The following is a 135,709-nucleotide window of genomic DNA, read 5'->3' as shown; positions in this document are numbered from 1 at the left end:
CGACTTTTATATTATTTTATAGTAGTAGTTCCTATTATAGGTAAAACTATCTATTTCCGTCTATTTATTTTTACTAAGTTACCTATTAAATAGGCCAATATATAGATCCCTCTATTATTAGGGCGTCCTAACCCACAACTTAGGGCTAAGATTTGGCGTTTTCCGCTTCCATATTTAATTCTACCACTATTACTACATCTTTGTCTTATACAGTAGTAGCATATAGTAATGTATTTAGTATTTAGGGCATTAGGTTAGGTATTAGGTAGTAGGTACTAAACCTAGCTATTAAGTAGTTTAGGTTATCGCAATAATAGCCTTTTTAACGGCATCTATAGTAGCGTCCTAATTTCTAAAGTAGCTCGTGCTCTCTATCTAGGAGTTTTTACGGAAAGGTTGGTATAGAGAGGTTAATATTAGCTCTAGTAGTACTTAAGGTAGTAGGCGTTGGTGGCTTAGTATATATAGGTTTAGTAGGCCCAGAGGGTTTTTATAAAGAGGTCTTTAAGTAAGGGTTAGTAGTAGTAATTTAATTTAGTTATCGTTTAATCTTTTATAGGGCTGCTACTATCTTATAAATATCGTTATAGTTATAGCTAGCGGCTGCGTAACTAAGGCAATAAGTAACTTTTTTAAGGAGATCCTCCTAGTCTTTAGTATTGTCTTAGGCGAGGGCTCTAGTATATTCCTAGAATTTAATATAAAACTTATTAAATAATTCAGTAGGGCTTATCTTTAGGGCATGTAGTTTAGCTTAGTTAGTAGCTAGTAGGTCATAGTCGCGGTATATTAGGTTAAGATCATTAAGGACTTCTTAATAAGACTGCCACTTTTAGGGGCTACTAGTCTCCTATTAGGCGAAGAGTCTATTAAATAGTATACCCTTTATTCGCCCAATAATATAGCTAATCTTAGTGTCTTCTATAGGAAAAAGGCAGGCGCTCTAAGTTAGTTTCTCGCGGATTTACATCTTCTAGTAGTTATATTCCTTATAGTCTCCTTAAAAGACTAGGGGATTAAAGTAGCGTATATTAGATTCTATAGTAGCAGTTTAGGTCCAATTATTATAGCTTTCGTTATTACTACTTTAGTAGGGGTTTCTATTAGGTAAAGCTGCTTAGTACTAACCCTCTATTAAGCGTTAAGTAGGTAAAGTTGCCGGGGGTATAAAGACTTAGGTGGCGTTATATATAGTAGAGAGGTATCTAGCGTTATTACGAATATACTTATTAAGCTGAAATTATAGGTATTTAATTATGCCTTCTTTTTTAGTAACTATAGTAATTAGTATAATCTTATTCTTCTTTAACTACGTTAGAAAAAAATCTACCAGCATTTAATTTTACTTTTTTGCCATTTTAGCATTTTCTAGCATTTCTAGCATTTCCTAGCATTTAGCTGCTAAATGCGGCATTTAGAATCAAGTGTTAGCATTTAGCCGCTAAATACGGCATTTAGAATTAAGTGTTAGTATTTAGCTACTAAATACGGTATTTAGAATTAAGTATTAGTATTTAGCTACCAAATGCGGCATTTAGAATTAAGTGTTAGCATTTAGCTGCCAAATGCGGCATTTATAATTAAGTGTTAGCATTTAGCTACTAAGTACTAACTATAAGATTACTAAGCATATATAAAAGTATAAATTTCATAATTTTAATATTTTATATATACTTTATTAATATTACTAAGCATATATAAAAGCATAACTCTTATAATTTTAATATTTTATATACACTTTATTAATATTACTAAGCATATATAAATTTATAATTTTTATAATTTTTATATTTTATATACGCTTTATTAATATTACTAAGTATATAAAAAAGTATAATTTTTATAAATTTAATATTATTAATAAAAATAATATATTTTATATTTTATATATATTTTATTAATATTAGTAAGCATAGGGGGCGGGGCGGCATTACAAAAAAATTTACTAGTATCTTAAATTAGGTTTATGCTAATTAAGCAATTTTAGCATTTAGCCGCATTTAGTTGTATTTTACGGCTATATACTACACCGCTAATAATAATACTATAATTTACGGCTAAACGCTACCTTAATAATAAAAGTGCTATAAACTGCAACTTAATGCTCTCTTAGAAATAATAATACTAGAAATATTTTAGTTAACTAAGTTTACTATATACGCTACGCTACTACCTATAAGTTACTAAAAGATACGTCCCTTAGCCTATATATACGCTACTATATAATTATAACAGGTTTCGCTATATAGCGGCTATATATAGTATTTAGAACTATCTATAGTTCTATTATACTCTTATAATCGTTACTAGCATTAGATAGTCTTAGTATCTTTCTTCTTACCTTAGCCTATTTTTAAGCTTAAATTGGCCTTCTCCTTATATACCGACTTATGCAGTAATAACGTAAATTTAGTTAACTTTAATATCCTTTACTCAATACTCGATTTCTAATTAGCTATAATAATACTATAGTAAACGGGCTTAGTTTATCCTTATTAATCTATTTAAGCAAATAGTTGCTTTACCTTTAAGAGCTTATAGTTTAGCTTAACCATAATAGTATAATTTACGCGTTATAGGTTAATAAACAGCCTAATTAATATAAAGGTATAAAGTAGGATCTACTTAGAGTTATTAGTGTTAAAGGTTTACCTAGCCTCGGCCTTTTTAATATTGGATATACCGGCTATATAGCGGAGCACTCTATCTTTACTATATTCTTTATATAGCCTATTAAACTAATAAGCTAGTATAAAAGGTAAGCGAGTAGTAATAATAATCTTATACGCTAAACCATCCGTTTGTTTTTTAATATAAACGCAATTATAGATTTTTTTAGCTTAAAAGAACTTTGCATTCTATTAAAAATAGCGGTTAAGTATATTGGTAAACTCCTTATTAAGCGGGTTAGTAGTCCACTTAGCGATAATTAGGTCCTTAAGTATGCAACTCTAAGTTTTTAGGCGTTTATTATTGGACTTATTAGACTTATTAGACTTAATTATAATAGGGGTATACTAGTCCTAGTATTAGACAACCTAGGCTACGCTTACTGCCGTTTTCGCGTTAATATATAACTTAGCTTAGGTAAGTTTTGGTATCTTAGATTTAGTATTTAGATTATTACTATCTTCCTCCCATATAACCAGAAGTTCCTTATATTGGCGCCTCTACTCTATCCTTACTTAGTCCTTTATAGCTATAATTATAGCCGCCTTAGTATTATTAGGGTCGGCCTATAACGTAACTAATTTAAGACAGCTATTCTTTAGGATAAGCTTTTGCTAGTTAAACTAGAGTATTAACTCCCCTCTATATATCTAAAACGTTAGAATAACTATGCGGGAAAATGCAGCCAGTTCGCTAAATTTCTTATTTACTATTACTCTAAATAGGTTAGTCTTCGCATCCTTATAGAGACAGTTAAATTCCTTCTTCTTTAGCTGGATGTTTTCTTCTTTAAGCTTAAGCAGTACTTTAAACTCCGTTCCCTTTAGCTTATCCACTTCTTCCTACTTAAGCCTCTTTAATCCTGCTATAATAAACCGCATTAGTTATATTAGGTTCCCGTTATTAGGCGTACTAGACGTACCCTATACAGTAGGGCTGCGATTATATATAATGCGGTACTCCTTAACTATATCCTTAATAAATAATATTAAGACTCTACCGGTTGCGTCTAGGTGGCATTTATCCTAAAGGATATACCTAACCTATAATACACTCTTTAATTTCTAATATAATTTAGGGGTTTTACCCTTTAGGTGTTTCTATATACTAGTTTATATAGTAATAAACCCGCGTATTAGTTGTGTGGTAATATAATTTTGCGTAGTAATTAGAAGGAATTAGGTTAAGTATCTCAGCGCTAATAATTCCGTTATATTAGGGGTAGGGTAATAATTATTCTTAAACCTAGCTTTACCCTATAAGTGTAATAGGAGAGTCTTACTAACCAGATATATGTTATTATTATTCTCCTATTATTCCTTATTGGTCTACTTAAGAGCCTTATAGATTTACGGCTATTTATCCTTTTTTAGTTTACTAAATATTTTAACTTTATTATAGTTAGGGGCGAGAATTGTAATCTAGGGCGGGTTAGGGCGCTTTATAATCGCGCCGTTTTATAATATTATACTTACGTCCTTTAGGAATCCTAGCAGGCCTAGGGTTAGCGTAAGGACGACTAAGTAGCCTCGCTATAGGTCTATAGGGTACAGTTTCTTAAAGTTATCTTTATAGTAGCATGTAATTAGCTGCTTTACTACCTATAGGTATTTTATATCTGGTGAATATATTTTAGGTAAGTAGCGGGTTATATCCCTAGCGGCTTAGGCCTCTTAAATATCTATTACATTCTAATAATAAAAGTAGTTTATTAGCTATTAAGTGATTATTTATATAGTCTTGCCCGCGCTGGGTTCGTCTGTATAAATACCGCCTCCTTTAATTATCCTCTTTTACTTAAATACCTAAGCTATATATACTACTTAGTATAGGATAAATTTAAAGCCTAATGCGAGGCCCTAATTAGGGAGTTTAATTAGGGTAGTTTTAGAAAGTGCTTTTAATAAAATAAGTAGGAAATACTCTAGAGTAAGTAGAAGATCCGCCTCCGTTATATACGCTAGTGCGCTATCTAGGTTGTCCTTCCCGGCCTTATAAAGCTAGGCTAAGAAAGATTGATAGTTAAGCTCTTCCTCTACGTCTACGTTTTGGTTGTTATTATTAACTAAATCCTTATCTTAGTCGTTATTATTAACCGAATCCTTATCTTAGTTGTTATTATTAACTAAATCCTTATCTTTATCTCTACTCTTTACGTCCTTAGAGTTAGTGTAATATAAGAACTAATTATTATGTCTACTAGTACGTTACGGCAATTTGCTGTCCTCTGCGGTAATATCTTAAGGGGTATTAACGGTTAGTAATATAGCAGTAGGGTCGTCTATTATATTATTAGGCTAGTATATACCTTTAGGTTTAGTAATAGGTTACGGCAATTTGCTGTTATCTATAGTAATTTTTCCAGTACCGTTATTACTTACTAATATGGACTTATAGGCAGATAGGTTATATCTTCCCTTTACTAATTACCTTCTACGCATAACTGGCTCGTTATTATTATTTTCTATAAGGGTGTCTACTGCTAATTCTACTTAAGGGCGTTTTTTACTTCTATTTAGGTTAGCCTTATAACTATTTAACTTCCTAGGCGCGGCTGGCTTACTTTTATTATCCTCTGCTAGAATACTTATTACCGATCTTAGTTAAGGCCACTTATTATATCTGCCTAATTTAGTCTTACTATTGTTTAATTTCTTATGTCTAATAGGCTTACCCTTACTATCTTCCTTAAAGCTATATGCTGCTAATCCTAATTAACTCCGCTTTTTGCCTTCTCCTAGTTTACTCTTACCGCTAGCCTTACGCGGCGTTAGGACTTACTAGCTATCTTTTATACTATATCCGTCGTGTCTAGGCGCCTTAAATTTAATAGCTAGTAGTATATTATTAGTGGCAGCGACTTAGGAGTTTAAGCTAGAAGGCGAGAGTAATACTATAAGCACGGCCTCCTTTATGTTATTTCTTGCTATTTTACTAAGAGCTGTAATAAGTGTACCCTCCGACCGTATTATGAGGTTTTTATATCTCTATGGCGATATATAGATGTTCTTTTTAGGCGGACCGTTAATATTAAGCTCTATATAGGCTTGTAATTCCTTCTATAGCTTACTTAGAGCTATATATAGGTTTCCGCTTATTAGATATAAGACTTAAACTACCCTAACTATTAACCTACCCGTTAAGCCTATAGATTGGATTTTAATCTTAATATCTCCTATATTAATTACGTTGCTTACCGCTAGGGTTGCTAGCTAAGGTAAAGGGATACTATATAGTGGGGTTATAGTAACGTCTATAGGCTATGTCGTATATAGTAGCTAAGGTAGTATTGTCTTATTTTATACTTTAGTCTTTAGGGGTAACGTATATTTATATAGAGCGTGCCCACTTTTAGAGGTACTTAGTACCCTTCTTACGCGATTAGAACGAGTACTTTCTATAATTTTTAAAATTACCTACAGTTTCCAATCCGGTAGAGTATTGGTAAATTATAAAAGTTGCTTATAAAACTCCTTAATATGCCCTTTTTTTATTATTATAAAGTTGCCGCAATATGTTACGTGCTTAGGCTTAACTTTAATCGCGATATCTTTAACCGTCTTTTTTAGTCTATTATAGTTTTTAATACTTATTTTAAAGCCTTAGGCAATATCCGTATCTTTAGTTAGCTTTAGGTTCGCCTTATACCACACGTCCGGCTTTGCCTATATTTACATTATTATTAAGTTGCTTATTTAGTTAGGTACGTATAATATTACGGCATATATTAAGTAAAAGGTAACTATTAAAGTAGGAGGGCTTTATACGGTAGCTGGCTAGCGCTATACTAGTATAACTCTAGTATTAGATATAGTTAGAGGTTAGTTATAAAAGAGATAAAAGGTAGGATAAGTAAAGTCAATTAAAAAGAGGTAAAGAGGTAAATCTTATAATTGCCCGCACGTGCCTATACAGAGGTGAAATCGGCTACAGTTTACTGCTACTAGTTAGGGTAAATGCGGCTAGACTTAGTACTATACAGTTAAATAAGGGTATAATTATATAACTTATAGGGACTACCCTACCTAGCCTATTTAGGGCTAGGCGGCGGTCTAGTACTGCTAGACTTTTATAGTTTTTAATATAAGTAATTTGTTAAGTGCCTATAAAGGAGTAACTAGTTATTACGGTATAGTAGAATATAGGAGGTTATAGGCGTTACTATATTTCTTATTATTATATAGAGTTAGTATATATACGCACCGCTAGAGTTAGAGGGCTAGCCTATATCTATACGTATGGGCTCTATTACTGCGAAGTGTTTACTATATAATAGGTGGTATTTCTAGTAAACGGCGATATATTACACTTATTATAGGCATTACTATATTTCTTATCATTATATAAAGTCGGTAGATATACGCGCCACTAGAGTTAAAGGGCTAGCCTACGTCTATGCGTACGGACTTTATTACTGTAAAGTGCTTAGTATATAACAGATAGTACTTCTAGTAAACAGCGACGTATTATACTTACTTCGTAATTACTAGTGTTATTATTATACTATATAGCACTTAAGGGCCTACTAAATAAGTCTATTTAGAATAATAATTATCTAGTATATGGGATCTATATCTGTGTATAAATATCTAGTACTTATTTAAACGCATATCTACCATAAAAGGTAGTAGGAGGTTTTATATCTTATATTATAAGTTTATATAATTAATAGCATTTTGCGGCATTTTGCGGCATTTTAGGGCATTTTAGGGCATTTTAGGATAGTAGATATATTGTATATACTAGCATCTAGCTACTTAGCAACGTCAACTTATCTCGCTATTTATCTATTTAGTGTTATATAAGAGGTTAGTATTTTACTATAGTATTTATTACGTTAGAGTCTCTTAAATTTAATATCTTTATTTTAGATCTATCTAGAACTATATATAGTCTTATAATATCCTACTCCCTACCCAGTACTTTAGCAAGAGATTATTTAGTTAATAATGCCTTTTCTCTTACTAATTAAGGGAGGAAAAGACTTATACTTTCTAGCAGTAGTAGGCTGTACTTATTAGTGACATTTTTAACAGATTATAGTGTTTAAGTTTCCGTTTACCTATAACGTAATTAGCCTACCTATAGTAAAGTACTTTTACTTTACTACTCGCTTCTCTTTTCCCTTACCCTTTTATATATCTATATACTTGTATTATAAACTGCAAGAGCTTAATAATGCTAGACTATTACCTAGCCTATATTAAAAGATAAGCTAAGTAGGGTAGTCCCTATAACTTATACTATACCGCGTCTTCCTCTATAAGTTAGTCTCGTTACTATAAATTTACCCTTATACGCGTTTGACCTGCAAAGTGTATAATTATATACTTTACTACTAAGGCCTTACTTATATAATTTTATTAGGGCGCGCCTTATTTCCTTACCTACCCTTACTTCTACCCTACTGGCATCTACCTCTATAACTAGTACCTTTATAGATCTATCTAAGCTATAAAGCCTTATAACGTAGTAAGTTAGCTACCTTATCTTTGGCCTTAGCTATATAATAGAGAATCTATATTTACTAATACGTTTATATAAACCACTACTTAATACAGCCTACTACTAAAATAGACCTACCTACTAATCATTTTATAACTCGTGATGTTAACTACGTCTATAACCATAAAAAGTTCGCTAAGGGCGTTATAGTTTTTAAGATTACCTTAACTATAGCAACTATAGGCTCTAGTGTCTTATAAGGCAATAATAAGGGCCCTATATTTAATAAGCCTCTTTTTCTAGAGCTTAGTAGTCTATACCTCTTAGCCAACGATACTCTAAAATACTATCTCTATCTGTTTACCGGCCATATATATACTGATTATCCTCTTAAGAAAGCTTTTTAACTTTATTACGGCTGTAGTAAGGCCGGTTATCTTAAAGCTAACTACCCTAACCCTATATGTAATAATTATAGGGAAGCCAGTTATCTTAAGAGCAACTATTTTAGTGTAACGTGTAACTAATATAGTGCTATAGGCTATAGAAAGCGAGACTGTCCCTAGCCATTAGGTAAGAAGAAGTAGACTTACCTAAACTATAGCTCCCTAGACTATTAAACTGTCTTTTATAGTTAGGTATATAAGAACTACGGAGTTATAGGGCATAATATTAATAATTGTATAAGTAGACCTACTTTAATTTAGGTAATAGACGCCGCAACCGCTCTAGGTAAGGTAGATGCACTAGGTACCGCTTTAAGTATAGCTGCTACCTCTCTATCGCCTAAACCTCTTAATATAGCCGGCTTCTATCTAGTAGCGGATAGCCTAGTAGATAATCTAGACACCTATATAGAGGATAGCGATTCCATAATAGCTAAACCTTTAAATACACTCTAGCTTCTAAACAACGACTACCCTATAGTTTAGTTTGTTATGCAAATTATTAAAGAGTATATTATAGTATATGGTATTATATTCCAGGCGTCTTATAAGACCGGTAAAATACCTACTTATTATTTATATAAGATGGCGTCTATCTAATTTACGGATGCTAATATTGCTGGCGACGTTAAGGTTAATACTACTAATACTACTTCTCTGGTTACTTAATAACTGTTACGTCTAACTATACTTAAGTATCTTACTCGCATTCTCCCACAAAATGCTATAACCCTATAACTTTACTATATTAGGTTTGTTGTCGCCTCTAATAAACTTACACTAGGTACGCCTACGTTACTTAATAAGTACTTCTTTATTAATAGGGACTTTGGCCTATTTATACCGTAAATTTATAAAGCTTAGGACATGCTGTTAAATAGTCCTATAGTTGTTATCCACTTTTTTACGCTAGGTACTAAATAGCTTAATAGTTATATTATGAGCCTAAACGCGAGCCTATAACAGCAGAGCGTTAATAATCCTTTAGGTCGCTAGTGGAAGAACTATAATATAAATGTCTAGCTTAGTATATAGCTCTTAGTGGAGGACTAACTATTATATAAAATCCCCGCGAGGTATTAGTTTAATAGCGTTTTTAAATATTTTATAATCTAGTTCTATACCGTAGTTATAAGCCTTAAGGCCGTTAATTAGAACCCCTAGGTACCTACTATTATTTATCTTATTACCTTCCTAGGTAGCGTAGACTAAGTCTACTACGCTACTATCTAAATAGTTAATAGTCTTGCCCTTTATACTAACTCTATTATTAATATCTTATTTCTAGGTAAAAACGCAGATAGCTAGGCCAGCTAGAAAGGAGTTATTATTAATACTACTCCCTTTAGCTCCAGCTATAACTACTATACTTTTATCTTTTAACTATAGGTGGGTTATAAGTTTATACTAAACCCTATATTTGCTCCGGAGCATATCCTAAGTAGTAATAACTTTATAACAGTTAGTAACCTAAGTAAGGCCCTAATTACGGCATAGGGTATTAAATATCTTGTGACTAAGTATATCCCTAAGGTTAAAATCTCCTAAGAGATTAATACTCTACGCTACCTATAGCAAGGAGGCGACAGTTTCTATATTAAGCGCTAAATTACGCTATCTAATAACTTTACAGATCTCCCGCGTATTAATTACTTTAACTATAATATTGCTAAGTATAGGAAGAACTTAGTTAATAATGCCCTTAAGGCTATTTTGCCGCTACTTAATAAAGAGTAAACGGGTGCCTATACTGCGCTTAAATATATAATAGGCGGTATTTTGCTAATATAAGGCCCCGGTGGTGTTGGGAAATTAACCTTCTTAACTATCTTAGTACGATACTAGTATTAACTTAGGTCGCCCTAGTATGATCCTACTAAAATCTAGGTCCTGTTGCCGCTTAATCGCCAACTAGATATACTAGCTAAGATAATTAATAATGCGCTTATAAAGGACTATAAGGCACTAATTACGTAAGGCCGTCCCGCTAAATTTCCTATTATCCTTCGCCACTATATGCGCTTAACAGAAACTAAGGTCTATAAGCGGAATGCTATTATATAGCGAATAGCGGCAGATATTAATACTCGTCCTAAGTATTTTAAGGAATAGGATAACTATGCTATGATTAATAAGGACGCGTCTATACTAAATATAGCATTCCTACTCTATTGTACGTTTAAGGCTAATAATGCTACTAGCTTTAATAAGCGGTTATAGGTTATAGATTTGTCTAAAGGTTAATAGTTATTACGCCTTATAGGTGTCCTAGACAGCGACGGAAACCTATATCCTATTATAGACCCTAATACAACTAAATACGCCGAATTCCGCTAATACTTGCACTAATTTACGCTTAGTAATAATATAACGTAAGATAATAAGATAGGATTAATACTTATAGCTAATATAGTTATTACAGACCTGGCTAAGAAGGCTAATATTATTCTTATAATACCTAATATAGTCTTATAGACTTATATATATTCCATTAGCGCTATATACATAGTTTTCTATAATAAGGCTAGGAAGGCATCTAAGCTAGGTAGTCTTACTAGGTTTACCTAAAGTAAACTATATTTAATTTAGGGAGGTCTATAGATTTAGGCTAGCGACCCTATACCTTAGGTTCTTCTTAATAATATATACTAACTAAAATCAATCCTTAGTCCCGATTTTAATAATCCGTTCCACTATTAGAAATCTATCTCCCTCTATATATATCTTCTTACGGCTAGTGCAGATATAGTATAGTTCTCGCTATAATATTAATTTGTTAAAGATATTATATATCTTATAAATACCGTCCTACTATATGGCTAGCTTTAAATAAGCCTAATAGTTAAGGACCGAGAGCAGTTAAAGCTGGCGGCAAGCTTTTTTAAGGATATACTACACTATAATTACCCTATCGCCTTCCTTACCGTTAATAGTACTATATAGGTAAATAAGCTTAGCTAATTAACGTATAACCTAGTCTACGCTTAACGTGTATTTTAGGTAGCTATAGCGCTAATAGACTTTAGATTTAAGCTATTAGAGATTAGCCTTACCGTTCTATATATAGCCTAACTTGCTATCTACTCTATAGCGCTATATACGCTTAAAGAATAGTGCTATACCTAGTAAGATAGCAGTAAGTGGTGGGAATTTGCGCTAGTAGTTCGCGAGATTAAGGTTTTTACTATTAACGGCATCTAAGGTGGCTAGGTGGAGTTATTAGTGTATAATATAATAGTCGCTAGTCCGCTAAAATTTATCTAGAATATAGCGAGGAACCTTCTTATAATTACTAGACTATAAGTGGGCCTTATTATCGTTGGTAGTCCCTAGGTAGTCTATAATTATTATACTGGCGATAAGACCTTTATAAACACCGCGTATTATAAAATTAAAAAGTGGTGTAAGGATAATAAGGTATTTATTAACCTTAAGAATCCTAAGCGGAAAGAGTACTTCTAGCAACTTATCGCCCTATTTAACGTTAATAAAACTATATAGCGTGTCTACCGCTAGTGTATAGCTAATTATACGCCTATTTCGTATAGTATAAACGTTAACTTTAATATTACTATCCCTAACTTCGCGGGTATAGCAAATATTAGTAGCACCAGTAATTATACCGAAGCGTAGAATAAGGCCGATAAAGAGGGCGCTAATAATAACGGCTAGGGCGGTACTAGTAATAATAATAAGGATAATTGTTGGAAACACAGGGTGACTTACTAATAACGACTACTCGAGTAGGGTTACAGTGATGTTGGTTGATTCTTTTTAATAGGAATAAGGAAAGGGGTGAGGAACTTAAGGTTCCTCACCACGCTAGGGCCACGTCGACACGTGACGGTAATATGCTTTATGCGACGGCAACTTACCTTATTCCCGACACTGGCAACTCTTCTTTTTGTGGTTGCTATATATATATATATAAACAGATAGTATATAATAATACCAGACAATATATAACAAAACCAGATAATATATAATAAAACCAGACAATATACGACAATGCGGTAGTTAGTAGAATTTAGTAAATAACGCGAAGACGGGTGGGCCGCTAAGACGCTAGTAGTAAGCAAGCTAATGGCGATTTTCTATACTAGGCATAGAAAATCCTAATTGGTTGGTAGAAGTCCACACCACCACCTAAATCAATTAGGCGTGGCGCTCTTAGCAAGGATCTAACTAATTAGACAACTTTAACTGGTAGTTAAAGTTCTATAAGATTTTAACTTCTTTAAATTTCCCTTTTAACCTAACCTTTAACTTGTATATATAGAGTATTTATATTAATAAACGTCTCTAGTGCCTTATTTGGGTTTGCCTTCGTTATTATATCTACTAGGTTATTTTGGCCATTAATCTATTAGATTTTAAAGAGTTTTTAACGCTTATAGGACTGCCGAAGTGCTATAATATTAATTATAAGACGCTTCTCCTTTGTAGTACTAAGCTTAACTAAATACTTATAGAGGGAATATAAGTCGGTGTATATAATTGTAGGGATAGCGGGAAGTTCGAGCCGGTTTATAATTATCTTAAGAATAGTTCCAATTATAATTACTATATTAACTCCGCCGACTATTTTATATATCTTTAACACTAGAACGCTTTAAGTAATGCGCTTACTCTTAGTTAAGCTTTAATAGATAAGGTTACCGTAAATCATGAAGTTATTTTCTCTGGTAGATTTGTTTGCGATAATAATCTTATATTCTAGCTAGGAGCTAAAATCTTTATTATTTATAAACGATCTATTAACGAATACGAAGAGCTTAGTGGTAGGAAGGTTAATAGGCACGTAGAGTAGTCCCCTGTTAAGATAGTTTATTTACCAAAAAAGACGCTTATTTAGGGTAAGAACGTTATCCTTAGTTAGTTCCTAGTATTAAGCGGCAATAGAGAGATTAAAGGAAGCCTTAGATTAATAGATAGAAGCCACATAAGCTCCGCAAGCGCGTTGCTTTATATATCCTTGCTTTAGAGAATTAACATTAATAACATTAATCTTCTTGCCTTAACCCTTCTGGCGTAGAGCAATAGAGCCCTTATTTAGGGAGAGGATACATTTATTAAAGAGTAATAGTGTTACTAAGTTAAGTCTTTCCTTTAGCTTTGCTATAAGATTTGCCTTTACTAGCTTATCTTCTTTAAGAGCTAAGAATTAGTCGTCTCCTAAGATAATTATATCGTTTATTTGCATGCTGATAATTCCAAATAGAGTTCCCGTAGTTATAATAAGGAAGTAGGGATTAAATATAGAAGTAGTTATTAAAAGCTTCTCCTTATGGTGCTTGCTATAGGTAGCCCACTAATAAGTTCCTACCTCTGTGATTCTATATAATGGCTTAAGTACGACTATAATCATATCCTTGGGATATTAGTGGCGAATTTACTTTAGAAGGTATACTAGTATTAAGCGCTAAAGGCGCGTCTCTAATTAGGTGTAGGCCTAAGTAATATCTTATAGGTAAACCGCTATTCTATTTTTTATTAAGGAGGGAGCTAGCGTAATAATGACTTGTTAACTAGCTTATTAAATTATAGGGGATTACGTAAGGATTACTTCCTTACCGTTATTGTTATAACCTTAAATAACTAGCCTTAACTTCTTAAATAGGGTATTAGTAGCTTTGCCTTTAATCTTATTAACTATTCTTAACTTAAATATGCGGACTCTATTAAACTTAGTAGGGTTATATTTCTTAAATTTAAAGACTTCTCTTGTAATAAGACTGTCGATCTCCTGCTTATTAGATACTTAGAAAGGAACTTCTAAAGTTATAATGCGGCCTTCCTTTTAGAGCTATTTTGCGAGTTTAAAGTTAGTCTTCTCTTTAGCTGTTATAAAGGCCATTAATAGTTTATCTCCATTTTTAATAGCGGTAATATGCTCTTTAAAATCGATAAGATGTTAGCGATTTTGTGATCCCTTTAGGCGACCTCTACCGCGTTATAGTTGCGGTACGTCTACTATAATTATATTAGAATTGCCTTCGCCTTCTAAAGCACATTAATTATAGTTCTCCTCTAGGGTATCCTTTAGGGCATCCTATAAAGGCTTAGAGCTATTATCCCTATAGTAGGGCTTAATAATAGTTAAGCGGAATTAAGTGGGTTTATGGGGCATCTAAAGAGTGTAAGTTTAACTATTAATTATAATGAGTTTGTATAGGCCTAACCATCCTCCCTTTTTACGCCATACGCGTACCTTTAATTAGAGTGGCAGATTAAGTATAGTTAAGGTATTTAGGCTATTTCTTATTCCTAGTGCATTATTGACCTAGCGCGTAGCGTAGAGACGTTGCACCTCCTTTATTGCCTTATAAATAGCCTTAGCTTATTACATAATAGAGGAAAATAGTAGAGAATTATTAGTTATTTAAGGGTAGGCGCTAAAGACTAGTAACGTAGGTACGAGCCTATCTAGGCTAGCGGTATTGTTAATAGCCTTAACAGCTATCTGTAGGATAAGCTCTTTACTAGCACCCTCTAGTTTTAAAGAAATAATCTTATATACGCGGCGTAATGGCGTATAATATCGTTCTACTTTTCTAATATTATTATATACCTTAACGGGGACTTCCTTAACCTTAATTGTTATTACCTTTACCTATTATTAAAACTCCGTAGATAAGAAGTTCTTTCCTATATTATAAATAATTTAATTAGGGGGTTCTAGGTAGACATTAATCTAGTATAATTAAAGAGTATCCTATACGTTCCTAGCTAATATATCTTTTAAAAAGCGTGCGGCTTAGAAGGAGGTTAAAAAGTTAATAACTTGGAGTACTAGCTTACTGCTAAGATATATAACATCTATAATAATATAGAAGTTAAAGTTATAGTTATCTTTAAGAGTAAACTTAAATTAGCCAGGGGACTTCTAGTTTATTTAGTAGTGGTAGTAGTACTTTATAAGATGTTTAATTACCTTAACCTTAACTTTATAACCTGCTTACTAAAGGACCCTAAGTAATTGGTGAATAGATAGGTGGCTAAAATAATGGTGTAGTTAACGTAACTCTAACTCGGTTAGGTGGCTTTAAGTAACGCTCCTTTCTAGCTATTAAAGGAGTAACTAAGGGTAACCCTACTTACGTATAACGGGCACCCGATTATCTCCCTAGATAAGTATATTCTTAAGGTTATTAAGCTTAACACCTAATTTATTTATATCTTGGATGTAGAATAGGAATAGGGTGTTTATAGGGATAATGTAGAAAGTAATATATCCTAATAGGGTTTGGACCTTAATTATACTAAGAGAGATTATAGTACCCTTACTAAAGCGAATTGTATATTGGCCTGCTATTAATTAGTTAATCTAAATAAAGCTATTAAGCTGCTAAAGAGCTCGAACTTAAGGCTCTCCTGCTATAGATACTCCTGCGGCTCTAGTATCTGGCATAATGCTATAGAAGACGTTTACTAAGTATTTATTGTTAAAGGAGAACGCGGAACTTTCCTTTAGCTTATTAAAGATATTTAACTTTATAATAGAATGGAGCGTAGATTGGTTATTAAGGATAGCGACGGTTTATATGCTATTTACCTTACTATACTCGGTGAAGTATTAATTAGGAGAGTAGTTTTTAATTTCTATATCTATAAGGAGCTGTTTGGCCTTATTAACCTTACCTTTAAGATCTTCTTCGCCTTTATATTAAACTAGGAAGTTTTAGAAGTAGGCTATAGTAACCTTTTAGTTTCTAACGTTTTATGCACTTTAGCAAAACCTATTATATGCCTCCTTTTATCTATTAAGAGGGTATCTAGTTAACTAGTAATTTAGCTTCTTATAAATATAGCACTTCTTCTAATAATTGCTCTAAAGTGAACCTCTATAAGGACCTCTATAATTGCCTTATAGTTAACATTAATTATACCCTTTACCGTATCCCCTACTACGTCCACTATATATTTAATCAGTCCAGTTATAATTGTGTTAGTCGGCCGGGTTAATTAAGGTAGGTTAGAGTTGGGCGTTAAATTACTATACTTCTTAAGAGCGTAGAGCGGTGCTAATAGAGGATCTTAATTAAGCATATACTCCTTTATAAGTACTTGCAGGGTTAAAGAGAGTAAGATTATATTCTTTAATACCTCGGTATACGCTAATAACTTAATTATATAGGCTAAGGTCCTCTTAATATAATTTAGATAAACCACGCTAAATTATCTAAAGTTAATTAAAGAGCTTTTAAAGATAATTAAGCCGAGAGACACCTAGGTTTATAGCAATAATTCTTAGAAAGGTAGTCTCTCTCCACTCCAATATATATTACTGCTTATTCTCTTCTATTTTAAAGTAGCATCTTATCTTATATATTATTCGGTTAAAATTATATCCTTTTCCTACCAAACGATTATAATAGAAGGTACTGGCGCGGCCCTTAAGCATAACAAAATAGGTGTTATAATATTAGTTAGGTTCTAGTTTAACCTTTTAACAATAGTTATAGAAGATACGTAGCTTTGAATTAAGGATGTTATATAGTTCCCTACTAAACTTCTTCTCCTAGTCCGTATAGAGCTTTATAAGCTCTATAAGCATTTTTAAGGTACTTTTAAGTGGTATTAGACTACGTTAAAATTGCATTAGAGATTAAGGTGGGAATTACTTTATAGGCTATAGTAGAGATATAGGGCTTAGTAGAATATAGCGTGGTACCTAATCTTCCTATAGTAGAGTTTGAAGGTTATTAAATTGCGAAGTAAGGGGATCTTATGCTTGCTCTTAAGGGGTAGTAGTTAATATTACTAGTTAAATTAGTGGATCCTGGGGAGCTAGAGATAGAGGTAAAAGTAATAGATACGGAATGTAAGAACTTATGCCTAGAGCAATGGAATTAGAGCGCGTCTCTATTAGCGTATCGTTTAGATTCTATTATAAGTTAAGCTTCCTCTTAGTGCATAGTTAATGCTTAACCTCTTATAGAGTCCATTCGTGCTCTTCTTTTACGTCAATAACTTACTCCTAGATATTATCTCTAATAGCACCCCCATCTATAGGGACAAATACTCTATTCTCCTAAAGGAAGTTACGGAAGTCTTATACGACGTCCTTCTTCGCGAGAGCCTATATTTCCTTTGTCCATCTAACAAAGTCCTCCTTTATATAACACCATAGCTCAGTATCGTTATATTCGCTGTTTATATAGTATACTATGCGGTATACTAAAAATCCGTTTAGGTCCTATTCCTTGGCGTTTATAGGGTCAATGTCTATATCCCATGTCTCCGGGTTAATGCTTTTCTTATACTTCTTTGGGTAGGTTAACGCTATAGTAGGTATAGAATTAACGGGGTGTCGTACGTCGAAGGTAGGTAGGGTTTTTGGCTTTATAGAATCTCGTAGGTTTGCTATCAAAAGGTAGGCAATCGAGATGTTGTTAACGCGTTTCGGACGTTAACTTTAGGACCGTAGGTTCAGTGACACTTCTGACCTAAAGTACTTAACCAAATCTTCGTAAACGTGGTTGTTCTGCGTAATAGACGCAACTTGGTATCTCCTAGTACTCAGTAACACTTTTGTTACTAGTTTTCCGCAAGTCTAAGGTAGCACAGTATCGCCGGGATCCATTCCATATAAGCGCATATAACACCCCTGCACAAGACTATCTCTTCTATTCGAAAACCTAGCTGCTCTATAGTTAACTGTATATTCAACCACTGATTAGTATTAGAAATACAGGGTGACTTACCAATAATGACTACTTAAGTAGGGTTACAGTAATGTTGGTTAATTCTTTTTAATAGGAATGAGGAAAGGGGTAAGGAACTTAAGGTTCCTCACCACGCTAGGGCCACGTCGACACGTGACGGCAATATGCTTCATGCGACGGCAACTTGCCTTATTCCCGACAATAATAATAATAGAAAGGATATTAGTGGCGTTAGAATATAAGGAGGGTGGTAAAGACGGATATTATAAACTTTACTAGCAGCAAGACCCTTAAATAGGGACACTAGATAGAAGTTAAAAGCGGTAGTAGCTATAGGCCTTTAATATTTACAATTTTGCTATAGCACTAGGTAAAATATAGTATATTATAACATTATATATTACAGCTAAATAAGATAAACTCTTAATAATTATAATCTCTAAAATAGACAAGCGCATTATAGTAAAGACAGCCCAATTTATAAAGCCTAGTAATCCTAGTTTCTATCCCTTTTAGGCTAGTAGTTAATTAATACTACAGTTAAACCCCCTTATAACGATATAGGGTATATAACGATATTGTCTATATTACGATATATATCCTTAATCAGTCCTTTTTTAGTGTAATATTACAATATTCTAGCTTTTGGTAATATCGTTAAGTTGTCTCACCAATATCAGTATAAGCAGATTTTGATTCGTTGGATTTAACGCTTACTCACCGCATATTCAGCCATTAATAACCACCACATAACAATTTAAATCTATCAAAATAACCCTTAGATCTTACTCTCTGTACCTAATTCTACCTTATTTACTATGGCAAGATATTAAAATTCTAAAAGGCAACGCCGTCATGGGTTTTCTAACTTTAAACGCCAAAAAATACGCGCCTACTACTAAAGTCACCCCCACCTATTACAAAGCCAGCTCGCTTAATGGGCTACTAACTTCTTTTATCGCAGAATTAATTAATCCTTAATATTAGAAATACTTAGTAATAAGTTTAAGTACCTTAATATAGCTAAATTGCCACGCGGGCAAGGCAGGCAAAAGCGCAAGAGGGACGCTAAACAACCTCTTTTAGAAGAAGCTCTCTTTAAGTGGTACTAACGCCTACAGAACTCTCGCATTCCTATTTCTGGCGAGCTTATATATATTACTACTGCTTAGTTATGGCAACGGATACCTACATTAGCTAAGATAGCAGAGCTAAAGTAGTCTACTAGCTGGTTGGAAGGCTTTAAATCTCGCAATAATATTCGCAAAAGAAAGCAGCACGGTAAGGCTACCTCAGTCAATATAGAGGGAGCAAAGGATCGCATAATTAAGCTTTAAGCAATTATCGTACCTTATTTACTAAAGGATATTTTTAATATAGATAAGACAGGGCTATTTTAGAAGGCTATACCAGATACTACATTAGCTACTAAGGCTTAATCAGGAATAAAGAAGTAGAAGGCACGAATCTCTCTAGGCAATTACTGCAATACAGATGGCTCTAAAAAGCTTCCTCTTCTTGTAATTGGCTTAGCATAACGGCCACGTTGCTTTACGGCTAATAAAGTTAATATAGCCTTATTAGATATTATCTAGAGGTATAATAAAAAGGCCTGGATAACAACAGTTATTATACTTAATTAGCTTACCTAGTTTAACAAAAGGATATCCGGCAGGAAGGTGCTCCTCCTAATTGACGGCTTTAGCGCTCACGAAGCAGCTATTTAAACGACCTCCGAGAACGGCTCTCTTAAAAATACGCGCGTCGAGTTCCTTCCCCCAAATTGCACCTCCGTATACCAGCCTCTTAACTAAGGGATAATTGCAAACTTTAAGCTCTTCTACCGAAGATATTAGATGCGGTTTATAGTAGAGTAGTTACTTAAAAACTAAGATCTAATTAAGCAGATATATGTCCTATAGGCAATTCAATAGGTAATTACAGCTTAACAGAAGGTTACACCGCAGACAATTAAGAACTGCTTTATTAAATCTACACTATTTAGCTCTTATATAGGCCCACGGCCTCGCCCCCAGGGTTATATAGATCCTCCTATTATTAATAAGCTACAGGCAATAGCAGAAGAGCTACAAGCAGCAGGAAGAATCCGTGCCGTGACGAATATTTAGGATTTTATTGAGCTACTAGGTAAGGAAGTGGAGGATTTAACGGAGGATCTTATTAAGCACATAGCAGAGCTCTATGTAGGGCCCGATCGCGATGCAGAGACAGATAAGGAAGTCGTTGAGCAACCCCAAATTAAGCTTAATAAGGCGCTTAACGCCTTATAAAAGCTTTGTCTTTATAAGGAATAGCAGGAAGATTATAATAGAGACATAATTATAACTCTATTAAGGCACAAGCGACGACTCCAAAATTGACAAAGTCAGAACACCAAACAGCAATCAATTACGACGTATTTTAGTGTAGCCAATTGCTCAATTGCGACTTCGCAGGTGTAGATATATAATATCATTACCTAATTTTAATTTTTGGTGCATTTTATATACAAATACTAAATATAACGATACCCTTAGTATTACGATACGGTCGGCTAAATAAGTCGTATCGTTATAAGGGGGTTTAACTGTAATCCATAATCTAGATTTTAAGGGGTTATTTAGTTATAATCTATTACTTTTAAATCTAAACTAAAAGTTTAGTAGAAAGAACGCGTTCTTTCCTAATTTAATACACGTCTATAGCTTTATGGGTTATACAGACGTATATAATCTAAAGCCTTTAGATTTAAACTAATACTAAGACCTTAGTTTAGATTCTATATATAGTAAATTACCAACTTTTTAGTAACTTTTAGCGTGTTTTTTAGAACATTAAAATTTTATAGCTAAAGTTAAGTTAAACTAGAATTTAACTAAATGGTTGCCTTAGAATTAGATTAAAGCTTTAGATTAACTCTATTCTAAAGCCCTTATTCTAATCTAAACTTATAACTAAACGTTCCCTAAATACTTAACTAGTTAGATTATAGTCTAGATATCTTACTAACAACCGCAACTATTATTAATTACTCTCCGTATAGTATAGGCCGCCTCTATTTTTACTAAACTGCGATAACCTTAAATAGGATCTAATCCTTTTCTTACTATAGCTACCGCTAAGGCAACGTGACCTAACGCCCTCTCCTACTTATATTGGGTATGCTATTCCTAGTATTAATACGCCGTTACTATATCTTAAGAAACTTGTCGCTAATACTATAGGCCCTTAGAATAATACCTGTCCCACTATACTAGCTATTAGCTAGCAAAATATAGAATAAATATAATATCTATATAGTTGCCCCTAATAGAAGAGCCTATAGTAAAGGCAATTCACTATACTATATTTAGATAACCTAAGATTATATATATAGGTAATAATCTTAGGGCTTCCTAGTGCAATAGGAGGTCTCGCTATAAGGCAAACTCGACTAAAGTTACTATCTCTACGTAGATTAGATTAACTGTAATTAATTAATACCTTCTAGCCCGCCTAGTAAAACGTATCGCGCTAGAGATAGGGCTAGATAAATGTTAGCAATATATTATAATTATAATAAACACCTATATACTATCTTTACAGATAGCTATAAATATAACCTAGTTTACCCTATAATAAACTACCCTTAATAAAGCAGCCCTTAAGGCCCCATCGTTTTAGATAGGCATAGTCTCTATATAAGCGGCCTATATCTACTCCTTATTATAATCCACCCTAGCCTCTAAAAATATCTTAACTAGTAGCTAATATTTAACTATACGTAGGTCTTAAGGCGCATTAGACAGCGATACTAGACTTAAGGCCACATCTATACTTAGGACTAAGTTTATACTATCTAGTTTCCGCCTATAAAGTAGTATAACGAGTTATTTAAGATTATAGCCGCAGTTCTATATATAGTTAAGCTAGAATAAACTCTGCGAGTTTATGGCAGCTATATACCCCCTTTCCGTATTCACTATATAGTTAATACCAGGCCGCCCTAGCACCTTTATCTTCTTATATATATTTAACTATATACAGGCTAGTATATTCTACATAGCCTTATATACCTATAGCGCTAGTACCTTCTTACATTCTACTACCTAATAGATAACTTTCTAGATCGCCTGCTTATATAGCAAATTATTTAATTATCTGTAAAATAAAATATATAGAATACCATCCTTAATAATAACCTGCTCGAAAGTCCGCTTAATAATATTAAGTCTCTCTATAGTAATACCTAAGCTAGTAATAAGCTATATATCTTTTTACGGGTTTATAGCGCTCGCAGAGTTATACTATACCGTATTTACGGCATACCGCTATTATATATCGCGTCCTATTGTAAAAAATAGTCTAGTATCCTAAGTAGGGAATAGTAGTATTTAGAATCCTGCGCTTAGTATAATAGAGAGGTGGTGTAATATTAGTAATAAGTAGAGTCTCTTAGCCTAACGTAACGCGATCTAGTGTAAATTAGCGTAAAATGTAACGGGTTACGCCATCTAGCGCGTTAGTGTCTATAAACATCGCTATACTCTTACTATACTCCTCCTATCTTAACTAGCTTATAATATAGCATAAGCTATAAATACTACTTTAAATATACGGTTCTACACGGATATTATTTTTAGCCCCCTTCTAACTAAACTATAGTAAATTGCAGCTTAATACGGCAATTTATAAATAAGCTCTATCTAGCGGTAATATAAAAAGTATGGGACTAAAGTAAAAAGCATAGGTAGTCTAACCTATTATAAATAATATTATCTAAGATAATAAAAACGGAAGAAGGGTAGATATAAGGGCGTTAATATTAAAGAGATAAACGATAATACACCCTTATGCTATTAAAGCTTAGAGGAGTATTAAACAGCCTATTATAGGGCTGAGCTAGAGCAATATAATAAGTGGCCACTTACACAATATATAGACAACGATACACTATTATACTATTAAACCTTAGAAGGGCATTATATAACTAATTATAAGGCTAAATTAGAGTAAGGTAATAAGTGGCCACCTATATAAGCTCTAGGCGATAATATTATTAATAAGCTAAATAATAGGGCTACGGATATATACTATAACAATAATTCCGTAATATTTAATATGGTATATAACCTAGTAATAGTTAAGACCAATTAGTAAACTTTAACTAGAATATCTATAGACGTTTTTTAGACTAAAATATTTAAAGAGGCCACTAGCCGCGCTGTGGGAAAGCCTCTAGGATAGAACTAAGGAAATCTATAAACTATAGACAATACTACGGCAGTATACGATATTATGCCGCGTATTAAGCGTACTAGCAGTATATTAGATAAGACACCTCCCCTATTTTATCTATTTGGCAGTAAGGTAGAATATATATAGGTTTTATAGTAGGTAAGCTATAGGACTTCTAACCGCGCTATTAACAAGTGGTTTAACGATATTAGGCTTTAGGGAGTATTTACTAACTATTTTTCTTACTAGAGTACTAATAATATTAAAGTAAAACTACTTTTAAAATAGATATAATCTAAGAGTAATTAACCGTAATAGATTAAAATAATTATAACCATAGGGGACTAGCAGCTACTAGTACGTTACTAAAATACTCTAAAGATTATATCCTTCCTTATTAGTCACGGCCCTTTTTAAGAAGATATAACTTTTTTACTAGTAAGGTAGTACTTATTAGTAGGAATAAGAATATATAATAAGCTTAATACGGCAGACTAATAGTAGGAGACATAAGAGCAGCTACTACTTGGCGCAACTATAGTGCTAATTATATTAGCTAGCAATAAGACCCAACTAATATAATATGCCGGCGGTAAGAAAGCATGGCCGCTCTATATTTTAATTAAAAACATTAAACTGCGCGTTTAATAATCCGTAAATTAACTAGCCCTATTACTACTTATTTACCTCCTGGTCTATATACCTAGCAACTAAACAATATAACTAGCGGTGCAACATAAGACCCTTATAGCTATCCTTAAATATATACTTTAGCGACAACCCTACTACTAATATAGTTATGCTAATAATGCCTATAGCGTTAGAGAAAGCTAATAAAGAAGGAGTATGTCTCCTATATATAGATAGCTAGGATTAATACTACTTTCTACTTCTAGCTATATTTATAGCTAATTATAAAGAATAGGTCACGCTTATAGGTATTAAAAGTAGCCGCAAATATTTAACTTGTTGTATATATATAAATAAACGGCATAATCTAATAACTACTATCTAGCGACTATAGCCATTCTATATATACTAATTAATAAAAGACTAAATATAAATATAGTAGGAAGGTTGCAATACTAATAAAAAGGATAACTTAGATTATATTTGGCCGTTTTGTAACTTTATATAGGGCTATAATCTATCTAATATCTATAAGATAATGGCGCCTAATTTCCTACACTAAGTACTTAAAGGCCTTATTAGTAAATATCTTATATACTAGATTAAGGGGCTTATATAAAGCAAAATATAGGCTAGAAAATATCGGGGCCTTAACATCCTATATATAGATAGTTGCGGCTAGGAGATATCGAATATTAATACACTTATTACTACCCGCTTTATATAGGTGGAACGATTTACTAATATAATAGTGTAGGATAGCTAGGTAAATGTCGGCCAATAAACAGAAAAGATATATAAATCTCTATTATAATAATTAGTCCCCGCTATAGCACCCTTACTAAAACAAAATAAAGGCGCTATACTATTTATCTAGGCGTTTATAGACTTTACTATACTATTTTAATATATATTATACAACGAATTAACTATCTAGTACCTAGTAGCAGCTATTTATAGAATAGATAAGATAAAGAATATATTCCTTTTATTTTAACTAAGTAAGATAAAACTATTACACTTTAATATTCCTAAGCTATATACTATTACCCACTATCTAAAGAGCATTTAGTAACTAGGAGTAATTAGAGGTAAAAATATAAAGTATTTAGAGTAAGCATATAAGCTATAGAAGGTATTCTACCACAGGACTAATAAATAGAATAATTACGAAGAGCAGATGCTATAATATAATACTATATATTTTAACACTATGCTTTAGAATAAACTTAAGCTATAGGTATTAACTAATATAATTAATATAGTAAACCTAATAAGCGCAATATAGATAATATAACTAGGCCCTATAGTTAATATATACGTATATTACTTATATATATGGAACTTTAATAACTATATAACTTAGACACTTTAAGACTAAAGAATTAATATATCTATCTAGCGTATAGTTAAGGAGGTATAGCGCTAAATAGAGATTACTAACCTTATATTTAAACTAGCCCCCTTTATAAGGGAATACCGTAAGCAGATTAACGGAATCTGGTAAATAGACTAGGACGTTAACCAACTAAAGGCTAATAATAATTAGGTATTAAAGATGCCCTTAAGTATCTATTATAGCGTTATATACTATATTTACTTTAGAAAAGATACTACTAACACTAATAAGCTTAATAAGGTGTTTGCTTAATATACCCTATTATAAGCTAATACTAAAGCCCCCCGCTATAATACTATAATAGTATAAGAATATAAGCGGGCAAATAATAGCCTCTATAGCAATAAAGTAGGGAGGCTTTATCTACTACTTATAATCTAGGATACTAGGCGATTAAATAGTGAGGGTAAATACCTAAAATATGCTAGTGCGTTAGTAGAGACCCTCTAAGTTTATAATAGTAGTAAAATTAATATAAGAACCGGAATACTTAGAGTGTAAAGTATAAAGCTATTTAATAGCAGGACGAAACGCACGCTAGATGCCCTCTAGATATATAATATTAACTATATTATAAGGCCTATCTTACTTATACTAACGGACATTAACGTTATAGACTGTTTCTTTATAAATAACTATAGCGATTAGGATATATATAATACTATATATAATAAAGATTTTAAGTAAATAAATAGGGTATAGGTTAATGCATATATAAGGAAATAGGCTTATACTAGGCGGTAAATAAATACAACTTAGCTAAAATAGCGGTAAGTTATAACTAGCGGCACTAGATTGCAATAAAGGGGCAGATTGCCGCGACTATAATAAACTAGAATATAATACTACTATATATTGCCCTTTACGCGCTAGCTACCCTTTATATCCTATACACCGTACTATTTACCTTAAAAGTAGGTAAATATCGCGAGGAACTAGGCTTCTATACGGTATAGAAAAAATATTATATAAAGTAGAACCCTACGCTATAGTAAGGTAATCTAATTGCCCCGTTATAAAGCCTAATAAATAGTTAGGCCGCTTTCCTAACTTATTATTATAAGTTTATTAAAGCTCCTTTCTATATACTTAGTAAAAAATGCCTAATTTATATTATAAAAGTTAACTAGGTTATTGTTTAAAGCATATTAGGTATAAAACTCTAGACTATTTAGCATTTTTTAGGGAAGTAAGGTATATATAAAAGCTAAATAGTTCTACTAAACTAATATACTTATTCTTTACCTATCCCATAGAAAAGTAAATAAAAACGCTATAAGTTAAGTAGTAGCTCCTAAGATAATCTAGATCTTAAAGGGGATAATATTAGGCTCTATACTATAACTATCTCTATTAAAAGGTAAGGCTGTTATTAATATGCTATAGTACAACCTATTATTATTAATTTTAATAATATTATCCTAACGGACAGTCCCATTCTTATTAGATAAAAGCCTATAAACCTTAAACAACCACAAGATATCTAAAACCTATACTTAAAAGAAACGTATATATTACTTAAATAAATAACCGCTATAGGATGACTTTAAATAATATATAAAGTAGCTACTTAGCCTAGTTAATACAAAGATATATAGTATTGCTTAGATATATCTTATTACATAAGTAATAATAAGCTCTATACCTAAAAAGCTCTATCTCTCTCCCTAGCTAAAAATAAATATAAGCGGTTTAAACACACTAATAAAGCAGATGTAGAAAGAGGTGATTACTATTATAGACTATTACAAAAACCTAATAAATAGAGTATTAAGTATGCTACTAAGGCCGGCGGCATATAAGGTTCGCAGTCCTTAAATTTAGTAGCATTATACTAACCAATTTTTCAGCTATACGACTAGCTTAGCGTATTTTAGTATTATATAATAAATATAGTACACAATACTATTACTAGGAGCTATAACTGCCTTAAACTAGATACTAAGGCTATAGTAAAGGAAGTAGTGGAACTACTTAAGGATAACCGCTTTACGCTTAGTAGCCTAGTTAGTACTCTACCTTTTACTATACCTAACTAACTAAGGCTAGGATAAAGAGATAAGATTTAGGGCGTTAATTATTATACGTTATATTAAGCGCGTGTTCTTTAATACTAGGCTAAGGTCACTTACCCTTAATAAGAATAGTACTAACCTCTTCTTACCTATTATAGCTAATATAATATAGCTTATATATATAGTAATTTAATATACTCTTAAAGACTATAAAAGCGGAATATAAATTATTTATAAGTTTAAAGCCAACGCTATAATTATAGGTAAATTTATAGGAATTCTTTTACTATACTTACTAAAGCGTATTATAGATAGTTAGGAGCAACTATAAAATACCTAAAAGAGCTACTAACCTAAGTGTAATAAAAGGCTATATAGGCTACTTTTATAATAAGTTAATAAAATATAGAATATAACTAAAGATAAGATACTATAGACTTAGTGGGTAATTAGTAATCCATTTAAGAATACTATAAAAGATCTAGAGGAACTAGATCCTAAGTATAATAATAAGTTTACTTAATAACCGCATACTATAAGTGTAAACATATAATATTATATTAATTATATTATAACGTTATATTATAATACTCGCTATATACTATAGCACTTTACCGCCGTTTCCTATATTATAATATCGCGCTATTTTAATTATTATATATAGGCTAATAAAGATAATATAATAGGATAACAGTAGCCTAGTGTATTTGTTATAAAGAATAAACCCTAAAACTATATATAAGGTCTCCTTCTCGCAGTATACTAATAAGACGATTTTAATACTATATAACTATAATATTAATACTATCTAAGCGCGCCTTAAATAAATTTAAGGTAATAATAAATAGGAAATAGGAATTAATTACTATATCTTACAGTATACTTTTACTAGTAAGTTTAAGGTTATAGATATTACGGATAATGCTATACTAAAGGATATAAAGGCCCGCCTATAGAGTAGAGATAGACTAGTAATACTAGAATTTGCTAATAAAGAGGATAAAAGTAAAAAAGGTAGTAGAATAAATAGGGAAAATAACGGTAACAAAGAGAATAAGAGTAGAGAAGGTAGTGGGATAGATAGGGAAAATAATAGTAAAAATAACGGCAAGAATAAAGACGATTAGGGGTTTAATAGTATAGTACTACTATTACGGCAGGACTTATATAAATATTAAACTTAAAATAGTAGGTTAACTAAAGGGCGTTATTAAGCGTATTAAGGTTATATTATACTACTATTAGGTTAAAATATATTCTTTATATAGTATATACTAGGCGCGTAAAATAAGTAAAGAATACTAACTATATAAAATAAGTAAAGGGTACTAACTGCGTAGAATAAGTAAAGGGTACTAACTATATAGACTAAGTAAAGTATACTAATTACGCGGAACGGGTAAATACTACTAACTATATAGACTAAGTAAATACTATTAAGTGCGTAGGAAGAGTAACGTTTATCTATTATTTAAAGTAAGAAAATATATAAAATGCGTAAAGGGGGTATTATATATTAATTGCGTATTAAGTATAGAGAGAGCTTAATAGAATAAAGGTACTACTTACCTAGGTAGCTATAAATACGCAATTAGCTGCACCGCGTTATTAGATACGGTAGTATACTATACCGCGTTATTAGATGCGGTAGTATACTTATACTACGTTACTAGATACAGCAGTATACTACACTACGTTATTAGATGCGGCAGAATGCTACACCACATTATTAGATACGGCAGAATGCTGCACTATATTATTGGATGCGGCAGAATGCTACACCGCGTTATTAAATACGGCAGAATGCTATACCGCGTTATTAAATGCGGCAGTATACTTACACCGCGTTGCTGGATGCGGCAGTATACTACACTGCGTTATTAGATGCGGCAGTATGCTGCATCGCGTTATTAGATGCGGCAGTATGCTACACCGCGTTATTAGATGCGGTAGTATGCCGCACCTAAGTCGATACTATACGCTACACGTTGCAGTACGCGGATTGCGCATTTAGCCGCTAAATGCCGCCAAATGCTGCGAAAATGCTAGTAAATTTTTTCCTAACGTATTAGACGTCGCGTTTAGACACACGGAGGTCGTCTTTAGTTTCTTAACGTATATTATCCGCGAGCGCCTTATAAGCTTATAGGTCTTAAATAATATTACAATCTTAAGTAGTACGAATCTCAGCTTATATAAGCTTTAGGTAGTAGTTCTATAGAAGGCAGTAGTATTTATTAGGGTCTTATACTACTATTTTTATAAACGTCTTGGCGTCTTATTATTTAATTTTAATAGGTAGTAGCCCTTTTATTTGCTTATCCGTAGTTATATAGTTAATAAAAGATAAGATATTATTAGTGTCTATTTCCTTAAGGGTTAAGGCTAATAAATCGAATTCTCCTAGGATTAGTTAGCGTTATAAGTTTAGTATAGGTATTAGATTGTTCTTTAGGTTTAATATAATAGCTAGTAAGGAATATCGTCTTACTATTGTAGGTTCCTTAGAAGTATAAAGTGAGGTAATTTATAAATACGCTGCTTTTAGCAGCGCCTGCAGTATTATAAAGACGTAGAATTGGTTATAGGCTAAGCGTTAATAGTAAAAAGGCGCAACGTAATATTATAGAACGAGGGTAGTAGCTATAGAGCGTATATATTTAAGGAGTCTATAAAACGTTACGCGATCAATTATAAGGGTTAAGGGCATAAAGAGGTAATATACCTACGCGTAGCTAATATAAGCTATACGCAAGGTGTATATAAAAGCACGGGGCTCTCCTATGGAGGCCCCTACGGTAGGGTTCCGTAATAGCTAGACGCGTTAAATAATGCGGGTAAATAGCTACGGGCCCGCCTATGGCAGCTAATATATAAAGAAGAACTCTGGGCGTATTTTAGTGTACTTATTTATATAAACCTTATACACAAATCGTCTATTAAGGATTACTAGGGTTTTTTAAACACAACTAGTTTAGAATATATTATTAAAAAAATATATAAGTCGGACTCGTTTTAAGCAGCTTAATTGCTACTTTTAGTATATAGAACTATGGCTAGATCACGATCCTACACTATAATCTATATTTAATAAAGTTAGTAAGCTTGCTAAATACATTCGGCTTACTTATAGAAAGCTTTATAGGCCTGGCGCCCACCTTATAGTTAACAAAACGATTAAATACTTTATAGGCCGTGCCCCTAAAATTATTAATATTCCTACTAAACTAATACCTAAAGGCTTTAAAATATAGGTCTTAGCGAATAAGAGCTATATACTTAATTAGCTATAGCATGTAAGAGGTAATAAGGTAGGCCTAGTTAATTTAGATAAGACATTTACTAAAGAAGGCTTTTTAAAGACGTAGGTAGTAGTCCTTAATCTACTTACTTAGCGTAATACAGAGTTAAATAAGCCCCTTTATTCTCTAGGAAAATACGTCATTTAGCTTAATAATTTATTTATAGTATTAAGCTCTTACTTAACTTTAAGAGCTTAGAATTAGAGCTATAGGAACTATTTATATAATTAGAATAAAGTGTAAAAAGAAGGGAGAAGGGGAGGGTAATATTATAGTAAACGAATTAGTAAGTAAGAAGAAGGTTAAAGTTCCTATAGAGCAAATCGACTAGAGGCTTACCGATATTAAATTAACTTACGCAGCTTAAATACAATAGGGTATACTATATACAGCGACTTCCAAAGATAGCTAGGTTATAAAATTCGCCTAAAAGGACGCCAATATAGTGCTTTTTATAAGTACGATTAATAATAGTAAGTAGTGCTCTAAAACGCTTTTAAAATAAGGCTTAAAATAAGCTTATTTAAGCCTTATATACTAATTACATTATATATTATAGATTAATTAATAAAGGAAACCAACTAAAAACGTCCTTCCCTTACCTAAACTAGCGCCCAAATGACTCGCAAAGTCTTTAGTAATAAGGTAATTAAGGCACTCCGTATTCCTACCTTTATTTTCTACTATAATCTATATATAGGTAGCGTGGATATTGCGGATTAGCTACAGTCCTATTTTAATATTTAGAGAACACATTAAAAGACGTAGAAGCCTCTCTTTTACTTCCTACTAAATATAGTCCTTAGTAACTTCTACTTACTATCCTTCTACCGTTCTACTAATTGCTAAGCTAGTTATAATAATAGCTATAAGAAGTTTAGGAGGGACCTCCGCGACACCTTATTTAAGCGCTCAATTTAAAAGCAAAAGGCCCGTACCTAAGAATCTTCTACGCGGTACTCTACTAATAATATAGTATAGTATCCAACGGAGAATTATAAGTTAGTAAAGCTTTAGAATAAATAAAAGAGCTGCTCGGCATATATAAAGACAGGCTTAAATACTTAAGTATAGCATAAGGGGCGTAGGAAGGCTCTATCAGAGCTCTCACTAAATACCATTAGGAAGTCTCACGATAGTAAGGATTAGCAGCGCCCAGGAAGGGCGCTAAGAACTTTATATAATTGCAGTATATGCCAAATACCATTCTGCAAGAGCGATAACTATTAGCTACCTCATATCAAGCAACTCAACTCTAAGAATTAAGCCTCTATATTAATTTTATATAGCAATCAATATATATTACCAGCTTCGCATTTCTGATCACGGCGATTTAATTTAGTTGATTTGATTGGCTAGTTCTTATCGATAACCGTAGGACGCAATCCGGCGGGTTAAGGGATAGCAATTTATAGAAATTTATACGAGCAGCCTAGCAAATTGCTGCAAATTGCTGCAAATCGCCGCAAATCGCTGCAAATCGCCACAAAATTGCCAAAATTGCGACTTACGCAGGTTTTGCAGATCCCGATTTTCGCTTGCGACAACGTGCCCAAAAAAAAATTCCTGATGGAGGAGCTTAAGACTCCTCGCCACGCCAGTGCCGCGGCGACACGTGACGACCGCTTGCCTCATTCCCGACAGCTAATAACGCCTTTTTTTTTTTAACGAAAATAATCATAAGACCTAAAAATACCTAAGTAATAAATTTTATATATTCTAAAAGCCTAGGTTCTGTTATATAATTGATCAACTTTAGGAAATAATATAAAATGTTGGTGTTAAGTTATTCTAATATCCGCAACCTCCGCAACGCGCACAAACGTAGTTAGTCAGCTTGCGGACCGATTAAAAATCCGCACCAACAGAATTACGTCTGAGCTTGCTAAGGTAATCAGTTAACGTGTTTAACCACTCCCCGGCCCACACCATTCCTTGGCCCACCCCACCAGAATCACGACGCGTTTTTATATAATTGCTTAACGACACTAAAATAAATTTAATTTAAAATTTGCCTAGCAGTTGCTCTATATAGTAGGGCATCAAGTCCTATTATAACCCTAAATATGGTAGTTACTATATATTAGTGGTGCTCACTGCCGTACTAGAGCAGCCTAATTCTAATTAGCCTCCCGCTCCCTATTTTCTAACCCCTCAACTAAAGCCTAAGCCTCCTAGGCCTATAGAGCGCCTCCCTATGTAATATACCTTCAGCGGTACTGCTCCTTTTATTTTCAGCGTTGATTAGCTATATAAAGCTCTAAATTCTCCTTTACAAATATAGCAGCTAAATACATCGCTATCTAGCACCCCTTAATAATCTACTTAACTACTTAAGTGGTTAGGCTCTAAGACTGGCGCTAGAGAAGGCCTTATATAAGACTGGCCTACTACTCTAGCTAAGCTGTAATATACGGCGTTTCTAATATCCATAGAGGTGCTGCTCTACTAGCTATACCTAGCGGAGAGGGTGTTTTTATAACTATAAGCAATAATAGGACACGCTGAGGATTATAAGGCATAAGCCCTATAGCTAGAAATCCACTCTTAATATTCTAATCTAAAAATATAGATAGTCGCACCTTCATATACGTTGTAAGGAAGTCTTCTTTATTAATATAGTGGATTCCTTAGCAGGCAAGCTCTTAAACCTTACGTCCGTACACGCGCTTTAAAGGGGAGTAGTAGCCTATATTAAGCGGCTAGAGAAGGTGTAATATATATACAGGCATATAGAGCGTAATAATCTTATATTATATACAGTACTAATCAAATTTAGGCGTCGCGTGGCTATTATAGCCATTAAGAATAAGTAGGTGGTGGGCTCCCTTTATATAAGACTCTATATATCTATTAAAGTACTAAATCTATTTATATCCTAGCTCATTATTAGTTCAGCTATTATTACTTACAGCAACTACCCAGTTAGTAGGTAAAGCTTAATACTAGCCTAACTAGTAGACTTTGCCTACTAGGATAATAAAGGGCGGAATTACCTAGCTAGCAGCGTTAACTCCCTCAATTACTATTACCTATTTGCGATTACCTAGCTAAATAAGGACTGCTTAACCAACTGTATCTAAGCTTATAACAACTTTTAATATTACCGCGACACCCATTATAAATCCTATCTTATTAAAATTATAGCTATCTTCATCAAGGATGCCGTACGCCAGTTGCGTCTCCTCTACGCGCTTAAACCACACGTTAATTATAACTGGATCCTCGCATTTTGCGCGCTATGAGTGGAATTTTTGATTCTATTTCATCTGTAGCTCTAGCTGGGTGTTTATAAAGCGGCGTGCCCAGTTCTAGCTAACTAGCTAGGGGGGAGGATTCTGGCCATGTGCTGTAAGTAAAATGTCTGCTATACACCGTACATCAATAATATGGGGGGGGAATCCTTGTTGATTAAGGTCTAGGATTTATTGAATAAGCGCCTGCTCCTCAAATAGCTGTAGCTTGCGTTTCTATATATTAAACTCTTAGATTGTAGGGACGTAGTAAAAGCGGCGTCGGAGCGTTGTTCTCGGAGTATTGTATAATGCTGTAGCTTTGTGCTGGCTTAAAACTTGGTTTTTTTAAAGCGATTAAGATACAAGAAGAAGTCTACCCTGCTTTTAAGGTGATCGAAAGCGCTGCGTTGACGCCATTGTTCTGTTAAGGTATAGACGTGTCGCGATTCTGGTGGGGTAGGCCGAGGACTGGTGTGGGCCGGGGAGTGGTCAAACACGTTACCTACCTCTTGACTTTACCTCAGCGAGCTCAGACGCGATTTTTTAGCTAGCATCGGAATAACCTACGCCGTCTTCCGAATTGCAAAATCACGTCTAAGAGCCTTTGGCGAGATTTGTTAAAAACGTAAGCAAAATCCAATAAATAGAGATTATAGATATCTAATTTATTCATTTATATAACGCGCTATTATTACCAAAAGTTAATACATTATTTTTAAGGCTTAGTACTACTAGATAGTATAGATTTTATAATACGGCTATTGCCTAGCCCTAATATTAATTTCATTAAAGTTAAAAAACACGTTATTAAAAGCGTAAGCACATATTATATTTTATTAAATAGTCTACTAATATAGACAAAACTATATAGATACATAGATATCTACTACTTAAAGCTATTACAACACCTAGTAGGTGTTATAGTTAGGTCCTTCCTTAAAAATATCCTCCCTTAGCCCGGAGAGCCTCTGCTACTACCAGGGGGTAAGCTTTGGGTAGAGCCTCGTGTAGAGCCTCGTGTAGAGCCTTAGTAGACCTTCGTGCAGAGCTTCGTGCAGAGCTCCGTGCAGGCGTGCAGACGTATAGATGTGCAGACGTGCAGACGTTCGTACGGGAGATCAATTGCAGAGACGTTTGTAGAGACGATTGTATAGGCGTTCGTACGGGCGTTCGTACGGGCGTTCGTACGGGCGATTGTAGAACCTTCCTAGTATATTAGTGCTGCGTGTTAGTAGAGCTTTGGAGCTCTATATAGGGCTTCAGGCAGAGCTTCGAGCAGAGCTTCGTGCAGAGCTTCGTGCAGAGCTTCGTGCAGAGCTTTGTGCAGAGCTTCGTGCAGAGCTTCGAGCGGAGCTTCGTGCAGAGCTCCAAGTAGCTTCGAGCGGAGCTTCGAGCAGAGCTTCGAGTAGAGCTTCGAGTAGAGCTGAGCAGAGCTTCGAGTAGAGCTGAGCAGAGCTTCGAGTAGAGCTGAGCAGAGCTTCGAGTAGAGCTTCGAGCAGAGCTTCGAGTAGAGCTTTTACAGAGCTTCGTGCGGAGCTTCGTGCAGAGCTTTCGTAGAGCTTTGGTAGAGCTCCGTGCAGAGCTCCGTGCAGGTCTTCCCCTGAGCTTCGTTCCGCAGAGCTCTCGCAAAGCTCCACAGCTCTACGCAGAGGGCTGGCGGTGTGGGCGTGGGCGTAAGCGTTCAGCGTTGGTATTTACTGAGCGGCTCGGCGGTACAGAGGTAGAATTGGGGCCTCTACGGCGACGAATTCCTCTTAACGTCGCGCGCGTATAAAGAGCTAAAGATCTTATAACTTATAGAGCAGGCTTTTCTCTATAATTTGGTGTAATTTTTATGTCAACAGGTGTTATAGGAGGGTAGATTAATTTTGTTAAAGTTAATCAGGTCTTCTTATATAAACTGTGTTTAGGTTTTCCTATAAATCTCGCCAAAGTCTCTCAGACCAAGAAAACGATTGCCCTCCTAAATCAGCTTAGCGGACGGTGCGGATATTCCTATATCCGCACAATCGATTTCTTGGTCTGAGCTTCTGAGGTAACTCTTGACTCGGTACCGACTTAGTCTACTACCCCTTCCTCATGTATATATCCCTTAACCCGTCAAGGCCTTTAGCGTAAGTGGTCCGTGCGGAATATTGTTTCAGCGAAGTTAAAGGCTTCGTATTTCTGAGAACGGCTGCTTGATTCGACCGATTTGATTGGTGGGCTCTTATCGATACCGTAAGGACCAATTTTGACGGGTTAAGGGATAGCCTCATTTTCTTCAATGATCACGAGTCCGTTTGACACCCTACCTCCTCTATATATAGAGGCTCTAAAGCCTCATTTAACAAGACAGTTCTCATTCTGGATATTTCGTTTAATAGTTATGACCCCGGGCCATCCACTGCGTTGTACCCGACCCGAAGCCTTTATTGCCCAATCGTCAGCCTGCATCTAAGACGCCCACAGTGACCTCTCAACACGATATACCCGTTACCGTCACTTCGGTGATCCTTGCGAGCCCAGCCGATTGGGACGAATGGATTGAGATAACCAAATCGAAAGCAATGATCGGGGGGGCGTGGAAGTACGTCAATCCGTACACTAAAAGAGAAGACCTTCCAGTACCCGAAGAACCAACCCGTCCATCGCCATCGACTGTCAACCCTAATAAGTCGAAGTTCTCGGAGCTCGATGAAGACGAGAAGTACGAACTTGCTGTGCAGCGAGACGATTACAAGATGAACCACCGTCGATATGAGGAGCTACAGCTAGCGATTGACGGCTTACGAGTCCAAATACAAAGCACCATCTCTCGAACCTACCTCGTATACACGTTCAGATGCGATACCACCTACGACGTGCTTGCTTCGCTTAAGCAACGGGCGGCTCCATCTGACTACGCCCGAAAGCTCCAATTGACCGCCCAGTATGCAAGGCTGAGGAAGGGGCCGAAGAGCCAGGACTACGAGGCTTGGATGCAGGAATGAGGGAAAGTGTATACTGAGTGCAAGGCGTTAGATCTGCGGAGATGCCTGGTGATTGATCAGTCAAAGACTTCGTCTGCGCGGTCGAGTCTGCAACACTAAGTTCGGTCGACAAGTTTGTGGCTTACTTGATCTCTCGACATGGTTGTCAAAGACACTGGTGCGCTGGCTGGAGAGTGGAAAATTGCGGTAATGAGAATTCTACTGCTTCACTGGCACCTTCATTTGTGGCATTCTTTCATCCTATAGGGAAAGAGGTTCCGAACGCTCATAGCGATCAGCGGCTATAGTGTCTTTTTGGCCTGATGTCACTCTCAAGGATGGTGTTATAGACCAGTGGCCAAACGATTCAATTTTACCAGTTCCAAAGATATCTCATGGTGTCCCTAGATGACCCTTGCTGTCATAGGTTCTACTTCCGGCTCCAAGTCCATACCGGACTTTGAGCGTTAGCTCTAGTCGGACTTGCAAAATGACTGCGCGTTGCAGATATTGATCTCTCGGAATGTTAGTGGCGAACATGCGAGTTGAAAACTGTTCTCTTTCTACTTCTATTCGCAAACTGCTGCGCGATCAGGATGGTCTTTGTTCGTTCAGACAAGACTACTACTCGCCTTGATCCCCCTTGACATCCTTCAGGGCAATCCAGGAAGAGAGGCAGTCGGGAGAATTGACATCCGCAGTGCCAGCCGCAGGATCCGACGGCGTTATTGTTGGTTTTCACCACCATCACCTCGCCACTTCTGTCATTATGGCCAGATCTTGAATTTTCTAGAAGTCTAACAGCAAGGATGCATGCCTAGCCACAGACGGGTTCTTCGTTTCAAGTACTTCCGCTGTTCGGTGGCTTTGGAGGGATTGTAGGAGCGCAACCCAGGCTGAGTCAGGGCGTCGCGAAATTAAAAAGCTAGGCAAATAGCAGAAAGCAACGGGCTATGTGCCGTTCATCATGGTATTTAAGAGCAGTAGGCAGACACGGGAAGGCTCGCTGAGGGATGGAGGAAGCAGTTCGTAGTGTTAATTGTTTTATGTGCCGCAACCCATGGCTAAGCCGTGCCGTAGGATCGGTTGTTTGGGTTTGGAGGATCCCATCTATATCGATCCCGGCCCGCTATGTGCATCATGTGCATCATGTGCATCATGCCCGACATGAACTGGTGTTCCTGGAGGGATTCGATTTTGGTGGTGGCTGTGGAAAATTCGACTGACCGGCGCTTAAAACGTACAGAATTCACTTTTACGGAACGAGACATCATTAGAAAAGGAATAGCTTGGTTTGACTCGATTCTTCCAAAATCCAGCTGACTCGGAAAAATAAAAGAGAAGACATTTCTTTGGGAAAGGCTAGTCTGCGCAAAAGTTGAAATTCAATGATGAAAGGGCTGGTTTGAATTGAAACTACGAGTTCGAAGGGACGCTCGGACTGAGAACGGAGTAACGGAAAATTATTAGAATTTCGAGCGGGCATTTCCCCAAGGTTGTAAGCATTGTTACCAGGCCCTCATCGCAGAATTTCCGAGATTACATTTATCCCACACTGCTTCTGTCACGAGTCACACAATGGCGATACGGATTCATCAAAAATTCAAAGTGGGAAAAAAAGAATATAGTTCCCCCGGCGGTTCGGCAGGACGACGGACGATGCCACGACATTGAACCCCTTGTAACTATGGGGAAATACAATAATGCAAAGGCATTGCGGGGAGGATCGGTTGGCGAAGTTGACAGCAATATATATGACTCCAGAACATTTCCTTTATTTCTTCTTTGTGTGGAATTGCTATGGTGGGGAATATGAGGCGGATAACGTGAGAATAATGTAAGGTGAGACTTGAATTGGGTTTGTCAGTTTTCTTCCAGCGGCGCCGGTCTTACAAAACACAGTGTACCAGCAGCTGAGTAATAAAGCTGAATGCGCTGAGGGCGGCCGGCTGTGTGTATCATCGCCCATTGTTTGACTGGGCCCTTTGTTCGCTGCCTGTTGGACTTGGCCCAAAGCCCGGCCTAGGTCGGTGTGCTTTGGTGCGTTTGGTTTTGTGCCCCTGGAACTCGCAGGAGGGCTACCTGCTCCGTCCGGTTGGATTGGCGGCTCAGGAGGCGATCAGATTCCAGCCCAGAAGTGGGCGCATCGGGCGACTCCTGAAATCGAAATGCTTTTTTTCAATACACAGCAATCGACCTCCGAGCCTGCGGTCCCTTCTGCGCTATTGCTCAATTCTAGGCAAAGACTGAAGGAGGCGGCGGGCTTGGGCGGAGGGAGCGAGGATCGAAGGGTGAAGAAGCGCGGGCGCATGAGGGAGCCACTGAGGGCGCGAGGGCTTTTGCGTTATTCAAGGCTAAATTAAGAAAGCACTGACCAATCCTACACACTATTGCCTCACACTAGCCCTTCCAAGCATGCGTTACGAGCCCCCTGCCTCGCCTGCCTTGAACATAAAGACCACGTTGCCTCTCCCTAATTCTGATATTTGTCTCTGCACCCGCCCACACCATCCAGATGCAGAACCATTGCAGTCAACCACCATGGGGGCAGAACCACTTCAATCTACATTCACCGCTCTGATCACTCCAGACATAATCTTTCAACAACCCGCCTCATCTCCAACCTTCTCTACTGTCAACCCTTCCACCACCACCATCAAGATGGAGGACCTCCAGACTTTCTACCAACCATCACCCTCACCCGAGACCCCATCACTCGCTTCGACTGATTCCAAATCCGACTCAAAGCCAGCCAAGAAGCGAAAGTCATGGGGCCAGGTGCTTCCAGAACCAAAGACAAACCTTCCACCTCGTAAGCGAGCCAAGACAGAGGATGAGAAGGAGCAACGCCGCATAGAGCGCGTAAAACGCAACCGCCTCGCTGCACACAACTCTCGAGAACGAAAGCGGCAAGAGGTTGAGCAACTACAATCGGAGAAGGAGGCGTTGGAGCGAAGCATGATGGCCATGCGTGAACAGATGAACCGGATGGCCGCCGAGCTCAAAGAATTCCGTAAACGCCACCCAAACAGTCTTCCAGAGTCCAACGTCACCGTACCCATCGAAGACTACGACATCCTCCAATCAGACACTATCTGCCCTCGCCAGGCATCATTTCCCAGCCCCGAGTCCATGGACAGCATGGACACGCCCCAAGAATCCTCGAGCCAGCCATCGACACCCGCTTACAGCGAGACGGCCGCGATCGAAGCTGACCAGACACAACATCCTGCTGCGATGCTGTGTGACCTGCAGTGTCAGTCGGTTTCCCCGCGTCTCTCGACTACAAGCCCGTCATTCCAAATGTCGATGGCTTTCCTTATTCTCTTCAACCTCCAGATCTCTATGATGAGAATTCTGTCGACAACTTTTTCGACCTTAGCGAGTTCCCTGACGCCACCGAGTCTAGCCTCGTGGACGCCTCGCAGGACTTCTTCAACTCGTCGTTCATGGCGCAGGACAACATCATCAACCCGTACGGCCTCTGTGATCAAATTGGCGCGAAGCACTTCGATTTGCAGGCAGACTCAGGCGCAACAAATTTTGTTAGCGACGAGACTGGCCTCGCAGCTGAAGTTTAGCGCTGGTGCAGCACAACGGTCCAACGGGCTTGGTGGTAAGGCTGTGTTGGAACGGGATGAGTGGAGAAGGTATGTTAGGCAGCAACGACTCGGAATGTCAAGGCATCGAGGAGATCTATCATTGGAACAAGACATAAAGAGGTCGTGTGTGGCACTAAACAATTGTTTTGAAAAGCCGCATCGGAGGCGAAAGTATCATAAAGGATTTTGATGGCGTTCAAGGAGTTCTAAGGGTGGGCTGTGATGTATTTTTCTTGGAAGAACTTTTGGTCGGCCGAGGTCAAGGGAGACGTCCCGAAGACTTTTCAGTCGAACAATTCAAATCTAACAGTGACCTCCCTGGTTGGCGGGTACAAGCGATGGATAGTGTTGAGTATTCTATGTAGTGTTATTTACGAATAGGACGTCCCGTCTCAACACAAACATGCTCTCTGTTCTTTGGTGATGATTCCTATGATTCCGTATTGCTGCCTTGTTTTGACCTTGAATAATGACGTGTCAGCTTCCTGTCAAACGTTCCCGAGCAGTCGATCTCCAGTTATTTGCGTCAAGGTCCATGTATCAATTTGTCAGAAGAGAATTTTTCTTGCCGAAAATGCAAAGGAGGTGAACCTCCGAGCCGAACACCGTACGCCCAATCTTTCTACCTCGATATCTTGTCTGCATACCCTAAATAAATCCTTATTTGCTTGTTAATCCTTGAATACAATCCTCATAGTTTCTATATTAAATATGCTATGGTCACTTTGAAAACTTGAATAACGCTATAGATTTTCGTCTAATAGTTCGCAGCAGAAGAACAAAAACTATCTTAATATTAACTTACAAGAAGTCAAGGACAAAAATAAATCTTACCAACCAGAGATAGTCTCAGCTTATCCTGGATTTGTCTTGGGATCTTATCTTGAGCCAATAGCTGCATAGCAACCCAGCGTCAGCCGCAGGTAAGACGACTTCCTTTCACTGAGTTAATATTCCCAGAATATTCCCAGAAATATGGAACGATTACTCGGGGTATCGCCGCCGGAAAGCCGCCAAACCTTGTCATAATATATATTTCGACGATTGCAGAGTTCAAGATGTAGTATATTCATTTCTATCCCTTTCCATGCTGGTTTACGTCCACGCATATCGATAAGGGTTTGGCCAATCACAGGCTCTCGTTCGACTGAGAGCTTGGCGTTATACTAATGTTCGTAGGCTTGGCGCCAAGCTGTGGACGCCAGCGTGGGAAGGGATAGCTCTATGAAACGTCGGAGATGTAAGCAGACTACATTACTCACCACCAAGAAGCCTGACAGCCTGGACCGCGTGATGATTAAGAGCAGGCAATTTTCGCATCCCTCAATGCATTTTGCCTAGTGAACCCTTCAAAGGCCATGCTGTCAGACGCCAAGTGTGGCTTAGTTATGAGTCATACGGGGAGGGGGGTCCCCCCCCTACCTGTGACTCATACCTCATGTATATATAGTCTCTTTTTTTCATAAATCAATCGACACACGAGTCTTCCTGACCTGAACTTTCAGTTCGACACATGCGTTCCCCTTCTACATCTGCATCCCTGAGTACCAGGCTGGCCCAATATGAGATTCAGGGGAGGCACCCCAATCCTCTATCATGGAATGAATCACAAATCCAACGCTTACTATTAAAGACCTACCTGAATCCACTGTAATCCCTAGGATTCTAACATATAGTATTTCTGGGGCCTCGTGGCATACAAAGTCCATACCATCATATCCCTTTCCTCACATGTCGCCCAGAAATTGGCATGGATATTCAAACATTAGAAGTAGTTGCGGTGGTAATTCTGTACAGGTGCAAGTTTCTTGTTTTGTCGGGAATGAACCACAAAACCGATTGTAGAGAGTTGCGCGGCATGCATACTTAGATATGTGGACGGTAAGAGCCCACGAAGCCCTAGGGAATACCGGAGGCAGAATGGTAAGCTGGAGGAGAGTTTGGGATTGGTTGACCGCTGGTCTCAGGGGTTTTACTAAAGACGCCACAGTTATGAAAAGCACTGGTTATCTTCGTCGTCTAATAGTCTTTATCAATTCGTGTTGGTCTAGAAATGATATCCATAACCCGTGTATATTTCACAAGGTAGATCACAAATTCCATGAGAAGTCCTGGTATAGAGCTGAATTACACAATGGTACTTCGCAGCTACATCATCACAGTGACGTCAACCCTTCAATGGTCAATTAAAACCTACATCAACCCTCGTAAAACACTGCACAACTTCAGACCACAACAGAAACCTCCAGTCTGTCCAAGAATACTCTCTGATTTAAGCACTTCTATAAAACTACGGTCCCTTCAATCATACCTCGAAACCACCAACAGCAAAGTATCCAACATGCCACGCGACGGATCAGGCCGCTCCGACAACACCATCGAGCCCGGCAAGAATATAATTCACGGAACTCAAGGCGAAGTGTGCTCGACTACCACTTCCCTTATCAAATATCCAGCCTTTCATATCACGAACAGACCTCTTTGCTGCTTAGCATTCCTCCTCTAACCGCTACTAACAAGCGCCCTTCACAGCTAAAGATCTACCGCGCCGAGCGCACTGCAACACCACCTGCTCCAGAAAAGGGCGACGGGATCGAAGGTGTGAACGTGAGCGGAGGCGGCAGCCGTGGGCTCGGGACGGGCCAGGGACAGCACGCGAATGACCCGAACAAGCCGCCTCTTGTGGACTAGCTTACTGAATGGAAGAAGTAAAGGAAGGCAGTGGATGTTTGGGGAAAAGAAGAGGGAAAGGAGGAGGGAAAGGAAGGAATGACTGCTATATCTGGGAAGGAATTCCTACTGCGTTTAACAAAAGTGACATCCGCGCATGAAAATTGCGGATGGACAAAATGAGGCGGCCCTCACTAGCACCAGCGTGCTCAATCGAATCAATCATGGAACCAAAGCTCGAGCAATCTCACTCGCTAGTGACTTTTTGATTTTACCGCCCCACCTAACCTACTGCTAACTTTTGACTATTGCGAGCGCAAATGATAATCCAACCATGCTCTATTGATACAAATATTATTTGCCATCTTCCACTCTCAACCGTAGAGCCCTTCTCCAGCCTAACCTCATCCTCTCTTAATAAACTCCAACATCTTGCCCGGCCCTCGCTAGCACCTCAAATACTCTTGGTGGCAGCTTATATCTGATGAGGCCCGCAAAGACCATCAGGTCCTTCGCTGCCTGCAGCAAGTCATCCGCAATTTTCTTCCTCGTCCAGTCCTCATACTGCGAGCTGAGCAGAGCCTCGCGGTGACGGCCACAGCACGTGATGGTCCACATGAGCAGGTTCCCGATATTACGCGCGACTTCAGGCGGATAAGTGGAAAAGTTGGTTGCGCAGGAGCGAATCGCAGGGAGGGAACCCAAGGCGCGGAGAGGTAGGAGGGATGTGCTGGTTACGATCTGAGGAGTTTGAGTTAGTTTACGGTTTGGATAGCGTCGTATGGTTGGTATATTGGGAACGTAAAGTGGGAGAAGCCCTGGAAGAGTTCAAGGGTTAAGCGACTTACATCTAGTGCCTCTGGCCACCTGCCCGCCTCGACCGTTTTCTTCGCATTGCTCATGTCCAGCAACAGTTTAATCGTATCCCGATTCCGAGCACTGATCTTGCCGTAGTAAGACGAGTTTGTGTCGTACATCGCAATCATGCTCCTGGCGAGATCTGCTGGATCATTAATTGACGTTAAGCTTAAGCTCGATCCCGGCTGCTGGGGTTGTTGCGGTTGCCCAGGTATAAGGGCCGCTGCACGAGGCTTCAGCGGCTCTAGACGCAACGATTCTTGACCAAGGTCCACAGAAATGGCTTCTGAGAGGGCGCGATTCAGGATAGAAACCACGTTGTCGAATTCCTCGGAGAGATGGTACAGGAGCACGGCGTCCGTTGTGCGCCCGCTATCATCTGCAACCTTTGCTGCCTGGATCGTGATCGTCTTCAAGAAGTTTTTCTTATCCTCAATCTTGATTAACGGCAAACGTTGTTCAATTGCACCCTTAATGCTTGTGCCATCAGACCTAATATCGCCTAATAGCTCAGCAAATTCTCGAGTCTCGAGGACTAGCTCGCGGAGCGCTTCGTGACAGAGGTCGGCCTGCCGTTTACCTGCTTCACCAAGAAGGTCGGCATTGAGGCATATTAGAGTTAGGTAATCTGTAGCGGCTTCTGCCTTGGCGGCACGGAAGTCTCTTGTGTAGTACCCGATCATTTGCCCGAAGTTTAGTTGCGGTTTCTGGCTTGGCGTGAAAGTCACTGCAAAATGTTAGTGCTATATAACTTCTAAGGAGGGCAATGCCTACAGATCTCCGAGCCTGAACTGGTCCAGTCAGCCACCCGTAATAGGCCATAGTAGTCTAAGGCAATTGCGAAGTGCACTGCGGCCGTATAATTGTGCTGGTACAGAAAACTGACAGCCTGCTCGAACATTCCAGCCAGGATTTGCAGGAAGAAGAATGTGCCATATCCACCAGCATTTTCAGACCCTGGAGAAAAGTGCCGTTGTCCAATATCGGAGATCGTCGCTCTCAGTTCCTCAAGACCAAATGATTCGGTAGGGGAGTCTTCGGAACGGACGGTTTCTCGAACGAGGTTGAACTGTAACCAGACCCAATCTTCCATGCTTTGGCCAATTCCTTCTATGTTCCGCCTGCTCAATTCGCATCGCCCTATGACTTTGTAGCATGCTGTACAATAAGGATCATCATCAGCAGCAGCTATCCTGGCCCGAGATGAGAACGTGTTGTTGATTCTGGTCTGCAAATCTTGATTTAACCTCCTATCAGGATCTTTCGTGTAGTATGCTATGGCAGATATGAAAGCCCTGTCATGGGCCTTGAAAAAAGGTTCATTTTCAGCAACATATTGTGCGGCTTCTTTGGTAAGGCCGCTCCGGAGGAGATGAAAGACGAGGACCCAGGGATAGTCCCCGTCTTGGCCAATTCGCCTAAACAGCTCGTTTTCGGCGCCGAGTTCCTTGCGTGCAGATTTTAATCGAATATAGGCACGGACCTTGTTGATCGTTGAAGGTATTCCCCCGAGGTTTGCTTCTCTGGGATTCTTGGAGATGGCTGCCTCAAGTTGATTGAAATAGCTGGGAAAATGTTAGAAATCGTCGTGGACGAGCTAGTGCTAGACATACTGTTTCTCTAAAAACTGACGAGAACCATCAATGATGCGTTTCCGCAACGCAATGCTCTTGTTTGAAGTTGACGTAGGGTTGAGATAGTATGTTGAGTAATGGCGCTCCTTGATGGCACCCGGATCTGATGGTCGTGAAACTTTGGGATCTTCCTTAGTAATGGAAATAAGGGCATTATATGAATCCACGAGTTGTTGAGTATTCTATAACCGAAACATGAGCCTTCCGAATGCCAGCACAGTAAAAATAAAAGTTCTACTCACATCAATACCGGATTGGAACTCAACTTCAGCGAATTGCTGGAGCACCGGGTATATAGCCTCCTGTAATCTTGCAGTATTGAGCTCCTTGACTTTAGCTGCGTATTTCTCCTGCTTGTCTCTATCGAATCTGTTCTGAGGCGCAGATTGCAGGCCCGCTCCTGCTTTGTCCGGAGAATCCTGAAGAGTGCTCATTTGGCCCTGAAAACCAGTGGCGGGTGACCCAATAACCGACCTCATACCGGATGCACCAAATGACATGCCAGCTACTGATGCTGTTGCAGCACCTAGCCCTCGTCCTCTTCGAGTTGATCTACCGAAAGCACCTCGAGCAGCTTGACTTTGAGCGGCGCTAGTACTTGTAGCCAAGTTCTCGCTCTGCTTGGCCAATCCAAAATGTTCGTATATCCGCTTGCGTTGTGCGTCCCATTCCATTTGGACATTTTCTTCCAAGAAAGTGTCGAAATCGCGCTTAGACTGTTCCAGACCCTCTTGTATCAATGCAAGTGTGGATTGCGACTGTAGGTTCGCAATATACCCATCAATATCGGTGTCCAAGACATTCGAACTAGGTCCAGTAGTGTTCAAACCTGCCTGGGCGCTGAATTGATTAAGGTCCCGAAGCGTACTTCCAGTTGAAACGCCAGAAGCAGCGAGTAAGTAGTGTCTGAAACCTTCAAGTCAGCTTGATCGTAAAATCATATGCCTCATTCCCCTACTTACGCCCTGCTATCTTGCGCTTGGGGAGCTGAAGCTCCGCTACCCCCAAGATTTCGAACCTTTCTTGCAATGTCTCCCAGCCCTAGCTGCAAACTTGGCAAATCGCCGAACTGATTGGCTCCATTCTCTTGGTTATTCCTTTTCCTTCCTCGCTCTAGAAGTTGGTCGAAATGTGCGGATCGCGCAGGAGCATTTGTTGATTGCGAAAGAGGTCCACCTTGCTGCTGTGTTTGTCCCGGTTGTGGAGCTGCGGTGTTTGACTGCGGCTGAGTTGTTGAAGCTCCGAGCCCACCAAATAGAGAGCCTGATGCGTTCGACTGCTGCTGAGCCTGACTAGTTGAAGCTCCTAGACCGCCAAATAAAGAGCTAGTTGTGGTTGATTGCTGCTGGGGCTGAGTTGTTGAAGCTCCCAGGCCACTGAACAAAGAGCCAGCAGCGTTAGGTTGCTGAGGCTGCGCTGTTGAGGCTCCGAGGCCACTGAATAAACTGCTTGTTGCGGTTGATTGCTGCTGTGGAGCCTGCGAGGTGTTGGTATTTCCAATACGTCCAAACAACCCCCCAGTGTTTTGTGCCTGTGACCCGGCTGTGCCTGTGCCCGCGAAACGATTATTGGCAAAGGGATTGGACGATTGTGGCTGAGGGGTTGTTCCTAAGTTAGAAAACAGGCTTGGTTGTGAGGGTGCGGAAGTGCCAGTCGTGCCAGTCGTGCCAAATAGTGAACCGCTAGACTGCGCTGAGGTTGTGGGATTGCTTGAGAAAAGCGAAGGTGCGCTGGAGCTCGTTTGGCCGGCGTTCGAAAACATGGTCCTAGGAGGAATGAGGGGATTAGCTCAGCGAGTGCTGAGGTTGGCATATACAGTGTTGTTACTGTTTCTTCGAAATAATCGCAAGGCGCGAGTTAGGGATCCGCTTTTCTCGCGGAGAGTGGAACATGGGTCAACCGTACCTCGTCAGGCACCCTTCGCCAAGCCAGGTGAATGCGGAGAGGCAGTAGGCGCAGAACCAAAGCATGAAGTCTGCGAGGAATATAACTGGAGGCTTATTCAATTTGCTTAAGCTGATTGACAATATCTACGGCTTTCTTGGACTTGATTTCAGACGTCGAGTTTGTTTAGTCTTCTAATCATCCCTGTCAGATCACTGAGAGCTTGCTTGCCCACTAAAGATACATCAACTGCACATCAGAACACATCAAACATCATAACACCTTGCCTGCATTTAGTTGTACCGCCCATGCGCTTCGCCTGCGGTCCGCTCGCCTACCTAAAGAACCCTAGGGAGAAATGCAGAAAGCAATGGATCCCATGTTTAACCATGTTAGCATATCGGCCACTGGGTTCGGTTTTTTCGCGGACAAGAAAAGAAGTATGACTTCCGAACTCGAAAGTATGGAAGGCCTGAATGGGATACATGGACAGATGCGCGGTGGCAAGAGGAGCCGAACGAGGACTTCTATTATCCATACGCTCTAAGGGACCTAGATGGCGAGTGGTGGGAAGATCATCCATAGAAAGATATGATGGTCAACCTTAGTTGCCTTAATCATAAACAACGTTCATGCAGAGCTTCCCAGACGATATCAGAAGCTCCTTCAGGACTTTCAACTCGTTTACTTCGTCTCGCTGCAGGGGTCATTCCACTACTGTCCACAAGTTTGGTGCACTTTACGCAGCTTGCTCGTCTAGTGTTGGTATATGCAGTAATCATATCCTGTGAAATTCAGTGTCGTTAGGAATAACTTAGATTGGGTGGCAAACCAGTAGGTATTTCAAGTCGTTTGGACGAGGTCTTGAAGCGAGACATCTGGTGATTGCAGGAAACAATGGCATTTTCCCCACACATTCGGCGTCAAGTTTGTAATTTCCGTTTGCCTCTTTTCTTCGAACAACGCGAAATCTCATGAGTAATGTCGGTAATCTGAATACGATCTATGGTTAAGTCAGTCACGTATAAAGGGGAAAACGTAAATTCTCCCTACATGAATAAGTTGATTATCTGCTTCAAGATTCACTTTAAATTTTGGATGTTCATGTTTAAATGCATCGACAATTCCAGTAATGTCAAGCTCCTCGTTTTTAAGCATCATTACTTGATCCTCTTTTTCTATAGCGCCTGCAGCCTCTTTCTCGTTCTCCAGAGTATCCACCCAACCATACTTCGGGACACGAACGCATGCGCTCAGGTCGGGATCGGTCTTTTGACTCTCTTTTGCATGCTCGAAAATGGACTGCGTCTCCTGGCTTTGCCATACTACTTTGAATTTGCTTATATTTTTGTTCGCGCCTACTGCTGCTTGCCTGAAGTCCGCGTAGAACGCTGCTGGGGTTGTGTGCGCGGTCCTGAGAGGCTGTATTATGCGAGGGATCGTAAGGCGTAGTTCGTCTAACTATTGCCAAAGTCAGCAAAAGGTCATCCATAGCACCTGGGAAGCAAACTTGCTTGCTCCTGTAGCTTCTCGAGGTGCGCAAGAGCTCCCTTGCACTGAGCCTCATCCCAGTCTGCAGCGGGTTGCTGAGAGTTGCTTGCTTGTAAAGCCATATATTCGCATAAGATGAAGATAAATGGAAAGTAAATAACAAGCGCGGTGAAAATAATACGACCGATCTATTTTGTTATCTCATACACTGGCCCTTGCATAGAAGTGGAAAAGGAACAGAGCAATCACTCTGCGTGAGGATGCTTTTCGTCCTGAAACCTTGAATAGCTAGCGAATCGCATTCACTTGGTGACTAAGCAGATTCTATGCGGCATAACGTGCTCCACCAGCGAGCTGCGAACACCAGCAAGCTGCGAACCCCAAAAACCACCAAAAATCGGAAAAATTGCACCTTGATATCTCGACAATGGCTTAATAATAAATTCCGAAATTTTATAATTAGCCTTTTGTGCCTACATTAAGACTCTTAAAAGACTCTTAATAAAATTCTAGCGTAATAAGCCTGGCCGTTATTGAAATATTGGGTTTTGGCCGCTAATCTTGAGCTAAATTGCAATATCTTTAGAGCTATTAAATAGATTACTTTTTAAATCTAATAAGAGGTCTAAAATAGGTATAAAAGGCTAATTATAAAATTTCGGAATTTATTATTAAGCCATTGTTGAGATATCAAGGTGCAGTTTTTCCGATTTTTGGTGGTTTTTGGGGTTCGCAGCTTGCTGGTGTTCGCAGCTCGCTGGTGGAGCACGTTAATTAAACGACTACCTGCCTTGGAAGGGGTGATCACGAAGAACTTCATTGCGCGTGCAAGGTGCCACCGAAGTCACTTCTAGTTAGATATTAAGGGGTAAAACTAATAGTGCGCTTATTTAACCAATTTTTATTGGAGGCTGCACGAGTCAGGAAAACGTCTCCCATGATTTACTCCGCAACGCCTAGCACATCTTGGACTACGGGCGATGCGCGACGGACAAATTCGAGAACTTAAGACATTCTCCGCAAATCATAATCTGTCTGAGATCAAACGACAGCATATAAGTACATGAATCATACCCCAGCCATTCAAAAGACTACGTCTTTAATACGTGCTGTTCAGTTTCATCAATACATCAATTGTCACTTCGCAGTACTTTAAGGAGATAACTTATCGTTATCGTTATTACCTACCTTCAAAGTCAATGGTTCAATCCCGAAAATGCCACTTACGTCGTCCCATCGCTTTATAAATACAGATCCTGGGCAAGAATTCCTATTCCCTCACGGGCTACTTCCCCCGCTCCCCTCTAAAGAGGATTTGCATTAATACATGAGGTGAGCCAGGGCAAGAGGGTGCTCATCTTTTGACTGAGGATCACCAAGTTGATAAAAACATTAGTCACCACAATACGATCATGAATATGATGTCGTAGTTTTTGGATCAGGCTGTCTGGACTGACCACAGCAAATGTTGCTGCAAAACGTGGGCTGCGGGTGCTTGTTACAGAAAAGACAGGCCATTATGACGGGACTACGGCTTACTCTGGAGGCGGGGCTTGAATCCCCAATAACAAGCATCAACCTGCCTTGGTTGTCAAAGACTCAAAGGAGAAGCTGATGTGTACCTTCATAATGTCCTTGGTTCCCAATATGAGCCAGAAAAATCCAAGCTTTTTTAGAAACCGGGCCTGCAATAGCGGAGTGGATGGAAGATATCACCAAAGTGCGCTTTAAACCCGTCCCTCTCCCTGATTACAATATTTCCAAAGAAGGCGGCCGGACTATGTTGACCAAAGAATTTGATGGCCGGAGATTTGGAAATCGTGTTGGAGAACTTCGATACCCAATCCAAGGGTATTCTATGTTTGGCTCCATGCAAGCAGATCCAGAAAAACTTCCCGCTCTGACAAATCCATTCAGTAGCATCAGTAATTCATCCATGACACAAAAAGAGTTCTTCGATACTCTAGCGATGTTTTGCGTTATGGTAAGGGCACAGAGTTGGCAAACGGTAATGCTCTGATAGGAAGATTATTTTACAGCGGGGTTGCAGAAGGTGTCGCATTTTGAAAAAATAGCCCTGCAATAAAGAGCATATTTGATAAAGGGGTTCGGAGTATTGTTGTTCAGTATAATGGGAAGGAGGAAAGTATCCAAGCACGAAAGGGAGTAGTTCTTGCAAGTGGTGGGTTTGGCAGATCCCCAGAGGCAAAGGAGTATGTTAGACATGATTAGACAGCCCAGCTACGAGGCAACGTAGGAGATGGAAAACGCATAGGTGCCGAAATTGGCGGCGCCTTACCGGAGAAGAACCCTCACAACGCTATCTATGCGCCAACTTCATTGCTCCATGTGGGGAACGGAAATATTCGAAGATTTCCACATTTTGCAATCGATCGGTCAGAACCAGGTTCCACAATTGTCGGATTGACGGTAAACGCTTTGCCAACGAATCAGAGCCATACCAGGAATTTGTTCAAGCAATGCATGCCAAAATTAGAATGGCATTTTTTGTTGCCAACAGTCATTTTCTCCGAACATATGGCATGGGTATGGTTCTGCCATGGCCCTACTACGTTTCCAATCTAATTAGGCGTAGTTATCTTATCAAGCATCGACTCTCGAAGAGCTAGCTAGGAATATAAAAGCGGACGCGGGCACTGCATCACACTGTGGAAAGTTGCAACGAATATGCTCGGACGGGATATGATGTAGAATTCAATCGCGGCGGAAACAACTACGATAACTTCGACGGTAACTTGGCTGTGAAACTGAACCCTAACCTCGAGCCGTGTCGGAAAGTGCCGTTCCACGCACTCCGGATGGATATATCCAGGAAACGTAAGCAATGTGGGGTCTTGTGACAAACAAAGATGCGCAAGTCATGGACCGGAATGGCGAACCCATTCCCGGGTTATATGCAGTTGGCTGCGATCAAAATTCTGTCTTTCGGGTTTGCTACCCGGGTGGAAGATCGAGTATCGGACCGGGAATGACTTTCGGGTTTCGAGCTGGAGAACATCTGGCACGGCTATGAATGCTGTCAATAATAGGCAATAGGGCTATTCCAAAGGAGTTATGAATTCTTATAAAGCCATCAAGCTAAAACAAAAGTAATGAGTAGGTCTTCTATATTAGCAAATATAGATTTTACTGGTAAGCGCCGCGGTTTCCCAGAAGTTGTACATCGGAAAAGATCCACTCAGGCCTAGAAATCTCGCCTTACTGGTCTCTCTGAAACTAATCTGTGTGGATTGATTTTTCCGTGGTAGAGGGTCCCCACGCAGTCATCGAAACTTTTCCAACCGCGTTCAGCGAAGAAACAAAAGGGCTTCATTGCCAGGTTCTTTAGCCCGATAGCAGATTTTTGAATACCAACTTATTTAAGTCACGTTCACTTATGACCAGAGAGTTAGGGCAGTGAGGTTTGACTTGGTCATGGAAAGACATTGCCCTGAAATTTTAGATTTGAGAAGTTGGGCTTCTTTTAGTGGTGCCCTGCAAAGACACTTTCATGCTGCTCAATCCAAGATTTCTACCCGATTCGAGAAAGGGAGAATATCGGTCCAAACTGAGGGACCCGCCACGGTGCCGATACAGGCTGTCCAGTCGTATGCCCAGGTGTCGTGAGAGCCTCTACTAGCGAGATTCAGACCGGAGAGTGCTCATCATAGATGATAATTGCGATCACGATCGCGGCGAATCATGCTGTCAGAGAACAGCCCTTGCTCTTCTCTCCCTCCCCTAGCATCCCTCCTCCCATTACTACTATTATTCTCTGGTGTTTCGCTAAATCCATACCGGCCATCCTGGTAGTCCGCCTCTGCGTGTCGGTTGTTACTCTCATACCGCCCTCGACCTCGTTCTTCATCATCAACTTCCATGAGGTCACGATCGCGGTCAGGTTTCGGAGCAGGTCTTTCAAGGCGCATGTGTGCTTTGGGGAATTGGTGCGCCGGCCCTCCTTTCATGTAGACATATAACAATCTGCCGTCGGCCTGCCCACAACCATTAGATCGAACTTAGAAGCTAAATAAGCCACCGCGAGGCACCGACATACCTTTTTGTTGTTAAACGTGGCTATGACATTTTCTGCGCCATCTTTCTCCACAAAGAGCATCTCTGCAATAACGGTAGGGTGAGAACTGGCAAGGCGGCAGCTCAGCATCTCTCCTCCTATAGGAGCCATGACAGCTTCAATGTCCGCAGCGGTAGTCCCGGGAGCAAAATTGCTCGCGATAACCGTATACGGACTTGCCATTCCTCGAATGTTAATACCGCTTGCCCCATTCGTAGCATTACTACGGATGTTGACCTGACCGTTTGCAGTATTTGGTTGGTCTGCTCGAAGTTCAGAATACAGACGATTTCCACGCGGCTCAATACGCGAAGCCGAATTTGTACGTGGAAGCTGGGATACTCGGGTTGCGCGCGGGTTGTTGAGAGAGTGCAGGTCGTGCCCCCATTTGCTGTTGATATTAGGTTTAGGGTTTGCAGAGGGGCGCTATATCATCCAAGGAGTGGTTAGCTTGGGTCATTGAACTGCGCCGTAAATTTTAGCAGGTGAATCTCGAACCTTGGTGACGCCCATTCTGCTAGCAAGACTTGGGGCTGAGGTTGTATTTTTAAGAGTGTTGGGAACGCCGGCCCCAGGAGCGTTCGCCTTCCTGCCTTTGCCGAATATCTCATTTGCTAATGCCTCATTCTTTCTCCTCTTGCGATCTAAAATTGAGTTGCCCGTCAGCCTGCGAAAGGCGCTAGCTTGAGAAGATATCGCTGACCTGCTTGGATAATGTCGTCAAAAGACACAGCCTGGTTGTCAGCGGCCATGGTGTGAAGAGAGATGTTCGTTGTGATCAATTTCGGAAGGCGCCCTAAAGGAGTATTAAGGTAGAATATCTGCTTTAGTTGGTGCTGTCGAATGGCGCGTGGAGGTGAGTGCTTGGGAGGATGCCACTACGTTTAGAGTGGACGAGGCGGGAGAGAGGAAGCGCGTCTGCCAAGCTCGCACCTTCATCCAATCCTTCCCATTGCCACCTACAGTAGTTTACAATGCCAATGCTAACGGTCAGAAGTACTTCCTACCTCGTTTTATGTTCCGCTTTGTTACACTTAAACCTTTATCGAACTCCGATTATTTGAACTTGTTTTAATTAGCTCTCTTTAATTGCTGGTTGAATTCTCTCTTTCGTCTACCCTCCAAGAAGTCTATGTATAGAGCAGATATCAATTTAGATCCGTCGAATACTGCCCAAACCTCCATGAGCATGAACAATAAACAAAAATGCAAGTCGGGCGGCAGAAAAACCTTACCAAAGAATATCATGAGCGGAGTCAATACTGTCGGCGTTAAGACCAAAAAGAGCGTTATAACCTTTTTCTCAAGGGGCCAGATCCCTAAAAAATCAGTGTATAACAGTAGGGAAGATCTCCTTCATCTGTGCTAATTGGGGGTTAAGACCAGAGGCACCACCAAGGCAAAAGCCGGGCTCTTCCACAGACAGCAGTCCTATCTCACCGACCTCAACTAGTCATGGCAGACACAGCCCTTCGTTCAAACAAAGGATACGACGTTCACTCTCGGGCCGTCACGAAAATAGTAGTCAGGCTGTCGCAGACGCTACCAACTATTCTCCTGGTCAAGAAGCATCGAATTATGGCGCTTATCAGGACAGCACCGCGAGCCCTCATGGAGGCACGCCTAGCAAGCGCGGAAGTTTCAAACCCTTTTTACCAGGCACAGTCAGACGAGCACCTAGTAGGAAATCAGGAGTTGATGAAGGTCAAACTTCTCACCACTCTTTAGAGACTGAGGATTATAGTCGACTGGTAAGACTAAGGCGCGAAACATCCCCAAAGAGCAGTGCCCTATCGCGCGACTGAGTCGCCCTTAACAAAAAACTGCCTATGAATAAGCTTGTTTCCACAAAGTTGTTTGCCAGACCAGTCAATTGCGCCAAAGAAATCACTTAGTTTTGCTAAATACGATCTTTAACTGGCCACGGTCGCTAGTTCTATGCAATTATACTCTCTTCTCTTACGCCGCGTAACATCTTCTAAAAGATACGAGTGGCTAATATCCTACAGATTCCGCTGCCTGAACCACGACCGTCTCTAGATCTTAATCTCTCATCTACTTCCATCAATTCTCTTACAATTAAACACACTCCATATCGCTTCAAGGTTATATGCTCATCCCCGATAGCGGTTCCGACATCCGCAGGAAATAGCAACCCAAAGGTCTTCGATGCTTTCGGCATCAATGAGATGGAGACTGCACCATTCTCCATTGGGACAATACCAGACTCGCCGGGTCCGTTATTCGAAAGCTCTATTCAACGCTCTATAACAGACCATGCTCGTCAATCACAAAATACAATTCCGCGCAATGAGCTACATCAGGGATTTGCTGGAGATTCCGTCCCCACACCCATGCCGGGCACAAACCTTGCCTTGGATGAATCGTACGAAATAAAAAGCACATCCTCCAAGCCGTTACATGGCAATCTCACCTTTGCAGGCCAACCCGAACAACAGAATGCTATAAGCTACTTTACTTGTCTTCCAGATGATGGGGATCGCCTCATTCATGAAGATCGCTACCTGCCGTTGGGGAGTGTAGGTGCACAAGACTCACTAGCTGAGAGAGAACCCGTAAGAAAGCTGAGCACGACACTACCAACCGAAACTTCGGCCTACAAACGCTCGGTTCAGAGCTTGATGGATCCCAAGTCTGGTCACGTAAACTATGTTACCGGGAGATAGTGTTCTGATGACCCGTTCGCTCCCACTCCTAATTCTCCCACACTTTCAATATTGAGCCTAAAATTCGATGAGCCTGTCCTAGAATGAAGACCACAACCTTTATCTAAACCCTCGTCGCTTTTTAAAACTACAGACTTGCTTCCCGTTCCTTCGAGCTTTCCTACTATAAACTCCGAAAATTCTAATCGCCCTCGTACCGGGGACTCGATATAGTATGTCCAATTATTCCTAAAGATAATGTTCTCGCAGAGCAACGTAAAAGCAAAGATGATACTGACACAGACACCTCCGATAGGGTCTCCAATGAGATCTCCCAGAAACTAGTTACCAAGATCCGAAATATCGTATCCTCGAGTAGTGTCTCCTCAGACCGTGACCGAGTTTCCTGGGCTCGTCATAGTGGTCTTTACGACGATCCAGCTACGACTTCGGATTTAATCCGCCGCTGACCTATCGCAATTTATTAAAAGGGCATTCAAATGGACAAAAAAAGTTGGAAGAAGATACTTTTAAAAATGAAAATGAACAGTTGTTTGGGCCGGATAATCCTAGGCCACGAGAGTTCCACCAACAGGAAGAGCAACTCGAGCGAGCGAATCACTTTTGGTTGGTTGCGGAGATGGCCAAGAACGATAATGAGCGATTCAAAGCCAAGATTGCTTGCAAAGCTACCAACATCGCAAGCCCTACGGCTACTACCATAGATGGAAAACTCAAGCCAACGTCCGGAGATCGTTCTAACTTCTATCACGATGATTCCCAGAGCGTGAGACCCTAGAATGGATCCTCGTCCCCCTGTACTACACTAGCCGATTTAATTAAAGCTTCTCCTAATACACCCAAGCATCTTCCGCTAAAAAAGAATGATAGTACTACAGCCAAAAAAGAGGCCGAAGGTGCAAAATCAGATGTTGATGATATGAGATCCTTTCCTATCGAGGAATTACCGAATTCAAATCCGGGTAAGTACTCTATGCATGATCTCGATCAGTCGAGCTCTAATGGATTCTGCTTTGGCAACCGTGGTGTGCGGCATTAGGAAAAAGTTGTGGCTAATAGTAAACATCTCAGTCTTAGAGTATCTTTAAAATAGCCAAGAACACCCCTTTAACAAAAACAAACAGCTTCTAGAGGCGATCCGTGCTACTGGTTTAAACATCTATGAGATCAAACAATCTAGCGACCTGCAGCAAGATGACCAAATGAAGAATGCTGCAAGAGCTTCTGCGGTGACCGAAACCCATGGTTTCAGCAACGACATCCATATTGCGGGAATCTCTAGAGCTCCGGCGGTAGTTCTACAGCAATCAGAAGCACCTTACGGTTCCTCGCATTGGGAAAATGATGTGGCCCCTGAGGCAGGATCCGAAGCTTATACGAATGAACTCGTCACAAGAATGCAGCAAGACATACTCAAAACGAAACTTCAAAACCCCAAAACCGTAGACATTTTTGCTGCAGCATTCAAGAGCAATACTCGAATACCACAGACTTGGGGCCCGGCGGAACAGAAGCGTTATACAGTGCCTTATGTCCGCAAATGCGGTGGTATCTTCAAAACGAGCACCCAGCATACCTAGGAGACTAAGAAGGACTCCATTCGTAAAGCAATGCACGAAATCAACAACCTTGAAGCAATGGCTGTCACTGTGCAAGACTATCCTACTACTACCGAGTCAATAGCGCCTTTCCTCAAACTATACGAACGCACTAAGGCAGACGCGACGTTCTGGGCTGACCAGGCTGCTACACTAAACGAGAAGACACGAAAGTCTCGCCGAAAGTTTCCAAGAAGTGACTGAAAGGATGAGGCATGTATTGTGGGGTGCCCGAATCTCGCTGCCGATGAGGCCAAATAGGGTTCAGACAGTCCACTGGCGAGCGAAAATGGTAGCGGAAGTGTAACACCACAAAGTGAAGACCTCACTTATACTCCTTCCAATAGCACGATCGAACGCCGGCAGCCGACCGAAAGCATTTAGACCGTATTCCGAAGCACAAGTACAGACGACCTTTAGCTGTACCCTTTCTAGATAATTATCCAGGCCCCCAGCGAAGTCTTTGTCGGCTTGAAGGGGGTTCGTAATGTCCACTTCTACCAGCATCACCTCCGTCTCTCAATAAGGCCCGGGGCTACTCAAATTCTTGCAAATCGCTAGTTTCATTCATGTATAGCTGTATAACTTTTTCATTTTAGTTCTCTCAAGCAAGGCGCTTAGAAAGAGCTAACATCAGTAGAATTTTATTTTTTATTGTGTCAGAGCAAAGTTTTACGGTTTGAGGAGATAGGAAAAATACAACCGAGGGATGGTGTGTACGGAAATTCAATAGCGTGGGGAGAATTGGACTCTCGGATTGTATAGCATGAATAACAGAAAGGGGTTATTCGTTTATTTCGATACTCACCTCTTATAAACAGAATGCACCTCCATTGGCAAAAATGCTTGTGCGTTAACTGATAATCTTAAATAAACTTTAAATAAACGGAATATACGACTTCCTTATACGTGTATAGCGTGAGTGGCTTAAGATATAATTTTGCTTCCATTTCTATTAACTAAAAGTAGATAAAGCTTAATACGCCTAAGCCTACGGTCTCAACTCTTCCGTGCTGCCCCGTACGCGAACGCAGACTAGAATGTCCATGGATATGCTTGCGAGAGAACCGACGCTGGAACAGACGCGACGCTGGAAGTTAAGAAGAAGCTGTGTGGGCATTAAGGGAGATGAACTTACTTATTCTAAACTATATAAAAGAGACGCCATTGGATTAATTACCTAAGCCATTATAGTTATTAGTATTAAGGTGGATTCTGTTTATAAGAGGTGGATGTTGAAATAAACGAACAAATCAAGGTGAATTTTGTATTAACCCCAACATTTAAAGGTTACAAGGTGTAGCTGTCTAGGAACCTTTGATGTAATCATTCTCCTCTCTTCATCATCACTATCAATATCGGGCACTTAGCCCTATTCATCGATCTCTCCTCCTCCTCTCGCCTCTTAGAGTCTGACGGCAACCGGCACATGCTATCATACTGCAGCCAGGGCATTGGAAAGCAAAGCGTCTCTGAATACCATGGCAGTTCTGGCAGGTGTGACTTCCATTTAACTTCGGCCAAAACATTTCATGCCGACATGCACTTGACGTTTTCTTAGGCGCGGACGCGCGAGAAAAGCTGTAAGAGGGCACTTCCGGCTCGAACCAATCGTTTCGGCCCCGTTGCGCCTTACGAGCGGTTTCTGCCCTTTGTTTCTGTTTCGCCTTTTGTTTCTCTTCTGCTTGACGCCTCTCTTCAGCCCTCCGGTTCTCCTCGGCCTTACGTCGCTCCTCGGCCGCCTTCCATGCCCGCTGTTGTGCCTCCCATGCCTCTTGGGCTTCGCGGGCTTCACGAGCTTCCCGGGCTGCACGAGCAGCCTGTTCCTGCCGCATTCTGGCCTGAATATCCTCCCACCGCTTCCTCATCTCCTCTTCTGCTGCCTGCTGTTCTGCTCGTCTCCTCGCTTCTCGCTCTCTCCTTAACTGCTCTTGAATTTTCGCTGCCCGTGACCTTGCCTCCTCTTCCTCCTTTGCCTTCTCTGCAGCAATCTTATTGTTCGCGTCTTCCAACGCATCCTTCCACCTTTTAAGCTTAGTTTCTTTCTCAGCTAGATCCTGCTCTTTTATTCTCTTGCTGGCAAGCCTTTGGAGCCTTTCAACCTCACGTGTCTGCTTCTCTTCTTCTGTCTCCTTTGGTGGGGTATAAAAGGGTGAGGTAACGTACGCCCACCAGCTTTTCCTCTCTCTTTCTTTTCTCAGCTCCTCATCATCTTGGTCTTGAAGGCGCTTCAAGTCTGCTACAAGTTTTCTGACTATTCGACTAAGCTCAAAGATATCCCCATCATATTTGGACTTAAGACGTTCCAAATGTTGAAGACGTTCTTGCCTTGCATCCTTTTCTTTCTGGTTTCTGGCATTCTCTTCGGCTGCCTTCTTCCGCTCAGCCTCTGCAAATTCGTCCTGGCGTCTCTTGGCTTCTTTCTGTGCTGCTTGAGTACGTTTGATACTCGCCCATTGTATATCATAAGCACGTCGCTTTTCGGGGTCTTTGATAGTTTGGTATGCAGATGATAACTATTCAACTAGAGTCAATGGTGTTCTTAATTATACTAACGAAAGGCGAATGGAGTTGACCTACAAGCTGGAATGCGGCTGTAGCACCAGGGTTATTGCGGTTTTTGTCTGGATGTCGATCAAGCGCCAATCTCCTGTAACTGCTCGTTATAACCTCAATAGTGGCGGTGTACGAAACCCCCAGGATGTCGTAATAATCGTCCGTGATCTCCACGGGAGCCATCTTGCATATGCATTGAGTATTAGTGCCTAGACTTCGGCAATTCTATGTTAGAAAACTGTTAGGTTTTTGATCCTGGTAAAGCTGCGGGGGCGAAGGCCACGCCACCGTTGTACGAGGGAACGTGACGAGAGACATGATGAAACGTGAATGGCCACGATACCGAGATTTGAGCCTCCATCGCCCGACGCCACGTTCTCTCTCCTCATTGAAGTGTGCACCTAGTCTTGTGGGTTAGATGAAATCAGTTTTCAATAATATAAAAAGATTCAATGTGTTTTTAAGCTACCCCGAAGCCTGCAATTAACCTGAGCAGTTTATATACTGAGTCCTCTCCGGCCCACTCAAATAATCATATCCAATGCGCTTTTGGGGAGTCCACATGGTATCCCAGCTGTACCTACGTGAATAGCCTCGGCTGTTTAAGAGAAATATCAATATCTCCGATATATTCCAATTCTGAAGTCAACTAGATGCTTATCCACATATTGTAGGGCGTGACTGGAAACCAACAAATGGTCTCTTATGTGGACGCCTTTCTCAGCAGCGCATGGGGTGATGTATAATGAGAAATAAAGAATTGATATCTTTCTAATGCACTAAGTCAAGCTAGGAAGCCACTTTTATAAAGATGCTTTGCATCGGAGGGGCTTTGCATCAGGGGAGCTTTGAGTAATGTCTCCTAGGGATCTTAGCTCTATGATGCTGATCAACTTATTCATGAGTATAAGCCTATGCTAGCCAATGCAAAATGGTACGTTGACTATCAAAACTAAAATCAGCAGATTGTTGTAATAATTATGTCATTTCTGTACCGGGGTTCTGATTGGGAGAAGACGAGAATCCATTGTAGCCGAGGGTCAAGCTCCACTTCCATATGGTATAATGGCATTCTACCCGCTGTATGGCAATCCGTATAAATTCCGCTGGCCCCTGACTTGTCTGTTCTAGCGGAAATGGTACCCACTATGACCGATACTGCATTAATGCACCTCTTAGTATGGGCAAGTGGTAAATAGCTTTATCTCCTTGTTACCCATCAAGGCCTATGAAGATACCTGTTGACCAAGATCGGCTATGCTTATCTTGTCTCAGTTACCTACCCCTTGACTCGGTCACCGACTCGATCACCGAGTTAGTCTACTACCACTTCATATATATATAGTCTCATTTTCTTTATAGATCAATCTGCACACGAGTTCTACCGTTCAACAATACCATTCAAACGGCGTTTTCGTCTGGGTTGTATGCTCTCTAATTAGATCCTTTAGAGCACAGAGGGATGATATTTAGCCAACTTGGTCTTTGAGCCGAACACAACCTTCAGTTAGAGAGTTGTAAATGTTGTTAGTAGCTGATATGGCTTATGCCTCAACCATGGCCACTTGCATATGTTCACCATTTATATGACCTCGGCGAGCGAACTCAATACCTACTATCTCAAAGTGTCGACCAAGATCGGCTTTGCTTACCCTGTTTCAGTTGTCTACCACCTTATGACTCACCACCTGTTTCTGTTGCCTGCACCTACACCATGTACTTATAGTCTCGTTTTCTTTATAGATCAGCCTACACACGAGTCCGTTTGACACAAAGCCAAGAAAGCCTATGATCAAGGAGGGCGCAGAAATTATTAAAGTATGAGAACTTGAAAGGTTGTCGGGCTTGCTTCTGTATGCGTTAGGTTTCGTGACCAGCCCCGCAGCCTTGTTTGCCCTAGTATATACCATAGCAGAGAAAACGACGTTTCCTTTTTCTATAGGCTTATAAGATAATCGTTATTCAGAGAGGCTTAGGCTTCCTTAGCAATGCTCACAACGAGAATAAGCCTGTCATCGAGCTCGTAGGCCTGCATATGACGTATTCTGACTATGGTATCAAGCGACATGAGGCTAGGCTGATATTTTCTGTAATTCTTAAGTTAATTGCCCATTCATACCTGCCTTGATAGATGCAGGTAAATGTAGAAAAAAATTTGTAGTGGGCCTTTGGATTCAAAGTGAAGACATTTGAACTTATGTTCTGGGAGTTCGGGGAGACTGCAATGCAGCTGGCGCTTGAGGTTCTCCACCATCGAGAATACAATTGTTCTTGCATAGAAAGGATCGTATTTTCGAGATTAAGAGAACACATAGCGGACAGCTAAAGACAGCCGAAATCAAAGCATCTTCCAAGCATTTGAGAGGTATTTGGTTGAATGGATCGGCTTGGTAGTTGTGTAGTCGGAAAAACGTTTCGTGGCACGCCGGGTGGAGTTTATTTTCGCTTTCGGGCGGTGAATTGCCGAACGATCGTGGCTGCTTACGCCGATCTAGCCTTCCTATATTGGGTATAGATCGGGGGTGTCTTGGCCGTTGATCTTGACTGTATATATAGGGGCTCAAGGGCCGCTCTCGATGAAGCAGGGTTCTCATTCTTGATCTTCCTTTTTGACGCGAATTACGGAAGGAACCGGCATCAAACTTGCTGCCATAGCTGGAATGGAAGCTCCTCGTAGCGGATGTTTGTGCCATCGAATTTTGCACAGACTTTCAGCTTACTTAGGGAGGAGACCTTGGATTATTTAAGAACAAGTACTGGCAAGAAGTCTACTGGAAATGACTGCTACGACAACTGAAACGGAATGAACTAGAGCTCCTCCAAGGAGGTTTGGCTGGCTGTCTGGCGTGAGATAAGTGATAAACGCATTCTAAAGGGATAGGCATGGAGCTGAATAGGTGGAGTGCTGAGAGCTGCGCTACAGTTAGCTAGTCTTTCATATCCACAGAAAGCCACCTACTCCAGAACTGAATCGTCTTTGAACAATCAATACACAATAGCTGATGGCCCTTAATATGCAGGGTGTGTATAGGTTGTTAACCGACAAGAAGACCTTAGGAGAGCATGATAATGATGTTGGATTTGGTCGTGGGTTTAGGCCTCGTCATTGGTACACAGTGTGGGCGATCAATCAACTCAATCAACCGGAGGCCTCTAGTTGATTGAATTGATTCAACGAGATTCAATAGGCTTATATAAGACTATCGCTAGTCTCGACATGGTGTTGACCGCTGAGGAGGGCTCTGGCGGCTCCAAAATCAGTTGCCTATTGCCCTTCCTGCCGGCTTTGTCAGCAACTATCACCAGTCTTGGCATGATGCTCTAACCGTTCTGCCTACCTTCCTGCTCACCTTCCAGTCCTACCTACTGCTCTGCCTATTTATTTGCCGCCTTTTCACCTCTCGTATCCGTGTTTCCCGGCGCCGCCAGTACGTTGAGGTAGTATGTGGTATATGGTAGCCCAAAAGGCGCTTCCGGTCGATTTCTGCATATGCATCTGCATCGAATTCAGATAACGCGTCGGCGTTGACGTCTAAGCTGTACGCCGAGGCTCGCTAGAGGGCAGAAGGGGCGGATAGATTAGAAAGAGCCGTAGAAAGGGTTGAAGTAGTTAATTGGTAATCTTCTGGAGGTGCAGAGGCCATAGCGATGAGATTGAGTAGTAAAAGACGTCTATATCAAATATGCAAAATCGCGTCAAACCAACGACTATTTGTCAAGACTTTAGCGGCGATAACAGCGGGTGATGCTTGAGTAAATAAAATAGCATGGGGCTGCCTAAGAAAATAAGGGTTGCAAGCATCGCTGCATGTTAACACTACCATACTCACTAAAAATATGAAAAGCTTCAACCAAGTTCAATCAATTCAACTCAACTAGGCCTTTCCAAATTGATTGATTACTAAGATCTACAGGCTTCGAGTTGGTTGCCAAGTCTCAACTCAACTCAATTAACGGTTGAAACTCGTTGATCGATCGCCCACCCTGTCAATGACATAGTATATCAAGGAGCACAGAGTCGAGGCCTTTGTTAAGTAAGATGTACTTTTTCCAAGATCTCATTTGGTTCACCGTACACTTTGGTTCCCTTGCCTAGTCAAACACTCAAAAGGAATTCATCGGTAGTTTATTTTATTTTATTTTTCAATGCCCGTCGATTATCATGGGGAAATCTTGCAAGAATAATGACAGCATATCATGCTCATCGGCGCTTTTCAGAGTTTCTCTTAACTTTCGCAACAAAAGTGGACTAAAGGAGGATATGTTTGGTTGATATGACTGCCATTCCAGAAAGAGAAGGGCCTTGACGGTAAGGACGTTCGATTAAAATGGCCGAATGTAATGAAGATAACATAATGAGAATCGTGGCGATGAAAATTACTCCCGCAATGCAGGCATGGTCTCTTCATTTAACTCCATCAAAATGAGCTCCTAGCGCATATTTCGGAAGAGTCATTACCGTAATGAAAGGGCTTGGATATTGGCTGATGTAGGCCGCCCCTCAATCAGCTCTGCCATGCATAAGCCGGTTCCGGGGGCTTGAGAGATCCCTAAAGAGCATCAGATCCAGTAAAAATGCGGTACGAAAAGATGGGCTTACCCCAAGCACCGTGACCTGCGGCTACGAAAACGCCGCCTTCGTTGTCTCCGCGGGTGGACATACCGACGCCGAGCTTCTCGTCAGGAATTCTCGAAATGATTGGACGGCCGCTCGATGTCACTGGTCGGAAGCACTGTTGGTAATGAGCAAAAGCCTTCCAAGGGCAACAATAAAGGGTAGAATAGTCGTACAAGTGATTCCCGCAAAACATGCATGCCCTCTCCTCCCTCTGGCAAGTTAACCATAGCAGCGGCACAATCTTTTAGCCGTTTGATGGCCCTGTCGTCAGGCTTGATATCGGTTGCTACGTCTGGAAGAGATATTTGGGTGCTGTTTAAGCCTGCGATGTAAATCTCACCGCCAACTCTACTAAACAGCTCAGGAGAAAAGCCGAGGGTATCGGTGGCAAATACCGCATGACATCCGTTCTCTTCAGCTTCGGGATTATAGTGAGGGTTTTTGAGAAGGAGAGAGTGACCAGCAAGAGGGGCGGTCGGAATGCGAGTATTTGCAGAGGGGAAGAGAGTTGAGAGTACTTTTGGAGACCAGGCTCCCGCGGTGATCACGATGCGAGTACATGGCACTGATTATATTTAGAAGGCCACTTTTCCGTGGAGAAGGTGACTTACGGTCAGATTCGGTACCATCTTCGGCGCACATCCGTACGCTGGCGAGAGTATCTTTAACATCTTTGGACACTGAAATTGCTCTGGCAGGGTGGTGCAGCTGTACACCTCGTGAAAGGCATTCATCCAGTAGGAAACGAGAGAATCGTAGAGGATCACTGTTGAAAGGTGAGTAAAAGGTAATTTTGGGTTGGAAATCGCTAGACCGTACACTTGCGCTGTGCTATTCTCCCGGCTTATAATTTCCAGGCTGGCATCCTCAGCCATCGTCAGCCACGCAGGCCCATTGGCACCCCTAGCTGGACGAGCCCCGGCGGCTTGAGCACGGCTGGTGCCATTTCGTAGGAAATCTTCTCCACTTCCACCCACTACATCACTGTCTAGACTAAGCGATGTTCCCGTGCTGGGACTGTAGCCCCATTTCCGCTTGCCATCATATTTCTCGGCCAACTCTTTGTGTAGTTTGAAGGAAAGGGCACCTAGGGGAGTAACAGACGGCGCAAACCCTAACTGGTGATTAGCAGAATAGCAGATAGTTCGGACAGAGTGCTTACAGTCAGCGGCTAAAAATCCCCCCGCAAGCCCCGAAGCACAATGGAAGAGCTCAGGTGAGGGCTCGACCAGGTGTATGCTCTGAGCCTGGGTATGTGGAGACTCGGAAAGGTAGTATGCGGTGGAGCATCCAACAATCCCGGCGCCCAGAATGACAGTGTTGGACATTTTGGTTTGCAGAAGATCTTGAAGTCGAGTAGCGTCCCTTCGTGGGAAGATGTGTGGTCATCTTATAGGAGGGGCGGCTGAAGTGGCCTGGCATCGTGTGGTATGGTCGTTGCCAAACCGAGAAGTCATACGATTTTTTTCCCATCTGCGTCGCGTGTCGTTATGACGTTCGCTTGACAGTGGCGATCACCCGCGGAGGGCGCCGCTTCGAAAATTATTCCAACTGCCTGCACCTGGGCAGTCGAACCACTGACAGAATTTGGCCGTATATAGCTGAGGTAGGCACTTAGGTTGTGTTTTCGAGAGCAGGGCCTGGGAATATCTGGCATATAACGCGACACGGCAGCGCAACATTATGGCTTCCAGGGTGATAATTTTGACAGGCGCCTCTCGAGGTACCACAACAGATCATTGACATCCATTTATAAATATACTTTCTGTTATTGCGTGTATACTAATACAGCACAGGCATTGGCCTCGCAATCGCCCAGTTTTTGCTCAAGCGACAATGCAAGCTAGTCCTCATAGCACGCAGCAAAGACGCTCTGGAGAAGATTCGTGCCGAATACCCTGACCAAGTCAAAGTGATTGCCGGCGACCTTGCTGATTTTTCACTTGGAGAGAACGCTGTGGATCTTGCGACATCTACATGGCGTCGCTTGGATGGGCTCATTATCAATCATGGCATTCTCGACCCCGTTAAGAGGGTCAGTGATTGTCAGGCGGAGGAATGGAGAACGTCATTTGATATCAATGTCTTCTCGGCAGTAGCACTTGTAGGGATCAACCTTGTTGGATTACTATAGAAGCTAATGATGAGGCAGGTTAAAGCAGCTCTTCCGGCTTTACGCTCCTCACAAGGCCGAATCATCTTCACGTCTTCCGGCGCTGCTGTGAATGCGTACTCTACCTGGGGTGCTTATGGAGCTTCAAAAGCCGTGTTGAATCATCTGGCTCTTACCCTGTCAGTTGAAGAACCGGATGTGACAACCGTCTCTATCCGACCGGGAACAGTCGATACCGAAATGCAGCGTGAGCTTAGAGAAGTCCACCACAAGACCATGGATACAAAGGATGCAGAGAAGTTTGCGGGCTTGAAAGTAAGTGGTGGGCTATTGAAGCCTGAACAACCGGGTCATGTTATGGCTCGTCTGGCCTTAGATGCACCAAAGGAGTTGAGCGGCCGCTTCCTGAAGTGAGTATCTAGCCGCAATAATTTCAGCATCTCCATTAATTGTCTTCTAGCTGGAATGATAAAGATCTTGCGAACTTTCAGGAGCCTTGAAATTCCCTGGAGATCCGTGAAAGATAATACGGGAATAGAGGCGAGACCCTAGTTAGGTAGAATTAGCTGGTGGCCACACTAAAATGCAATAGAGTTAGACGATATGGAGTCGAAGCTTCAGTCGAAAGATGAAAAGGCTCAAATGTTAACACCATCAGGCTGTGAAGCCTTCAGTCTTAGCATGGAATATGATTTTGTCATCATAGCAGGATGGGTATAAGTATACATAAGATGGTAAACGTACCTGGGCGAATATACGTCTGAGAAACGAAGGCGTATAACTCTCTGCGCTTGTAGAAAGTTAGTGATTATACGAACAAAAAAACTGTTCTTTAAGATAGTACTGATATAAGAAAATGTCAGATAATCGAACTTTTGTTATTCGTCACTAAGAATCCGTATTTGATAGTACATAGTTTTGCTCATCATGTTGTGTAATGTAAAGGAGAACATTCGAAATAACTCACGTTCAACTCTTCCCAATGAAACCCTGGTATATGGGGTGATGAGATGCATATCTTTTTCCTGAATGGCTCTTTGTACAAATACGCCACAGTATAAACGAATAATCATGAACCTTTACCATGGAGCATACGAGAATGGTAAGCTTCGAAGAGTCACTTCATGATGCTGAATGGCTAGCGTGGACAAGCACTAGGTCACCATGCGTGACTGTACGACAGTCGCGAGAGCTAGAGGTACTCCATAAAGTAACTTCTCGGAAGGTGGTAGAGTTGTCTTGGTCCTTAGGCCTCACTATAACCAGAAGCATTGTTGCAGTTGTAGAGCATCCAGGCACGAAGGAGCTAGGGATTTATAAGATTGTCGGTAGCGGTTATGCTTGCCATCAGGGGAAGGCCATTTGGATAGTCTTAAATAATACTCGCTATTATCGTGGTTAGTAAGTGCTACGATATCTGAGCAGTGCAAAGGGTAGCGCAGAAAAATATTTCTCAGAAATTTCCATTTGGCTTGGAGGGTCAATCACCACGGGAGTAAAACTCGATGGTATGATAGGGGCGACACGAATGATCATCATAGCAACGAAGGATAGGAGATACTTAAGAGGAGAAGGAAGCTTACCAGCTATACATTTGTGCACACCGTTGGGGTTTCAGAATATCGCGGGCTGCAGGTTTAGCATATGAATGAGAAGTGTAATCATAGGCTTCTGAGACAAGTCTTTGTGTGAGGCGCGGTAGCCTGCAGACACAGTGATTGCATTATGTGATATGTGATCAAGACTGAAAGTATTGCAAGAAGCTCGTGGAAAGAAATTAAGAGGTGAGGTTTTGGCTAACGTTGCGCTTGGTCCGTGCAGTAGCTAGGCAAAAAAGCGATCTCAGCTTCCGGTAATTAAGTATATTGCCCTTGTTGCCGCTATTATTCGAAATGCTCGCTCAGCACCACAACACTCCAGCTATTTGGCATATACTCTCACTCTTAAGCCTCGCTCCTTGACATAAACCTGCAGCATAATCAGGATGTCTGACCGAGAGTTCGGAGGTAAGCCTACACAAAATTGCAATGGAATGTGCTATTAAGATTCACGAATACTGACCTTATTGTGCAGGCAACGATGATCTGTCTCTCCCGAAGGGCAAGTATATTTTAAGGCGATCGCGACTTCGAGACAAAGCCGCTAATCCGCGCGACAGCTACTGTACAGAAGATCATTACAGAAATTTTGCACTCCGACCCTGGTGTAACCTTTGCGAAAGACACACGCGATCTCCTAATTGAATGCTGTGTCGAGTTCATCACCCTGATTTCTTCCGAAGCCAATGAAATCGCAGAGAAGGAAGCAAAGAAAACAATAGCCTGCGAACATGTTAAGGCAGCGTTGGAGGAGTTAGACTTTGGCGACTATGTACCCGCTATTCTAGAGGTGGCTGCCGATTATAAGAAGCAACAGGCCGTAAGTCACTTGGATAGATAGAGTGGAAACCGAAATCTAATGTGCTGGACAGAACCGTGAGAAAAAGCAGACCAAGATTGAGCAGAGTGGGATGACGGAGGAGGAACTGATACGACAGCAGCAGGAACTATTCAGGTCTGCTACCGATAAATTCAACTCCGGCCCCCAATAGTGAATGCGATAGGGGCTAGTGGCTTCTGATTTTGATTTATGATACTTTATGGGACGGCGTTTGGCGGTACTATGGAACAGCGGTCGCTTTGGGGCGCTTTGGTGCACTGGGAGTGAACGCGACCTTGTATTGAGGGATGATTGATCGTAAAAGAAGTACTGAGCCACGACTAGACAGGGCAAATGAATCTGCGTATTGGAGGATAAGGCTACATAATTTCCATAGATGAATTTATATTGCTATCGAACTCTCTGATACTGCTTGGTCAAATATGGAAAGCTGGGATGGATGACGTTGGCTTGCGGCGAGTCACAGGCGAGGCTCGCGTTGCCTTTTGACTTCTGCGCGCGGCTTAGAACCGCTTCTCACATATCTCAACCTCCGTTCTTCTCGCACGCAAGGCACCTGTATAATCCTCTCATTTCTCTACGCTTGCACTGTACCTATCGCTGCCCTCCATGTCCGGTCTCGAGAAGGCACTCTTCAACCTAAAGGTAGCTCGGAGATGTCCCGCCCCTCCATAGAACCCGCGATTGACCACTTCGCAGTTCACCACGAAGCAACTGAATCGGCAAGCAGCAAAGGCTGGAAAAGATGAGACTGCAGAGAAGGCAAAGCTAGAGAAGGTATGCTCTTATGGCGCTCTGTGTATTGTCCTCGCGGACTGATTGATGTCGATTCAGGCTATGAAGCAAGGCCACCACGATATCGCCCGGATATATGCGCAGAACGCTATACGAAAGCAGAATGAGAAGCTCAACCTCCTGAGGCTTGCCTCCCGTATTGATGCCGTCAGCAGCCGGGTTCAGACTGCCGTGACCATGCGACAGGTCACTGGGAGCATGGCTAACGTTGTGAGGGGTATGGATTCAGCTATGAAAGCTATGGACCTAGAAAAAGTTTGATATATTGACCTGCACACTCAAGAGTCTGCGGAAGTCTCTAATACTGTTCGTATTGCTGACTTCTCTCTAGATATCCGCGGTGATGGACAAGTTTGAAACGCAGTTCGAGGACCTCGACGTAGCAACGGGATACTACGAAAATGCCACATCATCTGCCACAGCGGTTGGAACGCCGCAGGAGGATGTTGACCGTCTGATGAGCCAGGCTGCCGATAAAGCGGGAGTGGAACTACATCAAGACTTGGAGGCTGCAACACCCGCTAAGACGAAGGTTGGCCCCACAGAGCAGGAAGAGGAAGGTCTGAATGAGAGACTTAGGGCGTTGAGGAACTGATTCTGCTATTTGGGGTTACAGTGTAATGAGTCATGGAGTTTACGGTTTTTTGTTAGTGTCCTGCAGGGAGAAGTGATTATCACTACACACTTTTCAACGATGGGAAGAATGAAGCATATCCTGAGCGGTCAGCTACGCATTCATCCACGCGATGTGACTCTTCTTTAGCCTAATAGTAAGCGCAAGTGGAGACGGCCAATCAGTCATGTCATATAGATAGGCCGTCGAGGTACTTAGGGTTACGATGGCGTTATCTAGGTAGGGGCGCAGGTCGGTAGCAAGGTTTTCTGGTCGGATAGGTAGGGTAACTGAAGTGGTGGTGCAATCGTATATCTTTTGGTGTAGATTCTTTAAGGCGGTATAGGATGGTTCAAATGGGAGAGCAGATGGAGCCATACTGTCGGTGGTATTTACTGCTGCTTCTATTGCGTTTATATGGGATATTTGCGTGTATATAAACGCAATAGAAGCAGCAGTATATACCATCAACAGCATGGCTCCATCTGCTTTCCCATTTGAACCGTCCTATACCGCCTTAAAGAACCTACACCAAAAGATATCCTTTAGCACGATGGGACCCTACGAGAAGGTGGTCTGTGCGCGAACACCAGAATCAAAAGTACAGTCAAAACTCTTTATAACGATGCGGGTCGTACGGCCGACCGTATCGTAATACCAATGGTATTGTTATACATGGAGTCACGTGTTGGGTTAATAAGCAGGAAAAAGGAGGCTAAAGCGTGGCTAAGCATCCCAAAAGGGTATAGGGCATTTATTTCACAGGCTAAGTATAACCCCTCCCATACAAAATCTCTACTGGTTATAACGATTTTGGTAGGGAAAACTTAACGATATTGTGAATAGTCAGTATATCGTAATATTACACCAAAAAAATTTGGATTAAGGGGTGTAGATCGTAATATGGAGTATATCGTTGTAATCAGATATCGTACTAAAGAGTTTCGACTGTATGCGTATGGAGCCTTGATCCTATTGATTCTATTGGCTGGCTCTTATCGATAACCGTAGGACGAATTTCGTCATGCTTAGGGATACGATTGCACCACTACATCCGTTACCCTACCTATCCGACCAGAAAACCTTGCTACCGACCTGCGCCCCAATATAGTAGTGATCGGCACCAGGTCGACACCCCCAACTTTGAGCTTCTGGCAGGCAGGTTAAAGTTATATCACCAGTCTTGGCGTGGTGTTGATCTTTTGTTCTTTCACCAAGATAGGTTCCAAATTCTCGTTCCAAAGCTTTAATAATTCAACCCCGTGTATATTCTCGTCTCTACAAAAAATCCTTGTCTCTCACCATCAGTATATCCAAGCTAGCTTATGCCTCTGGCTTCGTGCTCTGGCCGGGCTCTCACTTGGACGCCACGTGGGGTCGTTACGCTGTGGTGAAGAAGGTCGACTCTTATCGAATGGTTATGCATCTAGGTTGTCCCTAAGGAAGGATTGAGGGATGAATCGATTGTCATAGCAGTATGGTGCAAGCGTCTCGTTAATAATCCGGTTAATTGCCGTCAATAATCCGGCTCTCGTGGCTGTCGATAATCCGGCTCGGTGGCCGTCAGTAATCCGGCTCTAATGGCCGTCGGTAATCGCCAGTGGCTGGTGAAGCTCTACCTCAGTAAATAGGGAGCATTCCTTTGTCGCTCGTAGTTCCTCCTTTCCATCCTATCGAGGGACAAAAAAAGTCGTCGTGTGGGTTGACATCCAAGGGCGTCGTCGCCATCGTCGTCGGTGTTGGAGCCGTGGGCTTCTCAAGGATTGTTCTGGCTTGCAAGAGACACCGTTGTCTTCTTGGCCATCGTCGAGAATAACGAGTACATCGTGTATATCCGGACACGAGCTGTCTGTCGCTGCGGAGGTAGAGAAAAGATCAACCAATTTCGATGGATGTAAAGATCAGATGCAGTACGGCGGGCAGCCCCGACTCATAACTGTCGAACGAACTCGTGTGTAGATTAATCTACGAAGAGAAAGAGACTATATACACGGTGGATGAGTCACAGGCACCCCTGATCTAACAACACCATCGTAGCCCTAAGTACCTTGACGGCCTATCTATACGATGATAATGCTCCTTGGGTTGTAAGGGTGGTAAGGGTTAAGGCGAGGAGCATCCTTCAAAGTTAGGTTCGCGAATGGGTTTGATGTCCTGAGAGATGGAGAATTCCTGACACGTTTTGAAGAACATGACACAGAAGTATTCTATCGATTAGATCCGGCCTAATAGAACCAATCGGATCAAGTTGGAATGCCCGATTGTTATTTTGCCAGTGCACGGATCGCTTGATGGTAGGACGCTACCGTTGCATGGGATAGCATGTGAATGTATCCAGGCCATTAAATTAGTAAATTGGCTGCTGAAGATCCTTGTCGATCGGGATATTTTGTGAAATGAAAACCTCCGGTTAGTTTAGGAATAAGAATAGCCAATCTAATAGGCGGAGGCATAGGGAAACGTCAGAGGTAAGACTGCGGAGGGCTAGATGAGAGGCCAATCAAATTAGGCACGAGCGGAGCGAGTTGCAAAGTCGTGTAGGGCAAATGGACTATCGTGACATGCTAAATGCCCTGTTACATGCACAACAGCTAAAGCCAGCCAGGAAGCTTCTAGTAAGGCTAGTTAGGTAAGGCTTCGTTCCGGGTCAAGCTACAAAAAGTACTGGGAGAGTGGAAGCACCCTGAATTGTGAATGACGCGCTGCTAGAGCGACCTGGAATCCAAGTACAAATGCCACGCCCCTCTTTTCCACCTCCCACCAAACGGATTAGTCTCCCACCCATCCATAGTCACAGCAGGATTCTCAATCCTTGACATGCGTAAGTAAACCATTCCAACCCATCCCCAAAAGCGCCAGTGCAGGCAGCGAACTCGTGTTCTTACATCACTTGGTCACTAGTGCGTTGCTTCTCACGCTATCTGATTCCAGCTCCCCCGGTCGGCTCCGGGTACAAGAACTCCACGTCCGCCTCACCCACTTTCTTCCCACACTTCACCTCTGTGCTTGCAAACATCGATGGGAGTTTCTGACGAGCCGCCTTTGTTAGACCGTATTCATTCCTGGGCGAAAGCGCATGCCTCGAACCGCAACGCCACCGGAGACGCTCCACGGTCTGTTCTTCCAGTGACCAACGATATCCCAAGCCATGTTCTCAACAAACTATCACCTCGATCCACAGCCGCCAGCGCCCACAATCGCCAGGAGTGCAACAGGCCCGGCAGTAACAACAGCACAGGGAACAATGTTGAAGACAATACATCCACGGCTCCACCACCACCTGCCCCGCCTCCGACCCATACTCAAACTGATGGAACGCCATCTTCCTCCTTAGGGCAGAATGAGCCTGGCTCGCCCTCAGGCATCAAGGGGCGCCTTTTACGCTTTGGCCTGCACACTAAAGATGCTCTTTTATACAGCCCCATTAACGTGCTTTTGATTTTTGTGCCCATTGGTATTGCTGCCAACTTCGCCCATCTCAATGCCGAGATCATCTTTGCTATGAATGCCGTTGCTATCATTCCTTTGGCTGGGTTGTTAGGCCATGCAACTGAGAGTGTTGCAAGTCGGCTGGGAGACACCATTGGAGCTTTGCTAAATGTCACTTTTGGAAATGCGGTGGAGTTAATTATTTTGTGAGTACCAAAGTCTCCTAGGAAATCAAAGGCAATCCGCTGACTGTTAGCTGTAGCATGTATGTCAAGCTCGGCACGCTCAGAATAAAAGCAGTCCCAAAGATGCGCTCAAATCTGATGTTCCTGTGCCACGCTGCCCTTCCCTTTTGAAACCTTTTAACTTGAAGACTATTTGTTAACTTTTCCTCTTTGCTAATAATGTAGCATTGCACTGGTGAAAGTAAGTCATTTCGACATTTTGTCAATCAGACATGTTCTAAATGTACTTTACAGAACGAAATTCGTATTGTCCAAGCTTCTCTTATCGGTTCAATCTTAGCAAATTTGCTCTTGATTCTCGGAATGGCATTCCTTTTCGGGGGCTTGCGTTTCCAAGAACAGGTAAGTAGATTGAGCGCCTACCGTCATTTATGTAGATCCATCAACTAACATACGGGATTAGGTCTACAACAACACAATCACGCAAATGAGCGCCTGTCTACTCAGCCTCAGTGTCATGAGTCTTCTATTGCCGGTATGCCAATTCAATAACTTGACTTCTGCTGTGTACTAATATTATTTGTGTACCTATATAGACGGCATTCTATGCTTCTTTCTCCGATAACGTTAAAGGTGATCGTTCCACCCTTAAAATTAGTCGTGGCACGAGTGTGGTATGTTCATTGTCCGTCGTCTCCCATACTTGCTAATAATTCTATAGGTTTTGCTTCTCGTATACGTCTTGTACTTGCTCTTCCAGCTCAAGTCCCATGCGTACCTTTACGAGAGCACGCCCCAGCATATTATTGACGAGGAATCCCATCCTGGTATTCTTACCGAAATGCTGGCATCGTCGAGCTCTTCAAGTTCCTCGGATGATTCAAGCAGCGGCGGTACGGACACATCGTCTGGATCTCATACAACTGCCAAGCGGATTAAAAGGGCTTTCAGGCACCGGAAACGCCGCAAGTCAAGTGCTAGCTCCAAAGATGCACCGTCAATCCCCTCTGCTGTGAGTTCTCCTTCAGGTGAAGGTCATTGTTCATTCATTGAGAACGCCAACCCTGCTGCCAACCACAATAGCAGTCATCATGATACTAGGTCGAGACATGGATCTGTACTAGGGGCAATTATGAGTGGTGATGAAGCAGACACTGATGGTGAGCGGGAGCGGAGAGATTGCCAGCCTCGAATTCGGGACTTTGAACAAGGAACGATACGGTCTGCCAATTCTCCGGAAAGAAAAGATAAGAAAAAGAAGAAAAAGCATTCGAAGCGCTCAAAACGGGAAGGTCGCCGGGAGGTATTTTCAGAGAAAGAGAGCGCAAATCCTGCCGAGAAAGTGACTGTTCAAGAAGACGATACTGGACCTCGACTTGGCTTTGTCGACGAAATCACAATCGCGCCAGAAACAAACAACGAAGGCAAGCGTCCTTTTGCCCTCCGGCAATTTTCATCGCGTCCTCGGCGCCCGGCTCTTCCCGGTTTACTGTCCAACACCGTATTTTCAACGCAACAACAGCCCACTGGTGCCGCTACTCCTGGACTTCGCCGGACCAGCTCATTACCAGATCGTTTAAACCGGACTCAGTCAACGCAAAACACGATATCAAGGCCTGCGATATATCCTTTCCCGCAGAGCAATGCCCCGTCTGAGCGCGCGCACGACATCGAAAATGCTGAAGACGCGCCGAATATGTCTCGTACCGCTGCTATAGTCCTTCTACTTGTGACAACTGGCCTCGTCGCACTGTGTGCCGAATTCTTGGTGAACAGCATTCCTCCCATGATCAATGATTCGTCAGTTAGCCAAGCGTTCATCGGCCTGATCATTCTCCCAATCGTTGGTAATGCCGCAGAACATGTCACCGCTGTTACTGTTGCTACCAAGAACAAAATGGATTTGGCTATTGGCGTTGCCGTGGGGAGTAGCATTCAAATTGGTAAGTGGGCTCCTTTGGTTCTAAAAATCACTAACTGAAACGAAATAGCCTTATTTATCACCCCCCTCCTCGTCATTATTGGCTGGTGTCTGAATAAGGATATGTCTCTTTATTTCAACCTGTTCGAGACGATTTCTCTCTTCGTCACGGCATTTGTCGTCAACTTCTTAGTGCTGGATGGGAGAAGCAATTACCTCGAGGGATCTCTCCTCATTGCCGCCTATGTGATTATTGCGTAAGTTTAGCCTAAATCACGAATAACATCGAAACATACTGATATGACCTCTAGCGTTGCCGCATTCTTTTACCCTGAAGTTGCAGAGCAAAGTGCGTTAGGCGGAAATGGCTCAACCCAGTTCTGAGGAACAGAGGGTTGCCCCTGCACGACGAAGCAGATTTCAATGTATTCCATGCAGGATAGCTAATTACTTGCGAGATAGGAAAGTCGGAGGACCTTTGTATTCCATGCGTATTGATCCTTCGGTTTCTTCCTACACTTCTAGTAATATTTACGGAAGTGTGTTACAAGCTTTCCTTTTTGTTCGCGACATGGGGACATATCAGCAACGAGACGTATACAACATCAAGCGGGACATGCAGCACATGCTCAGGGTGTATTAGCACAAGGAGCTAGATGTCTACAACAGGGAGTCGGACATCCACAACATCTAGAGCCTATATTAGCCTCTAGCAGTGTTGATTACAGTCATTACAGATATATTATTTACGAATTCTACACGGCAGTACGCTACCTATTGTGTCTACTGTAGTGGGCCTCTTGTGATATATACATTAGATGTCCCAATAACTCCGGAAAATGCATCTACATGAATTTTTCAATATTCTAATCGCAGCTCGCAGGATATCATTCTAAGTCATGAACTTCGTCAAAGCAAACCCCACAACCCTGTCAGCCCTTCAATACTCTTCAGTTTTCCCCACCATTCCCAACATTATTACCCACACCATTCGTGCACTCCTCCCCCTCCACCCCTTTCTCAAATACCATCTCCCCAAACTTCCACACCTGGTCGACCTCCAGCCTCCGCCCGCCATTCTCGTCGCTCTCCAGTTCCAACACCACGATATCGGCATCCGCGCCCGCCTCCAGCGTCCCCTTGACGCGCTCCAACCCCAGCATGCGCGCCGGCGTCGCCGTGACGGCCCTCACAGCCTCCGGCACACTCGCGCCGCTCCAGTTGAGAAAATTAGTCACGCACTCGACGAGCTCGATGCAGGAGCCCGCAATCTTGCCGTCGGAGCCCTCGAGCGTGAGCAGCGGGCCCGCCTTCACGATCCGCGACCCATTGGTCCAGTCGTAGGTCCCATCGGGCAAGCCGACCAGCGACATGGNGTCGGTGACCAGGACGCAGCCGTCCGGGTGCGCGTTCCACGCGATCTTGACGGACGTCGGGTGCAGGTGGATGCCGTCGGCGATGAGGCCGAAGAACGGCTTCTGCGCGGCGTGGGTGCCCGTCGGCGTGCTGGAGGGCGAGGGCGAGGCCGTGCCGAGCAGCCCGAAGATGCCCGGGTTGCGGTGGTGCAGCGGGCGCATTGCGTTGAACAGGTGCGTGATTGCGGTCGCGCCGGCGGCGATGCCCGCGCGCGCTTCTTCGTACGTTGCTTCCGAGTGCCCGATTGCGACTGTGATGTCCAGCGATGTCAGCGCGGAGATGCAGGACAGCGCGCCGGGCAGCTCGGGCGCGAGGGTTAGCAGCTTGATGGGCGAGGGGGATGTGAGGTTGCGCTCGCCGTAGCAGGCCGCGAGGTCGGCGAGGCCATCGGGGGCGGTGCGTAGGACGGAGATGTTGTGGATGCCGTTTTTGGTCGGATTGATGAACGGGCCTTCGCAGTGCGCGCCGAGCGATTCGGAGCCTGTGGATGGGTCGCGTCGCGCGCCCGAGGGCGCGAGGAAGGGGAGGGCCTAATGTGCGCTGATTAGGATCTGGTCTCTCTCTCTGTGTATGTGTTTGGGTGCTTGCTGGTGCTGTGAGTTGGGACTTGGCACACCTTGTGATACACTTCGGGCCTCTGGCTTGTGATGGTCGGGAGGTACGACGTCACGCCCGTCTTGATGAGGCTCTTGTTGACCCGCAGCACTCCCTTGCCGTAGGCCGATATGCCGTCTTCGGGTAGCACGGAGAAGTCGAAGCCATAGGCGCCGTTGAACTGGACGTCGATGAAGCCCGGTGAGACGATGCGTCCACCGAGATCGATGATGCGGTCGGGGATCATCCGCTGCTCGTAGAAGACTTCTTGGCTGTGTATGATTTTCCCCGTGATAGAGCTGATCCAGAGGTCTTCTTCTACGAGGTCATTGCCTTTGATTAGCGTGCAGTTGGTGAACTTGGTGATGCCACTTCCGAAGTGAGTTTGGTGGTCTAAGACCGCTGAGGGCATGTTGCCAGAGGCGGACTCGTGAGGGAGTCCTTAGGTAAGGAAGAAGTACGACTATTAAAGAAAAAGAATGATGATAATATCTAAAAGAAAATGATGTAATAACTATTCTTGCAGCTTAGAGAGCGAAGTGCGTAGAGAGTAGGAAATTTTTGGTTGAGAAAAATCTCAACACTGGGAATAATTTGCATGATGGGATAGTTTTATGATACCTGGGGTAGCTATTCGTCATCATGAACGGAGAAATTTTCAGATTCTTCTATGACGCCCGTCTTAAGCGTGCTTGTCGTGAGGGCTCTGAGTGGCCTGGTGCTTCCGGATTGACATGTAGCATTGTGACATAATGGGAGTGGCGGAAAACAGCGAATAGGTATCCAGAATTGGAGAGGTGGTCGATGAGCGTTTTTGACAGGTGGATTAAGGCGAGTAGGTGGCTTTGGGTGAGTAGGTCTGCTGGTAACGTCAAAGTACAGGTACTATAGGGGAAATGTCCCAGTGGCCAGCACGGTCACATTGCCAAGCGAAATCCGCGGCCCAGCGGCGAACCGTCGACCTCCCCGAGGGATGCAACCTCACCTCCGTCCACTGTCCACTACTCTGCACTCCCTAACTATTCCCCAAGGGACCAACTACTGAGCGCCGCCAGCGGTGTAACCTCACGTTCGCGACCTGCATCCAACAAGCGGCCATTCCTGGTTGCCCTCTTTCTGTCCTAGAAGGTTGCAAACATGCTTGTTACCACATCGCATTGCTTTCATCGAATGGTTTACGCTTGAACGCCGTGCAGAACTGACTTTCTAGCCCCCACTAACGCGGCCTGTCTCCGCTGCATGCTCGGTTCACTTGCAAAATGGTGAGCAAACTGAAGCTGGATCCCGTATGGGACGATTTGGATAGGTACCGTTTCCTTTACGATCAAAATCTCCACTCCTGTGACTGCAAGCTGACGTTCCATGCAGGACTATGGTGCGCTTGCTTTGCCGGAATTTTTTTTCCCCTTTCATCATGCTGACATCCTCAGGGTCAACTGTTTATGATGGGCTTTGATGGAACTACCGTGACCCCACAAATACGAACTCTCATTGAAAAGCACCACCTAGGTTGTATCCTACTAACCGCAAAGAATCTGAAATGTGAGGCCACCCACATTTGAATGCATATACAACTTATGTACTGATCTTCCGAAGCCGCTGAGGAAACTACAAAATTGTGTTATGAGCTACAAAAAGTTGCCCATGACGCAGGCCATCCGGTACCATTGGCTATCGGAGTGGACCAGGAAAATGGAGGAGTTAACAGCCTTTTTGACGAAATTTACATCCGGCAGTACCCGAGCAACATGGGCATTGCCGCCACAGGCTCAACCGATCTGGCATTCGAGGTAGCCAAAGCCACAGCTCAGGAGATATCCGCCTGTGGTATCAATTGGATTTTCGGTCCTTGCCTTGACGTCCTAACCAACGCTCGCAACCAGCCTCTCGGCGTAAGAACCGCTGGAGATGATCCACAGGAAGTATCCGCGTACGGTGTGGCCTTCATGAAAGGCTACAAAGAGGCTGGTCTTGCGACTTTGGGAAAGCATTTCCCTTCATATGGTAACCTCGAGTTTCTAGGTTCCACTCTAGACGTCCCTATTATCACAGAATCATTAGAACAATTGAGTTTGAGCGCTCTCATCCCTTTCCGCAATGCGATCAGACAAGGACTAGACTCGATGATGGTTGGCGGTTGTGCCATGTCTTCCGCGGGTCTTAATGCAATGCATGCCTGTCTCTCTGAGCAGGTGGTAGATGGGCTACTTCGCTCAGAGCTCAAGTTTGATGGCGTTGTCGTGTCGGAATGCTTAGAGATGGAAGCCCTAAGTCACAATATCGGAGTTGGTGGAGGCACAGTCATGGCAGTCAATGCTGGTTGCGATGTTGTACTTCTCTGTCGTTCATTCTCTGTCCAGCAGGAAGCCATTAAGGGTCTTAAGACCGGAATAGAGAATTCGATGATCTCCAAAGATAGGATTTACAACTCCCTTCGGCGGGTTCTGACAATGAAGTCGAAGTGCACGAGCTGGGAAAAGGCGCTGAACCCTCCTGGTGTCAACTTCCTCGAGACATTACAGCCTTCGCATACAGCACTTTCAACAAAGGCATATAACACATCCATTACGGTTGTACGAGACAAAAACCGGCTACTCCCACTCACTAACGTCATCGATGGGGAGGAAGAGCTTCTATTATTAACTCCTCTCGTCAAACCACTAGCTGCCTCCGCAGCTTCACGAGCACTTTCAGAAACGGTCGCTACAGCCTCACCGGAACCGGCAGCCTGGGAGCGTAGTGCGTCTGTTATGAGTGGTGAACGTGTTTTCCGGGAACTGGGAAGATCATTGGCAAGACAACGAAGTGGACGTGTCTTGCATACATCCTACACTGCTAACGGAGTTCGACCTGTTCATGAAAACCTCATAAATAGAGCAAGCGCTATTATCGTGCTGACCGCTGACGCGAATCGGAATCTCTACCAGCACGGCTTCACCAAACACGTTTCGATGATCTGCAACATGCAATATACCACAGGAGGAGAGAAAAGGGAGAAGCCTCTCATTGTTGTCGCAGTCAGTTCGCCCTACGATTTCGCCATGGATACTTCCATAGGAACTTACATCTGCACATACGATTTCACTGAGACCGCCCTGAACTCTTTGGTCAAGGTTCTCTACGGCGAACTGTCGCCTTCTGGAACATTACCGGGAACAATTAGCAAAAGCCAAAAGCTGCATCACTCGAGGCAGCATTGGCTCGTCGAGACTTTCAATGAAGAGCGTGATGCTAACGCACTGGATAGCCTCATTGTAGCAGTTATGGAAGGGACACCGCCAAATCAGCGATCAGAACTGTCTAGCGCAACGTCGAATTCATTCATCCTGCATCATCCTGAGGTGGTGGAAGCTCACTTTGTTGTTCGAAACAGCAGTACGCAAGCTCTGTACGGTTTCTGTTCGACGTATTTTTTCAAAACGACCGGCACTGGGGTTATCGGCGCTCTCTTTGTGGACCCGGCGCGGAGAAAATTATCCATCGGTCATTCCTTGCACAACAGAGCTATTCGAACGCTGCTACAGAGAGACGGAATAAAGAGATTCCAGTTAGGCTCGAGATTACCAAGCATATTCTTGGGTATACCCACCGGTCACGGCGCAGAGAGAAAACGACTCCGATCTTGGTTTGCTAACCTCGGATGGAACGCGGCTCTTTCTCGGCCTATATGCAGCATGGTTGCTCGCAATCTACTGACATGGATACCGCCAGAGGGAATGGCGAAAAGCTTAGCTGGCGCAGGAGCCGAATTCGATTTAGTGTACGGTTGGGAATATGCAGGCCCCATCTTGGACCACATCAAGACAAGCAATCGACAAGGCCTAGCTGAGGTGTACAAGCTGGCACTTGCTGACCCGTCAGCTTGCGGCATCATCCGTGCAAAACGGCCGGAAGATGGTGCGTTGGTGGGCACAGTGGTTCTCTACAACATGCACTCACGGCTCGCCGAATACGTTCCTCCGATGAAGGACCTCAATGAGATGGCAGGCGGCATCTCGTCACCTGTCATATCACCTGCAGTGGGCGAATACTCGACGCTTCTGCAGGGGCTTATATTGTTGGGCATGCGGCAGATCAAGGCGCAAGGCTGCAATGCCTGCATTCTAGACTATGTAAGTATCTGGTGAACGGCTCGATTTGATATTGGCTGACGTTGGCAATAGATGGACGGTGATGGCAGCTTTGACGGATTCTCGGCAATGGGATTCGACGTGCTGCATAACTTCGAGGAGGTTAGCTGCGATGCTGCGACATGGACGATGATTCCACCGTCATAAAAACAGCGACCAAAATTCAATGCCTCTCAGCGTTCCAAACAGCCGTCGGAGATTCGAGTCGGAAGGAGAATCGCGTGCTGAAGAAGCGCAAGGATGGTCTGGTCTGGCGTTTTGGAATACCCGGCGAATGGTCAGACGTTCTTTCTGGGATATTGGATCTGGCTTGGCAGGGCTGTTATGGTCTGTCGGAGAAATGGAATAGCTCGGCGCATTTTGAAGTTTGTTATGCTTATTGCTATCGAGATTCCTTTTGCAGTGTAGTTGAGATTAACGCCGTTGATGGCGCCGTTGACAGTCCGGTTGTCTGTCCGAAATGGGACTTGGTCATCCTTCCCGAGGCACCGGGGCCAGTGCCCGCCCGAAGGAGTATTGCCGCCGCATCTGTATTTTGGCAGAAGTGCCTGAAACGTCTTGAGCGTGTTTTTTAAGTTTAATATTCGATCAGGCGTATATATTCAGACCTATCAGAGGCCTGTCAGGCTGCGACTGCTGTGGTTTATGTGAAGGGCATGCAGGGTCTTCTGATCCGGTAGAAATGGTCGAAACGCACCCCAAAAGACCCCCCATTCACCCCCGTTGACCCCATATCTCATCAGCCTCCGGAAGGGGGGTGTAGATCCTCTAACGGCGAACCGTCTCGAAGTTTTCCGGAAGCAGACCTGCTGCTCCATTCGCTGTTTCGTCGTGTGCTGTGCTGTGTGTATAGTCCCGCCCTGCCTTTGGTGTTTCTGGCGTCTCGTCTCGTGCTGCAGTTCGTGGTGGACCTACCCGATGCCCGTCCTATCCCCCAGGGTCCTCGCGCACCATCCTCCGAGAGTGGACCTTGGCCTATCCACCCCTCTGCTGGACTCACCGCTGCATGTGATCGTTTTCGGGCGATGCCAGATCAGTGCATAAGTCGCACAGCCTTGATAGCGAGACTGTAGCAATACAGAAGTATTGCTTCGTTTATTATTAGCGACCCTCTCGTTCCCAAGCAACCTCCAAATCACCGCGCCCGCCAGGGGACCTTCGCCGACCTCTCCACATCCACCAGAGAGCGAATCGTTGTCAGCGAACCCAACTGTTTATGAGTGCATGCATCCAGACAAGCCACGAATCCATCCTTATCCGGCGCTGCCCGTCATCCAGCAATGGAGGGCTTCGATACGATCACCATGTCCTACTTGGCGGCCACCCCAATGTCACTTCAAAACGTAACGGCGGCAGACCAGCAACTGTCGGTTCCGTTGCTACCGCTGGATACTCTCGATCATCACTCTAATTACGACGCGGAAACATTCGCGGGGTAGGCATACATGCACACTGGTCTGATGATGGCTTCGTCGACAATGCTGACACTACGCAGAAGCGATGATGCTACATTCGGACAGCATTCCATACAACCTCCTCCTCCCTTGAAGCGCTTCTCGAGTACATACGAGGACCCCTTCTCAGATGCACTCAGCGCATACGAACATCCTACTCAGCCAGACCAGAATGGTGCCGAGAGCCCGTCCATCGAGCGTGACAACAAGCTGCTCAGCTTCTCATTACCAACCTACGCATACAATCTCCTCGACTATGCCTATCGGAGGACTTCGATATCCATCTCCGCACAGCTTCATGGCATGTTCTTCCTTGCCGAGTCGCCGTGGGCTACTGCAGGCGACGTTTCTACGCCGCCTACCGAGTTGACCTGCTATAGGAGGAACCTCTTTCAGATAACGGGAACAATCACGTTACCACGAAGTCTCCAATACATTCTGACAGAGCAAGGAGAGCAAATACCAATCCTTGCTCAAGAACTTACAATCTCTGCTACGGAGTCTCTAGAAGGGAATCCGGTGAAAATTATATCAGTGCCCTGGAAGACACCTGCGAACAGTACAACTGTGGTGGAAGACAAAACGGAGAAAGAGCCTCCTTCATACCCGTTAGACCTATCAAATGGCCAAGATATGGACTCTGAATACGTCAACTTCCCAATCGCATGGAAAAGACTTCAATTCCGGATAGCAACAGCGAACAATGGACGACGGAAAGAGCTACAACAACACTTTGTGGTGCGGCTGAAAGTGATGGCTACCCTATCGACAGGAGCAAGAATACCTATCTGTGAGGTACATTCAGGCGCCATTATAGTACGTGGACGTAGTCCAAGAAACTTCCAATCGCGAAAGGATTTCCCAATCAGTGGTGGTGGGAGCACTGCTCGAAAGACCTCCCATCTACCACCGCAGCCTTCGAGAACATCGACAGTAGATTCAGCAAGCCATAACGCAGTGCAACCCAACCAGACCAACAACAATAATAATAATAAACAATTGGATGTGCTCCAGCTGCCGTTCCAATTCGATCCGAACGATTTACCCGTTTCTCCGGATATGTTTGAATGGAAGATCCCTACTGGTCAGGCTGGTGCTATGACCGCAATTCCACCAGATCCTACGTCCTTCCCAATGCCAGCACCGCCTGCATATGCGCAGTCGAGTCCAGAAACCTCTAGGTATCCTCAAACACTTCGGCCTCCAGCAGCGCCAATCAACCTCTCACTCACCGATGAGGAGCCAAAGAAGTCGGCATCGCCTCCCGATGGAGCTAAGAAACAAGCGAGGCTGACTCCGGGCCGCCCACCGTCATTCTCACTCAACCTGATCAGCAGCCCAGACGAGAGCGCTGATCTGTTGTACGAGTACTTCCCACTTGGCCTGGATGATTGGATGCCACCCGTTGATGCTGTCTATCGCCCACACGTTGTACACCACACAAACCTTCCACAAGACCCTAAAGCCATCGCCGTCAAGAATCGCTCGAAACGATACTTTTCCGAGCGGTGGTGATCAACAACTCTTATCTCCTTGACTCTCCTAGCAGGCCAGCTCGGCTAAGAAAGAGTGTGTGGTTTCCGGCCAACTCAAAAATAAAAAAAACCCATTCCGCAAACGTCATTCATTCGACAAAAGTGCTTCTCTGCGGCGGACTCCGGGGTGCCACCATGTGATCTCCCGGTTGCGTGTATGACGGCCGATGACGAGTCCAGCCCTCCGGCTCCAGCGACTTGTCCAACAGCCGGCCGGTCCCGATTCGGAAAAACACATACTCTAGGGATTCGATCAGGAGACTACCCCAGGTCGTGATCGAGCCGGTAGGAAGAGCTTCTCGTGAACGGTCCTTCTATACCATGCGCCGGTACATCTATTCATCCGAGTCCGTGATATAGAAACTCTAGATCATGAACTTGTGGAATGGATGGCCGGGGCTGGATTAGATTGCCTTTCTCCCCTCTTCCTCTGCCTTTTGGGACTTATGACCTACTCTTCGAAGACGAAACTAGCAACACTTTTAAATTGCGCTTCTCCTCTAGCATCTCTCCACTCCTAATTTCTCACTATACTCACACCTACATTGCCAATTTCTTCCCCCCCCCTTATAAAGGATCAATAACCGCCTTATTTGGATTATTCTCCCGGCATAACGAGCGACACATGATAGCGACTGTCTTGTTCCATTTGCCGAACAATTCTCCTCTTTCTAAGGTCAGATAGCGGCGTTTTTCCTTTGCAATGTCTTTGTCGGCACATACGTTTTTTTACTTTTGGTTTTTGCTTCTTTCTTGGTTTGGAAGACGGGAACGCGAAATACCAGAGGAACGCGAGGGACAATACATAATCCTGGATACCTCCTCACACCTCGTTCAAGGGCGCTTGTTTTTGGGGAGCATGCTACACCCGGGGGTAAATTTTTTTTTTTTTTCTGGGGAAAGGAAAGGGACAAGGGCGTTAAAATCGATATGGTCAAGAATGAAAGAATGGAGGACGGAGGAGGGGAGACATAAATGTGTAGTGCAGTAGTGCAGTGGGTTTTTTACGAGTAAAGAGAACTAATATATTGATATTACTACTTACTGGCTTCGGCAGTGTTAGTTCGTGAGGGTGTAATGCGATTTCACAAGATAGGGGAGGGTTGTGGTGAGGGCTGTTAAAGGATGAACAGAGTGGTATGGACTCCACAAACCTACCTCACCATCTTTGACGTTCCCGTTCATAGAAACACCCATTGCCAGTACCACCGCACCCACCGCACCGGCCATCGAATCCCTCCCACGGAGTCTCGTGCCCTGCAGGGTGAGTGGCAACCTGACTCAGCAGCTTTCCCAGCGCATGGCGCAGGCAGGAAGTGTGGCTGGAGGTTTTTTAGAGAGAGCGAGGCCTGGCTAAAGTCCGAGCCAGAATGGAAACACTGTCGTTTTTCGAATCACCCTCTCTCTGCGTCTCGAAACACGACTTCCCTCATATCCAGTCAACTGTATAGCACATTGATCAGTCCGCACCCGACTTCCTCTCACTCAGCCCATGCTCTGGTCAGAACCAAAACAATCCAGGCATAGGAGAGTGGCCGAGAAAGAGCTGGTCCGCAGCCTCGGCCAATACCTGGCACACTGTGGCTGCTGTGAGGTGCTGTGACTGTTCGTGAGGTTGGAGAAGACGGCGGGGGGGAGACCAAGCATTTGTTTGCTTCGACCACCCCCCCTCCTTCCCCCAGAGGCTATGTGGGGCCAAGGTTGCAGCGCGAGGTGTCTGCGGCGGCTCATTCGACGGCGTGCGGCAAACGTTGCTGTTGAGGCGCGTGCAGGACGGCGGGACGTGTGGCGGCGGCGGAGCCTAGATTTGCAGGGTGGGCAGTCTGGGGGAAGCGAAGAGGAGCTCAGGTGAGGCACTCGTTGGAACTTAGTTTTTTTTTTTTGATGGGGGGTTGCCTTCTGGGTAGTTTAGCCGCTGATTGCCTGAAAGTTGGTGGTTTGGGGCGGCGGGTCAGGAATGCAGATATTGGTATATGTATAAACATTATTTACAGTTACAGAAACCAACGCTACGCTACCACGATCTCCGCGTCCACCCGCATGCAAGATTTAAAACAAATAAGCCGAAAGACGTGCTGGTTACTCTGGCACAGGACGTCTCATGCGGCGGTAGTGGTAGCGTGGTTGGTTTCTCGACTAACATGCTCGAAGCAGGAAAAGAAAATGTTGGAGGTATAGGTACCAGGCAGGAATGCGGGGATGCACTACCACGATGCAACCTCGCCTCTGTGGGTTGCGGTTGCGGTTGCGGGTTGCGCCACACGCACACCTCACCTCACCTCGCTTTCCCTCGTCTCGCCCTGTGCTATCCTACCCTTATGCCTTAGTTGGAGGCTTGGCTTGGCTTTCCACGCACCGCCAGTACATCTAGCTACGCCATCGTATTCCCTCGCCTGATTCCCGAGCTGGGGAGAGTTGTACAACGTGGTAACTAGCTTGCATGCAACAGTAGAGGATGCCACACACATATCAGGCTGAGTTTGTTTGCCTTAATCCTACGTCGTCCGAGGAGGTTACTCTAGGCAAGGAAAACGGGCTTCTGCGTTTCGTGTCTGCCTGTGCCTTGTCCTCCCTTCCTCTGCAACGCGCGCTTTTTACTGTTCCAGGTTCTGAGCACAGCAGGACGGCGTTTCTCCCAAGAAAACAGCGTGGCGAAAGCAGGCCGTCAAGCGGCGTTGTGGAATTTGCGAAGAAATTTGAAAAATAGAAATTTTCACATGCCAGAAAATGCTCATAACTCCTTTTTTGGGGCTGCTCTCTTCTCATCTCCTCTAAGTAAATACCCTGGTATACCCAACGCCAAATACCAATCGCGGCAGCTGTGCTTAAGTTGCCCGATAATGCAAAATATCATGGTTTCCGGGGAACCACAAACCCCTGATGAACTGAAACATGCAACACTAAGCCCAACAGATAGAAAACGCCGATTGATCTATAAATGCATGGATAAAGGAGGTTGGAAGATCTCGGAAATTCTGGAAATGGCCGTTCAAACATACAATCGAGAGTACGGACAAAGTTATAAAGTAGTCTTGCGCAGGAAAACGTGACTCATGCGTGAATAGCCATATTATGCTATCCATTAGCCGCCAGAATAGAACGCCTAGCAATGCAACGATAGATAATAGGCCAAAAGGTCGCAGATGATGCTCATAGGTTGTGCTCGTAGATGGTATTCATAGATAGTGCTCACTCGGTGTCGTCCTGGAGGCAGGATACGCCCACAGCAGCGCCGAAAATTGCTGACTCAATCGCGGTTTCCAGCACGATAGAGTGAGGCTCAGCGCCAGAGAGGTCGGTGAGTTCGTCCAGGTAGGACTGGCAGAGATCTTTGAAATAAGGATACTTCTCAATAACAGATCCATTGCAGCCAATCGTCACGCGACCTGCCGATGCTGGGGATAATCCCTCGGTAGAGGCTCGTAGCGACCAAAGTGCATGGATGCCAGATGCGAGGTAGGCAGCAGCGCGGTGGGAGACGAGTTGGGAGACTTGGCGGATGAAAAGGAGATCTGAGCAGGTTGGCGGTTTGGTGAGCGGATGGTTCGTTTGGAAGATGGCGCATGATTTTGACAGCGCAGCGGTTTCATCTCTAAAAGGCGTTAAGTAGATGCTGATAATGTGCTGAGCGTTATGTCACTTACGACTCAATTACTGCAATGATTCCAGTGTCCAATGAGTAAGGCTCTGAGAATTTGTCGGGAACTTCTCCGTTGAAAAGACCTGCAGTCCCAATTGCCTCAAGAAGGATCAATCGGATAATCTCTCCCAGATACCGGCCACTGATGAGATGCTCAAAGGGTTGAAAATCCGGCCGGGTGTGAGTGATGTTAAGATAGTCATCCCATCTTGTTGTTGGAAGAATGTTCTTGCCAAACATGATCAGCCTTATCGTGCCAGCTTTGCGGTCTGTCTCCGAATTTGGAGTGAGCCAAAGCAGATACGGGAAGGTGGATGGCAGCATTGGTTCCCGTTCCAAGGATCAAGGCAAGCCGTGTAGAGCCATTTTCATACGCTCGGGACAACAGGGTAGCCGAAGCATCATTAACGATTGAATCCATGCGGACGTTGAGGCCCTGTAAAATCCAAATGAGTGTCAGGAGATTTAAAGAAAGTTAGTGGTGATGCTTACCCGGCTTCGGCAAGGTCGCATTATCAATTCACTAAGGTCCTGTCCAAGGGTACCTTCCGTAGCACGGAAGCCTTTACCCATTTCTAGGAGCATACCGCTACGTATTGAGGTTTGCCTAAAAATTGATTAATCAAATGTTTCAATTGATGAGAGGGTACTTTGAACGAACTCGACAGGAAATGACCAGGCGAGTCCCATCGGTAGCGTGGATGTTTCGTTGATCTTTTTTACTTCGGGATCTGCAATTGCCTCCTCAATCTTCTCGGCCATCCAGTCGAAAAAAGAATGACCCTTCAATGCTCTGACAGAATTGTCTATTCTGTAACTTCGCATATTGGCAATTCGCATGTTTTTTCCTGCGGAATTTTTCCCATTCAATTCAACTAGGGCAATCCGGAAAGTAGATCCGCCGACATCGAGAGCAAGATAAGTCCCCTGTTCGTGGCCGGTAGGGAGCGTATGATTGTAGGAAGGCAGCATGCAGATGTTGCTCGTCTGAAGCTTTTGCTCGAATTGCTCCTGCAGCTTTTCGGACATCGCTAGTAAACTGGTCGACTTAAGCGGAGCCTCAAATAACCTCTGGACCTCCCGCAGAAAATCGTCCATGGTTCGATCGCAGGAACGGACTACATCTCGTACCCGTTTGGGAGCTGGTAGTGAAGGAAATGCAGTCTGAATAAGCGAGGGCAACATAACGACACGATCCAGAGCCGTAGTAAGGCTCTGCCAAAAGTCAAACATAGATGTATGACGAGGTCCAGCAAACAGAGTTTGGAGGGTGATTAGAGTGCGGGGGGGGAGAAGAGGGCGGGAATAGTTATGCAGTGAATTCAAGAAGATCCAAGAGGGTTCAAAAGAAGGAACGGCGGATATGTGGCCGCGGCGGGGTGGAGCAGTGGACAGAGTAGACAAGGCAGTGGATAGGCAGTCCTTACAGACTGTCCACAAGCGTAATGCAAAGAGATTTGAGGTCGGCCGGTGTAATTCGACCGATGTCGCAAATGACTCTTATGCATGTTGTACGGCAAAAATAGGTGTCATTGGGGGCGGGACGTGGAACTGGCTGGGTAGGGGAGGATTTCTGGAAAGATTACCGCGAGTGCTGATGCTAAGAATGCACAGCGAGCGAGCGTGAACGCAAAGCAGGGGTTGCAGCAGCGGCCGAGGGTCAAGCAACGTGTGTGAGTGGACGTGAAGCCATGAGGGATATTGAGGATTGAGGGAAGGATGGGACATGATGGGACGTAGTTAACCCTCAAACATCTAAGAGATGTAAAGTTACATTCCTAGGGTTACCTCCATCAAGCGAGGCTAATCCCAAAAGGCCGCCGCCGCCTCATCCCTCGCGTCCCCACCAACCCCATCACCCATCACCCACCACCCAAGCACCCACCGCAGATGCGCGGTCCATGAGACGCCAGCCGGTAACGCTGGCCACTTCTCGGGAGCCAGTCGCCCAGCAGGGTAAGCTCTCGGCTTCCTGGTACCAGGGTATCGATAGTGATAGGGCGTTTAATTGCCGAGCGGCCGTTGGGAAGAGAGAGGTGTCTATTGTGGGCAGCCTTTGCGGCCAAGGAGCGTGCTCGACAGCCTTCCGCACCCGTTGACCGAGGCCCTGCTCTCCCCATATTTGGGCGGGATTGCCCTGCACGTGCCCGCCCTTGGCAAGCCTATCCATCAAGACCCCAAACTGCCCGCGTACCTCGCCGGCCGATCTTCACCCCAAAATCGCCGTCGATCTCAACGCTCTGGAGACTGTGCTGGCCCGTCGCAACGTCCCACCCCTTCTCCGTTCCCGTCGCGATACATCTCGTAGACGCTGAGACGAAACACCCGATACGCAAGGATGTTGACGACATGCGATGCACCCCACGTAAAACCGCCGGTGAGTGGTCGCCCCAAGATGGAGTGCGACAATGGCCAAGATAATAAGGCACCCTCAATCTCGCTCGTAGGCCGGCTTCGAAACGGCTATATGGCGCGCACTGGCTGCCTTGCTCGAGCTGCGTCACCCCCGCATGGCGAAATCGGGCCACAATTTCCCCAGGAGGGGCATCTTCCCAACACCCGTCTGCCAGAGTACGAAGGCAGACCACACGAGCCGGAGCGACTTGCCGCTGAAACCTCGAGAAACATCGTTTCAAAACGAGCCCGTTCAATAAGGCTATCGCCTTAAGACCATTCGTTGAATCGTTCCGGTGCAACTGCAGCTAACAGCCTAGTGGGAGCTTAGAGTAAGCTCTTGGGAAGCTTGATGTCCTGTCTAACCCGGTATCCTTCACTCGGGTTCAGGACGCTAGGGCAAGTGCGCGTTGCAGCGGACTGTACATGAGAGGCACGCTTATTAATATGCTACTTATAGCACTTGCAACCATCCTCGCCTGAGACGATCTATCAATATCACTTAGGCCGCACCGGAGGTATCATCGGATTTCAAGCCAGGCCAAGCGAGGGGCCGGCTGATCGTCACGTTGCTAGCGCCCAGTAGTGCAGCGGGGAGAGTAACATTTCATACCACTTCTGACTGGTTGGAACGCACTTCTTGATAGTCTCGTGGGCAGCAGACCACCTCAATACGAATGCAGCTGCGTGCCACTGTAGCAGCAAACAATTTTGCCGAGTACAGCCTAAGACAGGTCGGTTTGATCGAGAAACGCTAGGATTCTAGTGATCTAAGCAGCATGCCGGCGCCTTCAGGACTAATCCCAACATCGTTTTGTGAGCCTTAAACTTTTTTATTTGCTAGTTTCAAACATTACTTGAAGACATTACGTGAGGTGAAGGAGTAGTACAACACATTAGAATTCTACTTTGTAATAATAAGCATGTAGTCTAGTCTCTCAATCAACTTGAGGACAGGTATCAGCATGTATTAAATCCAAAGCAGACAGTAGACTCCCGGAGATGGATATGCAGTCCTTGCACGCTCATGATCATTTCGAACAAAAGAAACCAAAGCTTAGTCAATAAATAGTTTCCCATTCCTCACATTCGTTTTCACCTATTATTCCCCTATTATTCCCCTCGCCGAATAAACTTGAACCCGGTTAGTGACAATAGACACAAGAAAACAAGAAATTAGTAAGTAAAAACTGTGTGAAAGCAGACTAGGCATTTTCGTCTAGATGCACACTCCCCTTAAGTTGGGCTGTGGGAACCACATCCTCAAGCGTCTCGTCGGTGAATTGAAGATCCTTCTCAAGAGAAACGGTATCTTCGACCTTCAGGAGAATGACCGGGAGGGCAACTAGCAAGCTTCCAGCCAGCAATCCCCAGTTAGAAGCAAACATATTCATATAAGGCACGCCGAGGTCATCTAGTCGCCATGTGATTGCGGCACCTGCGGATTGGATACCCTTGTAGAAGCCTGCGAAGTTCGCGAGCTTCCTTGAGTTATTGGTCAATGCCCCCATGAACCTTCAAGGATATTAGCAACCATGAAAAAGAGAATAGAACAAGGAGCAACCCTACCAGTAAACACAAGTTTGCCATGCGGCATCAGAGAAACCGTAAAACATGTAGAGGAACATTGGTCCAATGTAGCCAGAATCGGTCCAATCCTTCGTTACGAACGGGTGCTCCTTGTCTGAGACCTGAGCACGAGTGTAGCCCTTTTGGAAATCATAACCGCCGCCCCAGATGACCATCATAATGATAAATAGTGAAACCCAGGCACCCTTCGCACGCGTGGTACGGCGGAATTGGGGCTGATCCAAAGCATATCCAAAGACGAAGGCTCCAACAATCTGCATGATATAGTAAAGGGTGTTGTTCAAGGCGCGAGTCCGAGTGTTGAAGTACGCGCCGTTGACGTCGTTGAAATGGTAGGTGTAGAACCAGTTGGATGCGAAAAACATAGGGAATAGAAAGACGATGTAAGGATCGGTGCCGAATGTCTCCCACAGACCGAGTATCTCAGACTTCCATGAAGGATGCTTCATGACGATGATCCTGGAGCCATCATCACGCACAACGTCCTTTGCGTCGACGAGTGTCCAAGCCAACAAGGCGCCGATGATGGTGAGGACAAGGAAGCCGATGTAGGTGCCATCGGAAACGGTGCTGTTTGTCCTAACATGGATGTTCTCGCCGAGAGGTATCTGTGCCGCAATGTTAGTAACGCCAGATACCGAAGGGATCAATAAGATTTACCAAACTCCCAATAACTGCGCCAAGATTGAAGATCATCCAAAACCAAGAAATGTAACGGCCTTTAGAGGCCTCGGGTGGGTAAGACATCATGATGGCGCCCTGCGCGCACCACAAAATGCCGGCACAAACACCGAGGAGTGCACCCGCGAAAATGGAGAAGCCGTAGTTGTGCTCATGGCTGAAGGACAGGAACGACCCAATGTACACCGAATACCCGATGCCACCAAAGGACAGCGCGGTCCTGATACCAAGCTTGTTGGTGAAAGTCCCAGCGAAGAAACCGACCACGGCAAAGGTCGAGTAGAGTGCAACGTTTGACTTGTCACCCGCAGACTTGTCAACCTGCCCACCACCACCCATACCGTTCAACGCGTTAAACATGCCCGGGCACATGAAGCACACGAGTGAAACGATCAAAAGCTGGATTGGCGGCGACGCATACCACGGGAATTTGAAGTTCCCAATCCTCAATTGCTTGTATTTCCAGCCAGTAGGTTTGCGGACTGCTCCAGCCTCCTCAGCAGAATATGTCTGCGAGTGCCCGGTGGGAGTGGAGACGCCGGGCACGGCGGCCGTTTTCTCACTGTACTCGTTGTCTCCTGAGGTCGCCATTATCACGGTGGCCTCGATGAGGGTCTTTAATTTCTTGATGATGTTGGCCGACGGGCAGGGTTGGCAAGAAGGTGCACCCGAAATGTCGGGAATGGTATTGTCGAGGAGAACCGGTGCCGTCGCGCGGCAGGGTAATCTAATATAGCACTTTTTCAGCTAGGGGTCCAGCTTCGCGGCTTCGGGGCTGTGGCCTGATAGCTGCACGCGACGCCGGTAGGCCTCAATACCTCTCCTCTGGCCTCCCTATCCCATCCCATAAAAAGCCCGCAAAGCCAAATCCCGCTCGGCACCAAGCCTTGCAACAAAAAGATTGCAGCGCCACGGTTCGCCAAGGCCCATGCTGGGCAGGCGGCTTATCGACGAGCTGATGGAGCCCCGCCACGACGCTGTGACTGGCTGGCTGATAGTGAGCTCGGGCTTTGAGGCCGGAGAGCTGAGTGGGTGTGCGGGCTTGCTCAGAATAGGCAATCTTGCCGAATGAGAAAAAGGTCCGGCTTGCCCCTCTCCCGCTATCTGCAACGGTCGGCTCTGCAAGGCGCCCGCAATGTAACCCTTTCATTATTCGCCGCTGCATTTATCGTGATGTAGAGACTGACCAATGCAGCATCAGTCAACCTTCACCCGCCGGTAGCGGCGTGTCAGGCGCCGCAGAAGACTCCCAGGGCCTCGTATAGCCATCGAGATAGCCATGTAGCAGTACGTCGTCAAAGAATCGAGAGAGTCGTGTCACAGTAGGTGCGCTTGACCATTCAGATAGTCGCGTAGTTGCACGTCGTCAGGACTTGCTATCCCAGAGGCGTGTGGTGACCACAACATGAGCTCTCTCCGCGGCGACGTGGTCAGGTAACACAGCGATGATACCAATAGTTGTCGCCCATTCCTTCACCTAAACAGAACTGACAGATCGAAAATTCTGTCCCCGCAGTGTGACGTGAAGCCAGTCTGCCGTAAATACATGTGCAGATGTCCGATGGCCTCACTCTGCAAACCTCCTCCACGAAAAACCGGAATCCTACAGATAGCCTACTTACAGAACCACTCAAAATGTATGCGGCGATGCCAGCAGAACCTGTTGCAAGTGCTAATGCGGCATAGGAGACTAATCATCAGAGACGATCCACCAACTGCCTCCCGATACATTACTGACTATATAATCGGTAGCCACCCCGGTTCATAAGCATATCACCAAACTAGCTAACTGCAAGGTAGAGCGCATAAAAGCCTTCGAGCCAACTCCTGAGAAACCCTTTGTTCTGGGTCTTCCAACAGGCAGTAGCCCTGAGCTCATTTACAGATATTTAGTCGAGAAGCACAAAGCTGGCGATATTTCTTTTCGTAATGTCGTTACCTTCAATATGGTAAGTGGTTGCACAGCGTCTCACACCCTGCGTGGCAAACATGTCAGCCGAGAAACATCCCTTGCAGACGGGAAGCAGCAGCGGAGAACAGCAGAGCAAGAATGGCTTAGCTGACAAACCCCAAGGACGAGTATGTCGGCATACCAAGAGAACATCCCGAAAGCTACCATAGCTTCATGTACAAGCATTTCTTCTCCCATGTCGATGTAGATCCAGCCAACATCAATATTCTTAATGGCAACGCGCCAGATCTGGAAGCAGAATGCATTGCGTATGAGGAAAAGATAAAGAAAGTTGGAGGCATGGAATTATTCCTTGGTGGCATTGGTCCCGACGGACACATTGCGTTCAACGAGCCTGGGTCGAGTCTTAAATCTAGAACGAGAGTAAAGACGCTCGCTTACGACACCATTCTTGCCAATTCAAGATTCTTTGGCAATGATTTGTCTCAGGTACCAAGAATGGCGTTAACTGTGGGAGTACAGACCGTGTTAGATGTAAGATTTGCACTGCGACTCTGAAAGAAAGTTACTTACCGGTACTCAGGCTAGAGAAGTGGTAATAATCATTACTGGAGCACACAAAGCGCTTGCGCTACAGAAGTGCATTGAAAGCGGGGTCAACCACATGTGGACGCTCTCAAGCCTCCAACTTCACCCACACCCACTGATCGTTGTCGACGAAGATGCCACTTTAGAGCTGCAGGTCAAGACGGTCAAGGTAGTGTCTGCCGTGTAACTTGCCAAGCCGGAAGCTAACGCCACGCAGTACTTCAAGAGTATCGAGGTGGTAGCCAATGAGCTCGGCTTTCTACAGACGCTTCCCTCCGCGGCGACTACTGGAGCAAAACGCTCAGCGATCATCGAGGAACTTCATAGTCCGAAGGAGAAGCAAACCAACGGGTTCAAGCTTGACACTCCAAAGCTTGACACTCCAAAGCTTGAAGCTCCAAAGCCTGAAATTACCCGTTCCGTTACTCCAGAACTCGTCCCTGATCGCATGGCTTCCCGCATACCCGATAATATGACGTGGAATCTCCGAGTGGAGAATGAAGACATGCCGTTCCTGCCGATGGGCGCAAGAGTGGCTCCCCTGACTGGCTGAAATAGGGACCAGATTGCTTCTTATGGGACAAGAGATTGGATGCTAGAATATTCACAACACTCGCTAAATGGACTTTTCTTTCGAGAATGAATGTATCAGGGCGGGATTGGGTGTAATTGGATATGATTTGGACAATGACTTAACGAGACCCCTTACGATAATGAGCAGATGAAATCTTTCCAGTCGTTCACTGCAGATATTGTAAAACAGTTATGATGGCAAGTAGAATAGATTAGAGCAGGAATGTGTACAGTAGATATTGTTAGGTAGGTGGACATCCATAGGAGCCTCCTGTGATCACGTGATGGCTCGCTGGCATATAGATTCCTTCGTGACGACCCCGCCTTATGGAGTCTCCACACACACTACCATGTCCCTGTGTGACAGATGTGTATGTTATTGTAGATAGAAATCTCGAGAGCGTGATTCGCGTAGAACGCATGGGCCAGGCGTCACGGGCATTTTAATGCTCGGCGATATCGGAGATGTTAAAGTTGGGTTTCATCTGATAACGGGAAACCCTGGGAATGCAAACCACTTCCGAACAATCTCCAAGAACTGATTAGAATTCATTTATCCAGTCTATCAACTCCTACTATGTCGGCAACAGAAGAGAAAGCTCCAGTCGAACCTACCGCTGCTTCTCAGAACCCTGAAGCTTCCGAAACCATAGCTACGACTTCAACACCCGCTCCCGAACCCATCGGTGAACCAACCACCGATGTCAAACCTACATCAGAAGCACCAGCAGAAGTACCAGCACCAGCAAAAACGGAAACATCCACCTCTTCAGAGCCATCATGGCCTGAGCTCAAAGATGATCATCCACTATCCAAATTCCTCGCAGAGCTTCCTCAAATCACGAAGGATGCAGACTACAACGAGATCTATGGAATCGAACTTGGTCCCGCGAAGCCCTTCCACACAAAACTTATTCTACAAAAGTTCCTCCGGGCCAATTCAAATGACTTGGGAAAGGCAAAAGAGCAGCTTCTAGCAACACTGAAATGGAGAAAGGAATTCCAGCCTCTTAAGGCAAAAGAAGAATCATTCGAGAAGGGACGGTTCGCTGGGTTAGGTTACGTAATGAAACTTCAATCCATGCCAGCAAGTACAAACAAGATGGATGTAGCAACTTTCAATATTTATGGAGCGGTGAAGGATAATAAAGCGGCGTTTGGAGATCTTGATGGGTATGTTTACTCTCATCAGTTATTACGTACCGAAGAATTGAGCTTCGGGAACACATTTCCTATCTCCAATCACGCCAATTACCATTGCTTCACTATTATGGATACTCAGAGTCGCTCCAAGCCCGGAACCAATTTCCATCAGAAATTATTCTATGTTCTGAATAGTGCAATCGATACACTTTCCACAGGAGATGAAGACTAACTCTAAATTCCTGCAGCTTTATCCGCTGGCGTGTCGGGCTGATGGAGCTTGGTGTCGAAAAGCTCGGACTCGATAAAGCCACCCAGCCTATTCCTAACTTTGGCGAGGGTCCTGATCCATACCAAGGCATTCAAATTCACGATTACCTCAACGTAAGCTTTCTCCGTATGGACCCCGACGCGAAAGCAGCTTCGAAGAAGACCATCGAGACGTTCCAGAAATACTACCCGGAGACTCTTAGTCGAAAGTTCTTTGTCAATGTTCCCGTAGTAATGGGATGGTTGTTTAGTGCTATGAAGTTATTCGTAGCCAAGGAAACCGTCAAGAAATTCACGGTACTGAGTTATGGCGAGCAATTGGCTAATGAGCTTGGACCTGAAGTCCCGGTAGTGTATGGCGGCAAAGGCGATAATCTTGAAACTGTTGGCGAAACTCTAAATTCGGGATGATGTTTCTCTGCAATGAATGGTTGGCGTTATCCTTGTGCTTATTGAAGATACTAGTGGTCCCGGGCTCAATGCAACAACCGAGCTCAATGCAACTTTTATATTTGTATGGCGTCTCATACAAAATCAACCTTTTTCCAAGTTGAATAACTCAACAACAACGCTATAATAAATTATTAAATATATATACTTCTTTTTTTTATACCTAAATAAGTATAAAGAAACTTAATTTTAATATTAATTTTCTATTTTATAGAAGTTTTAGTATTTACTGGCCTTAAATAAAATATAATAATAAAAAGTATAGAAATACAATAAATACAATAAATATCAGCTTTAAATAAGTTATATTATTGATTTTTAAAGGATTATATATAAGCCTTTAAATTCTTATATAATTTCTATGTAGTATTGTTAAGTTATTCAACTTGGAAAAAGGTCGATTTTGTATGAGACGCCATACAAATATAAAAGTTGCATTGAGCTCGGTTGTTGCATTGAGCCCGGGACCACTAGTAAGCGCTGCTTACTAGTGGGTGCCACGAGTAATCCACAGATACCATATGAGCCTCTCAATATTTACTAAACCTTCTCACCAGTGCCATCTATCCCAATTGGTGGTTGTTTGCTTAGTTCACGAAAGTTCTCAAGCTCGTTTCTTGGCGTGCTTGTGGCTGCATTTACTTTTCGCACCCCGTTTCAGATGCGAGTCATTATCCCGCCACACCTCCTTTTGCTGTACAACTAAATCTGAGACTGAAGCTCTACAGAGATCTTGAGGGTTACGACCGAGTGGTATGACTTTCGCTACCATAACTGACCATTTCCTGCCACGTATTTCTTAGCCTTTCAAGACTATCTTCGCTATCCACAACCACACGCTAATACTATTCTCTATATCAACAACTTGAGATTTTGCCCATGGAGTAATTTCCTCCAAACACTTCGGCTACAGAGCAGTAAATAGCCAGAAGTTAAGCGAAAGCTCCAGGGTAAGCGAAACAAGAAATACCTTGTCACAGCTCTTTGGCGAGGTTTAAATTCGGTGCATATGCAATTCCGCTTGATCGCTACCAACTCTATCCCTACAAATTGGACCGTGCGCAGAACACATGCCTACCAATCGTACCTCTGATGATATAGACTTTGTTTTACTAACAAGCTCTTAGATCTCTTATCAAATATAACTCGCAAACCTTGCGATGGTATCCCTTGCACCGCTGTTCTGTACCTGAATGTGGTAGCCCGATATTAGCCAATCAGAGAGCGTAGTTTAAAGGCGGCCCATAGTACGTAGTAATAGCTGGAAGAGGAAATAGAGGGCGCCAAGAACTACGTTTGGCTGTCGACTGTGTCGAATTCCGCTCTACAAGGAAAGAGACTTCTGGAGGACTTATATAGCACGAATTAACACTAAGAATTGACTTTATATACACTCCGTTCTATATATTTGCAGCCTCATTTGACGACGACAGCGACGATTTTGGTGGGTCTCGCACGGGCCACACGCTAAAAAGGGAATTACCAGTGGGTAGCGATTAAGCGAAATTAGATGGAGGGGTTGTGTGATTCGACGACTACTGCATTCCGAAGAAGAATCGTGTCCACGAATGTTTTGGACACCAACTAAGACCTTTAGTTTGTTTTTCTAAAGAAAATCTTCTCTCGGCGCACAAACGAACTATGGCCTTCAGTAGCACGGATGGTTTAGCTCCGGACTTTGTGATTCCAAAAGAATGCAAAGCCGGCGTAGTAGTCAACGAAGGCCCTCATTTCGAGCTGAAGGTGGAAATGGTGCCGGTTCCTGAGCCCGGTCAGTAACTTCTTCTTATCGGACTGCATTTTATTGATGGTATTCCCAAAATATCAGGTCCGGATCAACTCTTGATAAAGATTAATGCTACTGGAATATGCTACTCCGACATTCACTATATGTTAAACGACCTGAGCAGCAGGAGAATGTCAGCCTCCAATGTAAGGTCACCAGGCCATGAAGGAGCTGGGGTGGTCGTTAAGTTAGGAGAGAATGTTAAAGGCTGGAAAGTGGGCGATAGGGCGGGCGTGAAACCCATATGGGACGTATGCGGGTCGTGTGAGCTGTGTTGGGATGATAAGGAGTGCTATTGCCCAAGTGCTATTTTTACAGGACTCACACAAACAGGTAAACATATTCTCGAAACCGGAAGTGAAACATTCCGTGATATTGGCGGCTAATTTTCATAGGCACGTACCAACAGTACATTGTCTCACCAGCCAAATATACCTCCCCAATCCCCGAAGGTGTATCCGACTACATAGCAGGCCCTATAATGTGCTCTGCTAGCACCGTCTACCGTTCCCTTGTGGAGTCGGGCCTTAAAGCAGGCAATTGGGCGGTCTTCCCTGGCGGTGGTGGCGGCGTTGGTATCCAGGGCGTGCAGCTCGCAAAGGCCTTAGGTCTCAGGCCCATTGTAGTTGACACTGGGGCGGCAAAGCGCGACCTCACCCTCGAAATGGGAGCTGAAGCCTTCGTTGACTTCAAAGAAATCCCGAATGCAGCGGCAGAGGTGATCAAGATCGCCGACGGCAAAGGGGCACATGGCGTCTTTGTCACAGCACCAGCCGCATATTCTAATGCTATCAGCTACACAGGCAGAAGGGTCGGTGCGATCGTTATGTGCATTGGCCTCCCCTCGACTGGAACTACGACTATTGGGGCAGATCCGAGTTCGTTTTGCTTCAAGAACTTGACTGTCAAGGGGACGCTAGTAGGCAGCATGAGGGATACAGACATTGCGCTAGACTTTGCGAAGAGAGGGCTATTGCGTCAAATATGTGAGGTTTATCCGATCGATAAGATGCCAGAGGCAGTAGAGAAGTTGAGAAAGGGCGAGGTGGCCGGCAGGTGCGTTGTCGATTTTAACTTGTGAGAGGCTAGCGAAGAACTCTGGAGTGGGCGCTGGGCCCGTCTATGTAAAATGCTAGGGTATAATACAAGCGATTTTTAGGGCGTCTACGTCGCGTCAAACGTGTAATAGAGACTTCATTCAATGGCGCCTCGTGTTAGAGAACCGAATTATCCTAAAAATACAAGGGAATATGTGTTCTTGCTCCGGAGACTGGCCAGCGAGTTGAAAAAAAAAACCCCCCCATTCCTATACATTTCAGCTTAATCGCAGGCGCGAAAATGTGGATTCAATAATGATGAACTTCATTGACCTTTCCTACTGCGTAGCTTCATCACATACCTATTTCTCTACACACTCCCCGATGCCCTACTTTCTTTTTTGAGTGGCTTCTAACCAATTTTCAGACATCAAGACCTCCTTGCGACAAACTATCCTCTAATATACGCATCAGACAGGTCATCTAGGAGTACGAATAGTAATCGCATCTTACATGCAAAGTCTTGCAAAAGAAAGAAAATCTCATAGTAGCGGTATTAAGTCGTCTTGCTCTCTGGAACTTCTTTGTTGCCTAGCAAAGTTCTGTTGGCCACGCAAGAAACCTGACCACACGTCAGCCTGAAATCGAGAAAATACTCTAGCAGCATGTGATGCCTTGGTATGACACATACATCTGAGCGGCTCTAAATCAGCTTCATCAACCATCTGAAGGATCGATAATTGGCCAAGAGAGCCCTGCTGAACTGTTTTGGCATTTTCGGGAAGGATTTGTGAAAACATGTAGTGCACGAACAGGATCACCACCAACAGCAGCCTATCACTCTATGGCTATATCGAGTGAAGGGTTTCTGGAATCGCCATAGCCGGATCAAAGTCAGAATTTCTTTGCTGAATTACTCTCCATAAGGCGCCGTATCTTCTAGTAATATCGTACCCCCTGAGTTCTCGCAGACGCATGAACCCCTGGTAAAGATCATCTAGAATATCCCCGAGGTTGATGAGAGAAATATCTTGCTGGGCTTTCATCTTGGGCCATAATTGATTGATGATGTTTCACTCTTTGGTCCAGTCCAAGGCTTCTGCAAAGATCCCCAACTGCAGAGATCCACTGCTAGACCAATTATTTATTAGAGAGCTACCGAAACGAGGTTATGACCTCAGCTTACCTTTCATAAAGACCAATTAAAATGCCGCACCGAAGTGCGGTTCTCGCAGTGCAATACAACTCCACGTTGTTAACCGGATCCATGGGTCGGACTCGGTATCTCTGTTGAGCAACGAAATAACACCAGCCTTTTCTTGTATCTGATCTACGGCTTGCTTAGAGAGACAAGCCGATGTTTGTCATATGAGAAAAGGACCCAGTGTCATTTGAAGCGGCAGATGAGGCAGCACTCAGGGAGCGATTACCCGGTCCTTGTTATATCAGGACTTCTAGGTAAATCCTTTTCTATTAGGGGGTCCCACAAAGCGGATTTCGGACCCACTGCATCAGTTTGGGAAGTGATTGCTGGGTGAATAGAAAAGGTCGCGATGTTGCTTCACACTTGACAACCAGTAAAACTTTGGGACTGCATAACAATCCCACATGAAAATTTCTGGCCTAGACCACATCTCATGGGGGAAACCCAGAAACTTTAAAGGTGATAGGTTAGGCATGCGGCATGCCGATCCTTGCGGACCTCCGTGCGGTGAAGGTAGACCTTGGTATCATTACCAGACAACATAGCACAGACTTGTGGCTATGAGACGACCGATGAAGTTTATAGGACCATCAGCCTACGGATTTTATCTGTCTAGGAACCCCAGGATGATAGCGCAGCGATGAACTGGTCGTCCGCCCTTGGTCGGAGGAGTGAATAATTCGAGTAGGGCCAGAATCCAACAGGCCGCTTGGACAACACACAAAAATGTAAGCAGCATTCGGATGGACGTCTGCTTCATTGTGTTGGAAACGAGAGTGAGGTAGAGGGGAGCTAATGTCGAAATAAGCGGATGAGCCGACGTGCAAGAAAGAAAATTCTTCAGGTTGATCGTGGACACATTGAACTCTTAATACCAGACTATGAGGTAGACAAGCTAGCATCTTCGTGATTAATATGGAGTAGGCAAGGTGGCCTCTCGGAATTATTACAGTGAAATTAACCGTAACTTGTCCCGCCCTTCAGACACGTGGAGAACAAGACGCAAGGAGCATCTGGCAAGGCACACCTGCGGGGTAGTAATCACTTCGAAAATGTGAAAAGCCCATCTCGTGTACTTCGGAAACATTATACGTGTTCTCGGTGCTTAGGAGGGCGGAGCAGTTGTAAGAGCATCGGAGTTTCGGTGGCTTGAGGGACGGATTAAGGATTGAGGCTATGCCACATGTGGATACTTGCAGTGGAGCTATTTTCGGGTGATCTTCTACCACAACCGTGTCCCACTGTAGTCGCTTCTATCCAATCCATGTATCGTCTTCCTCAACGGATTCTCGCGATGCGCACATGCCATAGCCACATTTAGGCAGCTTTCACCGTCGCAGCCAATCATTTGGATGCTATTTGCGTCCTAACCCAGGGAAGGAAGGATCTGGCCTAGCCTTTCTAAGGCTTCAGCTTTTCTTTTTAATCTCGTCATAATTTTCTTGTCTAATTTCGCTTCAATTATTGCCTGTGCCGTCTAAGCTGTTTGCTGAGATGTGTATTAGTTAAAACCGTAAAGGTGAATCGGCCTGCGAGGCATATTTTCAGCGTCAACATCAAAAACCCCGATCATAGAGCAGACTCTCTGCACGAGTCTTTCTTGTGCTCGCCTCACTTTTGAATGTTAAGACGCTAATCCAGCAAACATATCCAAAAGTATACTAGCAAAGAGCCAGTCACCAATCAAAGCGTAAGTACTCTAGCAACAGTGAATTTCCAGTTTCGAAATCGGGGGAGGCGTTGCCTATGACTGCGCAACCCCCGCTCCGTGAGCATTTTTCACCACTCCTAGAAATTAAATCTGTCGAAAACTATTAGCGGCGATTCATTATACGAGCTTTAGAGAAGGTCGTTAGCAACAGGAAAATAGTTTCTCATTAGCTTTGCGGGAGAAAAGTTCTGTAGGGCGTAAACACATCAATCAGTAATCCTGTACGATTGGGTGGCTGGCGTCGCCTCCCTTTCGTCCTCCCATCCTGCTCTTTCCAGATTTTGGTGTAATAAGCTTGAAAAAGCATGTACCTCGATATTGGTTTCAATTACCGCTCTCTGTAGCGTGGTTGGCAATTCTCTCGTGTTTCAAAAGTGCCTCTGAGCTGCAGGAAAACGAATCTAAGACATTCGTTACGCCTTCTCGTTCTCGGCATGCTACTAGACTGGCACCTCCATCAGGACGAGTGACAAGATGCATATTCTGTTGCCTGAGCCTCGCACCCTGTGCCGTAGGAAATAAGGATTGAGCGATATACCTAGGACTCACTCCTATGTGGCATCGCTCGTTTTCACTATCTCCAGTGCGCTCTTTAGCATTAATTCAGAGCTTCTCATTTCTCAATCTCTTCCTCTCAGCACGAACATATCCGATCCTCATCCTAGAAGACTTAGCCTTAATTCTTCCGATTTTGAAAGCAATGCTAGGAACTCAGCGACTTCTGACGAAGGAACACCGCAGGTTTCCTACCGTAATACTCGTTCCAATTCTTTAACACCTCTCCTTAAGTTTCATCGATGGAGGCCCCGCTTTATCAATCCAATCAGGAGGTTTCCGATGGCGAGAATAACACCTAGTTGGAGACGGCAAGCCATTATCCTTAAATCAAGGTTTGCTTTAAGCAGTCGATACTGTGCGGAAGCACACCGGCGTTGAAGTTTGCTGGAATGCTTCAGCGGGTCTACCCTCCACGTAGAGACCACTATGAAGAGTGTGCTGGAGAGCTTGAAGTCGCTCTGTTTAAGCGGTTCTGAACGGCCTCTGATGAGTTATGAGGTTCTTCGAATGTGAAATACACGTGCGATGGCATTGGCAATTGAGGGAACTGTTACGTTGAAGCTCTTGGCTAACTCTGAGTAGTATCTACACTTTTCTCGTAGCGGCCCTGATAAGCCGTCGATCTCCAATGACCCCTCAAAATGGCCTTCAGGACATTGTTAGAAACTAGAAAGAGCCCGATGGAAATGGTGCATATCAATTCCCGTGGCCGGTCAATTTCAGTCGCAACGTTGTCCCTAAAGCATGCCATTCACACAGTGACTATTGGAGAACGGTGCTATTATATGAAGCGCTCGCAGCAGGCTGCGTCAGTATTGAAGCGGATGTTTAGCTGGAAGACAATGTGTCGATCGGTAGTCCGTGCACCGATTGTAAGAAAAGAAGGACTCGTGTAAAGATTGATCCATGAAAGAAAAGAGGCTATATATACATAGTGTAGGTGCAGGTAATAGGGGGTACACAATACATCTGAAACAGGGTGGTAGTACAACCTGATTCAGATCGACACAATGATCTTCCTGTCGGACATGTAAAGAAAGTCCTTAAGAGCACTCGGAGCCTCCGAACTCTTTATATCGACCCTCTCATCAATATCTTTAGCAATCGAAACATATCATCTGTGTTTGAGACTTCCAAAGAAGCCGGTGTCTTCGAAACCGACCCCAACGCTGTAATTATTCTAATGCTTGATTTCAAAACAGATGGCCATGATCTCTGGCCTGTAGTCCCTCACAGCTCGAGTCGCTGCGCCGAAGAGGCTGGCTTACATACTTCAATGGCACCGATATTGTTCCTGGCCCTGTCACTGTAGTTGGTACTGGCAATACCCCCTTCGATCTTGTAGTAGCCGACTCTAGCCACCGTTACGTTTACTTCGATGCGCCACTTCTAAACATTTCAAACAGCATTTATACAGTCTAAAACTCGTATTACGCTGGTACTGCGCTAAAACTAGCTATCGGGAGGATATGGTTCAACAAGCTGGGCGGCGGTCAAATCAACACCATCAAGACACAGATCGAGAAAGCTGATGCGAAGGGCCTGGAATCAAGGTACTGGGATACTCTAGCTTGGCCCATCTCATTTAGAGATAGAATCCGGGATACATTGGTGGAGAACGGCGTTGGTATACTGAATGTAGGTGATCTTGTTAGTGCTACAAGATGGAACTGGGATTGGTGTGTTGTAGCTAGATTGACGCTATGTGGTTAACGGCTTTTGATGACCATTGTTGAAAAGCTTTCTGCCACTCAAATATGGATATTCGTGAATGATTCCATCTGCCTTTTCTAGGTGTTACGATAGTACAAGTCCATCTCTCACAAGAGGGTTTGCTTTCCATATCCAGATGTATTATGTATGTTCAAAATGGTGGAAAAAGTCCTGCTCAGGGAAATTAGTCAATCGATAGATTAATTAATTGCCCTGAAAACCACCAATTGATGCTAAAGAACGCATCCAACTCGACAATGAAGCCAACCATTCTGTACTCTGGACCCTTGACTGCCAAGCCTGATCGACGACATTCCACATCTGCTCCCGAAGTGCTCCCGACAATGACATGCCTCATTGAACTCCAAAAGTTCATAACCTCTTTTTGTACCGATCTCCCCCTAAACAATTCATGGAACCATGGCCGAAGAGATGCAGATAAACCCTCAACGAGCCAAACAGCTCGTGGAAAACCTAACTCACATAACACAACGGATCCAATCCGCTAACAAACGTTCCGAACCCGTAAGCACCATGCTCCCCTGCCCCACCACCTCAGTTCATTCTCCCCTCCCTACCTTCCCCTCCAGAATTACAACCAACCCACTGTAGATCCGCCTCATAGCCGTCTCCAAGCTCAAACCCGCTACCGACATTCTCGCTCTGCACCAGCCGCCGCTCCAGCATGCCCATTTCGGCGAGAACTACGTCCAAGAGCTCCTCCAGAAGGCCTCGCTCCTGCCCCGCTCCATCCGCTGGCATTTTATTGGTGCCCTCCAGTCCAACAAGTGCAAGATGCTCGCCGAGCAGATCCCGAACCTCTGGTGCGTCAGCAGCGTCGACAGTGTCAAGAAAGCCGACGCACTAGAAAAAGGGCGCGCTGCTTTCGTCGCAAGACTAGCTGCGGAGCATACAATTGGGGAACCAGCTAAGAGCGCTGATAGCGGAGAAGGCAGAGACGCAGTAGTAGAGGCGGTACTGCGCATAATGGTGCAGGTGAATACCTCAGGCGAGGAGTCGAAATCCGGTGTCGAGCCCTCAGACGCTCTAGCGCTCTGTGAACATATCCGCACCTCGTGTCCGCACCTGCAACTCACAGGTCTGATGACTATTGGTGCTATAGCGCGCTCTCAGGCCACGACGCCTGGGAATGAGAATGAAGACTTCGTTACGCTAAAGAATACCCGGGATCAGATCGTGAAGGAGCTGGGGATGCTGGGGGGTGAGCTGGAGCTGAGTATGGGCATGAGCGCGGATTTCGAGGGCGCTATTGCAATGGGTAGCGATGAAGTGAGAGTGGGAAGCGATATTTTTGGGGAGAGGCCTCCGAAAAAGGACACCATGGTTGTAGAGAAGGGGTAGATAAACATCCTTAACTAATTTCAAAAAGATGAAAACACAAGGCAGTGAGTGCGTATTGTGCATGTGTGTAAGTCCTTGAGGCTGATGAAAGACACGCCCTCCCCTAAGGGTTACATTTCCAAATCTCGATTGGTATCGTGTTGCAATCCCTGCCTCAAGCCAAAGACTTATCCATCCAAAAAACCCCAGGCACAACGACTTCGGAAGCAGAGAATTGGTAACCACCGAACATGCCATTTTCTCAAAACAATGCCGCCGTACAGCTGGCCGATAGAATAAAGGTTTCCCTTGATAATATTCTCCCTTATCCCCAGGAAATGTGAATAAACCTACACCGTGTGTTCTCCAAACCCTAGTGGATACAGCAAAAATTTCTTTGACGGTTGGGCTTTACGGACTAGATTTTGGAAAGTGGAGAATAGCTAGGGGTGAGTTAGATTAACCCCTCAATACCCTGGGAAAGGCGCTCCTCCATCAGCTTTATGAGCACAGGAGGGACTGATTCGTCGGTAGCGCGAATAGTGATGCGATACATCTGCAAAATATACTGTTAGCCCTTTACTCGAACGTGTTTCCATCCGTAGCTGGAAAGAAACATGCTGAACTCACCATCGTATCAAAATTCGGCTCCAGTCTCAAAAGGCACCCAAATTTGCCTCCGTCAGTCGTGTGCAGCACCGTTGCGCCAACGATATTCTTTGCATTCGGATCCACTCCATCCAATATCCCCCACTTGAACCCTTGCACCACCTTCCTCGTATAATCCATGTTCATTGTTCGGCCCTTGCCCACAAGTCCGAATACACTTTGTGCTTCGCGAGGAGCTCCACCAATCTGTTTCCACCGTTTGAAGAAGTCCTCTGCACTTAATTCCGCAGCATCCATATACTTGTGTAGTATGACAGGAAGTTGTAACGTCAGCGCCTGCAGAGCACCAGCAAGATATGATATTCTAATAGTCGGAGGATCGGTGAAAATGTTCTTGGCCTCGAACATGATCATTTGTTGCGTTTGGCCTTCCGGCTGAATGACTGTATCTGGGAGACCCTTAATATCCGTCTTGAGGAATTCGGAAGAACGGTTATCCAATGTGGTAGTGAAGGAACCTATTGGGAAGGAAGATTTATTTGTGAAATAAAGAATTACACAGCCAAGTTCACCACGATATTCCGTTCGTAGGCCGATTTGGATTTGCGCATCTTCGTACAGCACACCTTCGGCTCGAAGGAGCAGGCGATTGTACCCAATTTCCCAGTCCGGACTCAGATGCGCCACGCTAGCTAGATTTGGCGCCTTTAAGACCTTGTTGGTGTCAATGTTCATATCCAATCCAGCCAGATCGCTTGAAAGATTTGATGGAGCACCGTTGGTTCCATTTGAGACAACTGGTGTGCTGTTTTTCCGTGGAGCTGGGGTGGCATTTGTGAAAGTCCGCTTCAGACCTGTGTTCTGAACTAGATTGAATTCCTTCGGATCCACATTTGCGTCTTTCCCTCCCACTACCCAGGTTCTCTTGTCGCTCGTGTTCGCATGCTTCTGGTGTAATCGGGATAAGAGTGCTGAAGCACGTTCCGGGAATGGAGGCATCTCGTCACACACCGTTCGTAACAGGTCGTCAGTCGGTAAAGTGGCCAGAGCAAGGTATTCACAAGCCCTCTGCTGTAGCTCAGAGTCCAGTGAGTGACTGTAAGCCCGGAAAGCCTGCAACAACTGTGGCTTAATCTCCGGAAATAAGTTGACAAACTTGATGAAAGAAGAAAGTAGAATAGCTCTTGTACTCGCAGAGCAGCCACGCATTTTCGCATGTAGAGCCATGAACTGCTCGATTGGACTACAGCCCTTGGTGTCTGCAATTAAATGACCAAACTCTCCGAGTAGATAACCTCCTATTTTTACCAACGTTTCATGACAGTCTGCCTTGACGTATTGTAAAATGTTTTGAGCAGCGTAAACTTGGAGCTCATCGTTGTTTGTCACGATTTGAATTACCCGCTGCCACACCTCATCGCTAACATGATCGCCAGCCATTGCAATGAGCCGTAGTGATATATCAACATACCACTGAATATCTGTCGCATACTTCTCAGTAAGAATAGCAATCTTGAGAACCATCTCTTCTCTAATGGCATAGTCGGCGGTTTGAAGATATTTCAAAAGTTCGGAAACGATCGCCTGGGAATTTGTTGGATCGCACATGCTGTACAGTAAATCGAGGCCCTGCCTCCGCACGCTGATATCCCTGTCCCTTAATGAACCAATGATGATACTCTGGTGCTTTTTAATGGGATCCAACGTCTCCGATCGAGCAGCCAAGTGAGTCATTGCCTCCAAGCCCAAATAACGAACATTGGTCTCGCGCGATGATATGAATTTTCCAAGTCGTGAAGAAATTTGTACCATTAGGTCGTGCTCAGTGTCTAGATGAATAACGAGATTGATGGCTTCGAATAGAACAGCATTCTGGGCATTGTTTTGTTGTACATTTTTCGGCATTTCCAAGGCAGAGTCCATGATACGCTGCAATGACTCCCTGATTAGATTTCGTATATGCGTATCCTCTTCTGAATATTAGCAGATTTATTCATATATTGATCAGAAGGGCTGAAATACCTGGAGGGGGGTAATATTGAAGAAGTTTAAGCAACTTGACCTGGATCCATGGGCAGGGCACTTTGTAATAGAAATACCCTTCTGCACACTCATTGTCTACGACGATCTTTTTTAACCGACGTGCAGCCTTCACATAACTGCCTTTGTACTGTTCTGGGTTCTCCTGTACCAGGGCCATGACCAATGAAGTGACGGAAAGCGCAACGCCCATATCTGGATCATCCATGAGCGATATAATACGTTCCGCCCATTCGAGCTGTACGATAGTAGGAAACTTCCGATAAAGGCGCAATAGGGTTAGGGCAGCCTTCTTTTTCACGAAAGCTTTGGAGGCCCTATTAAATATCAGTAAATGTTCTAGCGAACTTTTCGAACTCTCCACTGACGGTGATATGAGCAAACGGTGAACGTCTGAGCTCAGTGCCTCACCCATCTCCTTTCCTCCTACATTTGCAATTGCGTGCAATGCCAGACAGTTATTGAGCTCATTGTGATCTAGCAGGTCCTTTCTTATGCTGTTGACAACGAGATGTAACAGCTCGTGCTGTTCGTGTAAGAACAATGTGACCGCAAGATATCCAATCTGCTTTTCGGAGTATTTTGTGGCGGAGATAAGGTTGACCGCCTCGAGGTGCCCGAAATCAACATTCCACCCTAGAATATAAATGTACAAGAGCTTCTCGGTCAGCTTTGGTGCTATTATGGTCGTAGAGGTGAAGCTACCTTGCAGACGTATTTCTTTTTGGAGTAGCCGTTAAGGTTCCCATCTGAAGTTTCCTGTCAGTCGCGAGCCGCGCGTGCAGAAGATTCTAGATCATATACCTCTAAATTTTTGTCTATGATTCTCTGCGTCAGCAGCGTGTGCTATGCGATCGTCCTATTTTGCACTGACCGTATGTTCGCCAATTCCTTGTTGATCCTCTTCTCCTCCAATTCACGGGCCCGTGCATTTCTCAGGTCGGCAATGAAGGAAACCAGACCTTAGATCTCTCCGTTAGTATCAACGCTCCAAATGACCCCGTATTGAACCTCCACATACCACGCATTGTTGGGACATTGCTTGAGTTGCTACGGCTAAAGAGCCCGCCTGCGCCAGCTCCAGACGCCATCTTGCCGGTCTCCCCAGACCTCCTGAAGGTGGAAGGCGGGCGGCCACCGCCGGAGAATTAAGCGGGCAAAGCAGTGCAACCTTTGTGTGTAGATTGTTTGGCAGAAGGCTGAGGGTTACGAAGAGTATGTGATAAAGGTGTTGTGGAGGTGATTGGTAAGGTGAGAAAATGAATTCGCAAGGTCGGAGTTCGGAAGGGCGGTCATCTAATCAGAAGGTTTCGGGAAGGTCCAGGATAAGTAAGGCTGTAACAGACTGCAATGCAAACGTGGTGCAGTAAGGTTCATTGACGTGCGTGGTGGAAGCATGCACCACGAGTGTTGAAGCTGTTCCCCGTCGTGTGGAGTTGCCAAGGGAAACCTGGCGCCTCCGCCCGCAGCCATAGACAATGCGCACCTACCGAGGCTATTTCACAGTAGTCAGGAATGCACCGAGCAAGGCATATCATGGGAATCAGTCAATTCGATAAGCAGTGAGTCTTGCCCACTATGTTGTCCACTAATAATAATACATGCCATGATCCTGTTCATTCTTTTGGTACCCTCGGGCCTAGCCAGCAATATCATCAACGCCTAGAAAGACCACATTCCACCAACTCTCTCCCTACCGAGAACATCGCAGTCGATTGTCCAGTGTGGAGAGCCCTATCCCTAACTAACGAAAATCAGTCCATTTACTGCTTGGTGGTGAAGTCGGTCTCGAGCTCGGACGCCTGTTCTGTACCGCCACAGGTGCAGGAATCTGAGGGTCCTATTAACTCCTGCATTATATAATGTTGATGGGATTTATACATACCACTGGGGCGCTTTCCGCAAGCGCAAGCGGCTCCCTTGACAGTGTTCTCTTGGTCCGCCCTGCCGCAAGTGCAATGACCTTGAGCACGCTGATCTGATTTACAGAGTGAGTATTTACATGACTACCGGAAAGACGGGTTCCATCTGTAAATCTACTGCAGGGGAGAAGGAGACGTACTGCATGAGCATCGGGCGCCAGTGAGAGTGTTTTCAGTAGCCGCCTTTTCGCAAGTGCAGTGCATTGCTGGTTGCTTGCCACAAGAGCAGGTAGCCTCTTTTGCGCAGGCACACCCTTCGCCAGAGCGGCCGCAGCAGGTGGCTGGAATGGTAGCAGTTGGCTCAGTCATGATGATATCTTGGTGTGATGGAGTTTGAGGCTTATAATGGGTTTAAGAAGTTGGAATAGGTGTATCAAAGGCTTGGATGAGAGAAACAAGATCTTAGCTGAAATAATTTTCAAGTATGCTGAGGAAAAGAAGAGTATTTGCTCAAGTAGTAAGTGTGTGGATTTAAGTAGACCATGCTCTTGGGCTGCGGGCATAACTAGCCAATCAGGTCATGTATTTTAATAATCAGCGGCGAGACTTCACCATGTGTCATGTGCTCCATTTGTGAATTTACTTTGGATAAACTAATGAAAAGTTGTTTGTAAATGCTTGATACTCTTCACTTCGACTGGTTCCATATTCCCCTAGTAAATTCTGATGCTGCTTTATTATCAGCATCAGATTAAATAACATGCGATATGTCATCGTCCACATGTGATTGGGCCAACAAGACTCCACCTGCTCATCAACTAGTCTAGTTATAATATCAGAAATTTTAAATGTCATACAGCACGTTAATCTACCATGCATGTCCATATGGAAATTCTAATACGATGCTTGAAAGATTCACGAATGACCGGGCGAGCCTCCGGGAATTTACGTAGACGCACGAGTTTCGAAGAGTGCATAGTCACATACGCGGGAAGAGTTCTTAATGATTAATCTGCATAGCTTCGACCCTCTCCAACATGTGAGAGTCCATTAGGTGAGCCTATGCTATCGTCAGCCAAAAATTATAAGACTGTGAAAGTAGACCGTAGATGATTGTAAACTTACCCCATTTTGTGAAAGCCCGTGCAGAAACATAAGTGCGTTTTGCTGATCGCGAGTAAAATGAGTAGCATTTTGCGACTGCACTTCTTTCTTCTTACCCGTCAAAAATTCTTCTAACGAATCAAGAAGACTTCCATCGTCTTTCAAGGCGTTTACGATGCACATTGCTCCTTCATGGGACTGTACTATCAATCCCAATCCTAGCAGACCCTCCGATCGGGCTTCCGCATAAAACCTTTGCTGGAAAAGCTGTGTCAACGGCTTAGTGATAAAGGGCGTTTGGTACATGTGGCGTAGCATAGGTTCAACATCGTGCGGCGTGTCTGAGCGATGAAGATAGCGGAGAATAGCAACAATCGCCCTGCCAAGCTCAATAGCCGCAGGCTTCATGCTGCTGCTCGGCAGTGGTGCGGTGGGCAGCTGCGACTGAGTGATCATATGATACAGAATTGTTGGACGAACGGGCAGGGCTGCACCTGGTAGCTCCGCGGGTGTAATGTCCTCAGGCATACTTTCGTAGACGATTTGCTCGATGTTCTCAAAATTGTCCGTGGCCAGCTTGCAAAGAATTGCGGCTGCTTCGCCGCGAACGGCAGGATCCTGACTCAGAAGAAGATGACAGCAAGTCTCAGTGAGCCCAGCTTCCCCAAGAACTCTCCTATTTTCTTCCGGAAACGCCAAGTGCCTTATGAAGCCGGCAGCAGCATAGAGGAGTGCAGCTTCTTTTCTTGCAGATAGAATTCCGATCAAGGTGACGTGTAAACTCATATCTTCAACCATGTCGATAGAGACTTCATTCGAAACTGCGATGTTGCCAAGTATGACGCAGGCACAGACTGTTGAAGGTGTCACTGCTAATGAAAGTAGTCTTGACTTCACCTTCTTGATGAGAGGAGATCTGGGGTTGTACAGTTTGATGAAGTCATCTGTAGCAGATATTGCGGCGAGAGAGTTGACGAGTTGAGTCACCACAAAGTCATGTCCGCCTGGATCCAACCTAGAAGGATCAATGTGGCTATTCAGGGCTCGGAAGGCCTCCTGGAACTCCTCCGGTTGGAGTCTACATTCATAATCCAGCAGCAAATCAAAGACTCTTCCAAGAACCTCCGGTTGTGTTGCCTTTGTTTGTAGCTCGGCGTCTTGAAGATAATGCAAACAGATAGCAACGTAATCATGGTAATGCTCCTCATCATAGCTGAGTGCGAGATTCAGAATATGATTCAGTGTCTTTAAGGACGAGGCATCACGGATCTCGGAAGGCGACAGAGCCGTACTCGTCCAGGTCAAAATGTCCACAGCGTAGTCTACGCCACCAGGAGGGATTTTGTTGCTCACCATGTATTCACAAATTGTGCTGTCAAGCCTTAGTCTTGCTGCCCTGTCTTGAGCGACTTCTATACCCTTTTATTAGATTGAGTTAGGAATTGAGATTGTTGAGCCTACTAAAATCGTTGCATAAATTGAGGATGACCGCAAGAGCGATGGGTGCGAGACTCCTCCTTTCAAGACAGTCGATCAGCTTTTCGAATGAAGGGAGCACAATATTTCGGTTATCGTCTGCAGTTTGAATTAGTAAATGCGACCCAACCTCTTGATAGCATTATTTCACCGTTGTCCGCAACACAATTACCGATGACTCGTAAATACTGGGTTGCCAACTCTACAGGAGTTTGCAAAGGGTCAAGCTGTTGGAGAACATATCTGAGGATACCAGTCTGCTCGAATGGTCTTTGCCAACCCTCTAAAGACCATTAGTGCTAGCTACTTTGTAGGTACCTCAGCATATGATGAATTACTGTTATTCCCGACTGCTGTGCCTAGCAACTCGACAGTCTCTCTGCAAGCATAGGGGTGGCCCGACGGTGCGAATTCCGTCAGCTTCCTCGGAACTTCTTCAAGATCGTGGTAATCCTCGCCAGCATCCGCGGCTAAGTATTGTTTGAGAAGGGGTAAAAACTCGTCTGAGTTACTCCCAAATCGTGACATCCTGATATTTCGATATATTGGAATGAATGGTTGAGAGGTTCTCAGGTCATCCTCCAATGGCGGCCAAAATCTCAAGGTTATACTTAAGAAAGCTTTGTGCCTAGTGATCACGCGTTACTCTATTTTATGGGCCAATGAGTACGAGGGGAAATGAGGTATTTGTGACACATTCTGCAGGTCTAGGTCTGGCCATGCAGAACTACGAGGTGTGCCTCCCAGGACACAGGGACGGAAGTACAGGCAAAACTCCTTAGTACGATATGGGTTTTAACGCCAAATGTATCGTAATACCAATGGTATTGTTATATCAGGGGTCACGTGTAGGGTGAATAATCAGTAAGCTTCAATAAAAAGTGGATCTCAAAGCCCAAAGGGTATAGATTTCCCTCCTTATGGGCCAGGTATACCCCTTCCCATACAACTAGTTATACCGGTATTGGTCGTAGAGCTTAACGATATCGTCAAAAGTCAGATTATCGTTAGTTACACCATAAAAAGCTTGATCAGGGCGTGTAGATCGTAATATAAAATGCCTTGTTATATACCCGGTATCGTATTAAGGAGTTTTGCCTGTAGCTTCGAAAAGATGTGATCTGCTCCATGAATTGGTCAGGCAGGAGAGGCGTACCTATTTACGTAAGCCAGAATTTTTAGGGACATCTGGCGACTCGATTCATAGAGCTAAAACAGTTGCCTCTTCCACTTCATACAGAATATTCGCTCAACCCAAGACACTCTTTACAGAATCTTTGAGCTTTACATCTTCGGCAACTCGCCTCTGTCTTGAAATCAATCTGCCTGCAAAATGACTCGTGCTCAACAAACAATCTCTATTGCCCTTCTTCTCTCCTCCGTACGGCAGCTTTCTCCCACCCTCGAAATGTTGCGTTAACTGATCGTCGTTTCATGTAGCTTTACCTTGCATGCTTTCTAGGCATAGTTCCTTTCTCCCCAAAGATCCAGGACGAAATAATCCCAGTGGTGCGCGACTGCTTCGAGCACTCATTGCTCCTTTCGCATTATCCAATTGTTACTAATGAAAGATTATTTAATTCAGATCCCCTTCTGGGCCCTTGTAACTTTCGGCGCATACCTCCTATTCAAGCTTGGATACGGTGTCTTCACTTTCAACGATGTTCCAGAAGCGCATAGGGAGTTGATGGCGCAGATTCGACAAGCGAGGACAGAGCTGAAGGCTAAGGGCGTTGATGTAGGGACCGATTAAAGTTGTTATTTGCATGGTAGCTGTATGTTATGAGGTTCAGCTTGGAGTTCAAGGGTTTGTGGAGTAAAATGACCATGGTGACTATATATCATCCTCCGGAGGGGTTTGTTGGGGCATCAGGAGAATAATGCATAAGAAAGGAAGTAATTATGTTTAAATATGATACATCCGAAAGAATACACTATTTGCGTTCGTCCACTATATTTCCATACCCTATTCATTGTCGCATTGGCCAGCCATTTCATCCAGGTGGCTAGTTTGGTGTCATCCTAAATAGATTGCTAAAAGCGTTGATGGACCTTGTACGCATATTTACACCACCAAATGAGGAGTGCTCTATCCTCCAGCACTACCATCCTGCATATGCTTTAACTTCAACATCTTCTCCGTCCGCATGAACTCCCTTATTCCTACAGGTATGTCTCCGAATAAATCCTCCTTCCCTGTCCCTATCGCCGAGCTCCAGTTTGTCTCACTCCCACCACCACTATCATCCATACTAGCAGCCACATGCTGCGGAGTACCCTCCTTTACCACCATACTTCCAGTCCCTTGCCCACTAACTCTCTGTTCCATGCTGCGGAGTACCCTCCTTTACCACCATACTTCCAGTCCCTTGCCCACTAACTCTCTGTTCCATGCTGCGGAGTACCCTCCTTTACCACCATACTTCCAGTCCCTTGCCCACTAACTCTCTGTGCCTGAAGCGCCGCCCGCGCCTCTGCGCTTTTCGCCGCCCAATCTTCCAGCTCGTCGCGATAGATGTCCCAGACGCAATTTACACAGCCGGACATACAGCAATTATCTGGTTCACTCGGCCGCAGAGGGACCATTACGCCTGCGATATTCCTGGAGCCTGCCTGAATCTCAGCCTGCCGTTCGGCAGGGCCCGCTAAACGGGAGCCAAATACTATGCGGGCCTTCTCAAGAGTCTCCTCCTTTTGCGTTTTAGGGAGGGATTCTGGTGGCGGTGGTGTTAGACTTGTCTGAGTTGCGGGCTGGGTTTTTGAGAGAGGCTGAGATAGGAGCTCTAACCACGTATTAGTCAAATTCTAGCCAGGGTTGGGTGAGTTTGAGGGATTCAGACAAACCTGCATAGAAACCCTCGATGGGCTTGGCTTGATCGCCCGCAGCGGCAATGTGTCCCCGAGACCGGATTTGTACCCGGTCACTATTCTGGAGTCCTACGCTATGTGAAGCAAGACGGGCTCTAGTCCTGTATAATGTCTGCAGACAAGATGCGCAGAGAGATCTTCGCAATGCCCGCGCAAGAGTAGTTCTAAGAATGAAAGAGTCCATTATGAGGAAAAGAGATTCATGGTCGATCCGCGGAGTATTTTAAGGTACCCTAGAATTCCATCTAAGCTTCCAGACCCTTAGATGAAGTAAGTGCGTGGCCGTAGAAGGACAGAAGGCCGAATGAAGGCCAATGGTGGTGGCGCTGATGAACAAGTGATTCTTAAGAATGACTAGGAACGTCATTTTGCACCGAGCTCCGTTTCCCGTCCCGAGCTCAGACCGCCCGCCAAATGATCAACACGAAACACCACGACGCGTTCTTCATACATTCACGACTCTGTAACCGTAGGTTTTTAGCTGTCACTTTTTACGATTTTCTCTAATGCAAAAAATTACGGCCCGACGCGTCTACCTCCGCACCAATTATTCTCAAAACTCAATGCGTACTTAAGAATTCCTACCCCATGGCATCACCATCCCCCAAGAGACGCAAGACTTCACCGACTGGGTCAGTTCCTGGCAGTCTGAGCCCTGTAAGGAAAACACCCACACGTGCATCTTTTCTTTCGCCAACGAAAGCAAGTCTCGCACGCTTCAATCCAGGATTACACCCTCGCCCAACTTCTGCTGGCTCTAGAGATTCACGGCCAAGCAACAGAGGAGAAGCGATTGCCCGTGGGCAAGAAGCTCGTGCGTACGTATTGGGTGATGCGGAGAAAGCTCAACTAGTGCCAAACGTTCAAGCAGAGCCACGAGAGCCACGAGAGGACGCACCACAGGCCCTACCAGGAGCTGAGGTTGAGCGAGAGGCACCAAATAAACGGACTGTATCCGAAAATGATGTAACAACACCCCAAAAGCGGCAAGAATCGTTGGTTAATCACGGAGCACCAGAGGAAGAAGCAGACTTACCTTTGACCCCCAAAGAGCAAGGCCTTCAAGAGCCGGAAGATACACCACGGCGTGGAATACTCTATTCATCACCTAGCAAACGACCCCGGCGTAACAAGACTTCTGCAAAACCGTCTCCATTAAAACCTAAACAACTCCTAGTTACAAGCAATACCGACATATCATTGGCGGACGATGGGGCTTCTGAGGAGAGGCCACAAACCACAGAACGAGACGAGAAAGAGGAGCAATCTCAAGTTGCGCCACCACATGATCTAAAAGAGGAGGGAAAGAGACAAGAGAAAGAGAAGCTTTTGCTCCAACTGAAGAGGTTAAAGGACGAGGTCCAGCTCTACGAGCGTACACTGGAAAAGAGCTTAAGCCCAGCTTCGGACGATCTCCTTGATGACGTCGATCTAGAAGAATTGATGTAAGCCATTGTCAATTTTTCAACCAGAATGTAAGACTAATGTATCTCAAGAACGCTCGTCAATAATGCCAATCCTTCAAGCACAGCAGCCTCCGTGCAGCAAAAGCATCTCCCCGTATCATCACTTCTCTCCTCATTTCTGCCGTTCTCAAAACCGCCTCTACAAACCCAAGCCCCTTCAACCTCTCCAGAAAAGCCGATTCCATCCCATACACCTCTTGACCTCGATGATCCCCTACCGTACCTCCGTTTATTTACGCGTTTGAAATATACATCCCACGTTAGCATACCAGATCCTAGTTCTAGTTCTACGCCCTCGCAAGTATACCAAATGCACACTATTAATATTGCTGCACCACAAAAACTGCTAGCTACCACTATTATCATGACAATAAACACATCCACACAGCAGGTAGTCGATCTTACAATCCCCCATATTCCATCTTGGGCGGAACATGAACTTGGCACCTGGATCCGCAAGAAGGCACTTGAAAAGGATATTGGTGCGGTATGTTGGGCTCTCCATTCCTATTGGGAGGTTTCAGTTCACCGTGCAGAGTGCTGGACAAAATGCGAGCGAGCTTTCGATGATTTACTGCAGGACGGCGATCAAGATGCAGCCCAGAACAAGGAAACTGCTCAAATTGGAAAGCGTGAAAGAGCCCAAGCCAGAAGGAATATCGAAGAGCAAGATAGCGAGCAGGAAGAGGAGATAGAGACGGAAGAGGTCTCCGGTATCGACGTCGGCTTAGGTCAAGATAGGCAGAGAGAGGGCTCGGCTATTATCAAGCGCAAAGCACTGAAACTGTCTAGACAGCAATTGCGGAGACATCTTGGGCGCGAACTACTGGTTTGTAAAAGCTCTGAGGTTTTACTACAGATTGGCTGGCGAGTTAGGTTTGACTGGACTGGGGAAGCGGAGTCGGAAGTAAAAGCTACTGCTGCATTTCCGAGAGCTTGTAAGTGCTTTTTTGTGGATTTTTTTTTCCTTTATTAAATATGATGACTAATAGCACTATTTTAAATCAGGGCATGAAGTTGATGGACGAAATTCCCTGAAGAAGGTTCCTGCAACTTTCGACATATTGGTCAAAGATAGAGGCGTTTTTGGAGCCACCAAAGCTATGGTTGGGCTCTTATTTTCGTGAAGGACTGTCTCTTTAGCACTGACAGAGTCACCTTGCTTTTTTAGACGGCCAATTTGAGAGGGCATAAAGAGACTGAACTGATATTATGGCATACGACTCTGTTATCCTCATACCATGTCAATTAACCAACATCGGTTAATTCTACCGCTATTCGCTACACTTTCGCTATTCGTTCAAGTTCAACCGAAGGTTAAATCTAGCCAGCAGTTCGGCCGAATTGACGAATCTCACGGATACGATTTCAGGTAATTTCATCGAGGTGACCAGCGCTGCCCTCTTAGGGTACGTTAATATCGGCTTTATAGCTCTTCCCTTTTAAGGGCTGGCTTATAACCTCCTTAATAAGAAAGAGAAGTAGCTTATCCTTTATAACGGTATCACTATTACAGTACTGCTTCCGTTTACAGAAAGCCTAAAGCCAGATAACGCGTTAACCGCGGGCCGCGATACTTTTAGGAAGGGGGGGTATTACCTTAAACTTGTAACGGAACCTTGTAGCAAGAACTACAATGGGCTCGTTATTGGGCTAGGTGTGTAGGAAATGCAAGTACAATAGTCGACAACGTAATAACAACTAGTGGAGTGGTTGCCCAATAGATTAACTCTAATTATATTCTGAGAATCACTATAAGGAAGGAACTATCTAGGTAGGGACTAAGGGTCCTTAAATACATAACCGTACTCCTATAAAATCCTTCTTATATATAATATACATATACTTTATCTACTCTATTGCGGATTATATAGATTATATAGATTATATAGATTACCCTATATAACCTTAGTTACTATTCCTTATTATATAGCTCTACTAGTTCTATCCTAAACCGTGCCTAAATTAACTAACTAGCTTCTTCTAACTCTTCCCTAAGTAGTTATAATATTATACTTAAAGCGTCCGTAATACTATCTCCCTCCTTTTTATCTTCGTCCTTAAAGATTCTAAATATCTCTAAGTTATTTATTAGAGGTGTAATATCCATCTAATTAATTTGGTTAATATTATTGCTTATTATGCCGAAAGCAATTTCTTCCTTAACTGCTCGTCGTACTCGCACTATCGCTGCAATATTGTCTCTTAGTAAGATTATACTATCTCCGTATTCTCGCTGTTTGAAAGAGGGGTTAGTTTATATTATATTAGCGAACCTATCTTTATAATAACCGTCCTCTTACTTAGAGTATACTAAAGCAAATATTCGTTTATTTTATGACGTTTACTCCATCTCTAATGCCGAATATATATAACCTATTACTCTTAATAGTCGTCTGGTTCCCTAGTTAATTTATCTTAAGGTTTTATATTTAATTTACTGCTACGCGGCTAGATAATAAACTATCTATTACTCTTTCTAAGTTACGCTGTTCTTAGGACGCTAAACGTAAGGCTGCCGATGCTTAGCAACGGGCCCTTAAGTCTTATCTTACGGCGTCTGCGCGGTTAATCTATCTTAAGAAGGTGCGTAAGAAGGTTTGTTTTAAGGAGTGGAAACTTATAGAATAAGGTTTATAGGAACTTAGTAATAAAAGAATAGATTCTCTTCTAATAGAGAAGGAAATAGATCCGAGTAGTTCGGCAACTACTCTTCTTAGGTCCCCCTTAGGTAACTTATTCTTTAGCGATTCTTCTTTATTAATACTACCTAACCTAATCTCTTCCAATACTTCTATACCTTTCCCTTAGCATTTTTTAGATTCTTTAGTAGTTCCTAGATAGTCTTAGTATAGCCTATCTACTTAACCTTATACTATATTTTATCGTTAATGTCCTTATAGTTAATAATCTTTAAAACTTACTATTTATCTTCTTCTTACCCTCTATATATGTCTGCTTTATAGACTAGTAGCTTAATATTCCTATATACTAGCTCTAGCATCGCGATATACTATATAGGGTAGATCTTTATCTTAGCTGGTAGGTTTAACTTAAATATAACCGGTGAAATTCTCTATATAATTTTAAAAGGTCCTAGTCTAATATGGTCTAACTTCTTGCTTAGTCGTTAACTTTTAAAATTTTTATATAGTAGCCATACTTTATCTCCCTCCTTAAGATCTAGTCCCTTAGATCTCTTAGCGTTATAGTACCTTTTTATTCTCTCTTATACTTTCTTTACTAATTCTATAAGGTCTATATAAAGATTTATTAACGTCTTTATTCTTTCCTTAGCTATACTACTTATTTTCTTTACTTATTATAGTAATAATAATATTCTTGGCTTATATCTGTAATTTGCCTTAAATAGTAATATGCCTATTTTTTTTTAAGGTGTTGTATTGTATGCAAACTATATAACTAGTAATAGCAATACCTAATTATTCTATGCGTAATTAATATAATGCCTTAAATACTGCTCTAGTGTCTAATTTAATCTTTCTATTTAACCGTCTGTCTGCGGATAATATGCGGTAGAAGTTACTACCTAAACTCCTTACTCCGCTAAGAATACCTTCTAGAATGCTGCTATAAATCTTAGATCCCTATCCGATATAATTTTACTTAGTGCTTTATATCTTATAAATACTTCTTTAATATAGATTCTAGCGATATCTTCCGCTGAGATTTCTTCTGTATACATCGGCAAAATATAGTACCCTTTCAATGGCCTCAATGGTTGGTGGTTGACGCAATTGGCGCGCAGTTGAGGGCATTTGGCAACTCGACCGACTAGCCTATGTCGTGTTTTTTTGACACGCAGCCTGCGCGCAACCTGCCAGTAATCTGCGCATTTGGCAACCATAATTATATTTACCTCTTTTATACTAATAATATATTTTAAATAAAAGCTATTTTAAAGCTATTTATAAGGCTAGTAAAATAAATATTATTATTTTAGATAATTTAATATAATACAGCGATGGTTCTCTTCTACCTATCTACCTATTGACTTACCTACCTGCCTGCATCGCCTACCTATTTGCATCGCCTACCTATCTATATCTACCTGTCTNCATTTGCCTACCTATCTATATCTGCCTACCTATCTATATTTACCTACCCGTTAGCATCTACCTACCTATCTGCATCTGCTTACCTGTCTGCATCTACCTACCTGTTTATATCTACTTGTCTGCATCTGCCTACCTATCTATATCTACCTACCCGTCAGTATCTACCTACCTATCTATATCTGCTTGCCTATCTGCATCTACTTACCTATCTGCATCTGCCTGCCTATCTATATCTGCTTACCTGTCTGCATCTACCTACCTGTCTACATCTACCTACCCGTCAGCATCTACCTNTTTATGCCTACCTGTCTGTGCTACCTTAATTCGATCGATCGATCGAATCGTTTATAGTGTTGGCTGGCTAGTCGTTGTCGTCTGGCTCTGGCGACGGTTGTCTGGTTCTGGCGACGGTCGTCTGGTTCTGGCGACGGTCGTCTGGCTCTGGTTCTGGCGACGGTCGTCTGGTTCTGGTAACGGTCGTCTGGCTAGCGACGGTCGTCTGGTTCTGGCGACGGTCGTCTGGTTCTGGTAACGGTCGTCTGGCTGGCGACGATCGTCTGGTTCTGGCGACGGTCGTCTGGTTCTGGTAACGGTCGTCTGGCTGGCGACGGTCGTCTGGTTCTTGGTAACGGTCGTCTGGCTAGCGACGGTCGTCTGGTTCTGGGCGACGATCGTCTGGCTCTGGCAACGGTCGTCTGGTTCTGGTAACGTCGTCTGGCTAGCGACGGTCGTCTGGTTCTGGCGACGGTCGTCTGGTTCTGGTGACAGTCGTCTGGTTCTAGCGACGGTCGTCTGGCTCTGGGCAACGGTCGTCTGGTTCTGGTAACGGTCGTCTGGCTGGCGACGGTCGTCTGGTTCTGGCGACAGTCGTCTGGGTTCTGGTAACGGTCGTCTGGCTGGCGACGGTCGTCTGGTTCTGGTAACGGTCGTCTGGCTGGCGACGGTCGTCTGGTTCTGGCGACGATCGTCTGGCTCTGGCAACGGTCGTCTGGTTCTGGCGACGGTCGTCTGGCTGGCGATGGTCGTCTGGTTCTGGTAACGGTCATCTGGTTCTGGCGACGGTCGTCTAGTTCTAGCAACGGTCTCTCTGCTGGCTGCCGTTCTGGTGCCTCCCTAGGTAGGGAGGATATAAAGAAGGAAGGAAGGGTAAAAAATAAGGTGGCTACATAGGGTAGAGGCACGTGTAGAGGCTATCGGGAATATAGCGGGGACCCGATGCAGAGCTTCGTGTAGAGCCTCTGTACGCAGAGCTTCGCGCAGACCCTCGCGCAGACCCTCGCGCAGACCCTCGTGCAGAGCTTCGTGCAGAGCTTCGTGCAGAGCCTCTGTACGCAGAGCTTCGCGCAGACCCTCGCGCAGACCCTCGCGCAGACCCTCGTGCAGAGCTTCGTGCAGAGCTTTGTGCAGAGCCTCTGTACGCAGAGCTTCGTGTAGAGCCTCGTGTAGAGCCTTATGCGAAGCTTCGTGCAGAGCTTTGTGCAGAGCCTCTATGCGCAGAGCTTCGTGCAGAGCCTCTGTACGCAGAGCTTTGTGTAGAGCTTTGTGTAGAGCCTTATGCAGAGCCTCCAAGTAATAAGACTATAAGATTGTATGAGATTGTATAAGATTGTATAAGATTATATATAATAGTTAAATATATAGTATATAACTTTACCTTAATTACACATTAAGAAATATACAGTTAGCTTTTAAAGTTGTTAAGTAGGTTAACTGCATATTAAGTTAGTTAAATTATATATTAAGTAGGTTAACTACGTATTAAGTTAGTTAAATTGCATGTTAAGTAGGTTAACTGCGTGTTAAGTTAATTAAATTGCATATTAAGTAGGTTAACTGCGTGTTGAGTTAGTTAAATTGTATATTAAGTAGGTCAACTACGTGTTAAGTTAGTTAAATTGCATATTAAGTAGGTTAACTGCGTATTAAGTTAGTTAAATTGCATATTAAGTAGGTCAACTACGTATTAAGTTAGTCAATTGCGTATCAAGTTGGTTAAATTGCATGTCAATTACGCGAAACGCGAAAACCAAAGTCTACTTGAATCTCATCCTGCGAATATTTTCCCGATGTATGCTATAAAGTATCCCCACTTCGTAAGCTTACCTACTATTACTAAGATCGCGTTATGATCTTGTCCAGTAATAGAATCTCTTAATTTTAGCAACTTAATAATAAAGTCCCACGATATGACCTCCTATAGTCTCTCTAGTATTTTAATAGGTTATAGCCCTCTATATAGCTTATACCTCGTTAGTTTATTTCTTTAGCAATCTAGATACTCCTTTATAACCTTTCTAGCTATCCTTTAGATTTCGTTAATAATATACTCCTCCTAGAGTCTTAACACTAAGCCTATAGCTCTATTATGTCCTTAAGTTAATCCCTTATAGAAGTTCTCTATAAACTGCTCTGCTATACTTCTTAGAATATACTTCACTTCTCAATTCTTGTATATATCCATCTATAAATCTTCTAGCTATACTTCTAGAATTCTTTATACCTAAAAGCTTTCTAATATCTCGTAGACTTTTTCTAACTCGTTATTTTCCTAAGTTACTATAATTTTCGGATAATTGTATCTAATTAATCCGTCTATGTTTTTTTGCAGTAAAGCCCCTAATGGCTTATTATTGTTTTATAGTTTAGCCTTATAACTTAGGGTATCTACTTATATGTTATCTGTACCCCTAATATACTAAATCTTAAAATAGTATTCTATAAGCATCTCTGCCTATCTAACCTATCTTTAGTTAAGTTTCTTTATTATTAGGAATCCTGTTAGGTTCTTATAATCTATCTTAACTATAAATAGTTTCTCTGTACCTTATAAGAATGCTCTCTATTCCTTTAATGCTATAATTATACCTAATAACTCTTTATTATAGATGTTATAGTTTAACTCTAGTAGTGTTATCTTCCAACTATAGTATACTATTAGGTGCCATCTATCCTAATATTTCTATATAAAGCACGCCCCTAGTATATAGTCTAATGCATCCGTTTCTATAACTATTTCTAGTTCTAGTTAATAGATCTTAAGAACTGGCTCCTAGGTAAATAACTCTTTAACTTTCCTAAAGAGTTCTTGCTGTTTCTCTCCCTATACCTATAGTTCTTCTTTCTTCGTTAATTGCGTAAATAGCTTAATATCCTTTAACTACTGCGCTATAAACCTCCTGCAGTAATTATAAAACCCTAGAAATAATCTTAATTATATAACGTTCTCTAGTTCTTACCAATTTACTATAGCCTCGATCTTCTTTAAATCTATACTAAGTTAGCCTAGTTTAATAATAAATCTAATAAAATCGGTTTTCCTGGTAAAGAACTCGTATTTCTTAATTGCTACTAGCATTTGTTCCTCTTATAGTCTCTTTAAAACCCATTTAACGTATTCCTCGTGTTCTTCCTTAGTTATTAAGTAAATAATAATATTATTAAGATATACTATAATAAATTCATCTAAGTATTCTCCTAATACATTATTAATACGCTTTTGGAACGTTGCTAATGCGTTTATAAGCCTAAATTGTATAACTAATGGTTTATATAGTCCTTCCTTTAACCTAAAGGCTGCCTTCTATTTATCGCCTTCCTTAATTCTAATCTAGTAGTATGCCTATCTTAGATCTATCTTTATAAAGATTTACGCATTGCCTATCCTATTTTAGATTTCGCTAATTAAGGGTAAAGGATACCTATTCTTTTAAGTAATGCTATTTAACTGTCTATAGTCGATGCATAGCCTTAGTTTGCCATTCTTCTTTAGTATAAACAGTACTGGATATCCCGCTGATAACTGCGATGGTCTAATATATCCCTTTTATAAGTTTTCTTAGATAAACTCTTTTAACGCTCTCCCTTCTTCTTTGGTAAGCTTATAAATTGGAAAAAACTTTAGACTTGTTCCTAGTTCTAACTCTATTTTATAGTCCCATACTATATACTTTAACAGCTTTTTACTTTTTAGTGACTATAGTTTTTTACTATACTTATAGTATTTCTTTGGTATATAACTTAGTCCTTTTTCTATTTCTTCGTAGGTCGCTCCTACTTAGTACTATACTAACTTAGCTTATTGTCGCATTTTATAGCGTTAAGTATTTCTAATATCGACCTAACCTATAATCTAATTAATCTTTAGATTATATTCCTATAACTAAGGCATGCTTAATACTGCCTTATTGTTCCCTAATAGTAATATATTAAAAGACATCTTAATTTATCTCCCTTTAATGGTTAACTAAATAGGTCCTATTTTAAGATTAATAATCCCTCCTCTATAGGCTATTAGATCTTCTAAAATTATTACTAATAGATAAGGTTCCTCTTTTTGTCTATAAGGTAACCCCATCCTTTTAACTATTATTAGCGAGATATAGTTCCTTATTACTCTACTATCTATTAATGCCTTAAACTGTTAATCTTGCTATTTAACTTATAAATTTAGGTATTATCCTTAAATTCCTTTAAGGGTTTAAGGCTCTACCACTGGCTCCCTCTAGTCCCGTAGGCCTCTACTTTTCCTAACTATTAGCTGCTTAATCCTGTTATACTTGGCTTACTCTTTAGCTAATGCCTAGTTCACTTTTTATCTTTAATATGCCATAGATACGTATTCTTTAGGCATTTCCACTACTATCGTCCGTCTAAGCATTCTTCTATAAGGAATCTTCCTAGTTAAAGTGTTAAATTTCCTTCTTCTTAAACCTCTGCTGGATGCTATCTATGCATATACTTAGTATTCCTATACTATCGCTCATTTATTATCCAGTATATCCTTATAGGGTATTTCCAATTCTTTTCTTTTAAATTCTTATATATCTTATATATATCGTCCACGCATGCAATCTATAATAGCGTGTAGTGTGCTAGATGCTTTAGGTTAACTCTTAACTCGTCTTTATTCTTAAGTTTAAACCTTTATCGTGCTAATCTAAACGTTATAACTTTGTTTATAGGTACTAAGATGCGTCTCTTACTTCTCTAGTCCTCTAATTGTTCCTCTAGATCCTTTAACGTTATAATTAAGGCTCCTTTAATATGCGTTATGGCCTTTTCTATAATTGGGTGGTCCTAGATAACTTTTTCATCCAACTATATATAGAAATCTTCCTACTTATCGTTGTGCCTTTGCCTATATTACCTTTAGTATAGCTGCTAGAGTATATACGGCTTGTCCGTAAGGAAGTATCTTCTTATTACTACGTTATAACAGCCCTTTATATATCGTTCTTTAAACTTAGTTAGGATTCCTAAATCCTCTTCATCTTCTAGTTTAGTAAGCCACTTAGCTCTTAGTATGCCTGCCCTAGGCCTATTAGTAATTCTTTGTACCAGTACTCTATCTTTTATACGTCTTAATATGCTAGATCTCTTATCTAGTTTCTATTCTTACTATACAATAATTCTTTACCTAAATTCTTTTATAGTTTTCTTTGGTTTGCGTCTCGCGCTCTAATCCTTAAAGTTCTCTTACTTTTTAATCTTTAGCCTAAACACTATATTCTACTAGTAAGTCCTCTGGGTCTATATATCTATCTCCTAGTCTAGTTACTATTTATACTATAGATTCTCTAATCTATAAAGAAGCCTCTTGCCTTTTACCTATGGGTGTCCTAATTTATACTCTGAATTCTTAACCCTTTAGATTCTTTAATCCTAAGCTTGCTTCTAACTTAAGCTTAGCTCCAGCCTTAGTCTAACTAGGCTTACTTAGTATTTTTATCTTATTTTAAGAGTCTTAAATCTCACTTATCTCGTCTTAAGAATCTTATACTTTTAGGAAACTTTATCCTAAGCTTATTCGTATATTACTAAACTATATTACGGACGCTTTAAGTACAATGTTACGACTACTTGGAGAGGAGTCGGAAGAAGCTAGTTAGTTAATTTAGGCACGGTCCGGAATGGAGCCGATAGAACTATGTGACGAGGAATGGTAACCAAGGTTATATAATGTGCTACGTATTAAATGAGAGGAACGAGAGGAACTTATGTACCTTATGTATAAGACGTATATTACGTACAAGAAGGATTTTATAGGAGTACGGTTGTGTATTTAAGGACCCTTAGTCCCTACCTAGATAGTTCCTTCCTTGTAGTAATTCTTAGAATATAATTGGAGTTAATCTATTAGGCAACCACTCCACTAGTTATTATTATATTGTTGACTTTTATACTTATATTTCCTATACACCTAGCCTAATAACAAGCCTATCGTAGTTCTTGCTATAAGGTTCCGTTATACAATTACTATCTAGTTATAGTATTAATATAAGAAGTTAAACAACATGCCACTAAAAGCAGCCACTATAATGCTATTGACGGCAGTAACTACTTTAAGAATAGGAGGTAACACTAGTATAGCGGATACTGACTTATAGTAACCTATAATGGTCGGATAGCTATAGGAAATAGTTGACTAGCTAACAGCTAATAATATAGTGTTGGAAGAAAGACTTAACGGGATAGGAGTAGCAAAGATTAAGCTACTGTTAATTAAGAGATTTATAGGAGAGAGGTTAAAGCTTAAAGGATTCCTTACGTAGATACATTTTAAGGTCTTATAAAAGGGAGTAAAGTTACCTATACCTATAGATCGGATAGCCTATACAGGACTATTCTTATTAGGAAAAGCACTTAAGTGGTTTAAACCTTACCTTATGGAGATATAGGCAAACGGAATGACGACCACTAACTAAGACGTGCGATTTATATTCTTAAGTTGGGAAGGATTCGCAGAACAACTAATATAGATATTTGGAGACCTAGAAGAAACAACTATAGCGGAAAGAAAACTCCAGAACCTTATATAATAAACTTTAGTAATTAAGTATATAATATAGTTCTAGACACTAGTAATATAAGTAGAGTAGAATAATAGGGCGCTTATAGCATAGTATAAATAGGGACTTAAGGCTAAAGTCTAGGACGTAATTATCCTAATAGAAGATATAGAAACCCTAAGGGAACTAATAGATTAGGTGATTAAGATTAATAATTAGATCTACTAAAGGGAATAGGCTAAGAGAGGCTAGGATAGAGTTCTATAGTTATATAAGGCGTAGAGTACGCAATAATAAAAGCTAAGTTAGAAACTATAGTACGGCGCAGAGCTAATAGACCTAAGTGGTACTAAAGAAGCCTATAAGAGATAGAGCAAACTATAGAAACCTAGGGGACAAGGATTAAGTAATTAAAGGTTTAAGGAGTAGAGGCTAAATTAGGGATCTTAATAGCAGAAGACATTTAGGCGGACTCTATAATAAGAGAAATGGTTTAAAGAAGGAGCTTATATAAATTGCGGAAAATAGGGTTATTATATAATAATAATAATAATTCATTGCTTAACGTCCGATTCGGATCCCTACTGGTAGGGTTATTATATTAGAGACTATAGAAGTAGGCAGAGTTACTATATAGTAAAGGGTATAAGACTAATAGATAATATATACGTATAAAGGGATAATAATGTACTGCGAGGAACAAAAGAATGTTTAATCAGAAGTTTTGTGTTTTACTATAATAACATATACCGAATTTATAAGGACGCTAAGTATAGCGTAAGCTATTAGCTATAGGAGCTAGTACCTATAAAATGCAGAGGAACTAATAAACTAGTTCGCAGATCGGATATTAAGGATAATAAATTCGACCTAGGCAAAACATTTTGTAACGATAAGGTAATAAGGGCCGCTTACTAGAAGCGAGTAAACCTTAGAGATATTATACTAGAGGCAGAGGATAATTCTATTATAGAATAAGGAATATTAGTAGGGATTGAAACCCCACTAGACATAATATTTATCGCTTTATAAGACGTAAGAGAAGTAGGATAGCGAACTACTTTAGCACTCAATAAAGGCAAAAGACTAAAGGCTTAAGATTCTTAAGATGAGATAAAAGATAACTAAGATTCTTAAGATAAGATAAGGTAAGCTTAAGGACCTATAATAAATAGAAACCAATAGAGCAGAGTAGTAACTTAGTTTAAAGATATATAAATAAGCTTAGGATAAGAATTCCTAATGGCATAAGATTTTTAAGATAAGATAAGTGAGATCTAGAACTCTTAAGATAAGATAAGGACACTAAGTAAGCCTAGTTAGACTAAGGCTGGAGCTAAGCTTAAGTTAGAAGTAAGCTTGGGATTAAAGAATCTAAGGGGTTAAGAATTCGGAGTATAAATCAGGACACCTATAGATAAGAGGTAAGGAGCTTCTTTATAAATTAGAGAATCTATAGTATAAATAGTAATTAAACTGGGAGACGAATATATAGACCTAGAGGATTTACTAGTTAGATAAAGTGTTTGGACTAAAAATTGAAAAATTAATACTAGGATTAAGAAGTAAGATAACTTTAAGGATTAGAGCGTAAGGCGTAAACTAAAAGAAACTATAGAAGAGTTTAGGTAAAGAATTATTATATAGCAAGAATAGAAACTAGATAAGAGATCTAGTATATTAGGACGTATAAAGGATAGAGCACTAATATAAAGAATTACTAATAGGCTAAGAGTAGGTATACTAAGAGCCAAGTGGCTTATTAAACTAGAATAAGAAGAGGATCTAGGGATTCTAACTAGGTTTGGGGAACGATATACTAAAGGCTATCACGACGCAGTAATGAAGAGATATTTCCTTACGGATAGACCGTATATACTCTAGCAGCTGTACTAAAAGTAGTATAGGCAGCGACGTAATAATAAGTGGGAAGATTTCTATATATAGTTAGATGAAAAAGTTATCTAGGACCACCTGATTATAGAGAAGGCCATAATATATATTAAAGGAGCCTTAATTATAATATTAAAGGATCTAGAGGAATGTTTAGAGGACTAGAGAAGTAAGAGACGTATCTTAGTACCTGTGAATAAAGTCGCAATGTTTAGATTAGTATGATAAAGGTTTAAACTTAAGGATGAAGATGAGCTAAGAGTTAACCTAAAGTACCTAGTATACTATACGTTATTATAGATTGCGTATATAGATAATATATACGAAATATATAAGAATCCGAAAGAAAAGAATTAGAAATACCCTATAAGGATATACTGGATAACGGACGAGTAATAGTATAGGAATGCTAAATATATATATGGATGGCATCCAATAGAAATCCAAGAGGAAGGAAGTCTAGTACTTTAACTAGAAAGATTCCTTACGGAAGAATGCTTAGACGGATAATAGTAGTAGGAATGCCTAGAAAACACGTATCTATAGTATATTAAAGAGAAAAAGTAAACTAGGTATTGGCTAAAGAGTGAGCCAAGTATACCAGGATTAAGCAGCCAATAGTTAGGAAAAGTAGAGGCCTATAGGACCAGAGGGAGCTAGTAGTAGAACCTTAGACCCTTAAAGGAATTTAAGGACAACACCTAAATTTATAAATTAATTAGTAAGATTAGCAGTTTAAAGCGCTAATAGATAGTAGAGTAACGCGAAACTATATCTTACTAGCAGTAGTTAAGAGAATGGGACTACCTTATAGATAAAAGGAGCAACCTTACCTATTAGTTATAATTTTAGGAGATTTAATAACCTATAAAGGAGGGATTATTAATCTTAAAATAGGACCTATTTAGATAACTATTAAAGGAAGATAAATTAAGATGTCTTTTAATATCCTACTATTAGGATGGGATAAGGCAGTATTAGGTATGCCTTAGTTATAGAAATATAATCTAAGGATCGATTGGATTATAAGTTAGGTTAATATTAAAGATACTTAATGCCGCAAGATGCGATAATAAGCCAAGCTAGTATAGTATTAAGTAGGAGCAACCTATAAAGAAACAGAAAAAGGGCTAAGCTATATACTAAAGAGATACTATAAGTATGGTAAGAAACTATAGTCACCGGAAAGTAAAAAGCTGTTAGAATATATAGTATAGGACTATAAAATAGAGTTAAAACCAGGAATAAGTCTAAAGTTCTTTCTAATCTATAAGCTTACTAAAGAAGAAGGTAGAGCATTAAAAGAGTTTGTCTAGGAAAATCTATAAAAGGGATATATTAGACTATTATAGTCATTAGCGGGTTATCCAGTACTATTTATACTAAAGAAGAATAGTAAACTAAGGCTATATATTAACTATAGACAGTTAAATAGCATTACTAGGAAGGATAGGTATCCTTTACCCTTAATTAGCGAAATCTAAGATAGGATAGGNAANGNGTAAATCTTNANNAANATANATCTAAGATAGGCGTACTATTAGATTAGGATTAAGGAAGGCAATAAATAAAAGGCAGCCTTTAGGTTAAAGGAAGGACTATATAAACTATTAGTTATATAATTCAGGCTTATAAACGTACTAGCAATATTCTAAAAGCGTATTAACAATATATTAGGAGAATACTTAGATAAATTTGTTATGGTATATCTTAATAATATTATTATCTACTTAATAACTAAGGAAGAATACGGGGAATACATTAAATGGGTCTTAAAGAGACTATAAGAAGAATAAATGCTAGTAGTAATTGAGAAATGCGAGTTCTTTATTAGGAAGACTAATTTTATTAGATTTATTATTAAACTAGGCCAACTTAGCATAGATCTAAAAAAGATTAAGGCTATAGTAAATTAGTAGGAACTAGAGAACGTTATATAGTTAAGATTGTTCCTAGGGTTTTATAATTACTATAGAAGGTTTATAGTGTAGTGGTTAAAGGATATTAAGCCATTTACGTAGTTAATAAAGAAAGAAGAACTATAGGTATAGGGGGAAGAGTAAAGAGAACTCTTTAAGAAAGTTAAAGAGTTATTCACCTAGGAGCTAGTTCTTAAGATCTATTAACTAGGACTAGAGACGGTTATAGAAATAAATATATTAAACTATATACTAGGGGCGTGCTTTATATAAAAGTATTAAGATAGATAGCACCTAGTAGTATACTATAGTTAGAAGATAATACTACTAGAGTTAAACTATAATATCTATAATAAAGAGTTGTTAGGTATAGTTACAGCATTAAAGAAATAGAGAGTATTCTTGTAAGGTATAGAGAAACTATTTATAGTTAAGATGGATTATAAAAACCTAATAGGATTCCTAATAATAAAGGAACTTAACTAAAGATAGGTTAGATGGGTAGAGATGCTTACGGAATACTATTTTAAGATTTAGTATACTAAGGGTATAGATAATACGCGGGTAGATACTCTAAGCCGTAAAGCTAAACTATAAAATAAGGAAAAGCTATTAGGGGCTTTATTATAGAAAGATATAGACGGATTAATTAGGTATAATTATCTAAAAATTGTAGTAACTTAAAAAGATGACGAATTAGAGAAAGTCTATAAGATACTAGAAAGCTTTTAAGTATAAAGAATTCTAGAAATATAGCTAGAAGATCTATAGACGGATATATACGAAAATTGAGAAGTAAAGTATATCCTAAGAAGCATAGTAGAGCAGTTTATGGAAGACTTTTATAAGGGACTAACTTAAGGACATAACGGAGCTATGGGCTTAGTGTTAAGACTTTAGGAGGAGTATATTATTAACGGAATTTAAAGGATAGCTAGAAAGGTTATAAAGGAATATTTAAATTGCTAAAGGAATAAACTGATAAGGCATAAGCTATATAGAGGGCTACAACCTATTAAAATACTAGAAAGACTATAGGAGGTTATATTATAGGACTTTATTATTAAGTTGCTAAAATTAAAAGATCTTATTACTAGATAAGATTATAACGCGATTTTAGTGATAATAGATAAGCTTATAAAGTGGGGATACTTTATAGTATATATAGAAGAAATCTTAGCGAAAGATGTCGCTAGAATCTATATTAAAAAAGTGTTTATAAGATATGGAGCACTAAGCAAGATTATATTGGATAGAGATCTAAGATTTATAGTAGTATTCTAGAAAGTGTTCTTAGTGAAGTAAGGAGTTTAAGTAGCAACTTTTACTATATATTATCCGCAGACAAACGGTTAAACGGAAAGGTTAAATTAGACGCTAGAGCAGTACCTAAGGCATTATATTAATTATATATAGAATAATTGGGTATCGCTATTACTAGTTATATAATTTGTATATAATATAACACCCTAAGAAGGGATAGGCATATTACTATTTAAGGTAAATTATAGATATAAGCTAAGAACATTATTATTGCTATAGTAAGTAAAGAAAATAAGTAGTATAGCTAAAGAGAGAATAAAGATATTAATAAATTTTTATATAGACCTTATAGAATTAGTAAAGAAGGTATAAGAGAGAATAAAAAGGTATTATAATGCTAAGAGATCTAAGGGACTAGATCTTAAAGAGGGAGATAAAGTATAGCTACTATATAAAAATTTTAAGAGTTAACAAC

At 42.7% G+C, this 135,709-nt stretch overlaps 29 protein-coding genes across 29 annotated transcripts; 15 read left to right on the top strand and 14 right to left on the bottom strand.

The window, feature by feature from the left end:
* Positions 1-39,520: 39,520 nt before the first annotated feature.
* K441DRAFT_552888 (uncharacterized protein) lies at positions 39,521-40,560 on the top strand (the record flags this gene model as incomplete). The annotated part of the gene is made up of 2 exons (XM_067643167.1): positions 39,521-40,243; positions 40,270-40,560. 2 exons carry the CDS (start codon positions 39,521-39,523, stop codon positions 40,558-40,560), a joined length of 1,014 nt encoding a protein of 337 aa, XP_067505714.1.
* A 2,140-nt stretch (positions 40,561-42,700) lies between these two features.
* K441DRAFT_657588 (uncharacterized protein) lies at positions 42,701-43,493 on the top strand. The gene has a single exon (XM_067648209.1). The coding sequence runs from the start codon at positions 42,716-42,718 to the stop codon at positions 43,085-43,087; it is 372 nt and encodes a 123-aa protein (XP_067505713.1). The 5' UTR covers positions 42,701-42,715; the 3' UTR covers positions 43,088-43,493.
* Positions 43,494-43,528: 35 nt separating this feature from the next.
* Positions 43,529-47,600, bottom strand: K441DRAFT_657587 (nuclear pore protein-like protein). The gene is made up of 6 exons (XM_067648208.1): positions 46,706-47,600; positions 45,986-46,649; positions 45,723-45,925; positions 44,884-45,674; positions 44,100-44,836; positions 43,529-43,992 (listed from the first exon to the last, which is right to left on the bottom strand). The coding sequence occupies exons 1-6, from the start codon at positions 47,503-47,505 to the stop codon at positions 43,666-43,668; spliced, it is 3,522 nt and encodes a 1,173-aa protein (XP_067505712.1). The 5' UTR covers positions 47,506-47,600; the 3' UTR covers positions 43,529-43,665.
* Positions 47,601-47,775: 175 nt separating this feature from the next.
* On the bottom strand, positions 47,776-49,365 carry K441DRAFT_657585 (uncharacterized protein). The gene is made up of 4 exons (XM_067648207.1): positions 49,142-49,365; positions 48,681-49,088; positions 48,460-48,630; positions 47,776-48,412 (listed from the first exon to the last, which is right to left on the bottom strand). Exons 1-4 carry the CDS (start codon positions 49,238-49,240, stop codon positions 48,245-48,247), a joined length of 846 nt encoding a protein of 281 aa, XP_067505711.1. The 5' UTR covers positions 49,241-49,365; the 3' UTR covers positions 47,776-48,244.
* A 3,418-nt stretch (positions 49,366-52,783) lies between these two features.
* On the bottom strand, positions 52,784-53,945 carry K441DRAFT_686158 (uncharacterized protein; the record flags this gene model as incomplete). The annotated part of the gene is made up of 4 exons (XM_067651963.1): positions 52,784-53,113; positions 53,176-53,619; positions 53,692-53,837; positions 53,897-53,945. The coding sequence occupies 4 exons, from the start codon at positions 53,943-53,945 to the stop codon at positions 52,784-52,786; spliced, it is 969 nt and encodes a 322-aa protein (XP_067505710.1).
* Positions 53,946-54,376: 431 nt separating this feature from the next.
* Positions 54,377-55,880, top strand: K441DRAFT_676122 (uncharacterized protein; the record flags this gene model as incomplete). The annotated part of the gene is made up of 3 exons (XM_067650917.1): positions 54,377-54,525; positions 54,575-54,944; positions 55,203-55,880. 3 exons carry the CDS (start codon positions 54,377-54,379, stop codon positions 55,878-55,880), a joined length of 1,197 nt encoding a protein of 398 aa, XP_067505709.1.
* A 2,974-nt stretch (positions 55,881-58,854) lies between these two features.
* K441DRAFT_695200 (DnaJ-domain-containing protein) lies at positions 58,855-60,217 on the bottom strand (the record flags this gene model as incomplete). Its single annotated transcript, XM_067652792.1, has 2 exons — positions 58,855-59,994; positions 60,059-60,217. The coding sequence occupies 2 exons, from the start codon at positions 60,215-60,217 to the stop codon at positions 58,855-58,857; spliced, it is 1,299 nt and encodes a 432-aa protein (XP_067505708.1).
* A 1,420-nt stretch (positions 60,218-61,637) lies between these two features.
* On the bottom strand, positions 61,638-61,995 carry K441DRAFT_56464 (uncharacterized protein). The gene has a single exon (XM_067643662.1). It carries the CDS (start codon positions 61,942-61,944, stop codon positions 61,693-61,695), a length of 252 nt encoding a protein of 83 aa, XP_067505707.1. The 5' UTR covers positions 61,945-61,995; the 3' UTR covers positions 61,638-61,692.
* A 2,494-nt stretch (positions 61,996-64,489) lies between these two features.
* Positions 64,490-65,980, bottom strand: K441DRAFT_686157 (FAD dependent oxidoreductase-like protein; the record flags this gene model as incomplete). Its single annotated transcript, XM_067651962.1, has 6 exons — positions 64,490-64,584; positions 64,635-64,767; positions 64,826-65,217; positions 65,264-65,418; positions 65,472-65,766; positions 65,815-65,980. 6 exons carry the CDS (start codon positions 65,978-65,980, stop codon positions 64,490-64,492), a joined length of 1,236 nt encoding a protein of 411 aa, XP_067505706.1.
* Positions 65,981-66,323: 343 nt separating this feature from the next.
* On the top strand, positions 66,324-67,314 carry K441DRAFT_657578 (NAD(P)-binding protein). The gene is made up of 4 exons (XM_067648206.1): positions 66,324-66,375; positions 66,449-66,756; positions 66,805-67,175; positions 67,226-67,314. The coding sequence occupies exons 1-4, from the start codon at positions 66,336-66,338 to the stop codon at positions 67,263-67,265; spliced, it is 759 nt and encodes a 252-aa protein (XP_067505705.1). The 5' UTR covers positions 66,324-66,335; the 3' UTR covers positions 67,266-67,314.
* Positions 67,315-68,641: 1,327 nt separating this feature from the next.
* K441DRAFT_657576 (histone-fold-containing protein) lies at positions 68,642-69,602 on the top strand. Its single transcript, XM_067648205.1, has 4 exons — positions 68,642-68,771; positions 68,839-68,865; positions 68,924-69,183; positions 69,236-69,602. The coding sequence occupies exons 1-4, from the start codon at positions 68,750-68,752 to the stop codon at positions 69,353-69,355; spliced, it is 429 nt and encodes a 142-aa protein (XP_067505704.1). The 5' UTR covers positions 68,642-68,749; the 3' UTR covers positions 69,356-69,602.
* A 211-nt stretch (positions 69,603-69,813) lies between these two features.
* K441DRAFT_552625 (uncharacterized protein) lies at positions 69,814-70,594 on the top strand (the record flags this gene model as incomplete). Its single annotated transcript, XM_067643157.1, has 4 exons — positions 69,814-69,849; positions 69,904-69,981; positions 70,039-70,254; positions 70,331-70,594. 4 exons carry the CDS (start codon positions 69,814-69,816, stop codon positions 70,592-70,594), a joined length of 594 nt encoding a protein of 197 aa, XP_067505703.1.
* K441DRAFT_56358 (uncharacterized protein) lies at positions 70,518-71,181 on the bottom strand. The gene has a single exon (XM_067643617.1). It carries the CDS (start codon positions 71,087-71,089, stop codon positions 70,727-70,729), a length of 363 nt encoding a protein of 120 aa, XP_067505702.1. The 5' UTR covers positions 71,090-71,181; the 3' UTR covers positions 70,518-70,726.
* A 2,449-nt stretch (positions 71,182-73,630) lies between these two features.
* K441DRAFT_552680 (uncharacterized protein) lies at positions 73,631-76,531 on the top strand (the record flags this gene model as incomplete). The annotated part of the gene is made up of 9 exons (XM_067643160.1): positions 73,631-73,762; positions 73,817-74,247; positions 74,452-74,467; positions 74,521-74,628; positions 74,690-74,761; positions 74,823-74,900; positions 74,948-76,169; positions 76,218-76,404; positions 76,459-76,531. 9 exons carry the CDS (start codon positions 73,631-73,633, stop codon positions 76,529-76,531), a joined length of 2,319 nt encoding a protein of 772 aa, XP_067505701.1.
* A 268-nt stretch (positions 76,532-76,799) lies between these two features.
* On the bottom strand, positions 76,800-78,569 carry K441DRAFT_686151 (carbohydrate esterase family 9 protein; the record flags this gene model as incomplete). The annotated part of the gene is made up of 3 exons (XM_067651961.1): positions 76,800-76,844; positions 77,176-78,093; positions 78,180-78,569. The coding sequence occupies 3 exons, from the start codon at positions 78,567-78,569 to the stop codon at positions 76,800-76,802; spliced, it is 1,353 nt and encodes a 450-aa protein (XP_067505700.1).
* A 592-nt stretch (positions 78,570-79,161) lies between these two features.
* K441DRAFT_657574 (glycoside hydrolase family 3 protein) lies at positions 79,162-82,923 on the top strand. The gene is made up of 5 exons (XM_067648204.1): positions 79,162-79,463; positions 79,526-79,532; positions 79,588-79,699; positions 79,754-82,269; positions 82,321-82,923. Exons 1-5 carry the CDS (start codon positions 79,417-79,419, stop codon positions 82,432-82,434), a joined length of 2,796 nt encoding a protein of 931 aa, XP_067505699.1. The 5' UTR covers positions 79,162-79,416; the 3' UTR covers positions 82,435-82,923.
* Positions 82,924-83,567: 644 nt separating this feature from the next.
* On the top strand, positions 83,568-85,256 carry K441DRAFT_553513 (p53-like transcription factor; the record flags this gene model as incomplete). The annotated part of the gene is made up of 2 exons (XM_067643184.1): positions 83,568-83,722; positions 83,783-85,256. 2 exons carry the CDS (start codon positions 83,568-83,570, stop codon positions 85,254-85,256), a joined length of 1,629 nt encoding a protein of 542 aa, XP_067505698.1.
* Positions 85,257-88,465: 3,209 nt separating this feature from the next.
* Positions 88,466-90,149, bottom strand: K441DRAFT_686148 (actin-like ATPase domain-containing protein; the record flags this gene model as incomplete). Its single annotated transcript, XM_067651960.1, has 5 exons — positions 88,466-88,868; positions 88,921-89,069; positions 89,155-89,352; positions 89,409-89,523; positions 89,578-90,149. 5 exons carry the CDS (start codon positions 90,147-90,149, stop codon positions 88,466-88,468), a joined length of 1,437 nt encoding a protein of 478 aa, XP_067505697.1.
* A 1,880-nt stretch (positions 90,150-92,029) lies between these two features.
* On the bottom strand, positions 92,030-94,282 carry K441DRAFT_56051 (MFS general substrate transporter). Its single transcript, XM_067643492.1, has 3 exons — positions 93,561-94,282; positions 92,880-93,508; positions 92,030-92,825 (listed from the first exon to the last, which is right to left on the bottom strand). Exons 1-3 carry the CDS (start codon positions 94,170-94,172, stop codon positions 92,516-92,518), a joined length of 1,551 nt encoding a protein of 516 aa, XP_067505696.1. The 5' UTR covers positions 94,173-94,282; the 3' UTR covers positions 92,030-92,515.
* Positions 94,283-94,878: 596 nt separating this feature from the next.
* On the top strand, positions 94,879-96,998 carry K441DRAFT_657569 (glucosamine-6-phosphate isomerase). The gene is made up of 6 exons (XM_067648203.1): positions 94,879-95,218; positions 95,268-95,329; positions 95,382-95,530; positions 95,656-96,027; positions 96,077-96,250; positions 96,299-96,998. Coding segments are annotated over exons 1-6 (1,095 nt in total). The 5' UTR covers positions 94,879-95,216; the 3' UTR covers positions 96,635-96,998.
* Positions 96,999-97,165: 167 nt separating this feature from the next.
* On the top strand, positions 97,166-98,606 carry K441DRAFT_695188 (CRAL/TRIO domain-containing protein). Its single transcript, XM_067652791.1, has 2 exons — positions 97,166-97,827; positions 98,046-98,606. Exons 1-2 carry the CDS (start codon positions 97,232-97,234, stop codon positions 98,476-98,478), a joined length of 1,029 nt encoding a protein of 342 aa, XP_067505694.1. The 5' UTR covers positions 97,166-97,231; the 3' UTR covers positions 98,479-98,606.
* Positions 98,607-100,044: 1,438 nt separating this feature from the next.
* Positions 100,045-101,563, top strand: K441DRAFT_608092 (putative alcohol dehydrogenase). Its single transcript, XM_067645458.1, has 3 exons — positions 100,045-100,288; positions 100,346-100,636; positions 100,699-101,563. The coding sequence occupies exons 1-3, from the start codon at positions 100,159-100,161 to the stop codon at positions 101,382-101,384; spliced, it is 1,107 nt and encodes a 368-aa protein (XP_067505693.1). The 5' UTR covers positions 100,045-100,158; the 3' UTR covers positions 101,385-101,563.
* Positions 101,564-106,888: 5,325 nt separating this feature from the next.
* K441DRAFT_657562 (uncharacterized protein) lies at positions 106,889-107,935 on the top strand. Its single transcript, XM_067648202.1, has 2 exons — positions 106,889-107,051; positions 107,139-107,935. The coding sequence occupies exons 1-2, from the start codon at positions 106,947-106,949 to the stop codon at positions 107,886-107,888; spliced, it is 855 nt and encodes a 284-aa protein (XP_067505692.1). The 5' UTR covers positions 106,889-106,946; the 3' UTR covers positions 107,889-107,935.
* Positions 107,936-108,104: 169 nt separating this feature from the next.
* Positions 108,105-111,709, bottom strand: K441DRAFT_55948 (Adaptor protein-like protein complex AP-2). The gene is made up of 8 exons (XM_067643456.1): positions 111,538-111,709; positions 111,391-111,478; positions 111,321-111,334; positions 111,222-111,265; positions 110,885-111,174; positions 110,499-110,833; positions 108,498-110,446; positions 108,105-108,423 (listed from the first exon to the last, which is right to left on the bottom strand). Exons 1-8 carry the CDS (start codon positions 111,605-111,607, stop codon positions 108,322-108,324), a joined length of 2,892 nt encoding a protein of 963 aa, XP_067505691.1. The 5' UTR covers positions 111,608-111,709; the 3' UTR covers positions 108,105-108,321.
* A 437-nt stretch (positions 111,710-112,146) lies between these two features.
* On the bottom strand, positions 112,147-112,876 carry K441DRAFT_657560 (uncharacterized protein). The gene is made up of 3 exons (XM_067648201.1): positions 112,579-112,876; positions 112,402-112,494; positions 112,147-112,347 (listed from the first exon to the last, which is right to left on the bottom strand). The coding sequence occupies exons 1-3, from the start codon at positions 112,745-112,747 to the stop codon at positions 112,280-112,282; spliced, it is 330 nt and encodes a 109-aa protein (XP_067505690.1). The 5' UTR covers positions 112,748-112,876; the 3' UTR covers positions 112,147-112,279.
* A 127-nt stretch (positions 112,877-113,003) lies between these two features.
* On the bottom strand, positions 113,004-115,703 carry K441DRAFT_657558 (ARM repeat-containing protein). Its single transcript, XM_067648200.1, has 5 exons — positions 115,297-115,703; positions 115,110-115,241; positions 114,944-115,057; positions 113,504-114,894; positions 113,004-113,438 (listed from the first exon to the last, which is right to left on the bottom strand). Exons 1-5 carry the CDS (start codon positions 115,484-115,486, stop codon positions 113,379-113,381), a joined length of 1,887 nt encoding a protein of 628 aa, XP_067505689.1. The 5' UTR covers positions 115,487-115,703; the 3' UTR covers positions 113,004-113,378.
* A 477-nt stretch (positions 115,704-116,180) lies between these two features.
* K441DRAFT_657557 (dolichol phosphate mannosyltransferase-like protein subunit 3) lies at positions 116,181-116,910 on the top strand. The gene is made up of 3 exons (XM_067648199.1): positions 116,181-116,339; positions 116,399-116,467; positions 116,544-116,910. Exons 1-3 carry the CDS (start codon positions 116,292-116,294, stop codon positions 116,709-116,711), a joined length of 285 nt encoding a protein of 94 aa, XP_067505688.1. The 5' UTR covers positions 116,181-116,291; the 3' UTR covers positions 116,712-116,910.
* Positions 116,896-118,154, bottom strand: K441DRAFT_657555 (uncharacterized protein). Its single transcript, XM_067648198.1, has 3 exons — positions 117,803-118,154; positions 117,374-117,741; positions 116,896-117,245 (listed from the first exon to the last, which is right to left on the bottom strand). Exons 1-3 carry the CDS (start codon positions 118,008-118,010, stop codon positions 117,048-117,050), a joined length of 774 nt encoding a protein of 257 aa, XP_067505687.1. The 5' UTR covers positions 118,011-118,154; the 3' UTR covers positions 116,896-117,047.
* A 260-nt stretch (positions 118,155-118,414) lies between these two features.
* On the top strand, positions 118,415-120,419 carry K441DRAFT_686137 (uncharacterized protein; the record flags this gene model as incomplete). Its single annotated transcript, XM_067651959.1, has 3 exons — positions 118,415-119,271; positions 119,323-120,230; positions 120,301-120,419. The coding sequence occupies 3 exons, from the start codon at positions 118,415-118,417 to the stop codon at positions 120,417-120,419; spliced, it is 1,884 nt and encodes a 627-aa protein (XP_067505686.1).
* Between the last annotated feature and the right edge of the window lie 15,290 nt (positions 120,420-135,709).

The sequence above is a fragment of the Cenococcum geophilum genome, assembly GCF_001692895.1.
Source record: "Cenococcum geophilum 1.58 unplaced genomic scaffold K441scaffold_14, whole genome shotgun sequence".
Classification (NCBI taxonomy): Eukaryota; Fungi; Ascomycota; class Dothideomycetes; order Gloniales; family Gloniaceae; genus Cenococcum; species Cenococcum geophilum.
Note: the sequence above shows the minus strand (reverse complement) of the source record. Positions and strands in the feature narration are given on the sequence as shown.

Excerpts from the sequence above, each read along its gene's own strand:
- K441DRAFT_608092 (XM_067645458.1), top strand. The coding sequence starts at position 100,159 with ATGGCCTTCAGTAGCACGGATGGTTTAGCTCCGGACTTTGTGATTCCA. Across the intron at positions 100,289-100,345 it reads GGTGCCGGTTCCTGAGCCCG|GTCCGGATCAACTCTTGATA; the intron begins GTCAGTAACTTC and ends CCAAAATATCAG. Across the intron at positions 100,637-100,698 it reads TACAGGACTCACACAAACAG|GCACGTACCAACAGTACATT; the intron begins GTAAACATATTC and ends TAATTTTCATAG.
- K441DRAFT_56464 (XM_067643662.1), bottom strand. The coding sequence starts at position 61,944 with ATGGTATATACTAGGGCAAACAAGGCTGCGGGGCTGGTCACGAAACCT.
- K441DRAFT_657585 (XM_067648207.1), bottom strand. The coding sequence starts at position 49,240 with ATGGCTTTACAAGCAAGCAACTCTCAGCAACCCGCTGCAGACTGGGAT. Across the intron at positions 49,089-49,141 it reads TCGAGAAGCTACAGGAGCAA|TTAGACGAACTACGCCTTAC; the intron begins GCAAGTTTGCTT and ends CTTTGGCAATAG. Across the intron at positions 48,631-48,680 it reads CAGATAATCAACTTATTCAT|ATCGTATTCAGATTACCGAC; the intron begins GTAGGGAGAATT and ends ACTTAACCATAG.
- K441DRAFT_56358 (XM_067643617.1), bottom strand. The coding sequence starts at position 71,089 with ATGCTGTTGATGGTATATACTGCTGCTTCTATTGCGTTTATATACACG.
- K441DRAFT_657574 (XM_067648204.1), top strand. The coding sequence starts at position 79,417 with ATGGTGAGCAAACTGAAGCTGGATCCCGTATGGGACGATTTGGATAG. Across the intron at positions 79,700-79,753 it reads AACCGCAAAGAATCTGAAAT|CCGCTGAGGAAACTACAAAA; the intron begins GTGAGGCCACCC and ends GATCTTCCGAAG. Across the intron at positions 82,270-82,320 it reads ATGCCTGCATTCTAGACTAT|ATGGACGGTGATGGCAGCTT; the intron begins GTAAGTATCTGG and ends CGTTGGCAATAG.
- K441DRAFT_657562 (XM_067648202.1), top strand. The coding sequence starts at position 106,947 with ATGGCCGAAGAGATGCAGATAAACCCTCAACGAGCCAAACAGCTCGTG. Across the intron at positions 107,052-107,138 it reads CTAACAAACGTTCCGAACCC|ATCCGCCTCATAGCCGTCTC; the intron begins GTAAGCACCATG and ends AACCCACTGTAG.
- K441DRAFT_657558 (XM_067648200.1), bottom strand. The coding sequence starts at position 115,486 with ATGTCACGATTTGGGAGTAACTCAGACGAGTTTTTACCCCTTCTCAAA. Across the intron at positions 115,242-115,296 it reads CACAGCAGTCGGGAATAACA|AGGGTTGGCAAAGACCATTC; the intron begins GTAATTCATCAT and ends AATGGTCTTTAG. Across the intron at positions 115,058-115,109 it reads TAATTGTGTTGCGGACAACG|ACGATAACCGAAATATTGTG; the intron begins GTGAAATAATGC and ends TTCAAACTGCAG.
- K441DRAFT_55948 (XM_067643456.1), bottom strand. The coding sequence starts at position 111,607 with ATGGCGTCTGGAGCTGGCGCAGGCGGGCTCTTTAGCCGTAGCAACTCA. Across the intron at positions 111,479-111,537 it reads CAATGTCCCAACAATGCGTG|GTCTGGTTTCCTTCATTGCC; the intron begins GTATGTGGAGGT and ends GAGAGATCTAAG. Across the intron at positions 111,175-111,221 it reads AAAAGAAATACGTCTGCAAG|CTCTTGTACATTTATATTCT; the intron begins GTAGCTTCACCT and ends CTGACCGAGAAG.
- K441DRAFT_657587 (XM_067648208.1), bottom strand. The coding sequence starts at position 47,505 with ATGTTTTCGAACGCCGGCCAAACGAGCTCCAGCGCACCTTCGCTTTTC. Across the intron at positions 45,675-45,722 it reads CGTCAGTTTTTAGAGAAACA|CTATTTCAATCAACTTGAGG; the intron begins GTATGTCTAGCA and ends ACATTTTCCCAG. Across the intron at positions 44,837-44,883 it reads CAGTTCAGGCTCGGAGATCT|TGACTTTCACGCCAAGCCAG; the intron begins GTAGGCATTGCC and ends AACATTTTGCAG.
- K441DRAFT_657588 (XM_067648209.1), top strand. The coding sequence starts at position 42,716 with ATGGTACTTCGCAGCTACATCATCACAGTGACGTCAACCCTTCAATGG.
- K441DRAFT_657569 (XM_067648203.1), top strand. Across the intron at positions 95,330-95,381 it reads CATTACTGACTATATAATCG|AGCGCATAAAAGCCTTCGAG; the intron begins GTAGCCACCCCG and ends ACTGCAAGGTAG. Across the intron at positions 95,531-95,655 it reads ATGTCGTTACCTTCAATATG|GACGAGTATGTCGGCATACC; the intron begins GTAAGTGGTTGC and ends ACAAACCCCAAG.
- K441DRAFT_657555 (XM_067648198.1), bottom strand. The coding sequence starts at position 118,010 with ATGGACTCTTTCATTCTTAGAACTACTCTTGCGCGGGCATTGCGAAGA. Across the intron at positions 117,742-117,802 it reads CATCGAGGGTTTCTATGCAG|AGCTCCTATCTCAGCCTCTC; the intron begins GTTTGTCTGAAT and ends ATACGTGGTTAG. Across the intron at positions 117,246-117,373 it reads AAGGGACTGGAAGTATGGTG|GTAAAGGAGGGTACTCCGCA; the intron begins GTAAAGGAGGGT and ends GGAAGTATGGTG.
- K441DRAFT_657578 (XM_067648206.1), top strand. The coding sequence starts at position 66,336 with ATGGCTTCCAGGGTGATAATTTTGACAGGCGCCTCTCGAG. Across the intron at positions 66,376-66,448 it reads TTTGACAGGCGCCTCTCGAG|GCATTGGCCTCGCAATCGCC; the intron begins GTACCACAACAG and ends AATACAGCACAG. Across the intron at positions 66,757-66,804 it reads TCTTCTCGGCAGTAGCACTT|GTTAAAGCAGCTCTTCCGGC; the intron begins GTAGGGATCAAC and ends ATGATGAGGCAG.
- K441DRAFT_657557 (XM_067648199.1), top strand. The coding sequence starts at position 116,292 with ATGACTCGTGCTCAACAAACAATCTCTATTGCCCTTCTTCTCTCCTCC. Across the intron at positions 116,340-116,398 it reads TTGCCCTTCTTCTCTCCTCC|CTTTACCTTGCATGCTTTCT; the intron begins GTACGGCAGCTT and ends CGTTTCATGTAG. Across the intron at positions 116,468-116,543 it reads AGGACGAAATAATCCCAGTG|ATCCCCTTCTGGGCCCTTGT; the intron begins GTGCGCGACTGC and ends TATTTAATTCAG.
- K441DRAFT_56051 (XM_067643492.1), bottom strand. The coding sequence starts at position 94,172 with ATGGCGACCTCAGGAGACAACGAGTACAGTGAGAAAACGGCCGCCGTG. Across the intron at positions 93,509-93,560 it reads GCGCAGTTATTGGGAGTTTG|ATACCTCTCGGCGAGAACAT; the intron begins GTAAATCTTATT and ends ATTGCGGCACAG. Across the intron at positions 92,826-92,879 it reads TGGCAAACTTGTGTTTACTG|GTTCATGGGGGCATTGACCA; the intron begins GTAGGGTTGCTC and ends ATATCCTTGAAG.
- K441DRAFT_695188 (XM_067652791.1), top strand. The coding sequence starts at position 97,232 with ATGTCGGCAACAGAAGAGAAAGCTCCAGTCGAACCTACCGCTGCTTCT. Across the intron at positions 97,828-98,045 it reads GCGTTTGGAGATCTTGATGG|CTTTATCCGCTGGCGTGTCG; the intron begins GTATGTTTACTC and ends AAATTCCTGCAG.
- K441DRAFT_657560 (XM_067648201.1), bottom strand. The coding sequence starts at position 112,747 with ATGACTGAGCCAACTGCTACCATTCCAGCCACCTGCTGCGGCCGCTCT. Across the intron at positions 112,495-112,578 it reads TGGCGCCCGATGCTCATGCA|ATCAGCGTGCTCAAGGTCAT; the intron begins GTACGTCTCCTT and ends TCTGTAAATCAG. Across the intron at positions 112,348-112,401 it reads TTGCGGAAAGCGCCCCAGTG|ATTCCTGCACCTGTGGCGGT; the intron begins GTATGTATAAAT and ends TAGGACCCTCAG.
- K441DRAFT_657576 (XM_067648205.1), top strand. The coding sequence starts at position 68,750 with ATGTCTGACCGAGAGTTCGGAG. Across the intron at positions 68,866-68,923 it reads TGATCTGTCTCTCCCGAAGG|CTACTGTACAGAAGATCATT; the intron begins GCAAGTATATTT and ends TCCGCGCGACAG. Across the intron at positions 69,184-69,235 it reads ATTATAAGAAGCAACAGGCC|AACCGTGAGAAAAAGCAGAC; the intron begins GTAAGTCACTTG and ends TGTGCTGGACAG.